The sequence below is a fragment of the Acinonyx jubatus genome, chromosome C2 (genome assembly GCF_027475565.1).
Source record: "Acinonyx jubatus isolate Ajub_Pintada_27869175 chromosome C2, VMU_Ajub_asm_v1.0, whole genome shotgun sequence".
Lineage (NCBI taxonomy): Eukaryota > Metazoa > Chordata > Mammalia > Carnivora > Felidae > Acinonyx > Acinonyx jubatus.
Genome location: NC_069384.1, coordinates 18,883,178 through 19,027,356, shown reverse-complemented (window position 1 = coordinate 19,027,356; position 144,179 = coordinate 18,883,178). Strand labels below are relative to the sequence as shown.

The 144,179-nt window shown below is 39.4% G+C and overlaps 1 long non-coding RNA gene and 2 pseudogenes across 2 annotated transcripts; 1 reads left to right on the top strand and 2 right to left on the bottom strand.

Moving 5' to 3' along the window:
* Window positions 1–74,786: 74,786 nt before the first annotated feature.
* On the top strand, window positions 74,787–75,299 carry LOC106983460 (peptidyl-prolyl cis-trans isomerase A-like; annotated as a pseudogene).
* A 5,915-nt stretch (window positions 75,300–81,214) lies between these two features.
* Window positions 81,215–143,423, bottom strand: LOC128315132 (uncharacterized). 2 transcript variants are annotated; one of them, XR_008297581.1, is made up of 6 exons: window positions 142,615–143,423; window positions 133,998–134,105; window positions 114,269–114,625; window positions 113,293–113,461; window positions 110,995–111,094; window positions 81,215–81,823 (listed from the first exon to the last, which is right to left on the bottom strand). It is a non-coding gene; the product is annotated as an uncharacterized LOC128315132 (long non-coding RNA). The 2 variants fall into 2 exon arrangements; XR_008297582.1 differs by lacking the exon at window positions 113,293–113,461.
* Window positions 104,295–106,790, bottom strand: LOC113594408 (60S ribosomal protein L7-like; annotated as a pseudogene).
* Window positions 143,424–144,179: the final 756 nt, after the last annotated feature.

Here is a 144,179-nt window from a genome sequence, read left to right as displayed (position 1 = left end):
TGGTAGAGAAGTGCCATGCTTTAAGTGTAGGGCTGGGAGGTTCATCTTTCACTCTGCTCTTCTCAGGGGTCCGGACCGGAAGCAATGCCAATCTTAACTGAAAAGCAGCTCTCTCCTGCTGGGTGTCTTCTCCATTCTTCCCGTGACTTCTCAGCAACAGGGCCTCAGTTGTTTAATAGAAAAAACAATAAGTGGTATGCTTACTTCTTTGGAGCACTCCTAACGGTCTGAGATATTTACTCTCGTGAATTAATCTAAAAAACTTTTTAACGTTTATTTATTTTTTGAGAGACAGAGAGAGACAGAGCATGAGCGGGGGAGGGGCAGAGAGAGAGGGAGTCGCAGATTCTGAAGCAGGTTCCAGGCTCGGAGCCATCAACACAGAGCCCAACGTGGGGCTCGAACTCACAAACTGCGAGGTCGTGACCTGAGCAGAAGTCAGATGCATAACCAACTGAGCCACTCAGGCCCCCCTACTCTTGTGAATTAATCTAAGGCATTCTCCACTTATAAGGTCCAGGGAGTCAATCTTTGCCTGTTTTCCTTAGGAATCATGCTGTTATCAAAATTGTTAAAAATGAAATACTATGTACATACGTGTGTGTGTGTGTGTGTGTATGTATATACACACATTTACAGTGTATCTATATAATATATACATATAATATTCATATATATGTGGGTATATACACATACCTGTTATACAACTGTTATATAATAAAATATACAATATGTTGTATATGTTATACACATAAACTGTGCAACAGAAAGGCAACATGGCAGAGACTGCCTCAGAGTCAGGAGACCTAGAACTTTACTGCCAGTTCAGTTACCATGGTGGATGGTAACCCCAGTTTATAAAGCTTTCTCAGTGATCTTTCTATACCTACAGCGTCCTCATTTATCAAATCAAAGGATTGGCTTAGATAACTGGCAAAGTTCCTCTTAGCTCTAAAATTCTACGACCTGAGGTCATTCCCTACGAAGCTGCCAGTTACCTAAAGCCCTGGCCAGTATGACCCAAAGGAAAGGCTATATTTTTAAGTAGTTTTTAAAGGCTTACAAATAAGGGTACAGGCAAAAATACATGGCCATATCCAATACTTCAGTCAAAGATCCTGCAGCAATTTGTTTTATAAAAAAATTACATCTTCACAAAAATATACTTCAAAGATATTCCACTTAGAGTTCATACTTTCCCTCATTCTTTAAATGTACTAGAATCAGAGAAAACATACGAAAATGGATCAGTATTCTTTTCATCCTTCCCTAGTTTATATATTTTGATTTTTTTTTTCCCTTACTTGCCGACGTCCCACGTGAGTGTAAGTGTTATTACCTTACCCTTGGACTTCCATGGAATTAATGAAGTGTTACAATAGCCAATCATAATTTGTGTTTATAGTTTGTGTCTTGTCAGGCTTATAATTATTTTTAATGCAGATCTGCTAGTCCAGTAAGTGCCTTCATTATTCTTGGAGCTGAAGAAGCTGTTGGTTATGCAGAGCCTGTCTTGTCCCTGTACCTTCCTTCTTGGCCACCACTTGTAGTAAACATCTTTCTGCTCCATTTTAATAGAGGTGCCTGCACAAGGTCATTTATTAGGTAATCATTTGTCTGTGAAAAATCCTAATGACTCTTGTCAAAGGGAAGAAAATAGCGTTGCATTTGAATGCCGAATGAGGAGCAAACAAGAATGCAGATGAGTTCATGGGAAGGTTTTGTTGTTTGTGTTTTTTTTAATTGGTAGATAAAGAAATTTGTTAAGTGCACCTACACTTTCGGGGTTAAAAAGAAAAGATACACTATCAGCTGTAGCGAAGATAAAACAGCATAGAGTTTATGGTGTTATCAGTTCAGAGTTAAGGCAAAAGAAAAATAATTTATGAACGCTGCAGGGATATGTTTTTGCTGTGGAATCTTAGTGCCCCCTGCTGATTCTCCAAAAGTGTTCTGCATTCACAAAGCATCCTGGTTTCCTTTCTAAAGAGGTATTTTTCTACCAATGGTATTCCCTTTTCAGGGGATAGAGAATCTTTCCTACATGAAGATTCTATTTCGGGTGAACTGTCACATCAGTATCTGTGGCTTCCCATAGAAAAAGAAGGAATTAATCAAAATGTATATTTACAAGTGTGAAAATAGAGGGCAAAGAGTCTGAAATTATTACCTGATATCCTAACTGGACCAGTGGCACTTCTGAGTGAAAAAGAAATGGAAAGTCATCACCACTTAGAAAAGCGGACCTTGATAAAAGTGGAAATACATAATGAAATTGTCAGTGACCAAAACCACAGTTCTCCTGAGTCGTCTGCTTGTTGACATGGATTTTTGTGTTCATATTACTTCATAACCGGACACAGGCACGTCAGACATTAAGACATAACATGTTGCCCAGGGCCACGCATTATTGATAATGTAAATTTTGTTCACATGTAAGTCTTCTCTAGTATAGAAATATTGCCGTTCCTATCTGAGAGGTGAGGAAATGAGACTCATAAAGCTAATGTAACTGACTAAAACATTTACAACCGTTTAAAGCAGAGAATCATCTGCCATTATCTTTAGAACAAAATGGAGTATAAATACCTTTTCAACACCTACTCCCCACTCTAACTCCACATTATTTCAAAGCAAGTCACAGACATCTTTAAACATTGAAATATGTATCTCTAAAGATAAGTTCTCTCTTTAGAAAAACATTTAAAAATCTAGCAGAACCAAGGTATGTAACCATGCCGTCAATCTCCAGCCTTTCTCTATATGTTGGGGATACCTTTTATTTTCTCTACCCTAACGCTGTTAGCATCGGGGGGACTTGCTGATCCTATGGGGTCTGCCCCTCCCAGGGTTAGTGACTCCCCAGAGACAGTAAACAACTCACCTAGAAGTGCACTTCTCAAATGCAAACCAACCAATCAAGAGCCCACACCCCAACCACCTTTTTTGGGGGAACTAGCACACTCTGGGCCACTACTCACCTGCCCTAATCACCCCAGGGACAGGTACCGGACAACTAGGGGCTGCGCCTATATCCCAGAGCCCGCGAAAATTATTTCCACTGACCAATCCTAAGCCTATTTGCCCTGCCTCACCCATTCTTCCCTCTTCCCCTTGGAAACCATAATAAAGGCTCTTGCCCCCTCTCCAGATGTCTCCTGACCAACCTTGATGATTCCCTATGTGCCCTCCATGGCGTGCCATGGTCCCTTCTCTTGGGATCTGTGAGGATGTCAAACTATATTTTTTTTAATATTTTTTAAGTGTATTTATTTATTTTGAGAGAGAGCGAGAGATAACAGGGGAGGGGCAGAGAGAAAGAGAGGAAGAAAATCCCAAGCAGGCTTTGCCCTGTCAGCTCAGAGCCAGATGTGGAGCTCAAATTCATGGACCATGAGATCATGGCCTGAGCCAAAACCAAGAGTCGGACGTTTAACCAACAGTCACCCAGGCGCCCCGGCAAAGTATCTTTTTACTGGCAGTCATCTACTGATCTGTTAGCCTTACTGTTACTAAATAATAATAAAACCTATTAAAATACTACCCCACCATAACTCACAGTGCCTTTCCATCACATTTCAATTGGAAGATAGAATTCGTATAAAATAAGTATGCCTTTATCATAGAAATGTGAAATTATGAGGTGAAGCACAAAGCGTTTTTTTACAAGAATACTAAGCCTCTCTCATTAAATAAAAATGAATGCCGGTTATTACACATCATTAAATGGGTTCATTGACATTCCTGGGTGTTAAAGAGTCATTTCCTGAAAACATCAATCCCTGAGCTGTGATAACCCCAAGTGCTCCCCTCCAATAAAGTGGTCAGACTTTAATAATGTTATGATAGTTTTGACGATAAAAGATACCATGAAATTAATCAGGCTGAGGTGTTGCAGGGGAAGACGTAAGAAGGGAGAAACTTAGAGGTCCCCTTTTCCATATGGCTAAGAAACTGACTTGATTAACTAAGGTTTTGATACTAACATCAGAGTTCCCATTACTAAAGGGGAAAAAGTCGCCCTACAAGTTTTCTACCTGCATTATCTAATTTAATACACACTATCCCTCTATCAGTTAGGTTTAAATTATCTTCACTTTACAGATGTGGGAGTCAAGACTCAAGGATGGTGAAGAGTTTGATGCCATGTTTCCGACTTTGTTCTGACTGTCCCTATCATAAGCCCTGACACAGCCACAAAATCTCAAGCTCTTCAGCCAAAGTTGGTAATAGAGGTAATTCCTGTGCTTCCGATAAAATTTAGTACTGGTAATTGGTCATCCTATTTTTAATAATAACGTCAAGTGAAGTTTCAAGCGGTTTTCTGCACAAAACTCAAATTTAATTTTCAGCAAATATCAAGTTTAATGCCAAGAGGCAGTAGTCATCCTCCAGGGTCCCTATGTACTACTCTTCCCATATCCCTACACAACACCAAAACAGTAAGTACAGATCTGTACTTACTAGATCTTATCATTTTCCCAGATAGTCTATTCCAGTAGCAAAATCCAGTCCAGCACTGGACACCCTCAGTCCAGAGTAAGTTAGATGGATTTAAGAGAGGGTCGGGGGACATCCAATGAGTGTCCCTGGCACAGAGCCCAACCCAGGGCTTGAACTCACAAACCGTGAGGTCATGACCTGAGCTGAAGTCTGACGCTTAACCACCTGAGCCACCCAGGTGCCCCTAATTTAACTACATTTTACAGTGAAGTACAAATTTATCTGTACTTTATCTGGCAACCGTAGCCCAAAATCTTCCAGAGAACCTAAATAGTCTCATCAGGACATAGTTCTGTGTTGGGCGAGAAGAAGCTAAACCCAGAAACCTAGTCCCCACACATTTCCTAAAATAAATAATTATTAATCATAACATAAAAATGTAATTAGTTAATTAATTTTAAAAATAAATAAAAATGTTATGAGACTCCTATAGACCACATTTGTGGACATTTTTACTCCCGTGGTTTATCCAGGTTGGAAGAAGAAATTTCTGGGATTACCCAGAATCCGATGAGCTTCCAAGGTAGAAAAGGCAAGACGGGATGGTTATTTGCTTCACTAGCTCATCCCTTCTCCCAAGTCCCACTGAATCTCAGACTTGGCACTTGAAGCCTTCCTAATGGATGGATATGGGGATATAAGGAAGACATCATAGAAGACAGGAAAAAAAAAAGGATAATTAAGTGTCATTAAATAAACCCAGAAACCAGTGAGTTGCATATAGTGCCACTCTTAACACATCAAAATGGTCTGTATTGTATCTACTGCTCTAATTTTAAATCATATTTCTCAGTAACAAACAATTCAGAGCATCATTGCTTTGGAAAAAAAGAGTGTTCCTATTTCAGACTATTTGGAACAGGCTTATATTTCATCCATTATAATCGTTATGAATTCTTCCTATGGTGATTGTAGCCTCTTGGCATATTAGGTTTTCCTGGACCCACGAGATACGGAAACATTCTTTTTGTCGATGCTATTTCCTATGAGAATAATTCATCTTTAAAGAAAAATATAATTTATCAGAATTCAGACTGCTATTGCTGCACATTACCTGCAAATATTTTATGAGGTCTTTTTTTTTAACTTTGAAACTTGTAACTTGGTTCAGTGAAGGTGGAACCTTTTAAACGAAAGATGAAAATGACAACTACAGTCACACAGAGTGTAAAAAGGGTTCTGACTTGAGGGAATATTGGTGGTTTGGTAACATCCATCCTAGTATATATTTCTAGAACAGTGAACATCATATTGTTCCACTTGCCAAAATGTCATGAATTTAAAGCTGGTCTCAGAAAATATCATCAATATTAGTTGTGAAATTTCCTTTGACTTAATGGAAGAACAATATTACATGCTCTCTATTGTGCAAGGTTGTCATTATTAAAGCAATTTAAATCAAAATCAGCTTTCTGAGCCACACAGATACTCAGAATGCCTTTTTTTACAAACTCCAAACTAGTTGGGTCAATGAAGACACTTAAAGAGTTTAGAAGGCAAATAGCTTCTTATAACTGACTTTTAGAAATCTAATTTAGCGCTCTTCCCCATCTAGGCAGATCATGGTCCAAGATCCTTCCAGATAAGCATAGTAAGTCAGTATTAAGAAGGCATTCGCTCTGCTGGCTAAATTTTGCTTGGAAAATTGTGATTTTTCACAAAAATATTTGATTAATTTTCACATGGAATGTGAATGGATTCACATGGAACGCATTTCTTATTTTTAAGTTATTAATAAATTAATATTTTTAATTTCTATATTTTAATCTCTAATTTGGTAAGTATAATCCATATAACAAATAAAAAAAGAATAAGAAGCTCTTTGGAGTGCTTAATAATTTTTCATAGTATAAAAGAGTCTTGGGAACAAAAGTCTTTGCCCTAGAACCACGTGAAATTTTCTATCAACTAAGTTACTTTGAGAAGCTGCATTAATTTTTTAGAGTATTATTTGCACTAGTAAAACAATAGTTTACCTCATATCGTCTCAAGCAAGTGCCCGAGATATATATATATGTATTCATTTCTTATATACATTTAGATTTTTTAAGTCTTTCCACGTGTATTAAGCAACTTGGGTTTCTCTATAAAATATCCCAGGGCTTCTCCGGTCAACTAACCAACACAAATCATTCACTTTGGGGAGAAAGGCACTTGGAGAGACAGATTTCTAGACAACTGCTTCCCCAAAACTGTGTTATTACACTTGAGTGCTTGCTATACAGTCGGTGTAGAGTCACCTTCCTGCTACACTATTCAGGTTAGAAAATAAATCTACAGTGTGGTTGGGATCCCACTACCACCTTAAGACTGGGGCCATGTTCCCATGGTTCATCTACAGTTCACCTCCACTTTCCTTAGGAAATAATGAGAACTGTGGGTACCTGGGTGGCTCCGTCATTTAAGTGACTGACTCTTGGTTTCAACTCAGATCGTGATCTCATGGTTTGTGACATCAAACCCCATGTCAGGCTCTGCGCTGACAGCATGGAGCCTGCTTGGGATTCTCTCTCTCTCAGTCTCTCTGCCCCTCCCCCCTGTCACGTGAGTTCTCTCTCAGAATAAATAAACTTAAAAAAAAAAAGACAGAGAGAGAAATAATGGGGACTTGAGGGAGAAATCAGAGGAGAGGCCAGAATTCTCTAGGGTGGCAGAAGGGAAGAAAGGAGAAGGATAAGCACAAAGTGAGGAAAGTATAAAGGGAATTCTGGGGGAAAAAATTCTTAGTTACCTGCCATTTCTTCTCTCTATGGAAACAAAATCTTGGACCAAATGCTAAATGCTTAACTCTACTTTTCCCTCTTCGTCCCACTACCAGCAGCTGTCAGGCTGTACCTGCCCCAATTTGTTTCTTCCCCCTTCTCTGTCTGACTCCTTTGTTCTCACCTTTTCTTACAGCAAGTATATCTCTTCTTTCTCTCTTCTTCCTTCACTTTTTTTGTATCTTCCCTTTTTCTAATTTTTAAAAGACTATCTTTTCTTGCTTTTTCCTTTTCAAATGAATATTCTCTCTCCTACTTTTCAAATTTTTTTCACTCCTTAGCCTTAAAATGCATTTTCTTTTCCCATTCTTCCCTTCCCACACGAGGCAAATGGAGTTTAATTAACTAAAAAGCAACACCAAATCAGAATTTCTCAAACTTGAAACATTGGACAGGTAGGAACTACAAGTGTAATCTCAGAGGACTTTCAGTTTATAATATTTCATAATTGTATTTTCTTTTAAATAAAAATTTTCTGAATGATCTGGATGAATATCTTTTTTAAAAAAAACAGCTCTACCATTTCATTTCAATGTCTCACCTTGTGCTCATATTTTCGATTGTATAAGTTCAAGTTAAGGTCAAGTGATGTCATACCAGGTGTAGAAAGGGAAGATTCACAGTAGTTCATTGGGAGAATTGAGTCATCAAATGACACATAGCATAGACATATGTAGATTAAAAGAACCTATGGTAAAGAAATTAGTACAAAATCTACATGGTGCATGGATATATTTTACCTTGCATCACTTGAAAACAGTGAACTAACATATGTATGGTAGTAAATGTACAATGTTGTTCCGTTCCCAAGTCCAATAAAAGTTATATTAGGAAATCATTTAATACAGATTCCAAAAATGCCACAGTGTTAAACATCTCTTGAATGAAAAAATAAATAAATAAAAAGCAGCCTCAAAGATTTATCAAGAAACACCTTGAGGGGCGCCTGGATGGCTCGGTTGGTTAAGTATCCAACTTCAGCTCAAGTCATGATCTTGCAATTCATGAGTTCAACCGCATGTTGGACTCTGTGCTGACAGCTCACAGTCTGGAGCCTGCTTCAAATTCTGTGTCTCCCTCTCTCACTGCTCCTCCCCCACTTGTGCTCTCTCTCTCTTTGTCTCTCTCTCAAAAATAAATTTAAAAAACATTTAAAAATTTTTTTAAATAATGAACACATGCTGGGGCTCCTGGGTGGCTCAGATGGTTGACAGTCTGACTCTGATTTCAACTCAGGCCATGATCCCAGGGTTTTGGGATCAAGTCCCGTGTTGGGCTCCACACTAAGCATGGAGCCTGCTTGAGATTCTCTCTCTGTCCCTCTGCCTCTTGCTCTCACTGTCTCTCTCTCTCTAAAAATAATAATAATGATGATGATGATGATGATAATAAACACATGCTTAGGGGGCTCTTTGATGACAACAGTCAAACATATGACTTCTTCTCATCTCAAAGAAGAGAAAGAATAGAAAAAAATTATATAGAGATAACAGCAACAAATTTTCCCAATTTAGAAAAAGACATACATTTTGACATTCATGATACTTAATGAACACCAAGTAAATTAAACATAAAAAAAGCCTGCTGAGGCACGTCATAATTCATCAGTTGGGTAAAAGTAATATTGAAAGCAAAGTGAAAAGTGACACATATGTAAAGGGTAACAGCGATTCAATGGTTAAGGAAATATGGAGGCCAGAAGCCAGCAGAATGAAACCTTCAAAGTGGTGAAAGAAAAATCATTTGTCAACAAGAATGCTACATCCAGGAAAAATATACTTCAAAAATAAAGACAGAATTAATATGATCATATAAAATAAAAGTGAAAGATTGTCACCAGCAGATCTGCAACACGAGGAAGGACGAAGGAAATTTTCCAGGCCGAAAAGGAAATGATACCAGATGAAAATTCAAATGCTGATAAAGAAATGAACAGCATGAGAAGTGGTGAATACCTGGTATAATTTTTTAGAAGTCTGTTTTGTATTATTTCTCTTTTAATACATACAGTTGTTTAAACCTTACACTGTAATATTGTCTTTCGGTGTTCACAATATACGGAGGTTCACAATATGCGGAGGTCCAATACAGGTAACAACCATAGCATAAAAGCCAAGAGGATGTGGACCTATGTGTTCATTACCTATGTGGTTTACATCCATAAAGTTGCATTAACTTAAATGAACCATAAAAGCTAAGGATATATATGATAATCCCTAGTTCAATGGTTAAGAAAATGACACAGGACTTATACCTAAAATGCCAATAGGAAAAGTAAAACAAATTTCTGGCACTTTTAAGTAATCTGAAAAGGGGCAAGAAAGAAATGAGAGAATGAAAAACAAAGAAGATGAATAAAAAATCAAGTAATAAAGTGATAGATGCAAACCCAATCACAGCAAGAATTAGATTAGACATTAATAGAATAACAATTCAATGAAAAGGTAGAGGTTATCAGAGTGGGGAAAAGAAGTGAGACTCAATTATATTCAGTCTATAAAAAATGACCTTTATACAGATACAGCTAGGTTGAAAATATATGGATGAGAGACGTTATTCCACACAAACAGTAATAATAAGAAGATGTAATAACTGTTTTAATGCCATACAATAGAGATTTCAAGTCTAAAGTTATTACTAGTGATAAAGAAGCTCTGTAGTAACAATAAAAGGGTCAACTCACCAAAAGGCAGATTAATAAAAATATCTATGTTTTTAATATCATATTTCCAACACACAGAAGCAAAACTTAGCAGAAGAAAAGGGAGAATCAGACCAACTACAATTAGAGTTGAAGATTTTTAAATTTCTTTTTTTAGCAGTCGATAGGTCAACTAGCCAATAAATAAGCAAGGGCGTAGAAAATTTGAGTTTTGCTATCAAGCTCAATGACCAGAATACCTGTGGCTACTTTACATTTTTAACATGAAGAATAATATATCAGAATCACGTCTTAATGATAGTCGTATTAATTTGCAATAGCTTATTTCTAAATATACCGATAGAATACCTATCTCCGTTCAAATATTTCAAAAGCATTTAAGGCATATCCAAAATTTAGAGATTGTCCACTATAATGAATTAAATGTAGACAATTCCCATAACTCAGCGTCATTGCACATATTACAAAGCAGTTAAGAACGTGGGTTCGAAATTCAGATGCTTCTCCTTAGTTAATGCCTGTCGCATATTACTTCCTACCTCGTGATCCTTCATATTCTCCTCCGAAAACAGAGACAATGATAGCACATGTCTCGTAGAGGTAAAGAAGATATTAACATCAATGTAGTATAGTTGTCCATGTATAATTCTCGAAAACAGGGGCCAATTTGCTTTGCATTTCAGTAAATAAATGAATTTTTACTTTGAAAGTGCAGATGAATCCAAATTGTGATAATCACAACAAGCCTATTAAAACCATTGAAGTCACTGGAGCTTTATCCCGCAAAGCTACTGAGATCAGAAAAGTTCAGATCTTTACGCCAAAGCCGAACCCCCTTATGGTTCAGGAGATTTTGCCTGGAAATACATATGCCAGAATAGGCTTTTCAATTTGTTACTTTTTTGAAATCCGTAGTTTCCCCTGCATTGCACCCAAATGTTTTTTATTTCCTTCCCCAGGTTGACAAAGAATATTGATTTTGGTAGTAAGAGGGATCAGAGGAATTTACAATTTTTTTCCTCTTGAGAGTGTCAGCTTTAAAATGGCATTTAAGCAGTTTGCTTTTCTGTGCACTAAATTAAAAAAAAAAAAAAATTATCTATAGCCAGCAAGAGATCCTACAAGGATGACCATTATTGAGACCACCTGCCTCCTGATGAAACTAAAGTTTGAAGTGGGGTTTTTTCCCCCTTTTAGGTCGACCTTTCAGTCAAGTACAGTCCAGTTTTTAAATAACTTACCCAAGAATCTTCGATTGTTTTCACTAAATTTTCCCAAACTGACAAAGCTAGAATAAGATTGCCATTGACACTGACCAGGAAAGTCATCTTAAATGAGATAAATTCTGAAAATTCCTGCTTTTCCTACTGGTATTTTATTTTAATAAACTTTCCAAAGAAAAATATTCAACTTCAACTTCAGGGATAAAAAAAGAATAATTGAATATGTTCCCATTTTTTGTTATGAAATTTTAAAATTGCTTTCAAAGCAAGATTAAAAAAATAAACTCTACAAGTACCATTTTTCATCTCAAATTAACTTGTTTACCAAAATTTCAAAGCCAGATAATCGATCATTCATTTTTAAAACACCTAAATGTTCGTACTGAAGAACGCTTACCAAGGATATACAGCATTGCCCTATTATAATTTGTGAACTCCCCAAGGCTTCCTGTGAAGCCATAAGTTTCCACATTCTTTGTTAACGGCCATGACACAGGTCAGTTTCCTCAAAGTAAAAGGTGGGCTACTGGAAGCAGAATTATTTACGGGACTTGTTAAAAATACAGACTTATGGGACCTGCCCCACTTCTTCCAGACAGGAATCTCTAAGAACAGGTGCCAGGATCCCAGATCATGACTATGCAAACCAAAATTTGGGAACTCCTAGTCAAGGAGATTTGAGGGGTGACAGGAGAGCTTGTAAGTTCACAAAGCCCTCACCCTTATAAAGGAAGACAAGGATGAGGGTTTTATTATGTGTTCAATAAGTTGATGCCCAAATTTCCAGCCATCATCACATATGCCAAAAAGAGCATATATCCAGTATCTTTAATATTTATGAATACTCACATCTCTTTAATAACATCAGGGTGCAAACTCTTACAAAAACAATACTAATTTGTCAACTCCCAAAATAAAGTCAAAAAGGAAGGGAATTAAGGTCTAGAAATCAGGTGTCATTAAGAAAAGTAGAGCAAAAGAGCTTCCTCTGCTATGTAGAAATGTAAGAAAAAATTTCCTAAAATTATGGTAAAATTACTCCTTATATTCCAACATCAAATATGTCACTCATTAGCCATCAGGAAAAAGGTGGTGTTGAAAATGGAGGCTCTGCTTCCTTTACACCAGCAGAGTTTCAATCCATGTAAGATCTCCCTTTTTTTTTCTATAAATAATTTCAAAACTATTTACTATTTGACATGTGCTACGTTCTAAACTCATAGCAGCTAAGCCACAATCAATACGATGAAAGCCAATAATGAAGTGTAGACGGACATCTGCATAGCTTCAAAATGGTGTAGGTCATTACAGAAACCATGTAAATGAAGATAGTGTGCTTCTGGCCGTCATTTACTCATAATTTGCTATTATAAAATCCTACAAGGAATTGTCCAGCTACTGCAATGGATATTTGCAAAGTTAAGACTACGCTATTTCTAAGAAATACGAAAACACCTAAAAAATAAACCCTGCTCTTGTAAATGGAGAAGCATGTATATTTAACTTCAGTATGTAGTATATATTAATTTTTGTTAATTAGTGCTAATATATTAATTTAAGAAAGCAAAGAAAAACTGTAGTTTGCTACGAATTTTATTAAATCTCAGCTCGTATTCAATGAAAGAGTATCAAATTGCCACGCTATATTACTCAGAAAACGCTCATCTTCCTGCAGTAATGTACTTTGTTCCATCCCAGATTTCACAAGCTAAACTGATTAGCAGCTCACCAAGAACTGTGAGAATTATTCAAAAGGACTGGAAGAGAGAAAACAGGATGTTGTGAGAAAGTCATATAAAGAACAGTGTATTATACTTAGGGACTTTGCATCCTAGAGCTCATAAAATAAAAAAAAGAAAAATCCACTGCCTTTTCTCTCAGCTCAGTGAGAGGGATACTTTATCAAACATCTCTGAAAATAGGACAGCCTGCTGGTTTTATCTTATTAAACGGAATAAAACACATTGCTTTATTAGAGTTGTTTCAAGAATGCATCAAAGCAGAGGACTCTCAACACAGAAATCAAAGAACTGAAAAAAATCCCAACTGCTGTATATTCCCCCCAAAATATAATTGGCTATAATTAATGTAGAGTTGAAAGACAGCTGGTAGAACTATGACTAAATCACATACAAAAGAGACCAGAGTATTCAACTTTCCTATAACCATAATCTCATGATATCCTGGTCATTAAATAGTTTATGTTTCTCACCATATAATAACATGATAATTTGGGGGAAATTACTTCTGAGAATTTTAAGAGCTTTAGGTGAATCAGGTACTCAACTGGGGTGACTTTTCCAAGCAGGACTTACTAATGAAACCCACACCTCAGTCATCATTTTATTTAACAGTGGTGCAAATGTGAGTTCAAGACAGAATCAATTCAGTGACATTTTCCCCTGGAAAAAAATGAGAAGTTCTGAGCAGGCAGCAGGTCACATGCTGGCCTGTGTGCTTGCCTGAAGACTTCAGAGCAACCAGCCAGATTATGGGTCCCAACTTGTGAATCTGACTCATTCCCACAGGCAGGCTGTCCAAGTGTTTCCTTGGCTCCTGGTCCCTGCCCAGTCTCTTTCCTACCCCATCTTGGTCAGGCTGAAGCCACGTGTGACAATTAGCATCTCCCATGCTTTGAGCTCATTTCTACCAGAACAGTTCTTTTTTTTATTCAGCTCCCAAAAATGTAATAAAAAGAGAAAGAAGAAGTTCATATTTTCATTTACTTTCCCTGAGGCCGGTTACAAAGTAACCAGGATATGGCAATAAATACTCCATTAGTGGGACTGGCAGTACGATGCCATGGTTAAAAACATAGGCTGTGAGAGTAGAAAAGTGGATGCCAGGAGCCAGAGGGGTGCGAAAAACAGGAGAATCAGAGTAAGGGAAAACAGGGAGTTGATAAAAGGGTACAAACTTCCACTTCTAAGAGGAATAAGGTCTGAGGATCTCCTGGAAAACATGAAGACTATAGTTGGTAACACTGCATTGTATAATCGAAAATAAGTAACCAAATAAATAAATTTTTTTAAAAAGTGAATATAGTCTCTGAATTCAGACAGATCTTGGAAAACTTTCTATCAATTATTAACTATGAGATTTGTGGCAAGTATGTTAACTATCTGTCTGACATAGAATGAATGTTCAATAAATGTTAGCCATGATTATCATTATTAATTATTACAATAATTATTATAAAAATAGTCAAAGGGCAGAGGACGAATATCAGCATGACTGGGTAGGAAATGGTTTCAAAGTTTTGAAGAGGAAATCAATGTCATGGATTGACTGGGGAAAAAAGACATGAGAAAAATGAAGACAAAACAGAAAACAGAGGAGAAAAAAAACTGTAAGAAATGTCATAGGTTACACGACCTGAGATTATTCCAATTTAATAGTATCAGGTACAGTTCCCACTCTGAGGGCAAACATACCCATGGGCTCCTGACGCAGTGGATCCAATCGGATGTTCACAACAAGGAGACCCTCTCATTTAATGCCAACCAAAACATGAGGTAGAAGGGACTTCGAATCAAGAGTAGAACACAGTGCTTTCCATGAATTACAGCCAGAGAAATAAGAACCACTAAAAAGTGGTTCATGGGCCGATAGGCCCTTCTGGCCAAAGTATAAAAAAAGAGTATAAAAAAAGAGTAGGGGACAAAAAGATAGAAAACTAAGTTGAAGAAAGTGGCAAACAAAAGCATACAAACCAAAGGTGGATGGGAAGGAGTTTCCAGTGAGCCGCTGATACTCTCTTGTTGCTTGAGCAATTGAAGAGAGGCACATTGCATGCAAGGGGGAAGAATTAGGTTCAAGGGGTTTGAAAAATCTAAGTTTCAGGGCACCTGGGTGACTCAGTCAGGTCAGCGTCAGACTCTTGGTTTCAGCTCAGGTCATCTATCTCACGGTTTCATGAGTATGAGCCCTGCGTCGGGATCTGCACTGACAGTGTGGAGATTGCTTGGGATTCTCTCTCTGCCTTTCCCCTATTTGTGCTGTCTCTGTCTCTCTGAAAATAAATGAACTTTAAAAAAATTTTTTTAATTAATAATAATAAGAAAAAAAAACAGTTTCCTGAAATTGTGGTGACAGGCAGTGCCCCGCCTGATGGGATTTTGGACTAGGAGCTTCTTTTTTAATTTTTTTTTTTTTGAGACACAGAGAGAGAGCGAGAGAGAGAGAGACAAAAAGCATGAGTGAGGGAGGGGCAGAGAGAGAGGGAAACACAGAATCCGAAGCAGGCTCCAGGATCTGAGCTGTCAGCACAGAGTCCAATGCAGAGCTTGAACCCACGAACCCCGAGATCATGACCTGAGCCATAGTTGGAGGCTTAACCAACTGAGCCACCCAGGCACCCCTGGACTGGGGAGCTTCTTAACTATTTTGTTCACTGAGGACTCCCAGTACCAAGGGAGGGTGAAATAAACCAACACAGAGACCATCTTGTCACCTGTTCTCTATCCCAGCCATTCATCCCCTGTAGTCTACTTCAATCTCTGACAGGCTTCAAGAACATATAACCTATCCCCTCAACACTGAAACCCTCTCTCACCCTCAGACTTCAAGAATTCAGAAATGGGCTGACATGCCATTTGTTGAATGTGTCTGTTCCCACTGCTCTGTTGTCATGCTTTCTCCAATTTTTGCCTCTAATCCATTGTTTTCCCACATAAACCTACTACAAGTTGCTTTAAAAAAATTAGTATGCATTTCCAAAGCAAATTCAATTAAGACCATGTTGACTGGGTATCATATGCCAAGCTCTGGGCTTATAGTGCAATCTCACCAGCAGTCAGAGGGCTTTCAACACCTCGAGTGGGTCAGCAGCCTCTGACTTCACAGCCCCAAAGGCCTTGTGAAGCTAAACTCTAAAATCTACTGAGAGGATGGGGCGGTGCTTGATTTAGACCATGCAGTTTCCCCTTTAAACCATAGAATTCAATTCAGGCTTAGCAACAGCACTTGCCAAGACAGCCATGAGCTATTGGTCAAGTGAACTCTCCTTACCCCTGCCCCCCCTCCCCAGCCAGTGAATCACGGGAGGAGCACAGAAGGTTCCATCCCATTAGCCACATGGACGATTTCAAGTGTAGCAATAATAAAAGGTATGTGGCAAACATAGCCTCAAAAAACAAATGCATCTACCAGTTAAGCAAAAGCAAACAATCTCACAGCCAAAGACATCATCCTTGAAAACTCAACAGAAGGACTCTGGTCCCACAGTCCAGCAATAAGTGACTCAGTTGGTACAGTAATAACAACACCTTAAACCTGTAAAGTTGTTCGTGGTAGCTCATTTTCCCAGGTCTCATTGGATTCTCTTTCCTGGAGATGACATTTAAACAACGCAGCTTTTCTTCAACTTCCCAATTCATGATTTTCTATTTAATTCTCAATCCACCTCGGAACTTAAAAAATACATATAACAACCAAATAAATGGACCTCTTGGGGTCATACCAATTTAAGACAGTATTAGCCTGTTTCCAAAGACAAGATTGGCAATGATTTGCTCCATGCCAGATTTTATTTCAATAAAACAGGACCATAAGCAGTTATATTTACTATATGAGGAGAAAAGATGTCACATGACCTTTTGAAAGTTATAGTTACTCTAGTTAGTGATACTCTAGTGGAGCAAAGAGGATCTTCTCTGTGTGTTCCTTTCACAGACAAGGGTTATTCCTTTGCATCTAAAAACCCAAAGGGTTTATTTCAAGATGTCCTATATTTTGGTCCCATATTCTTTTCACCATCACTGTGAGGTTTGAAAGCAATCAATACGCCATATCAAGTATCCTATGTTTAACGACGCTAAGAGAAAAGATCAAGGGTTGCTAAATTCTTGGAAAAGGATCATGTTTGTTACCAAACCCATGAGCTACTGGGTGAAGAGTAGTATTCTCGAAGCACATACGTAGAGCCCTCGCCATGATGAATGGTTAGGACAGAATTTTGGAAGACTCTATATCCTACCATTGAGCATATAAACATCTATTGACAGGAGCTTAACTGGGAAAGAGTTTGCACAAAAACACAACCTTGGTACATAGACTAGGGCTGGAAGCTTAGGAAGCAAAAATGAATAAAATGGAATAATTATAGAGGTAAGTGCTTTAGTTCCCACGGCCAACCAGAAACAAGTTTCTAAATTGTGAGAGTAACTGTCAAGGCAAGAAATTCTGATAGTTAAGGTAGGGTTTATCTCCCCTTCTGCACATAACTTTTCATAAAACGAGGAGCAGTGGATGTGAATGAGAAGTGTGCTGAACAGGAGGAAAGGGACTGCTCCCAGAGGAATTACACACAGAACAAAACTGTGGAAACTTCCACTGCGAATGCTTAAAGCATAATTTTTTTGGTTCCATTCTCCTCTTTCTATTCCTACTGTCTCCCACTCCCGCCTGTCATGCCAACATCTTCATCAGCCTTTGTTTTCATGTCGTGTAACAAAAGCCAGGGAAAAATAGTGGAAAGTACTACAAAAATGCAAAAATGTCCATTCTGACCAGAGGTGACATCACTCTTCACATTCCCACTGGATCTGATTCAAAAAGGGAGAGCAGTGAGCTTAATTGAAATATAAAATGAAGAGAGAATCTAAATTGTACCTTTTCTTTGCCACAACAGCTAAATTTGCATTTTTTTTTTATTTTCTAATCAAAAGAGCTAGCATTTCAGCAAACGAGCTGTTTCTGCTTCTGCCCAACTGTCATGAAAAACAGTGCAGAGCAGGAGTTGTTTTCCGTATGAAATATGGTAGATTGGAAAATGTTTGGAGTCCAAAAGCATATTCTGAAACTACATTGACTCAGAATCTTCCACATTGCTAATATATTTCCTAGTTTACAAGACAGTCATCCTTTAAAGCTTCCCAAAAGTTGTCAGGCCATGAACAAAGACATAGTATCCAGTCAACCTCTTACGAGGCAGGGTAACCCAGTGGCTCAGATCTCCTACACTAGCATTAAGGATATCTGTGTGGCCGCCTGGGTGGCTCAGTCAGTTAAGTATCCGACTTCAGATCAGGTTATAATCTCATGGTTCATGAGTTCAAGCCCCGCATAGCCTGCTTGGGATTCTCTCTCTCTTCCTCTCTCTCTGCCCCTCACCCCCTTGCCCTTTCTCTCTCAAAATAAATAAACTAAAAAAATAATAATAATATCTGTTTTTTCACTTTAGTCCTATCATCTACTAGCTGTATAGTCTTAGACACACTTATCCCTCAGGTTTTCATTTGTAAAATCAGGAACATTGCTATGGACCTAATTATATATAGATTCCTTTAAAAATGTGAATTGCTTCTACATGCCAAGAGTTGTTCCAACCGCTGGGAAACACAGCGATCAAAAAAATGCACAAGTCTTTGCCCTTTAAACTCAAACAAAAACATAAACAAAAGTATCTTCACAATATGATATGTGTTATTAGTAAAATGAAGGGAATGATGTATAAGAGAGTGACCCATGGGGGCGCCTGGGTGGCTCAGTGGGTCAGGCGACCGGCTTCGGCTCAGCTCATGATGTCACAGTTCGTGGGTTCAAGCCCCGCATCGGGCTCTATGCTGACAGCTCAGAGCCTGGAGCCTGCTTCGGATTCTATGTCTCCCTCTCTCTCTCTACCCCTCCCCACCTCATGCTCTGTCTCTCTCTGTCTCTCAGAAACAAATAAACGTTAAAAAAAATAATAAAAAATAAAAAAAAGAGTGACTCATGAGAGGCACATTGTAGATGGCATGGTCAGAGTTGGAATCCACAAGTAGGTGACAGTTGGCACCTGATATAAATGAATTGAGGATGCCAAGTCCAGAGTCTAGAAGAGAGCATTCCGAGCACATGGATCCACAGGTGCAAAGGCTCTAGGGCTTGGGGGAGCTTAACTTTTAGAAAGAATACGAAGGCAGGAGCAAAGGCAGTGGTGAAACAAATAGTAGGTGAAGTGATCCAAGAGCTAGGCACGGGCGGTAGAGACCGGGCTGGATGTGAACCGTGCTTACAGACTCTGCAGGGTGCCTTCCGTTTGCGGCTTCAAATCCCCACTCCACTGTTCTCCATTCTGTTGTGTGCCCAGGAGGTCGCCTTCTACTCCAATAAAAGGATCCTTTCCAGTTGGGTTGGGCCAGTACGGGGCACTAGCACGGGGCGAAAGGGTAGAAGAGAGAGGGGGTAGGGGTGTGTGTGATCTCCCAACTGCCCTCCCATTAAATCCCTACTGGCTGCCTTTACTTTTCAATAAATGTCACAGCACCTATCAGGTGTCCCTTGCCATGCACCTACCCCCTCCAGGCTCCCAGAAACCGCTCTCTCCCCTTGAGCCTCCAGGCCTTGGGGTGAGATGGCCTCCCTCCTTTGCGAGCTCCAGAATTCTGTACCATGCAGTACTGTCCCAATTATTTTCCTTAAACCCTGCCTACGGTTGTGAACGTTTATGAAGTTTCCTCAAGTTACCCAGAATGAATGTTCTTGCCAGCACCCTGGTTGATGGGTAGAACGAAGTAAGGATTTAGAGTTTAATCCCAAAGCATATAATGCATGTAAAATGATTCACAGTCTACGTGGTAAGCACTTTGTATATGCTAACCCTCATGATCATCCTGTTTAGACAAAATGACTGGCTGCTGAAAACATTTGAATGTTGCATCAAGAGCATCAGAGTTGCACGGAATCAGCCTCTCTTTGGGCCAGTGGCCAACAGTGGCCAAGCCAGGAGGTGGATTGGTGACAATAAGGCAGCACAGTTTGACTATGCTCATATAGAATGCTTGACTCTCTGCTTCATCCTCCCCATGTGAAAATGCAGAATGAATTACCATGAATAGAGGAGGGATAATAAACAGGGCACTCTGAATAAGTCAAGAAAAGGTGCAATCTCATGTTAAAAATGGGAGATGATCAAGGGAACATATCAGTGTAAGATTAGGTTTGGTCTCTTAAGTAACCTCTTGATAAAGTACATAAACCGAAAAGAGGCATCAGCTAACTGAAAAACTGGAAGGCCTTCACTAAAAAAGACAAATAGAATGGTTGAATTTATTGCACCTAAAACACTGCTTGCAATAGAGCGTTAAATTCTTGTTTCTTTGCCTAAAAAGAGAATATATTGAAATTTGCGAAACAAAACATCAGATCTAAGTATACATTGCTCATTTGATAAAACCATGGCGTTTCCTTCATTGTAAGATAGAAATAGGAAGACATTTAATCAAAATGTAGGTTTGTATCAATATAGATTACACGTGTGTACTATTCTTCAAGGCTCTAGCAATTCCTTCTCAGAGAATTGCCTCCAAGATTACAAATTTTACGTTTCCATGGGCAAACGGCAGCAAAGGTTTGAGCAAGAATCTGGTGATCTTGATGGGAGAAACAATCAGTATTGAGACACTTATTTGAAGTCTCTCTCTTCATTTCGTAAAAGTTTGGGTCACAAAATTTGGGTTATTTTGCTGACGATTACAGCAGAGCCTCCAGCCGATGAAATAGAAGTTTATCACTTTTCCTTGGAATGGGCCACAAGTAGGAAAACTTTAACAGTGCTCACCAAACTGTATTATTTAGTCTGAAATAAGTATGGTACAAAGGGTAATGTTTAAAATTATGTAGTAGACGGGCACCTGGGTGGCTCAGTCGGTTAAGCATCTGACTTCGGTTCAGGTCATGACGTCGCAGCTTGTGAGTTCCAGCCCCACTTCGGGTGAACCCTGCTTCTCTTTCTCTCCCTCTCTCCCTCTCTGCCCCTCACTTACTTGCACCCTCGCTCTCTCAAATTAATTAATTAATTAATTAATTTAATAAAATAAATAAAATAAAAAAGTAGTAAGATTGAACTGTGTAGAATTTTTTACAAAGCCCCCAAATTCAAGCCTGGTCATTTTTCCTACTTACCTTAGGGGAGAATATTTCTGTTTGTAAAATAAAAGTTTCCTTTGGCAATGAAGTCACTGAAGCCAATAAGCAAGGTCATTGGAGTCTTATGTCAAATGCTAAGCATCAGAAGAGACATTCCGGAGGAAGAGGTGTAGTTGGTTTAAACAGTGTTGGGAAAAGAGATAAGATTTAAATTACATTGTCCATCCAGAGGCTCGAGGATATGTAGATACAAACTTTCCAATAAATCACTTTGCCTTTATTTCACTCTAATCAATGTCGATTGGAAGTTATGGAGAACAAAAAATACTTCTCGTCTCTCCCAAAATCTGTTAAAATTAACCTCTTGTACAACTTCTTTCTTTAAGCTAATAGCTGGCTATTCTTTACTCTTGGTCTTACAATCTGCTCATTCTTTATGTATTCATTTATTTAACAGAGTAAATGAGTACAATGTCTACTAAGTACTAGAAATAACTCCAAACAAAAACCACATGATAGTTTATTAAACAAACATGATCTTGCCATGAAAAGTGGTAATAATCTCTATAAGGTACTGATTAAACACTGATCAGCTAAACAACACAATCATTATTTACAGTCACACCCGGATTCCGCAGAAAAGATGAAACAAAAATAAACAGAAAAACATGAAGCATCTCCTTTGCCATACTTTCATTTAACCTCGTATTTATACCAAGTGTGAAGAAGACAATTAAGAACAAAAAGCACAGACAAGCCATGATATTAATATCAGGTCTGACCTATCACAAAATTCATCTTACCTGGAAGGGTAAATCAACTGCAGCACTAACGGGAGGGAGGCTTCATTTCTACGATAGGAATTTGACAAGAGTATTTGTTCTGGGCAAGGGCAGTAGTAGATACACACTGCTTGCAGCAGATAAGCTTAGATCATGTCTCTTCCAAAATGGACTCTACGTAAACCCTTCTCATTCTTTTCTAAACACTTTCTAAGGTACCTGCACACTTTAACTTTGAAAACTCGACTTCATTTCCTTTCAAGGCACTTACCTCACTGAGGGTTAATTTTTTAGCAAATGACAATCCTTAATGACCCACTTTCTAAATGGAAAGCTTAAAAAAAAAAAACACAGTACTCAACAACAAATCCTCAAAGTACAAAAGCAATGACACTTCGAAAGTAAGCTTCCATTCAGCTCCAGGGTTATCTTTAATACTCACAGATCTCGTCCGCGTGTGGACTTAACAGCTGTGCTTTAATCTACTTAAGATCTGGTACTCGTATCTTCTATTATGCCTTTTGATAAGACCAAAGAAGCTTATGGAGACTGTGCTGTCCCTGAGATTATAAATTAAGGAGCTACTAATCAAAAGAAGAAGAAAAAGGAAAGATGCGACATTGGCAATGGTTTTAAATAACAATTCTGGGCCCCGCTCTGAGTCAGAGATTGAGTGTTGGGAAAGAAAAATAAGAAAACGTTCACCTCTCTATTCCAGAAATAGACACCAGGATCTGGGCAGTCCAGGAGAATCAAAGAGGCTCCAACCTGGGTCGGGCCCTAGCCAGCACGGGGCACCTTCAGGCACAGCCCCTGCCCTCCCTTAGACCCATTTCTTCCCTTCACATTAGTGCCTGACAGTCTTGCCTTTGATCATTGCCTCTTTAATTCTCATAGGGTTTCCAATCAGATCAATACCGGTTGAGCGAATATATTTCATATAGTGGAAAATATTGCCATTGGCAAAAACAAAAATCACATTATTTACATTAAAGCACACATGAGAGTCACTACAAATATGAGTGCACTTTTAAAATAAATTTAATTAGCATTTTAACAAATCAATATTTTATTTTAAAAATTATATACTTTTTTGAAAATCAAATGAATAGGCATATTTAAAATAATTGAGTCACATGAAAACCAAAACAATCATAACGCTCTAAAATGTGTTGTTCAAAACTTCTTATTATTCTGTGCATCATTCCCAACTTAAAAAAAAAAATTATCAGAAAAACAAGCTTTACCAGTTCCTTTATAACATGTGGGGTTTTCTGTGGTAACTGAAATAAGTTTAAATAAGAAATAAAGAAAACCCCAGAAAGCTATGAAAATCAAATGCTGTGACAGAAAGCGTGAAAACCCTTCCATAGGACCATTGTGCTTTTCTGATAATACCCAAGTCTGTACCAATCAGAGCTTTGAAAAATCATGTCCGCTTTTGGTGCAAATGAATAATCTACCTTGACAAATAGGACAAGCGACCTGAATATAGCACCCTCTATTGATTATAATAGAAGACAATTTGTTGTCAGGCAACAGATGTGACTATTAGAAACCCTACACATATTCCAATTCACTTTCCTTGTTTTCATACAAGTACCAGAGAGTCTGAAATGAATTTTTATTTTCATGAGATTAAGGTTTTGGGTTTTTTTTTACGTCACTTACCTAATATTTACTACATTTCCACTAAGTGTCCAGGATTGCCTGTACTGTCTAATAGGGTAGCTACCAGTCATATGTGGCCACGTAAACTTAAGTTTAAATTGATCAAAGTGCTCATTAGCCACATGCGGCCAGTAGCTACTTTATCACACAACAGACATAGAATACCGCCATCATCATAGACCGCTTTATGGGACAGGACTATCCTATAGTCTTGCTACTCAAAATGTGATCTGAGATTCAATGGCATCCACCTAACTGGGTGTGTGCTAAAATCTTGTTGAAATTGTTAAAACAAGATATGAGGTGATTTGTATTCACGTTACAGTTTCAGATACAGTGCTTTCATCTGGGATCTTGTTAAAAGGCAGATTCTGATTCAGAAAGTCTGGAGTAGGGCCCAAGATCCTGCATTTCTAACAAGCTTCCTGGTGACATCGATGCGTTTGGTTCATGGACCACACTTCAAGTAGCAAGGATCTGGAAGAAATGAAAATAATGTAAGAACAGGCTTTTTTTTTTTAAGTTTATTTATTTATTTTGAGAATGCACACGTGTGGGAGGAGCAGAGAGAGAGGGACAGAGAGAATCCAAGGGCTGATAGCACAGAGCCTGACACGGAGCTTGATCCCATAAACTGCTAGATCATGACCCGAGCTGAAATCAAAAGTCGGACGGCCTCTGGGGGCTCCTGAATGGCTCAGTCAGTTGAGAGTCTGACTTCTCAGGTCAGGATCTCATGGTTCGTGAGTTCAAGCCCCGCGTCGGGCTCTGTGCTGACAGCTCAGAGCCCGGAGCCTGCTTCAGATTCTGTGTCTCCCTCTCTCTCTGCCCTTCCCCCACCCATGCTTGCTCTCTCTCTCTCAAAAATAAGTAAACATTAAAAAAAAAAAAAAAGTTGGACACTCAACTGACTGAGCCACCCAGGTGCCCAAGGATAGGCTTCTGACCTCAGAAAACATACCTTCTCTGACAAAAATAAGATTTCAACATATTATCCATTGATACAATAAAGAATTGGGAAGAGATTATTGATTTGGAAGAGGATATTATGAAACTAGTTTTATAGGTAGTGGCCAAACCTTGCAATGATTATTACCATTGTGGTAATCACGGGTGAGTACAGACCATAAGAAAGAAGCCACTGGGTGGCTCAGTCAGGTAAGCATCCGACTTTGGCTCAGGTCATAATTTCATGGTTCGTGGGTTCGAGTCCCATGCAGAGCCTGGAGCCTACTTCAGATTCTGTCTCTCTCTCTCTGCCCCTCCCCTGCTCGCACTCTGTCTCTCCCTCTCTCTCTCTAAAAAATAAACACGAAAAGAAAAGAAAAAGGAAAGAAAGAAGCACAGAAAGTATTATGGTGAGCACTCAGTCTGTGAAAATAGATCAGCTCCATGAGCAAAAAATGAGGGGAAAGAAACAAGGAGAAAGTGAACGTTCTGGTTTTAGAAACGTCCACCATTAGGACTCGCGGGAGTGGTGGAATACTGCAGAGATTCAAAAAAGTAAAGAAGCAGAGTTAACACAGTTGGGAGATCACCATTTACAAAGAATATAACCTCAAACTAGCATTTTAGGCATGAAGCTCACTGCTTCACAACAAAAGAAAAGGATACAAAGGCAAAATAGATTGCCACTTTCCAGGAACCTAAATTGTCGAGAAAATAGAGATAAACGAGGAAATATCTCCCAGCTACCAGATTGTTTTTTTTTAAAACCATCTAAATAATGGTGCTGCCACAACCCGTATCCACAGCCACCATCCTGAGGAAAGTGCAGACGTCTCTGGTGGTTTGCAGAATTTTCCTGCCCGAAACTGTACTATACTGAAGGTACTTGTGTGTCTAGAGTAAAACTACTTTACTCACGAGGCACGTCGGTTAAACACAAGTAGAACCAAGTAGCATTTGGAGGAAGGGAAGACATCGAGCTAGAAAATATTTCTGCAGTTCGTCTTCATAAACACAGTCAGCGCAAAGATCAGATCATCTGTTTCCTAAAATAGTTCTACCATATTGAGATCCTTCTCTAATAGGAGGCTGGACACCTGGGAGAAGAAGTGGCCCTAGTGTGACGTCACGGCCATCGTCATCATCATCACCATCACCATCATCTGTTCCAGGACATGTGCTAATTCTTCGCTGTGGATTATTTCATGGCACTGAAGGAGGAACAGATTGAGAAGTTGCTCCGTCTCTTTTCACTGCAAGCGCTGATTACATTCAAGCCTCTCTATGAAGAGGAAAGTAAATATTTAAGGGACAAAACTGTAACTTCGGCTCGTTTTTGTTCATCGGGTAGAGAAAACGCAATAATGCAATCTAGTTTACATTGTGGCTTGACTTGTAATGAAACGAAACGGATTGTATGCATTCGCATCACCAACTCTCGTCACCACCGACTGCCTCATGATGCTAAAAAGAAAAACCTACCTCAGAACTGTTTGAAGGTATGAAATATGTGATCCCCTCAAGGAGATTTTAGTCAACGCTAGTCACAAGGTAAGTAAAAGTATTCAGCTTTGTTTCCTTCGGTGGAAACACGTCTTTGAGAACCTCTTACTCCTGTGGAGAAAGTCTGTCTTGTCAACGATATCACTGAATTATTTTACTTAACAAAAGTTTTTGGGGCTGTTTGCCTAGTAACTTCATCCTCCTCTTAGGTAATGGGCTTAAAGCAATTAAACAGCAACACCACGATTCTGCCTGCTGGGCTAATCTTGCCACCAATAGAAGTTTCTTTGAAGTGGAGCTTTGTGTAACGAGCAGAAGAAAAGAAACTGTGGGAGTGAGAGTGTTCCAGACAATAATCATCCAGAAGATGGTTTTTCTTTTCTTTCCTGGAAGCAAGAAGAGCTATACAATCCAGCTATCACCAAAGACAGAAGTTACTTCGGGGAATTCGAAAAGAACGACGTGAGCGAATGCTATCGACTCTGTTCTGCACAGCTGTGTACAAGAGCAACAGGAAGGGAAATGCTAAGACAAGAGAGGTCTGGACACACAGGTGACAGGCCCCATGTAATTAAAGAAGGAAGAATCCATTTTAATGATGGCTTCACACAGGAACAGACAAAACACTGAGAATCAAATCCAGTTGTGGTCTCTGCTGTGGATGCAGCTGAGAAGTGAATATTGTGGAACAGAAACAGACTCAGACCCAAACATTACCAAAGGAGTTTAGGACAAAGACAGAGATAACACAATAACTCCCCTATTTCATAATTCTTGCGCCTCTCAAATCCTCAGTGGAACGACCAAACAAACAAAAGGAGAAAAATGGGAACAAATAGATATTATCATAGGACACTTAAACAAGAGGAAAGGTGGTGCACACAGGCCGGAAGCTTCAGGAAGCTCCACTGCACGGACTTTTGTCAAGACCGTATGAAGAGACGCGCCAACCTGGGGGGTAACAAATACATAGATACAGCCAGCCTGGGGAGTAAGGAGATGGGAACCCAACCAGCACCCTAATTTAGAGTGATGATCTGGGAATTGAGTCGCAAATCACCACATCAAAAGACGCTTTGGAAAATATAATAAATGTTGGCACTCCAAACAGTGCACTACAGTAGTCCTTCCAGGCTTGTATTCGGTGCAGAGAAATGGGGCATGGAAGTGCCACGGCGTGGTGGCGAGAAGAACTTACTGTTGCTGGAGGTCATTTTGAACAACCACTGCCAACCACTGAAAACGCATAGGGGGATGCACATAGGGGGATGGGCTAAATGGGCGATGGGCATTAAGGAGGGCACTTGTTGGGAGGAGCACTGGGTGTTATATGTAAGTGATGAATCACTAAATTCTACTCCTGAAACCAGTATTATATTATTATACTCTACATTAACTAACTTGGATTTAAATAAAATTAAAGAAAGAAAGAGAGACAGAGAGTAAGAAAGAAAGAGAGAGAGAAGGAGAGAAGGAAGGAAGGAAGGAAGGAAGGAGAAAGAAAGAAAGAAAGAAAGAAAGAAAGAAAGAAAGAAAGAAAGAAAAGGGAGAAAGAAAGAAAGAAAGAAAGAAAGAAAGAAAGAAAGAAAGACAGACAAGGGAGAAAGAAAGAAGGAAAGAAAGAAAGAAAGACAAAGGGAGAAAGAAAGAAAGAAACAAAGAAACAAAGAAAGAAACAAAGAAACAAAGAAAGAAAGAAAGAAAGACAAAGTGAGAAAGAAAGGGAGGGAGGGAGAAAGAAAGAAAAGAAGGAAGGAAGGAAGAAAACCCTGTAGAAATGAAACTCTCCACCTTGCAAAATGCCTCTGGTTGGCAGCATTCTTTCTCCTCACAGACAATTCAACCCTAATCCTAAAAGAAAATTTAACTAAACATAAAAATATGCTTTCTCTGTCTCTGAATTCCAAAGTTCGAAATCAGGTTCCACATAATCTCAGCAAGGACAATTTCACTTCTCATGAGTGGATAACGTATATCTTCTGTAATGATGAACAGACAGAAAAATAAGACATTTTAATAATAACACGTGTTCTAATCCATGTTTAACACTAAACATGTTTAAATTTGTTTATAAGCATGCAGGCCTACCTGAAATATCAAAGCTGATTTCTACCTGTGAAATAGCCTTCTTGATAGAAACAGAAGAAAACTTTGAAACTCTCTTATTTGTATTGTACATAAAGATTTTTTTAAGTTTATTTATTTTAAGAGAGAGAATGGGCATTAGCAAGGGGAGTGGCCTAGAAAGAGGAAAATTGAGAATCCCAAGCAGGCTCTGCACTGTCAGCACAGAGCCCGACACGGGGCTTGATCCCATTACCATGAGGTCATGAGCTAAGCCGATAAGGACGCTTAACCTACAGACACCCCACGTCCATGAAATTTGAAAGGGCAGTGCATCTACAAAACAGAACATCCTGAGATAAGGGGAAGTTGCTTGCAGAGCAAATTATGGTTCCAAATATTAGCCAGTGGAGGCAGCAAGCAGCAGATTGGTTGCTACAGAAAGTAGAAATACGACTTACCCTGTCCCCCAAAATATTTATAGGACATAGAAGAAAATAGCAAAGGGATCAAGATGGTGAGTGAAAACACAATAGGAAGGTATAAGATTGATCCAGGAGTTCCCCTGAGTTCAGAGTAAGAATTCTAAAAGCAGTGATTTGATGAAGAAAAACCCTCTGCAGAAGAAGGAAGGAGAGGTAGCAAAGAAAATGAAAATGAAGGTAAGTTCACTGAGCTAAAGAGAGCTGAGACTTTAAATCAAAAGAGGCTATCTGGATAGTAGGCAAAATAAGAAATAAAAGCTGAAACAGATCTTGATAATGACAAGAATAAAGAAAAAAGAAAAAAACTGAAGTCATCCAGGCAGAAACCCAGGCAACATACAAAAATAAGAAGAAAAGCCACCTCGATGTCATAGTTCTCGTCCACAATTCTGTATTTCAAAAGAAACTGTTCAGTGTCTGTAAAGTTAAGATGCCTATTGATTTGGACTTGAGAAACCAATTTCCAGCCAAGCTATCACTCATGTTTGGAGGCAACAAAGACATTTGCATATCCAAGAACTTAGAAAATGTCCTTAATGTGTATTACCTTTTTTAATGAGACGTTACAGCAACCTCTGAAATAAATCCAAATACAAGAATTTTTGGTGAGCAAGAGAATCTGTAACTGTTAGAATTATTGCCTGAGTAATTATTAATGTAGTCATAGAACAGCAACAGCATATAATTCTCTAAATATGTGTGATCAACATAAAAAAAAGTGTGAAGAGAAAGGAAAAAGAAAGAAAAAAGACAAAGACAAAGAGAAAAAAGAGGGAAGGAAGAAAAGGAGAAAAAAAGGAAGGAATGCTTACTCTATCATATGAAAAAGGAGACTTTTCAGTCTGTGATTAATTAGTTTAAAAAATAAGTTCTAGTATATTTTTATTTAGTTTGATGGTAATATTGAAAAAGAGAATATCTAAATCATTGTAAAAGTAGTGAGAAAGATTAAACAATATCTTAGGGTGCGGGGAAAGTATGCTCATTGGAGATAAACGAAAAACGCTTTTCTCAAAATTCATAGGTAAAATCTTCAAAATAAGTATTTTGGGAAGCAAAGATTGGTAGATTTACCCCACACCCACATTACAGTCATTGCTGTAGTTATTTACAAGTTTTTATTTTACATTATGATTAAGTATGCAGCCCAATACACTGAATATATTTCTTTTATTGTTTTAACTTTTTGAAGCTTATTTATCTATTTGAGAGAGAGAATGCATGTGCGAGCAGGGGAGGGGCAGAGAGAGAGGGAGAGACTGAATCCCAAGCAGGATCCGCACTGTTAAGGCAGAGCCCAACGCGTAGCTTGATCTCACAAACATGAGATCATGACCTGACCCAAAACCGAGCTGTTCACTTAACTGACTGACCCACCCAGCTGCCCCTGAATATATTTCATTCCACGCTATTGGTTTAGTCATTCTCAATAAATCTGCCATGGCCAATGTTGGCTGTCCACTCAACATTCATCCCTTCATTCTCACACAGGACCCGTGGTTGGGGAGAAGCTGACTACCGCCACCCCCAGCTCAACACCAGGAATGGATCCTCTTTAAACGTATTTATTTAAATAATCTCTACATCCAACATGGGGCTGGAAATCACCAGCCCAAGGTCAAGAGCCACACACTCTTCCAGTTGAGCCAGCCAGGCACCAGAAATGGACCCTTTTTAGTTTTAGCAAAACACCTCACTCCATTCCCCCAGCCCCAGTTCATATTCCTAAATGGTCAAATTCTGAGTAAGCTGACAGACTCTTGCTTGAATAGTAGAACGCAGTGCTCAACACCTTCCTCTGAATACTGTCATGCCTTGTCCCCAAACTACAAAATGCTTTTTAGTAATGGCACTGGTCGATAAACAGAACCAAGAAAAAGGCAAGGAAAGGAGGCAGAACCACCAGATTGCTAGAGTTCTGGACTTCCAGTTATAGGAGCCAATAAACTTTCTCAACCTTACGCCACTTTGAAATGAGGTATATTTTTTAGTGTTCTTGAAAACATCCTAATTGATACAAACTTCCTTTGCTGCCTTTGTAAAGGTGCTAAGAAACTCTTGATTTTTGGGATCCAATCAACATTGCTTCCATCAGTCTGGTAGCTCAATGGGTAAGGCAATGTACATTTATCAATTGGGTGCGATAGGCAAAGATTTAAAATTTGCTTAGGCTTCAAGTTTTCCAGTATATTAAAATTTCCTAGCTATATAACCTAGGAATCTAGCTATATAACCTAGGAATGTCACTGAGACTTTACAACTTCCCAAGACCCTTAACAATATACATATCAGAACATTCTCTTCATGGATGACAAATCCTGGAAAATAAACCACTTTTTAAACAATAAGACTTAGTAGGAATAAATGGAATTAAAGTTGGTCTTAAAAAGCCAAGAATAAAAAGTAAAAGGCTTCATATAACTAATTTATATATTATAGGGAGGAACTAAGTCAAATGCTTTTGTAGCTTTCCCTATTTTTCAGTTTACTCCTCAAAATGAAGGTATGTGTCTACTTGCATGTTAAATATGATGCTACTCTGGTTTTCACCGTATCAGGAACCACATTCATCAGCATCAAGAGAATAATTTTAGGAAAGGCTTCTTAGATCACTTCCTCTAAAGCAGGGTTATGAGGGGCACACCTGCACGGGGCCATTCAATGCAAAGAAAACGACTTGACCAGACTCTGCGTTTCTGGAATTGGAGACCTCCCACTCACTCACTAATTGTTCCCAAGACGGCTGGTTTTGCAAAATCTTTAACATTCGCACCTAGAGAAGTACCCCTGACAGAAATTGTCCCTGCTGTGCTCTAGTTCCCTTAATTAGGGTGAACTGGAAAAGGAGAAGACCATATTGTGAGGAAGATACAGGTTATGTGCCACAAGTAATAAATGACATTGGAGCAGAATAAGGGAAATCTGAATGTTAGCCTCAGGTATCTTTATTTTTTTTTCCTCTTAAAGTAAGCTACAAAATATCTCTAAGCTTCAAATGAGTCGAGTATGCAGGCTTTGTTTTGAGAATCAAATGGAACAAAACGTTAAGAAATGTTTAGTATCATATTTATTCCTACTCCAGGTGAGTGACTTCTATCCCTGGCTTCCTAGTATTGGAAATATTTGATTTTAGAGCTGATTATTTTTTCTTCTCTCACAGTCTCACTATTTTTCTGTCGATCTGTTACCTACGTACATCCTCAAGTAATTTGTGTAAGGATGATTTTGAGTTTGGAAACGAGCCATCAAGGGATTTTGAAAAATGCACTTTGTTCCACAGACTGTGATGAATGTAAGCACAGGAATTAGCATCGGGTAGTCTCTTAAGGAATTTCCCAGCCTAATAATTCTATTATTCATGTAGGGGAAGTCTCTGAACCTTAGAAGTGGGGTATGAATCATATCCCCAAGAGCTGAGGAACTTGGCAGTGGAGTAGGTGACCCGGAATAAATACTCTTGTATACTTTCCAAACTGTTATGGTCACTCTCACGTCTCCATAATAACCAGAGATTCGCAAAGCAGAGTATAAAGTAGTTATGAATGTGGTCAAGTGTGTATGACTATTTCCTAAAATGGCTAATATTCGGCATATAATTTCTTCAGGCAGAGGTCTCAAATGTATTACGTGTGGTACACGGGAAGACAACTTTTCATAAACGCAATCTGCATTCTGCCATTTTTGAGTTTTTAACAAGAGCCTTTACAATGCAGGGGTGTGGGGAATTGACAGATTTTGCACATTTTACTGCTTTTCCACAATGTTTGCTCTGTTCAGCAGAATATAAGCTTTCAGATTTAAAATATGTTTTCTAGCTTATCCCACTGTGCAAATCAGTACATTAAGCAAGCCTAGCAAAAAACCATAAGAGAAGCTGCAAGAGCCTTTCCTATCAAATGTGATGGGAAATAAGATTTAAATATCAGTTTGCCCACCAGTGTATGAACCAGAAATCACAACCCAGCAACAGAAAAAAATAAAATAAAACTCCAAGCAAGGTCAACAGAGACACACAACAGATTGTGAAATTTGAAGAAAAAGAAGATTCACTTAAAATAATGCAAACTAAAACAAACTGCACTGAGCATATTCCTAAAACACATTGTTAATATAGTATACACTGTTGCAGTAAATAAACCCTCAGAAGGTCCCTATGATAGTCCAGGCAGGTGTTTCCGGCTGCGGCAGGCAGCTTTCCTCCACACAGGGACCCAGAGTTCCAGTCTCATTCCATCCAGGACCCTGCCATCATTGTCCGTATCCTATGGGCTGTTCTGTCATGTCCCAGGGGCAGAAAGATGAGGGCATGGAGGAGACACATCCTGTTGGAAAAAGACCTGAGCCTGAACACAGTCTTGGCTCTCATTCCATTCAGAACCCAAGCAAAGGACCACGCTGACTGCATAGAAGGCTGGGAAACATAGTCGTGCCAAGTGCTGAGAAGAAGAGGAGAAGGTATTTATGTGATGACCAACAAATAACAGAAATATGAGAGTATGTATGGTGTTCATCACACATCTAAGAACTCATGTTATACTACCATTCCAACAAATGGAGCTGTTGAGAAAACCTTTTAACACATCAAAAGGAAGCTAGGTGAGCTGTAATCCAGAGTAACAAAAGTGTAAAGATAGTTACAGTCAAACGTTTTGCTGTCTTATCAAAATAAGCAATTAGTTTGAGATCACAAGCTGGTAACAAATTTCAGGATGCTGATTTTGAGTCACCATCACCCAAATATGGCATCAGTGAGACTTGGAATAAATCAGAGACTTAATGGAAAGTAGGGAAGAGAAAATGAATGTCTTAAGACCTGAATGTAAGTCCTTTTATTAAAAATGTGAAATTAAGTGGTGACCACCTCATCTTCCAGTTTCTCTTGAAAGAGATACTGACCAGGTTTCCTCCCAACTACTCCTAGGAGTTCTGGGATACATACACTTAAAATGAGATAAAAGAGAGAAAGTCTGGGGGGCTTGTTTTATAGATGTATAAAATGTAAAGTGTATATACTTTTATTGTTAAATTAGTGTATTGTGTAATTATGAAACTTAAAACCTAGAAATTTAGATAATGTGACAGTGAAATATTTATTTTCAATAAATTATATTTTATTTAAGAGCATAGGAAACAGTTTTTTCTAAAAATTGCTTAAAATGTTCAATAATTTATTACATAAGAAAATAATTTACATTGATTTCATATTATTTTAATGAAAGCAAAGTGATTGCTTGCTTTAACCCTTTGAGATTCAGCCACTCATAGGTATTGTAAGTTTATTTTTACAGTGGTTTTAATGTACATCACCACTGAAAAAGATTTTTCCTAAAGTTACAATATGCAGATATGTACTTAGGGATGGTCCATTGCTAATGGTAATGGATATAATTCCATATTTCAATACCATAATGATTCCTAATTTTATTGATTTATTGTAAGATCTAATTAGAACATTGGGGGTGGGGGGTTGGTTTTATATTGCTTTCTTAATGTCATCATTGAGCTTACAAAGAGTTTCTACTTGGAGTAAGTGAAGCTAACCACCCTGAAAACGTTATTGTCCACTTTACCGCCATTTGAGCATGACCTTTGGTCTACAGTTTGGGAGAATCTTTTAAGTCTTGTACACTGGGGAGGATTCATTAAGTTAAAATTAGATATGCCCACTTAAAAAGGCACAGAGTAATTATACTTTATTGCAATACACTGAAAGCACATGAGCAAGTGGAACCAATTCTGGGGAACCCCGGAGCAGTTGACTTCTCAGATCCTGGAGTATCCTGGCTATCACCTATAGGACCATGTGGGGGCGCCAGAGTCACTCCTTGCTCAGTCATTCATAAGCTTAATCCCTTTCTTACATTTTTTTTTTTTAAGTTTATTTGTTTATTTTGAAAGAGAGAGAGAGAGGGTACAAGCCGGGGAGGGACAGAGAGAGAAAGGGAGAGAGAATCCCAAACAGGCCCCACGCTGTCAGCTTGGAGCCCTCCTGGGGCTCAAACCCACAAACCCTGAGATCATAACCTGAGCCGAGATCCAGTCCGATGCTTGACTAACCGAGCCACCCAGGCTCCCCCTTTTCTTACATATTTTAAATAAAAATAAATAATATTTAAAGTGTACCACAACAGGTTATTTTGCACCATGCCATGTGTTCACCCTCACGAGATATTGGCTGAGACCAGTGTATTCCACTGACGCAGGGATTTTTTTTAAATGCAATTTCTGATTGCAGGGGTGGTGATGAAGATCCGGCGTTTCTAAATTTTTTTTTAATGTTTATTTATTTCTGAGACACAGAGAGACAGAGCATGAGTGGGGGAGGGGCAGAGAGAGGGAGACACAGAATAGGAAGCAGGCTCCAGGCTCCGAGCTGTTGGCACAGAGCCTACGCGGGGCTCGAACTCACGGACCGTTAGATCATGACCTGAGCCGAAGTCAGTCGCTCAACCGACTGAGCCACCCAGGCGCCCCGGAGATCGGCATTTCTAACACTACTCCACGCTTTCGGTCCATAGACCCCCCAGTTAAGTTGCAGGAATTTAGAATATAATTGCTTTACTGAGCTTAGAGATGACAAATATACTGGGCACACCTATAGTGAACAAGGCCATAGAAAGGAAAAGAAGTAATCAATTTTACCCTAACGGATATTTTCTTGAAATGTAGCCCCATTCCCCCCTCCCTTGACCTTTGGACACATTTTAGACAATGTTCTGGCCAGAGACAAGATTTCACATGCTGTCTGGAGTTGCCTAAGATTGTAGGTAAGATCAATAGCTTTGTAGTATCCGAAGCTAGGACTACAGAAGAGTTTATAGCTTCTCTGGTCATATACTTGCTTTCCTGTTTATCAATGCAGTGATGATAACAATCCTAATCCTCACAGCAGGATTGAAAGGATTATACAAGAGAATAAGGTCAGTAGGGCACCTGGGTGGCTCAGTTGGTTAAGCTTCAAACTTTGGCTCAGGTCATGATCTCACGGTTCATGAGTTCGAGCCCCATGTGGGGCTCTGCTTCGGATTCTGTATCTCCCTCTCTCTACCCCTCCCTCGCTCATGTTTTCTCTCTCATTCTCAATCTCTCTCTCAAAAATAAATGAACAAAAAAAATCTTCAAAAAATAAAAAGATAATATGGTCAGTAATACTTAATGTTAACTGTCCCTAGCAATCCTCCCTGCGCTGGTATAGTTGGAGCTTTTCTTCCTGCTTTTTCTTAAATTCAAGCTAGCCAATAATCTCCAAACTGCCTCAGAAGAACTTTAAAACTTTTTAGTTTAAACTGAGATTAGACAATATGATGGAGAAAAGAAACAGATCAATTTCCAAGTACCACATAGACTAGTTAAAGACAAAACAGAAATTCAAAGTAAGTCTGTTTTTATGTACATTCCCAAAGTACCTGCTACTCACTCTGAATTTAGTGTCCTCATTAAAAAATAGTCCACCTTGTCAAAGGAACTCTGAATGTTTACTCAAGAATATATTTTTGAGAGCAACAACAACAACAACAAAAACTTGCCAACCACGAACAGGGCAATTTTATTTTAAAGGAGTGTGTGAGCCTAGAGAAAAGAATGGAATAAAAATGTGTGCTTAAAGGAGTCTTAAAACACAATGAAAACTTCTAATCTTTTTCTTACCCTCAAAAACACCCCAATGCAAGATTTATGTTAGAGATAGTTAAAATCTAAGCATTAGATCAACTGGGTGTTTTGAAAACTTTGCAATCCCAAATTTCTTAATGATGAAACTTTTCATATGATGTCTTAATAGAATTCCAAATATGTTACTTTAGCTTTTTTTTAATGGGAGAGAAAAATAGCCAAATAAATAAATAAATAAATAAATAAATAACTTATTTCTAAAATAACTAAATATGCATGCCATTTTCAAAAGAACTTTTAGTAACATATTCATCTCTGAGGTCTGTTTAAATGTTATGGAGCTTATACAGACACACTTGCACAGATGCATGCCCTTTTTTTTTGCAAAAAAAAAATAATAAATAATAACAATATATTTTTAAAAAATAAAACTATTCCCCAAATGCTTCCTTTTTGATGTTACTAAAGAAATACTTGGCTTTTTTCCCTGAAAAAAGCACTGAAGATCCACCATTGTTAAATCATAATGAAGAGTATGAAAGAAAAAAAAAATCCTGCTGAAATAAATCATATCAGGTTTCAAGAACAAAGTGAATAGAATGATCAGATTAATACTAAGCAATTTCTCTCCCTATTATAATATTGATAAAAACTTATAAGTATTTCCTCTTCCCAGTGTATTGTAAAAGTGAAAATCATCTGTTGTAGCTTTTCCAATGTGTTATTCCAACATAGGGAAAAGACAGATCATCACTTGAGCCTTTAAAATGTGTTGGGTGCTGTGCAAATGTCTAAGGTACGTATCTCATGTGATCTTTCCAAGAAATGCACAATAATGGTAGAATTGTTTCCATTAGAAGAAAAATAAGGTTCCAAAACGTTAACTCATCATGTCAGTATCAGAAAGCTAGTGAGTTGCAGGCTAATTACCTCACTGCAGTTTCCATGTTGACACTGGTAAAGTAAGGCTAGATGTGTTGGGTCTGTGGGCAAAAAGCATTAGCACGCACTTGCTAAAGCAATCATAGCACTGCAGTTCTGTTCAACCAGGCAGTACAGAAGTATGGCTGTGGGGGGCACACCAACTGCGCAGTGGGAACCTCTCCTCCCCACCATTCCCGCATATATGTATACACAAATTCAAAAGACTGACGTTAAAAATAAATAAATAAATAAATAAGATGAATCCTAAAACAATAATGCATGAACTTGCCTACTTTATATTATAAAATGATGGTCACCCTTGAATTTGTGCTGTGACAATATAAATACTAAATTGTTTTTTCATCCTAATAGGAAATAAAAATGAAATCAACGGCCAATACCACCTCAAGGAGAGATCTATGACTCTTACATTAAATCTGGCCTATCAATTTCATTATACTGCAGGAAGGGTTAGAAAGGGGGCTATGCGCGTCCCAGTGCTACGCAGCTAAAGCTAGAACTAACTAAATCTCACTAAATAATTTATCCAAAGTAAGTCTAAGCCAGATAATTTTGTGTCTTACCTTAAAGAATAAATAGTAGTGGCTCTTATGAAAATTTGATTTCTCAAAATAAGTAACCATAAATATGACTTACTGGTAAATCCTTTTTGGTGACCCTCTACCTCTCCAGGGGAGTTCAGGGTTGTGCACACCCATTTAAGTCTCTCCCATTGCTTCTCCTTATACAGTACAAAGTATCAAATCTCTATCAAAGGAGAAAGGCACTTGTCAAGGGCTTTCAGTGAGCCAGTTCTAGAAGGTTGTGAAGACCACGTAAGAGTCAAAAATTTGCTTCCCCCACTCCTTTCTCTTTCTTCCTCATGATGTAGCTGGCAGGCTAGCAGGACCCAACTGGTTCACTAACAGCACTGCTCTCAGCCTCCAGCGGGGCAGGGGGCGTGAAATGACCTTCGGGGGACTCACATAAGGAACTGGCCACTCAACGAGAGCTTCGGGGCTGAAGGACCCACTCCAGAAGGGCCCCTTTGTGTGCAGGTAGTGGTCAAGCATTCCTCACCTGACTCCTGTTCTCAAATGACAAGACAAATCTTTCCAGGAAATAGTTCCATCCTTTGGCTATAGTAGAAGCTTTGCTATGAAATGAAGCAAGAAGAGAAGAGATAATGTCCCTTTCTGCATCAAATTTATTGGGTTCAGATTCTATATATTTGTGTCTTTCCTCCCATCTTTCCCTCCCTGTGTTATTGATTCCACGCACACCATATCTTCTAACCTGCAAACTCTGAAACTGAGAAGAAAAATAAAACTTGCCCTTTTGCAGTTCCTACCATTTAGCTATGCCCACTGCCCCTCTTCCTATTGTTTCCGCCACCAAATTCCCATTCACAGCCATCCCATTCTTACCACGTAGGTCCTGGGGCACCAACACTCATATCAAGGGGTTTCTTTCAGCCAACTTTTTTAACATCTTTGTCTTTCAAGGTTTCCTTCTTCTAAAGACTTTCTCTTTCTTCCACTTAACTCACCTACAACTGTGGTTATGCCATCAATCCATAGTTGCTCTGCCCACAAATTCCATAAATCAAGGCTCTCCTTTTTTACCCCAACAATGCATCATCCTAGACCCATTGTTATACTGTATTTATGGGATCATTTTAAGATGAGACAGGTGTGGGGCGCCTGGGTGGCGCAGTCGGTTAAGCGTCTGACTTCAGCCAGGTCAAGATCTCGTGGTCCGTGAGTTCGAGCCCCGCGTCAGGCTCTGGGCTGATGGCTCAGAGCCTGGAGCCTGTTTCCGATTCTGTGTCTCCCTCTCTCTCTGCCCCTCCCCCGTTCATGCTCTGTCTCTCTCTGTCCCACATAAGATAAATAAACGTTGAAAAAAAAATTTTTTTTAAAAAAAGATGAGACAGATGTGTGTATGTTTCAAAGCCAATGAGAAGGATCCATTTGTTTAAGGCAGGCTGAACATACAAGGGAAGTTGTATAGAATAAGAAGGCACAGCAACACCTCTAACATCACAGACTTCCCCATTCCTCACGTCCGTCTTCACCTTAGATTCCATGAGCCATAATATTAGTAACATTCTTTCCTATTCCATATTCCTACTCTAGCTCATTTAACAAAACCCAGTTCTGGTGGGTCCATCTGTTTTCTCTATCTGTGCCTATGTAAAATATAAGAGGGTATCAGAGACCAATCCATCCACCTTTGAATCCTGTCTTGTCTCATCTGGTCATCAACTTATACTATTAGCCGTATCTTTCCCCTCATATATACTCAGCTTCTTCCATTGACTTTTCCTTTTTTTAGAAGGAGAGAGAAAGAGAGAGAGAGAGAGCACACACAAGTGAGGGAGAGGAGCAGAGAGAAAGAGAGAATCCCAGTGCAGGCCCATGCTCAGCATAGAGTCTGATGTGGGGCTCAATCCCCTGACCCTGGGATCATGACCTGAGCCAAAATCAAGAGTGGGACACTCAGTCGGCCCAGCCACCCTCCCATTAACTTTTAAATATGTCCACGTCTCTTTCACCTTACAAAGAAAGTCTCACCCAAGCTCATTTTCCCCAACTACTCCTCTGTCTCTCCCCTGCCTTTCATAGCCAAACTTCTTAATTTGTCTTCACACATTGATTTCTTTTTCTCACCTACCTGCCACTCTCCACCCACTCCAAAATAACTTCTGCCTCCTCTAATCAACAAAATAGCACCCTCTAAAGTCAGCAATGTTTCCGTTTTAATAAATTCCATGGGTATTTTTGGTAGTATTAAGCACAATTTATGTATCTCCTTTTTAAATATAATTTTTCCCTCCCTGGGTTTCTGTGCCTCCCCGTGACCTTTCTTTTTTGACTTTCTTGAACCATCCTCTTCTTTCCTGACCATTAATATATTTCCTTCAGACTGTATTAGGCCATCTTTTCTTGTCCCTCAACACTTTCTCCCTAGGCATTTCATCCATGAGTACAAATAAAATCACACACCATAGGCTTATGTCACCCAAATTTATTTCTGTGATGCTATATTTCATCAATTATGAGACACTTAATTTTCCACATTTTAACATCTTTGAAATAAAGCTGGGTCTTGCAGTTGATGGCATGCCACAGTGGTGGCTGTATTTTTCTTAGTGGCATATAAAATAATGGTATATTTTTTAAATGGTGGCATCTTAGATTCAGTGAAATATTTTCAGCCCTGATCCTTCCTTGAAAAGCCAGACCCATATTTATCTACTCACCATTTCCACTTGAATGCTTAAAATAGCAACCCTACAAAGATCATTCCAGGGGGTAATGTTCATATTGAATTGTAGGTGAATGGCACCTTCTGGGATTATGCAACATGGTGGTCTTGGCAAAGTACTTCAAATTCAACACATTCAAAACTGAACTCAAACTCCCCACCCCAGTCTCCCAGCTCCTCTGAAATCTCCTCTTCCCATGCTCCTTATCTCAGTATTCTTTACCATTGTCCATCCAACTTTGTACAAGCCAGCACCCTAAATACCAAATATATATCTCCTTTTTCCACATCCCATAAAATAAGATATCAAGTTCTACTGATTTTCCAGATCCGTTCACTTCTTTGTATTTCCTCCACTATCTCCCCAGTTTAAGAGGCCATCACCTTCCCAGTCCCACAAGAGTCTTCTAACCTTTCTGACCACATCCATTCTTGTTCCATTTCCCATCCATTCTCCATCCGATAGCATAAGTTTTTTTTCAAAACAAGTCTGACAATATGACACCATGTTTGAGACCCTTCAGTGTGCATCCATTGCTGCATCACTGACTATATGCCTAGACAGTGTCTTCCAAGAGCTTTCACACTTTCTGGTCCCCTCTTTTTGCTCAAGTTCTTGTCTCATCATGCTTTCTCATTCTCCGGGTTCCAGTGCAGTGGATTTCTTTCAGGTCTCTCAGAATGTTAAGCTCTTTTTTGCCACAGATCTAGTTCTCTTTCCTCCAACCTTATCTAGTTGAACTTCCTCAGTGTTCAGATTTCTGTCTAAATATTGTTGCTTCGGGAAGCCTTCTCTGACCTAAACCAGATCAGCTCCCTTTATCATATGCCTTCGTCTTCATGTTTTAAAATTTTATGTTTATATTTTATTACCTATTTTATATTTATTTTTTAAACAATTTATATTTTTAAGTTCATTCATTTTGAGAGAGAGTGCATGTGCATGAGTGGGGAGAGGGGCAGAGAGAGACAGACAGACAGAGAATCCCAAGCAGGCTCTGCATTGTCATCACAGAGCCTATTGTGGGGCTCGATCTCATGAACTGTGAGATCATGACCTAAGCCGAAATTAAGAGTTGGATGCTTATCTGAGCCACCCAGGCGCCCCATAGTTATTATTATATGATGACTTTACTAATGTTTGCTAAAATCTAAGCTCCATGAGTGCAGGCCAGTGCCTGTTTTCTTATCATCGTATTCCCACTTTTCAGCAGAGTTCCTGGCACAGAGTAGGTCCTCAAGAGAGACGTGAAATAAATATTTGTCAAGACAGGGTAGAACCAGGTGACATCCAAAGTCCCCTCTTCCCACCAAACTGCTGATTCTAAGATACAGGTTTTTATTGTAACATTATTTATCATATTTAATGAATGTTTTAGGCTTTTAGGTTTGCACTATTCTCTTTAAAATTAATTTTCTCATCCACCCCTTTTTAACTTTTTAATATTTTGGGGTTAGTCATGTGTGGTTTTTTTTCAAGTTTTTCACTTCTGCATTATGATAAAATCATGTTGTTATCAATTCTGTTTGTTTGCTATTGGTATTTCGTCTATTGCTATTTTTTTCCTTTTTGCGTGAATAGCTTGCTTTTAATTCTATAATAGTTAAGGTGATCTTCTGCGTTGGGAATTTAATATTTCGGTGATGACTAGCAAGTGTTACTCTGCTACTTTTACACCCCTAGGTCTTTATTTCAATTAGTATAATTTGCTCATTAAATTAACACATCTATTATGGTGCCAGCATTCACGTAACAGACAGAAAAATGTCTCATGTGGGTCAATTGGAATCATTTGGTTATATTAACTTCATAGCCTTTTATAAGAGGGTCTCAGTAGATGCTGTTATTAACAGAGATAGGGCACAAATTGAAATGAGGTTTTTATGCATTACATGCTCTGAGTAGATTTTCAATCGACAAATCTGTGCAGAAGGCAGCTGGGCTTTCAAAATGTACCTTATTCATGCGTCCACAGAGCCATTTGCCAATTTTCACAGAATTAAGGACCATGCATGTTTGCCTGGGTCAGTGTATAAGAAGGCAGAGCAGCAAGCTTGTGGCAACTTCAGAAATATTATCTGATATTATTTTACCTGAATGTAAGAAATGTTCTCACACTTTGTGAGTCAAAGACATCTCCGGCTAAAAAGCCTCTATCCTGCTTTTCAGGAGCCTTCTAATTCTGTGTGATTCAGCCCCTCCTAAGACAACCAGTCCCACGTCGGCACTGACCAACACAGGATGCCCTTCACGTGTTAGCGCACTGGCCAAGCTTTAATAAGACAAATAAAGCTAATTGATGGTGATTAACTCCCATCTGGACTCTAGCCCTAAGCTTACATTCTCGTGTGTGGCCTTGAGCAAGTCACATGCCCTCTTCTCCCTTGTTTTTTCAACTTTGAAACCTACCCTGACTCACTCAGACATTAAGAATATCTAATGTATTGGGGTGCCTGGGTGACTCCGTCGATCAAACATCGGAATCTTGATTTCGGTTCAGGTCATAAACTCAGGGTTGTAAGATGAAGCCCCACATCAGGCTCTGCGCTGACTCGAGACTGCTCAGCATTCTCTCTCTCCCTCTCTTTCTCTCTCTCTCTCAAAATAAATCAATAGACTTTTGTAAAAAAGAATATTTAATTTAATAATACAGTAATAACTTTATAAAGTAAAGGTATTCTACAAATAGAAGATTTCATTTGTGTTGTGAACAACTTGCATTTTTATCGACTAGCTATTTCAAGCACTTACCATGGTTTGTCAGCCCACCTATAGTTTTCCCTCCCAGATGTTACCCCACTTGATTAGCTTTCCCTGGGACACTACTCTGGTCATGTCCTCCGCCAATGCAAAGCTTCCAATGATGTACCATTGACAGTGTACATGTGAGTTAAAAACTCCTCAGTGAGTTAAAAATTCCTCAGTCTAATAATCCACATTCTACAATACAACCCCATTCACATATATTTTGAGGCTGACATACTTATTGATGCAACAGGTAGGGATAATCATTAGTGCTAACTGGGGACTTGAGGAGATTCATGTCACAACTGTTTGTTTTCTTAATAAATACTTCTCTGCTTCGAAGGTTTTTTTCTCATTTTGTTCTGGCTGCATCCACAATGAGTAGGACCTGGAAGATCTGATTGAAGATGATCACAGAGCAAAATTCCAAGCAACACCTATGTGAAAGGTCCTTATTCCTGCCCCACATAGTATAGTATATTCACAATAGTGTATTCACAATATAAATACTCCTGTAAAGTGTATTAGGCTAAGGCCATTGGGGTTGTACTTTGTATTTGGCAACCAACGTGAACTAACCTAATGACTAATGAGAAGAGAAAAGGTGAGCACCAGGACCTCCTGAGGTCAAGGGCAAGGGAGACCCCCCATGACTCAGAGAAGTGGATAATGCATCAGGATGATGTACTCAGGAGGATGTCCTGAATTCTAAGTTGGAAACAAAACCTAGGGGAAGCAGCCCATGCTCTGTCAGGTCAGAATCCCTCAGTTACAAATGGGAGAGTCGACCTGTGCTGAGAGACACCTGTATACACCTGCGGAACAGAGAGGAAGCCATCACAAAGTAAGCAGGTGATAATCCTCAGTAGGGTTATCATCTGATTCTCCTCTTGATGGGCATTTAGCACAAATTGCCCATTCATACAGATACAGGACTTCATAAGCTTTTAACCTTCCTAGAAATAAAAAAAGGTCCTTATTCATGCATCCTTCCCACAAAACTTATTAAAGACCTGCTATGTGTCAAAGACTATACTAGACACTGAATATATGGTCATAAGCAAGGCATGTTCTTGAAAAGAAGACATATTCCACCCTTCCGTATAGATGAAATCCAGCAGTAACTATACATTTATAATAGATACTTTGTCCAAAAAAAACCCACCAGATGTTCATAGCAGCTAACAAAGTGATTAAGTCACTTTACGTTTTTGCACTCGATTCTTGACTAATATTACAAAATGTCAGAGCTAAAAATAACTCTACATGCGTGAAATGTAGAAGACAACCAGGGGGAAATTAAAAACAAAGGAGTAGGAACTGGGGACTTTCCATAAAACCATCAGATAAAAGTGTCACATAGTTTATAATTCCATTTATATAACATTCTTGAAATGACAAAATTATACAGATGGAAAACAATTTAGTGATTCTCAGGGGTCAGAGCTGGTGTCAAGGGGTAACGACTATTATAAGGAGATAGCATAAAGGAGATATTTGTAGTGATGGAACAGTCTGTGCCTTCATCACGATGGATTTTACACAAATTTACGTATGCGATAAAATGGCATCGCGCCATATACACATACTGTAACAGTGTCAAATTCCTAGGTTTGATATCCTACTGTAGTTACATAAGATGAAGCCATCGGCGAAATGAGATAAAGAGTACCTGGGACCTCTATATACGATCTTTGCAACTTCCTGTTAATTTATAATTATTTCAAAATTAAAAGCTAAAAAAAAAAAAAAAAAAAAAGGAGAAAGCACTAGGGACTTTCCATGAAACATCAGTTAAAAATACGTGTGTAGAAGCCGAATCTGCTTTCAAGTGCGACCAGAGGTAACTTTTAAGAGTTTGGGGCACATGAACAATGTGTCTCTAGCTGTTCAAGACTGACCGGGGAAGTATAATTGCATCCACAGATGATCTCCTTGTCAACTAGTTCGTGTTATATTCTTGTGGTTTGATAACATGAGTGCAAGACTAATGTTTAGAAGAACAAACAAAAAGCTTAAAGGCCGCCACCTGACATCTATCTAAAGCATGTATTGCTTCTAATTCCTATCATGCAGTCTCTGGTTATTACCTTAGGTAAAAGGAGAAAATAACTCAGAAATTTTTCGAAGTGGTATTATTAGAGGCACACAAATTAGAATCAACACAAGAAGTTTAAGATACGCAGCAATGTTTCATGCTAATGAACTGAAGTACCTCTTGAGCCTTTCCCATCATCGATGTCTGTGGTTGTATTATTTCTGTTGAGGTAAAATTATCTACGTAATGTCATTCCCTAGGTCTCTTGTGTATAAGGATAATAGAAAGTGCCTCCATACTTTGCAAATGCATTATATTCTGAAAGAATATTAACGTGGTATTTCATGTAAGTTCCCAATGGGAACAGTTCTAAAACTAAAATAATTATTCAGAATGGCTCTCTGCTCATAATTGCAACAAATTTTATAAAATTATAGATTCGAGGAATATATTTCTATCTATTATATTTTGCTTGGTTAAGGTACGAGGCATTCTAATTCACTTTAAATATTCATAGAGTTTATGTATGCATGTTATGTATAGCTATGGTATAGAGATCAGAAGATCATGATGATAAAATATATCATTGACTATACTGTCTAGTTCATTCTAAATACTTACACCGGCAGTATTTCAACTTAAAATAATCCTATAACTGGCTCTATCCTGTAGTTGGTTAAACACAATACTGGTATTCTGTGGAGCCATTTTCATGAGCTATGGCTCCTCAAATCCAAACTCCAGACATGAAAATTCAAAACTAGAGTAAGAAAAGAAATTACACTGTTGCCAGTATTCTAATTATTGGGGGGGGGGGGGGATATAGGTGTAAAGACCCCATGGGAGAGGAGTATAAAGGTTCATTTTGGTTGTGACCCAACACAATTCTCGAGTACAGCAACATGTGTACATAAAACCTGACATTAACTTTAAGAATCATCTGAAACATGGGCGCCTGGGTGGCTCAGTGGGTTAAGCGTTCAACTCTTGATCTCAGCCTCAGGTCATGATCTCAAGGTTTCTGAGTTCGAGCCCTGAGTAGGGCTCTGCACTGGCAATGCGTAGCCTGCTTAGGATTCCTTCTCTCCCTCTCTCTCTCTGTCCCACCTCTGCTAATGCACGCTGTTTCGCTCTCTCTCTCTCTCTCTCTCAAAAATAAATACATAAACTTAAAAAAAAAAGAATTGGAGAATTGGGAGCACCTGGGGGGTGGGGAGGAGCTCAGTTTGTTAAACACCCAACTTCAGCTCAGGTTTTGATCTCACATTTCGTAAGTTAGAGCCCAGACATCATCAGGCTCTCTGCTGTCAACATGGAACCCATTTCAGATCCTCTGTCCCCCTCTCTCTCTGGCCTTCCCCCTCTCATTTCATTCTCTCGTGCGCGCCTGCGCACAAGAAAAAAAATAAGTATAAAAATTTTTAATTAAAAAATAAATAAAATTTTTTCAAAAAGAATTGTTTGAAACAATAAAGTAGAAATATATTCAGGAAATATTTCAAGTTATGTTTTTTATTGTATTTAAACCGTCTAGAAATTGGTAACTCCTATATATAGCATAGGCAGGTCTTCATTAACCAAAACATTTTATTGGAACACCCTGTACATAGTACTAGTTCAGAAAATCCTCTTTAAATAAAAGCAAGATTGATGAATGTCATTAAGTGACATACTTTTTAAAAAATGTCCCATTAGGGAGGAAATGGATAAATAAAATGTGGCATGCCATACAATAGATTTCTTCAGGGCAATTTAAAATAATAAAAGAGCTACATCAACACAGATGTAGCCCAAAAATACATGTGGAAAAAGCATATTGCAGAATATATTAAGATATGTCATAATTTGTGAAAAAATTTAGATAATGCCAAAATAATATTTTATACTTCTCATGAATACTTAATTTGTGTAAAACAATAAAAAACAGACTGCAAGAACATACATTAGATTTATAATAAAGATGTCCTTTAGGGAAGGGAAAAAAGAATAAATTAGCAATGGGGGTTTAAGGACACTTCAGATATTGCATTTATTTTAGTAATTCGAAACATGTACCAAATTTATTTTAAAAAACTGAAAATTCAGATGCAATTCATGTCTCTCAAATAAATGAAAATCATCTTTTAACAAGCTTCTTTGTCTCAAGTACGCTTGCATTGTATCTCATATTATTTTTAGGAATCATTTTGGGAGTATTATAAACCAAAGGAAAGAAAGTATTTTGTGAACTGTGCAGACAAATAAAGGATAAATCTATTCTAAGTCCTGTTAGTAGGTATTTTTCATGAGCACAAAATGACTAATCTGACAAAATGTGAAATATAAACAGAACTTTCTTATTATGGTTATTTCTTAAAAGAGCTAATTGAGATTGTCTGGGACACTTGGAAACCCTGCCACTAAATGTCCGTAGGTCAGAGTGAATACGTAATCCAGTAAAACAGAAACCAGTGAGCCTGCCCCTTCCTATCCCCAGGGAAGTTCCAAGTTGAACCTAGGGATGTGGTACAATGCATTGCCCCAGTTAGCAGGTATTATGATTGGAGGTCGCTCCACTCCCAAAATAAGAGCTCCAAACCCATCTCGGCAATCCTGGTGTTTCATTACCAGACCTTCTACCCCGTGAGCAGACTTATGAAGTCTGGTCAGAGAACCGCTCACTTGGCAAACAACTCGCTTGGTTTTTATATGCTGTGCACTTCTCATAAGGGATCCGACATGTTCCATGGAACATTCCATTCCATAGCTAACCCTAGACCCCGAGTGCAGACTCAGCTGTCAGTGCCCAACCTCTGTTGTCTGGTCTGCAATGTCTTCTTAACAAGCCCTGTCCGCCCCAGCTACAGAGTTGTGGAATACTACAAAATTCTAAATCAATTTTCAGATCTTGAATAAAAACTTACTCCCTTAGTCCATTAAACTCACATGTCATACACATTTTATTGTGTTCTTATCCTCTGAAAATGAGTTGAGCTTTAAAACATGTAGCAGAGTCCTCTCTCAAATTAATTTAGCAAAACGTGGCACACATTTTACAAAACACTGCACACATTTATGACTTCTGAACAGTAACTGACTAGTAAGGAGGAGCTGGGGTAGACCCCACGCAGCCAGACAAATTCTAACACTCCCCAAATGCCCTGCTTGTCTACACTGAACCCAGCCCTGGGGATAACCCCAATTCTGTGTTCTGACTCTAGTCTCTCCACTTCCTACTGTGTATCTTGTAGCTTTATGGAAAGACGCTCTAGATATATATCTTCTGATAAAAGAACGCACTTTTACTCTCTGGTTGAATGTTAAAATAAGGTTGAGAGTGACATCTATTCATATTCATAATTTTTATGAAATGCACTACGCCTCTTAAAATATACTACTCTCCTTTGTTATGCTCATGGCGTTTTGTTGCTCTCAGTGCAAGGGACAAAGGTCTCTGTAGCCACAAGTTTGCTTGGCTACATGACCCTCTTCCCTGCATAGGAAAGATTTTTTTTTATTTAATGTTTATTTGTTTTTGAGGTGGGGCGGTGGGGGGGGCATGGGAGAGGCAGAGGGAGAGGGAGACAGAGGTTCTAAAGCAGGCTCCAGGCTCTGAGCTGTCAGCACAGAGCCCAATGTGGGGCTCAAACCCACACGCTGCGAGATCAGGACCTGAGCTGAAGCCGAACACTTAACCCACTGAGCCACCCAGGTACTCTGATAGGAGAGATTTGGACCACATGACTCAATTAGACTCCCACAATCTGTTGTCCCAAGAGGCATGACTGAGGAAGGTACAGGAAGGGAGGAATAGCGCACACACACACACACACACACACACACATTTTTAGAATCTTGGCAACAGGTAGGTGAGGTGAGCTTTTGAAAGATACACAAAGGCTCCCAGTTGAAACATTGCCTGTGTCTCAATGCCACAAAGACCACTCTTGTGGTTCATAAGTTTTCTTACTCTTTAATAGAACTCTATAAACATGCAACATCCCTAAAAAAAAAAAAAAAGAAATTACTCTACACTCTCTAAATCCTTGTCACTGCGGCAAACACAGAGATGCACCACCCAGATGCCCCATCAAGAACAGACTCACTGCCCAACTGTGAGGACTGTGGCTAACTACCATCTCCAGCTGCAAGCTGCTTCTCAATCTGCCTCAGCATTTGAGCCCAGGTCACAGTCTTCTCAGGGTGTGGTGGCAGTACCCATTCATGAAGGTGACGGTAGCCACAGTCATGCATTACTCATAGCACTCCCAACGTATGAACCAAGCAAGGCAGGGCCACAAAGGACCTCCTTGGTCCCACCCAATGCAGGTGGGACACATTTTATAGATCAAATTTCCCACGAATATTTATCCACATATCCTTGATGTACTGTGCTACAAAGTTACCTGCCTTCAAAGATAAAAGAAAGGTGCAGATATGTCCACACACAATTGAAGTAAATATGATGAGTAATATGAAGCACAGAGAAAAGGGTCACCTGTCTGGCCTGAGAATTGAGAGGTTTCCAAGAGGAATTAGTATCTAAGCTGACTCATGAAGCGTAAGGACTCATTTCACCTGGGATTAGCCAGGTTTTAAAAGTGTGGCAAGGATAGTTCAGGCCAAGACACTCCACGTACAAATAAGAGGAGAGCCCAAACTTTGACTCTCAGATTCCTTGTAAAAGGAAGAGTCAGGACTCAGACTCAGTTTGGACTATAAAGATCATCGTTAGTACGTTTCCACCAAAGTTCAGAACTGAAGATGGTAATAGACATCCAATTGCCTCCCCATTCCCCACAGGTGTGTCTAGAGCCAGCCCTCGCCACTTTGATTCTACGGGGCATGGCTCCCTTTTCCTGTCGTTCCCATCAGTAACAAAATAAAGTCCAAGCAAACAATTGATGAGTAACACAGAGAATTGTGAAGGCCTTTTCTGACTGCCAATGGTTAGTTGAGTTGGCAGCAAAAATACTTTCTGAGCTAGAAAATCATTGATAGTGAAGACTTCCGGAAGGTTACACTTAACCTCCGCTATGCCGTTGCTCACACTAAATGTTGACCTACTCATGTATGGGAGGCAGAAAAGAAATGTTTTGGTTAATGCCTGAGGGCTCCTTAAATATTCATGTTAAATGAGTGCTTAAATCTCATAGACTAAAAGACGTTTTGCCTCACCAGAATAATGGAAATCGTTTTATGATTCAGTGTTTAGCTAATGCAAATTACCTCCTCGAGACTCACCCCAAATGTTTCAGAGTGGAATCTAAACAATTTTTAGTCGGGAATGTCAATATGCAAGTAGAATATAAAATTAAGGAACTTACAATAAGGCAGCCCTTGGTACATTTATTTCAACCGTTGATAAACTCTGTTAGCTGAGTCATTTTGGCACTTGCTTCCAGGTGGAGCATGATTAATCGTGACTCCTGCAAGATGCTAATTTATCATTAACTGAGTAAATAAACATTTTTGCATCTTTAATTTCAATACCTAAATCAGCCAGACAAAAATTATTTTATTTACCGGGTGGTGAGAGATTTCTTTGGTAGAATTAAAGGTCTATGTTGACCAGGAAAGAATCCAGGGGTCACATCGGGTTCGTAGCCCAGGATACTGAAGGCAGTAGAGAAGCAAAGACCACAGCCCAGACTGAGGCTGTGATAGGAAATGTGCCAGAACTCCTGGTGTCTATGGAGGCCAATTCCGAACTCGGAGTCAGACTTGGGTGAACTAGGAGTCATCCTGGAATGTGGGCTTTGATGTGATACAATTTCGTGTGATGCGGTATACGTGGAAGGGCTCCACGGTGGGCCCAGAAGTAGTAGCCTGGAAGTTACAAGCTGAATCAGACTCTGAGAAGGTCAGCAGGGTTGCCACCAACCACTGTGGGTGGGCTCTGGGTAGAGGATCGTGTAGAAGACTGGTTCTCAAATTTGAGCATGTGTCAGAATGAACTAGTCTGCTTGTTAAAAATGCAGCTTCCCTGGCCTAATCCCAGAAAGTCTGATTCAACAAGGCAGGGATAAAACACACAAATTTGCATATATAACACTTGCCAGGTGGTTCCCATGTAGGTTTCTGACAAGGAATCATGGCCTAGGTGGTAACTGAAATAAATAAGATAAAGACATTATCTTCTACCTGGCAGAATGAACCATGATATATTAAGGCAGTAAAAATATAGCTCGGTGGCACAAATAGGAAGACAGACATTTACCACCCTCTCCCACTCGGGCTGCACTACAGGTAAGTGTAAGTGCCCCCGATTGTGTTGCCTCCAATTTTCAGAGGCCATTAAGAAATTGCTAAAAACACTGTACATTTTTTTTTAATTTTTAATGCTTATTTATCCTTGAGAGAGAGAACACGGGCTGGGGAGAGGCAGAGAGAGAGGGAGGGGCACAGTATCTGAAGCAGGCTCCTGGCTCTGTCAGCACAGAGCCCAATGTGGGGCTCGAACCCACAAGCCGTGAGATCATGACCTGAGCCGAAGTCGGATGCCTAACCAACTGAGCCACCCTGGCGCCCTAAAAAGCATTTCACATTTTTGAAATTGAAAAACTTTCAACTCACTTAAGCGTACCCGTCGAGCACTTAACAAGTATTATAGCAAAAAGTATATTGGATACTAAAAGGAAAAAAACCTGGATTTTAATCCCAGTTCCATTTCTAGTTAAACTGATCACGTTGACATGTTACTAAGAGCTCAGCATCTCGATTTCCTTGACTAAAAACTTGGAATGGTAATAATGCCTGTTGAGAATGGTTGTCTTAAGAATTAAATGAGGAGTATATTTAAGCTCTGAGTCTGCTATCTGGTACATAGAAGAAACTGTAATTTTTTTTTTTAGATGAATGGGTGAATAAACAAACAAACATTAGGGTAGATGAGAAGCTCTTTTGCAATTCAGTGAATGTTGGAAATGTTGACAGACATGGTGTGTTAGCTTTCAAGTTATTGACAAACATAAGGGATTCTTTATTTTTAATTACCAGTTTATTTCTCTTTTCCAGTGTGTTTTTACCCACCAGAAACACAAATGTAATCATCCTTTATTTTTATCCGGCTTTGGCTTTGACTTCCTACATAGCCTTGGTGTAAATCATTCAAAATACCACTTAAGCCATAGACCAGCAGAACCTAGCAATCTTTGGAATCAATGCTGCTGAACCAGACGGGAAAACTAATTCATTCATCTGGCTTTCATTTTGTATACCCTTCCCATCTTCTTTAGTACTTTTATTAATTTCTAGAGCATGGTCTGTGAGTAGTTCCACAGAAGTTCACAATTACGTGGGGCTGTCTTCCATGTTAACTCTTCAAATGGCCTCCTTTATGGGCACAGCAGTCTTCTCTTGATTTCACTGGGAGGGAGGCAGAACTGGCATTTCCCTTCATGCAGCTCATTGATTTTCAGACACGTATTGCAGCATACATTAAGTTCAATTTCTGCAGAGCTGTTATTGAGGTGTACAACCACGCACAGTTGGATGGCATCATGCCCTCCAAATGGGACAAAGAATAAGGCAGACAAAAGGACAGGCAAAAGAAAAGGTAAATTTTCCAATCTGTAACATCCCTTTCATGTTGTGGAGGTCCCCAAGCTTTTCCCAGGAAGAGAAGAAAGTCTGGGACTTGGAGGTAGACAGCGCTTTACTACTTATAAATAACTTCATACACATAACGTAGGTATTGTTAGAACCCTTATTTTTTTAATGTTTATTTTTAACTTGAGAGGGACAGAGAGAGTGCGAGCAGGAGGGTGGCAGAGAGAGGAGAGAGAACCCTAAGTAGGTTCCACACTGTCAGCACAGACCCCAACATAGGGCTCAATCCCATGAACCAGGAGATCATGACCTGAACCGAAATCAAGAGTCAAATGATCAACTGACCCAACTGACTCAGACGCCCCTAAAATCCCTATTTTATTTTTTCTAATTTTTTAATGTTTATTTTTGAGAGAGAGAAAGAGACAGAGCACAAGCAGGGGAGGGGCACAGAGAGAGGGACACACAGAATCCGAAGCAGGCTCCAGGTTCCCAGCTGTCAGCACAGAGCCCAACGCGGGGCTCGAACCCACCAGCCGCGAGATCATGATCTGAGCCCAGGTCAGACGCTTAAGCGACTGAGCCACCCAGGCGCCCTTCAAATCCTTATTTTAAAGATGAGGAAGTGCCAGCACAACAGGGTTGTATCACTTACCCAAAGCCACACAGTTGGCCAGCTGCATAGCGGGAACTACATATCACTTTTTTTGTCTTAGTCTGTTTGAGCTGTTATAACACAATACCACAGCCTGAGTGGCTTATTAACAACAGAAGTTTGTTTCTCTCGATTCTTCAGGCTGGGCACCAAGATCAAAGCACCAGCATGGTTGGTTTCCGGTGAGGGTTCTCTTTCTGGTTCATAGTTGGCGCCTTCTCACTGTGTCCTCACATGGGGGAAGAGACAAACTAGCTCTCCGAGACACTTTTATAAGGACATTAATCTCATCCCTGAGGACTCCATTCTCATGACTTACGCACCTCCCAGAGGCCCACCTCCTAATTCCATCACATGGGGCTTTAAGGATTTCAGCATAAGAATTTTGGAGGTGACAGAAACATTCAGACCATAGCATTTTTCTAGCTCCAAATCCCAGATTCCTTCCAAAATAACAATATTTCTCCATAATCAGAAGTGACTCTAGGGTTAGCAGAGTCCTTAAAAAGGGAAAAAGAGACATGTTCAAGGCAAATTCAGTTTTCCAGAGTCAACCTGCATAATCTGATTCAAATAAACTTCCTGCATCATAATCTGCTCAAAGGTACTCTGCAGATGTAAGTTTATTAATTAATTGCCAGTCACTAACTACAGGAGATTCCCTTTTTCAGATGGTCACCATTACCTCCTGGCTTTAGTTTAGCCACAGACACCTAACAGCTGCCAAGGCAAACAGTTCAGTAGGATCATGGGCTGATCTGGACATGCTGTAGTCCCATTTGGTTGAGTTGCCTTGGACGTATGTTCTGAACTTGACTGGGCTGAACAGTCATTTTCACAGAGGAGTTGTTGCACACAACTGAGATTTTACTTAGTACATAACGGTATTTGTTCTGAGTAATTATAAATAATCTCCTGTTCAAAGGATTCCACAGATAAAATGCCCACAGATATAGCCCTCCTCCTCCCCTTCCCTGAAGGAGAAGAAGAAGAAGAAGAAGAAGAAGAAGAAGAAGAAGAAGAAGAAGAAGAAGAAGAAGGAGAAGGAGAAGGAGAAGGAGAAGGAAGAGAAGGAGAAGAAGAGAAGAAGGAGGAGGAGGAGGGGAGAAGGAGAAGCAGCTAAAGCAGATTCATTTTTATCTTCTATAGTTCATGTAAACTGCACTTCTGTGACTAACACAGGAACAGGTTCAGGTGAAGAATTACGTGTTCTGCATTCTCAGGTAAATCTCAGAGGATCTTGTTTACCTTGGTTTTTTTATGGTCGGCAAAGTCCTTTTATAAATGAACTACAGATTTCTCTGCTCTCAGCTGAGACTCTCTTATTGAACATTTGATTAACTGCCTTGCATACATCTTCCAGGCTCAGGTAATTGCTTAATGCATCAGGTACTAAGAGCTTGAGCAGGAGATCAAGCATTGGGGGATTGAGGTGAAATCCCCCAAGCACAAGGGGGAACACAGTTAGTGCTAACATTTGGAGCAAAGGAAACACCTCCTCCTCCCCTCCTCAAGCACTGCCTGTGCCTGGGGTGCAAGGTGTGATTGTGGCCCTTTCACTTCCAGTCTCCCCCCCCCCACCCACTTCTGCTCCCCCACCCACCCTTATGAAGTCTTCACAAGAGAGGAGTAGCTAATCCTCAGAAATGGAGATGTTCTCATAGGCACCTTGTACTAGGTACCTTAAATATTAACCTGTCCTTAAAGAGTATTGCTGAAAGCTCTCTGCTTTTTCTTCCTGCCTTCCATATTTGCAAAGTAAGCAGATCCAGGCAAAGTCTGACTCCTTTCCAGAATCTCTCTCTCTCTCTCTCTCTCTCTCTCTCTCTCTCTCTCTGAGCATGTAACTGAACAGTGTTAGATTTAGGGGAAAAGGAGTCTTGCTTTGGTTGAGCTGATGAGCCTGGATTGAGAGAGCTTTAATAAATTGACATTTCACTATTGATGAAACGGTACTCTACTTCTCTTCTGGCTATTAATCTTGAGTTTATCATTCTCCCTATCAGGCATCCAGCAGGGAGAAGTTCTAGAAGGCAGAAGTGTACTCTTTCGTTCTTGGGACGCCAATTAATAACTGCAAAATATACACCACAGTTCTTTGGCATAATTTTTATACTTAATTCTACTCAATCAATCACTGGGCTAATGAGAAAATCTCCAAATGAAGGAAACTAAGCATGTGATGGGAATTTCTTAGGGAACACTGAAAGGTAATTCACGTATGTCCTCAGAAGACCCTTTTAATTTTCCTATTTCACTTAATTGATCAGGCCTACCATGATGGGTGTTATCACTACTATTCTGTCCCCAACAGGATTTTCCCCCATCTATTAGCCAAGGTTACTCAGTTGCCTGTTCACAGCTGTCACTGACTAGGGAAGCACCAAAGGCAACTCAGTGAATTCCCATGTTCCAGACCTACTCCTCTCTGATCCTATTATGTAGCAGCAGACCTATCTCCTCATGATAATCAGACTCAAGTTCCCCACCAATATAGTAATTGCTGTCTTTGCCTGCTGGTCCACCAACATGAGGATCCAGGGGTGACCAGGGGTAGTACAGCTTCATCCAGTGGAAGTCTTACTGGGTTGTATTCTGGAACAGCCTAAGATTATGAGGACAGATCCGCTCCCCAAGTGAATTGCCAGAAGTGATAGTTAAATGAGACAATCTTACTTCTGCTCCCTTGGTTCCCAGACTCCTATTTTATAATCATAACAAAAGAACGTCACATATTGAATGTTTTCCTCTGAAAGTAGTTCCTTAGCCAAAAGTTCATATACCACGTCCGAACCTTTTACATCATCCATAATTGATACTCCATATCCATTAAACAATAATAACTCTTCATTACTCCTCCCCAGAGCCCTGGTAGACACTCCTCTACTTTCTGTCTCTGTGAATTTGACTATTCTAGGTCTTCAATAAGTGAAATCATATCATATTTGTTCTTTTATTTCTGGCCTCTATTCAATATAGTATTAGAAGTTCTAGCCAGAGCAAGTAGGCAAGAAAAAGAAATAAAAGGCATCCAAACTGGAGAGGAAGACATAAATTTATCTCTAATCACAGATATGATTTTATATGTAAGAAACCCTAAAACTTCCACACATGCACCAAAACTGTAGAGTAGAATGGTAATGGTTGTACAACCATGTGGGTATACTTAATGTTATTGAATCGTACACCTAAAATGGCTAAGATGGTAACTTTTACATTTTGTCTATTTTACCACCATAAAGATAGACAGAGAGAGTGCACAGAGAGGAGAAAATGTTTTTGATTTTCGTTGATATTGGGAGTTGCGAAAAATGCCAAACCCACAACATATGCCAATGTCAGAGGTTATAAAAAGCAGCTGTGTCTCTGGATACCACTTGATAAACTCACGGCTATGTGGACACAGAAAAGGGAAAGAGCACAGGAAAAATAGGATGGAAGTTTCCCATGATAGACACCTTGAGAACAGGGAGAATTTCCATAGTAGAGGTTGAGAAGATTATTCCAGGCTTTCCAACTGCGGAAGCAAGACATTGGCTCTTATTCAATTACATCTAGAACGTGCTCTGAACAATCTGTTAAGGTAATTTCCATTTGCATGATTGCTAACTAGCTGAGAAGTAGAAGCCAGCCACTACAGGCAATATTTGATATTTAGGAATAAAGAGGTGATCCGTGAAATCTAGGATCTCCCCCACTCCCATTCAAGTTCTCCCAAAAGTGTTCCCCTCTGGGCCTTATGTTCACCAAACGGACTTAAGAAACCTAATGTTCAAGTCCATCAGGGTACTGTATACCAAAATTAACTATACATTTAAAATCCTCTTAAGGTTTTCAATCCTTAGATTTAAAGGTAGTTATTACAAAATTTACTTACAATTAAATCATACGTATCAAACTATCACTACTTGTATCTCACATATCCAGCTCTTTGATCAGCGACCCAAACTGCCTATATTTTTCCCAGTGCCTCCTATTTTTTTCAGAACTTTTCCTTCATCTGTGTTTCAATGACTTCCTCCTTTGCAGCCAAATGAAGGATGCATCTGAAGCCATTTCATTGTTTACATACTGGGCGGCCAAGCATTCTCGTGGCATCCTTACCTGTCGCCTTGTCTGGAACACAGGCCTTTACGTCTCCTTCTTATGAGCAACCCCATTCTTTCATAGTATAGAAATGAAGAATCCGTATAAAAGCTCATCCAATTTCTCATGTGGACGCACGTTGGAAAGCATGGGCTCAGTGTCAGTTTTTTCACTGTCTGCAGAATAATCTGGTGAGAGGCCACCTGTGCTGTGACTTTGTCAGCTCTTTAGTAAATTACATGCAAGGATAAAGAGGATAAAGGATAAAGAGGACAATCCTTGCTTGCTGATAAAGCACATTCTTCATTCTCCTTTTTCTACAATGTGTTGAATAACACCATAGTACATAAGTCATTATACCCTTTATATAACAAATGTGTAATTACAAAACATAGAGCCAAAAAAAATCCATCTCAAAGAATCTTGTGTTTTCTAACAGGAAGTAGAGAGATATTTCAGAACAGTGAACACAGGTTTTCAACTCTGAAATCTTTTAACAGCATGATGTTTTTGAACGTCTAGCTTAGGATCCGGCATTCTGCCTTGCCTTAAAACACAAGTAGCAACTGCCACTTGGAAAAATTTGAAAAGAGGAAGGGATTTTTTTAATTGACTTTCCTTTCCTAATTTTGTATGCATCAAGTACTTGCCTGTGACATCATTGACTCTTTATGGCAACCTTATAGACTGGGCGTTATTGCCTCATTTTATAGCAGAAGCTGAGAAGTGCTAAGAAATTTGCTCAAGGTCAGTCTCCAAAGAGGTGGAGTCTGGATCCAAACAGAATATGTCTGAATCCAGTAGCCCTTGACTCTTCAGAGCCCAGGACATTTCTCATTGGAATTCAGTGTATAAAATTACCATTAGGGTTTTTTGGCTTCATAAAACCAAAAATTAACGTTTTTCTTAAGAATAAATTTAGCATACATAATGCATATTAATAATATGTCCAAAATATATGACACAGCAAAAAAAAAAGCTATTTATGGTTATTTGACCTTCTAATATCTAGTTTTATTCAGTTAACACATTTTGCTTCAACATAAAACAAAAAGTTACATTTAATGGCCTGAATTCTGAATAGTTCACTAACTTGATACTCTAGGTATTTTTCTTCTCTATACATTTTTTAATATTGAGATCTACCTAGACTATTAGCATCAGTCCTTTTAAGGAACTTAATTTCTATACATTTCCAGCCAACAAACCAGAAAAAAAAAAAAAAAAGTGGGGCACGGGGCGGGTGGGAACCGGAGGAACGAGAAAGGTGAGCTAAGGAACCGAGCAAGAGGCTTACAGAATGGAGTTCTTCTGCCACCTCGTGGCTCTTCTGTGTTATAGCCAGAACCACTTTATTCATTTTTTTTTTAAGAACCATTTTGATACATTTTCATTTCCAAAAGATAAATTACTCCCTCAGTGGTCTCCAAATATGAATGCCCCACACGGTCATTAAAAAAAATATTCAGAGGACCCATCCCTTGATATGTTGATCTCGTATTTGGAGGACGGGCCTGGGATAGTTTCCCAATTATGCCAGTTGATAATGATGCCTGTTGATTCCACACTGGAGGTCAAAGCTGGCAAGCTTTTTATAAACCATCAGCATTCTCTTCATTCTGGGCTCACAGCTACACTCCGTTTAGTGCCTCTCTTTAGCTGGGTTGTGACCACGTGACTGAGCTGTGGCCGCCTTCATCTTCATTGAATGTGGTTAATATTGTTTCCATTTTCTTCACCTTGGATATTTTGGCTAATTTTGGCTTTGTTAACCTCTTTCTTGAAACTTTTTCTTCTGTTGGGTTTCGTTTTTTCTCTGGTTATCCTCCTCCTACCGGACAAACATCATCCTAATAAAAGTCAAAGTTTCCCTTCCCTCTGGCTGAACTGGCCTGATTCTCCAGCACATCAGACATGCCTCCCCTTGGGGCTTTGGACGATTTAGCGTTTCTGGCTCAACACTCTCTCCTCAAATACCTACATGGGACCTGCCCCACCTCATTCAAGTCTTTGTTCCAACATTTACTTTGCGCTGATACCCCTACTCATAAATGCAACTTCTTCCCAACAAATTTCTTATGTTTATCCGGCTTTATTTTTTCCATAACAGTTACAATATTCAAATACTACACAATTTTAATACTTGTTATGTTTATTATCTTCTTTGCCCCAGAAAACAAAATTCATAAGGACTGGGATTTTTGTTTTCTCCAGTGCTGTGTGCTCCGAAACAGAGATAGTGCCTCTCACATACATTGTGGGTGCTCAAAAAAGTATTTGTGCAGTGACTGAATGAAAGAAGGATCGAATGAATGAATAACGATCCATGCTGTTGGTAAATAAACACATGAAACAATATTCAGCCTCACAAGTATTCAAACATAAAAGTTAACACAAAATACCATATTTTCCTATTGATTTTTCAATTTGTATGGTCAAATTGTATTTTCAAATTGTAGGTCCTGTAATTCCTAAACCCAGTGAGCATGTAGTGAATTGCATTCACATTTTAAATTGATGCAGTCATTTTTTTAAATCAATTTACATGTAGTCATAATGTATGTATAACCTCTGGTCCAGGAACCCCAGTTTTGGAATTTTGCTTCAACAACCACAAACAAAATTTTTAACACATATGTTCTACTTAGCCATCTACTGCAAAAATATTAATAATGATGAAAACGGAAAGAAACTAAATGAATTAAATTATGTCAATGCCATGGACTATTTGCAGCCATTATGATCATAAGGACTATGCTTCAATATGGAAGATTGTTTATGGAAAATGGAGTCTGTAATTACACAGCTTTTATATGTATATGGGAAAAACTATAAACAATACACAAAAATTAGAACTGTCGCATATATGAGGGATGAGATTAAAACTTATATTTGTCTCCATTTCCCAAATGCTCCAGTTTGTTGCCATAGCTTTTACAGTTCCTCAGCATTGGAAAAGAAAATAAATTGTCTTATTTCTAAATGTTATACCTTCACCTGATGTGAATTTATTCGAAGTTCCAAAAAGGTGATCATTACTTGCTTTTATTGAATTCATCCAGAACGATTTACATCATTGTGGAAATACTTTTAGAGTCCTTAAAACAGATTTATTTGCATGAAAATGAGACATTTACCCAAAAGGATCAGGCTAGAATGTAACATTAATTCAAGAATTAGATTGTCCTTCTCCTTTCTCATGTGTCTGCCTTACCTAACTGTCTGCAAGGGTTTATGTTCTAACTGCTTGGTTCGTATAGATCTGGTTAAGCCCATTATCTCTCTACATTTTAATATATAGGACTATCTGTAACTATTCTTCTTTGCATACATTGCCACGAGTTCCTTGCATACTCCCCGGGGATTCATGGAGGGGAGGGGTTTTCAGACAAAGGAACTCAGGGCATGCCCTTCCCCCTCAAAAATAAGTTTCCTCCCTTGAAAACTGAACTAAGCCTTCAGCCTTCACCAGATGCTGAGATTGTGGCATCCTTGCTTGATCTACCCTTCCCTACCAGCTCTCAAACCAGTAAGCCCTTCCCTTCAGTGGTGTATGACCGGACATATTATTGAAATTCAGTCTTCCTCCGGGTGCCTTGGTCAGCAAGGATTTGGGCTGTGCCCTTGATGCCCTTCCTGGTCATAGAGAGAAGTAGCTACTCTCAATTTCATAGTCCCCCATTTGCATGACTCTCTACTACTCTGTCACTCCCCAGTCAATACTGACTGCCAAGAATTATTTTCAGGGTCATAACATTAACTCATCGGTGTGAAATGACATCAAATCAACTATTCCTTGGTTTGTATGCTTGCAAAGCTAAAGATTCTTATAACAACAACAACAAAAAGACAAAAATCCCTCCCTGTGGGACCTCTTACTCCAAAGGCCCTCCCTAGAGAAGAATTGCACTTCTCACCATTGACAGCCTTGCCATGTGACTTACTTAAGCCACAGAAATGTGAGAAAAAGTGCTGTGTTCCACACCCAGTAGAAGCCATAGGAGCCATCACGTGGTTCTTCCATGGCGTTATATTTCCTCTGCCTAAAGATGAACAGCGTCCTAGAGAGGGGCTGCTTCTTCAGGAAAAGTCCAGAAATGAAGCAGACCAAATGTCCTGTAATGAAGTTAAAAAAAAAAACAAAAAACACTTATTATTAGATACAACTAAGATTTTTAAAATCTGTTACCATATGCTGTTACCATAGCATAACCCAGCCAAGCCTGGCTGACACAACTAGTGTCTTTCTGACATTTTAGGAGGCAGGAATGAGCTGGATGTGTGACTTTGGGCAAATTACCTAATCTCACTGTGCCTCATCTATAACATTGAGGTAATAACTGCTGCATGAGGTTATTGTGATAAATACGTAAATGAAAACCTATAAACATGTAAACACTACCTGGTAAATAGCATATGCTTAATCAGTGTTAGCTACTGCTATTTATTCTTCTTATTATTACTATTATGGTTATTAATCTACAGCAGATAAGGGTCTTATCCTAATTCTGTACACACAGTCTCCAGCACAGCGTCTGACTCATACACCCCATTTGACCTATTTTCCAAGTGTCTTTAATTGATCAGCCTCTTCCCTTTTGTTTCGTTTCCTCATATGATCACTTCCTTTGATTTTCTTTTGCCACCACTTTTTCCTCTTCCCTTTAAACTAGCAAAGGTTTTATAATATAAATTTAAACAGGAACCGAATACCTTCAAACGTTCAGCTCATTTTACTTGATACCCTGAATTTGGTACTTTTATAGACTTCGATCTATTCTTTGCCCTAATGGAGCTCCCAATAAATCATTTCATGTATCAAAATGTCTGCTTAAGGGATGTCCTAGGACACAGTAGGTTCAATTTGTAAACACAAGTATCTGAAATAGTCAGAAGTTACGGAGCCAGAGTCTCCAGAAAAAAAGTCTTTTTAAAAACCATTCTTTTCTACCGTCATGTTCTCAAGGATAGGGAATAATGTTCTTTTCTCTTTTTCCTACATGGGACAATTGTACAAAAAGACAACCTTTGTTTCTGAGAAATCCTGTATTTTTTGTGTCCTGAGTTTCTTGACATCTTTCTATTCTTCTCACACAAAGCATCCTTAATCATCTGTGACACTGATCTTCATTGCGACCCATTTTCCTGGGTTCTATAAACAGAAGACATATGCTTTAAATTACCAAAATTTCTCTCACCTCATTTTTCACTGCAAGAAAATAAAATGGAAAGTTCTTTCTCAAAGTGAAAACGATTATTTTCTCTTCAGCTTTATAGATGCTTAAGGTCTTCAGGGTTGTTCTTATTACCTAATTTTCTAACTGGCCACCTGGACTTCAGTTTCTCCCTTAACCCAATACTTTTTTTGTGTGGCCAAAATCATCTTCTTGAAGTTAAAATTTGACTATTGAACTTTCTTGGGTAAAAACATCCATATACTCTCCAACAACAATGGAATTATTGCAGTTGGAGAATTAGTGCCAAACTAGCGCACTCCTATCCAATAGACCACCCCTCCTAGAGCTTCCTCTTCCTCTCATTCCTATGACATGTTTTCTGTTCATTCTCTAGCTCCTTGCCAGCCTCCTTCTCTTTTTAGACCTATGAATGTAGACATTCTCCACAGTTACGTTCTCAAGCCTTCACACTTCCCTTACACCCTATCCTTAGCTTCACACTATCCTTAGCTTTAGAACTCAAAAGAGTTTGAACACCATGACCTAATGACTCTTCTCTCTTCTAGAATGGCCACACCCAGTTTACTACCAAATTCTGTCCCTCCAACCTTCCAGATGTCTCTAATGGAAACCTTTTTCTCCCTTCCCGCTACCACTGACTTATACCCATATCTCCTCGATTGTTTTGGCTATGAGAGCATGAGACTCTGCCAGGGAGCAATGGGGCCAATCTGTCACTGACGGAAGTGGCTCGATCACGCATGAACACCCATGGAGGATCGGGTAGGTCAAGATGATTAAAAAACGGAATCAGAACCAAGTCAGTCGGAAGAAGAGCTGTGACTAGTGTTTTGGCCAGACTATACCAGATGGCATCAGACCCCAGTGGTCTGAGACACCACTGAGTTTCCTGCTGGGAGGTCTCAGTGCTCTGAGAAGAGGCTGGCTGCGGTCCTTTTGCAGGGACCCTCAACACTTCCCTACCCAGATACCTATGGTATCCCCTTGACTGTGCTTTGTCTCATGTCAACAGATTTGTTCTCATTTGCACAGGATGGTATTTGGTATCCTTGAGTTGGATGGAGGATACAAGTTAAGGGCATGTCCTTCAGTCTGAGTAGAGGTTGTTGGCTTCCAGAGTCTGAGGATTTATCTCAGGCCCACCCTTTTCTAGGACTGGAAATAGTTTTCTGGAAGTTGGACTTTGGGCTAATGCCTTGACAACTGACTGCCCCTTCCTTAGGTATCTCTCTCCATTACATCCTGCAGACCTCTGACTGATGAAACGTCCTCTCTCACTCCCCTTCTTAGGTATTCTTCTGGGTGCCTCTCAGCCAAGAAATAAAATCAAAACTCTCTGTAGGCACCTGGGTGGCTCAGCGGGTTAAGTGTCTGACTCTTGATCTCAGCTCAGGTCTTGATCTTAGGGTCATGAGTTCAAGCCCCACAGTGAGCTCCACACTGAGTGGGAATCCTACTTTTAAAAAAAAAATCAAAACTCCCTAACTTTGAATAAATACTTTTCTGGGATGTTTCCTGAAAATTGCCTTTGTATCCTATCTTCTGTATTTCTCTACCCATAACTAACACTCAAAAAGAGGGATATCAGGGGCACCTGGGTGGCTCAGTCAGTAAAGCATGCAACTCTTGATCTTGGGGTCATGAGTTGGAGCCCCATGTTGGAGCTAGAGTTTATTTTAAAAAAAGAGAGAAATAGAGAGAGAAGGCAGGAGGGGAATATCAGAGCTTTTGATCCTCTTGCTAGTCATTTGTTTCATATTTTCAAGAGGACAATTTCAATCAATGGTATTAGATAAGAGCCGCTGCACCCTGAAACTGCTGTCTCCTGTGCAGGCATATTAACGCTGGTGATAGAATGGCCATAAATAATGTAACGTACTTAAGTTGTCAGACCTCTCAGGTCATAGGAGTCCTAACTCATATTCATGAGCTCACTCATAACCCTCTTCATCAGAGTTCCAGTCCACTCCATGCAAACTGAAGTAGGCAGGTTGACAAGTTGCCATGGCTTATGTCAGACATTGAAACTGAAGAATGGCCCCAAACTGCTACAAAAGAGACTGAATTGTCCTCTAGACACTATTTTGGCCCTGATGCAAATTCCTATTTTGGCCTCCTGCCATCCTCTCATTTCTACAAAAATTTAAGCTGCCTGAGAAATATTGGTCTTTCACATGGGCAAAGGGATGGTAGGACCCTCTAGTATGTGTCCCTCAAGCAGAAGCTGTTGATTCCAAGATCAAACCCTCCAGCTGCTCCCTGTAATACTCCCTCTGTTCTATCCCAGTGCTGTAGCTGAAACCATTTGATCTATTTCTCCCTCACACTTCACTGGTCAGAGTCCAAATTGCTTCGCTTCGTTAATGCCTTTATCTCTACCCACTGGTGTAACCAGAATCAAATCTGAGAGAATATCAAGGTTGCTCATGTTATTCATCACAATGCCAACCTGGGAAAGAAGCAGCTCAGTGTTGGGAGAAATAATGCTCAGTCTTCATGTCTCCTCAGAGAAAATCTCCAAAGTTGCCAGAACTTAGGCCTCGTCAATACACCACTTCCCCACATCTCCATTTCAATGATAATGATCCACGGAGCTCACAGGCACGAATGGAAGGTTGCTGATTTTTACACAAACTCTTTTTTGAATTAGTTTTAAAATACTATTCAATAGTCACATAACATATTTGTTTTAAAACAAATTTATTGTAATCAATGAAATACTCATTTAAATATGGGAAATGGTGGATCCCATGGTAATTTGATATGTAATATCTCAGTAATATAAAGAAAACTCTTTTGTAGCACACATTTATATTATACCTTGAAAGTTCCCTTTAAAATTCCATAAAACACATAAGGGAAGGGAAACAAAAATAATATAAAAACAGGGAGGGGGACAAAACAGAAGAGACTCACAAATATGGAGAACAAACTGAGGGTTACGGGAGGGGTTGTGGGAGAGGGGATGGGCTAATTGGATAAGGGGCACTAAGGAATCTACTCCTGAAATCCTTGTTGCACTCTATGCTAATCTGGATGTCAATTTAAAAAAAGAAAAAATAAAATAAAATAAAATTCCATAAAAGAAAATAGAGAATGGAGGAAGAAAGAGAAGGAAGGAGGGAAAAGGGGAAAGAGGGCAGAAGGGAAGTAGGAAACGAGAGGGTAGGCAATGAGGGAAGGAGAGAGGGGAATAAAAAGTTCACATCTCTAGAGGGCAGGTGGGTCGGGATGGGTGAAACAGAAGTGTGCAATAGGGATCAAAAAGTGTACTGTTGTGATGAGTACTGGGTGATTAAAATAGAAAGAAGAGGGAGAAGAAGAAGGAGGTGGTGGGGAAGGAGGAGGAGGAGGAGGAGGAGGAGAGAAGAAAGGGCACAAGAAGCCTGTGTGGTACAACCAAGTTTCTAGTTCTTGGTCAGGCCATTGGTAGTATGAGTGTATTCCCTTTGTGAAAATTCATCTAACTGTATACTTGAGATTTGTGCACCTTTTTGCATGTGTGGTACTTCAACAAAAAGTTTTCTCAAAACCATGCTCAACAGAGAAAAGTAAAATATAATAGAAAATCACCCCCTTGGGGATTTTTCTATAGAAAAAAAAGTCACATCTCTAACCACACATGAATAGTAAGCAGAATGCTTTATTAATCACATAGAAAATTAGATCAATTAACATTACTTGTGATTTTTCCTGTGCAATTTTGTAAATGATTCTGTCTGTGTTGACCATGGCCAGTGAAAAGCTCCTAGAATCTTTCTTTCTGTAATTTTTTGTTAATAAACCTAGGGAAAATTCAAGGTTATTTGGAACATTAAATTAAAAGCTTTCTAACTCAAACATCCTAACTTTGAAAATCATCACATTCATGATTCTGCCAAACACTGTCAGAAGTTGGGATCTTTGTTTTCCTAATCTCATTCCAGGTGTGGTCTGATACAATTAGGAGGTTCTCTGGAGTCTGAATTTAAAACTTGTACTTCAGAGAAGGGCCTCGAGTTTGTAATCTGTTTACTTCTATAAAATAAATAGAATTTATTCATTCAGTCTTATTTCTTAGCAACAACAGGAAGTGCATTTAATATGCACCTTGCCCTCAGTAAGGTACTCCATACTCTTTATTATGTGAAAAATAATCATCATCTGTGTTTTGAAATATCCCATGTGAACTACAAATAAATAAAAGATAAAGATACAGATAAAATAAAAGATAAATATCTGTAAAGATACAGATAAAACAAAGCAGTAAGAAGTATATAAAAGGACTAAAAGAATACAAGTTACCATTTCTTTCTGTAACTCTTCATACATTTTCAGGGAATTCATATTTGCAGGACTCTGGAGGAAAAATCAAAATGAGACAAAAGTTTTCTGGTTTCTTTTGAATGTCATAGATATGGATGTTGGGCAACAGACCTGGAGATGTGGTTTGGGTACAAGATGTTTATTAAAGAACAAAGTCTACAAAAGGAAGGGAGAAAAGGCAGGATTGTGTACAAGAAGTTACTCTGAGATCCAGGCTTTTCAATGATGGTCCATATGCTTTGTTTCTTCACCAAATAATAGACTGGAAATACTCTGAAGACATTGTTTTTAAAAAGTTCTAGTAGATCCCTAAAATGTTCTCTTCTATTCAGCTTTCATAAGTAATGTTTATAGAAAGTTTTGGCAATAAAAGAAACCTTCTTTCATGCTCACTAACAGTGAACCGTGACTGGTGGAGAAAGGTGCTAGAACGTGAACATTGGTGGTGGGTATGTCTTCTTGTACATACATTTTTTTCATTTGCCGAATTATCTAAAGTGGATATGTGCAACTCTTCAAACAGTTATAAATATATGATAAAAGTCCACACTGAAAGGAGTCTCACAGTGGTATGCAGGGCCAAAGGTAGGAGCTGAGGAGTTAGGACAGTGTTTATAAACAATGGTTTATTTTGGTCGAGTGGAACCATAAATAATTGTGTTTTCTTTTTATTTTACCAACATTCCTAAAATAAGAAGTTATTACCTTTATGGCAGGGTGATAGGGGAAACAAGTCCTCCAAGCTCATTCAGTGTTTAAAATAATACTAAAATATAAAGCAAAGACCCAAGTAGAGAGTTTAACCTTGGGAAGCTAAGACGCAGCTGAAAGAAGTAATGAACAACTGACCCCAGTGTGGGCCTCATGTGATTCAAGTTGCAGTAGGAGGAAGGCAAGTCTCAAAGAGGGAGAAGAAACGATATTTTGGGTGAGGGGATGGGCTGAGGTGCGTAGACTAGTTAGACAGCCTTTCAGGGATTGTCAGGGCTTTTGAAAATGAAAATGCTTTTCTCTACTGGAGCACCTTTGAAAGAGACAAATAACAGTAACCTCTCTTCCATGAGGGGGGCTTTCCAAGTGTATCGTATGAAAATTATAGCAAATGGCATCTGATGGAGAGTCCTGTTAACACTCCCCTCCCCCATGAGTCATTCAGACATTCATCACACCCACAGACCCTTCACCAGCCCCACAATTTCCCCCCATCACACTGGTTTGTGAATGTGTGACTGAAGGCCTCCTGGAGCCTCTCCTCATCCCCTGAGCTGAAGCCTCTCAGAAACCACATTCAGCTCCAAGCACAGCCTTTGGCCTCAAGGACTCAGAGACTGTTCTTGGCAATCATAGAATTAGTCAACAGGAACTTGACCTTGTTGGGGGAGTTTTCCAGGCCTCACCTCATCTCTCAATTCCAGAGAGCTAATATGAGCGATACACAAAACCTACACAAGTACTGCTGTAAAACCAAAAAGAAAGTCATAAATGTTGTAGAAAGCCTGAAGCCATTTCAACTGTCAAAAATATTCAAACTTTTCCATCAATATTCAGTTATATTCTGTCTCATTCAAGTCAAGCAGTTCACCTAAAGAAAGAATCTGGACATGAATACATTCTACATCATAATACACAAGAGATAGAGATTAAATGGATTCTTTTTAGAACTTTAGAAATCTGCAACTAATTATTTCTATAATATATGCTAGTTTCAGAAAATTATGACGTCTAAAAATCTCCTCTGAAATCTCCACTAAAAATCTATGTTATTACTTACATTTGAAATTTCAGATTGTTTATTCAATGTAATCTTTTAATAGTCTTACTTAGAATAAGTGTTCCATTAAGAAAATTATCCTTTCAATTTCTGAATTTAAGTTTAATCATCTTATAATTATATTAAAATGTTCTAAAAGCATTTTAATCTAATATCTGATTTCATGGAGTCAATTTTTTTATTCGATACAAATTGAGTCTTCACTAATTTCAGGAAGAAAGATCTGTCTGTAATTTAGCCCTCAAAATAAAATTCAACTAGCTATAAGCCATTGGATGCCTGCATTGTGGGCAGATGGAATTTATTTATGAAGGAAGTTCAGTGGTCAAGCGTTAGAGACCTAAAACAAGGGTATGAGATTTCTGATCACTGAAATGAAAAACTCATCAATTAAGGTGTTAACTGAACTAAGGCATAGGGGAAGGAAGGGTTCTTTAGTGAGATTTAGGAAGACTTGTTCCGGAATATATAGTTTTCCAGAATAAGATTTGTGTCCTCTGGTGGGATTTTGAGAGGTGGATACTTTAGCAGGGAAAAGAAGTCAGTGGAGAAATGATAATGAAAACACTCCCACCTGGAGAATGCAGGGTGTGGGGGGTGTGAGTTCCACCACATGAGAACTGAGAGTTTCTCTCAGGGTACCAACGCTTTTTGGTAGAGGAGGGGTGGAGAACGGCTCTTGGCATGTGATAAGTACCACCTAAGTGTCTATTGTTATTGTCAACAGGTCAGAACACAGGAGAAACGTGGTGAACAGCATAGGGCACATCGCTCCAAGTGACGCCACATCTATTCTAGCTAGCTCTTCTAGCTATAGGGTGGGCCAACCTTGGAGCAAAGTATTAAAAAAAAAAAAGTTATTTACATGGTCATGGTTCGTTGCGTTCTCTTAACACAAAGCGAATTTAATTTTTAACAATCTTTTTTCACCGGATTTAAATTGTCACCGTTAACTGGATGAAGAGCATAAATGAAAGGGCATATGGGTTAACACGCATTCTCACTGAAGGGCATGATTCAGCTGAAGTCACACTTATTTCCTCTCATCTTGAGGTATCGCTGTAGACTCGGGTTGAGTGATTCCAAACCCCGGAGCCACAGCAAGAGCCCATGGGAAGATCTTGAATTTAGCAGGGCGAACAGAAGACCCTGAGGGTGCCAGAGGGTGAGAGCCAGAGAGTTGGAGAAAATAAGTAGGTTGGGCCAAGGATTTGCTCTTAAAGGTAACCTCTGATTGAATCTGATTATCTGTGATGTGGCCATAACAGAGCAAGAATGATTTGCAATTAGAATCAAGATGCATGAAGTTCACTTTATGTTCACACTTCTTGGAATGATATTAAATATATTTATTGCTCTTTTCTCTCTACAAAAGGGCAAGGGACCTGTTTTTTATGAACCTGCTTAAAATATGTAAAAACCCAAGGCAGCTTTCTCGGTGTGGGAGTTGTTTTATGGCAATTGAATAAAGACAATCATTCCAGTGGAAATTCTGCACACAGGAAAGTTTGAAATATCTGAGGACATATGTAATATAAGACAAATGTGCTCTTAAATATTATGGTCCTCAAAATGGTGATGAGTTTTAAAAAGTTGAAGTAACATTTGTTCCTTCCTAGGGCTGGATTTATATTTGAATATTTTAATTACAGGTAAATAGACAAACTTTAGGAGGATTCTAAAACAGGACACTGGTCAATAACTTTTAGGAGTACTTGGAATTTTGAAGAAAACAAAATAAGTCCTAGAGCTGAGAGGAAATGACAGACTCTCTAAAGGAGAACTATCAAGCTCTGGAAAATAAGCATTCTAAAGACGAATTTTGATTTATAATATGGTGTTTTATTGAGTTCAACATTTTATTATTTCAACAGTGAAAACAGTGTGGTGATTAGTGTTATGTCTCAACTTGACTGGGCCACGGGGTGCCTAGATATTTGGTCAAACGTTATGCTGCATGTGTCCATAAGAGTGTTTTAAAGTGAGATTCATATTGGATTAGACTAAGTGAAGCAGGTCCATTATGTGGGTGCACCTCATCCAGTTAGTTCAAGACTTGAACAAAAAGCCTGGCCCTCAAACAAGCAAAAGAGAACTCCTCCCGCCCGATTGCTTTGAACCAAGATGATGGTTCTTTTCTTGCCTTCAGACTCCAACTAAAATGTCAGTTCTTCTTGGGTCCTGAGCCTAGAAACTTCAGATTTTTTTATTTCTCAGCCTCCATAATTGCATGAGCCAACTTCTTGTAAGGAAGAAACAAACACATTGGTTCTGTTTCTCTGGAGAGCCCTAATACAAACCAGGACTCCCACAATCCTGATGAGCACATTGAACATTCGTCCAGGTGAATTAGTCAGAGTAGGTGATCTAGCCCAATGCCTTACCTGTGCCAGCATTTAACTTATTTCTTGAATGCGTGAATGTATGAATGTTTGAATAGATAAAAACTTGAGTGCATGAAGAAATAAATGATCGAATGTTAAAATGATCAAGTGAGTTCTAAGAATAAAAATGTGTGATTCTTCAATTATTCAGGACTGAGAATTTTTCAAAAACAAGCATTCAGATGACTAGCTTCTTTCCTGCCCAACATAAAGCAATGCCAAATGACCCAGAGAAGTTTCTGGAAACTGAAGGCTGGCTATGTCCATGTGGCCCAAATATCCAGTTGAAAACTGATTAGTGCAGGGTGCCGGGGTGGCTCAGTCGGTTAAGCATCCAACTTCAGCTCAGGTCCTGATCTCACAGTTCCTGAGTTCAAGCCCCATATCAGACTCTCTACTGTCAGTGTAAAGCCCGCTTCGGATCCTCTCTGTCTGCCCCTCCCCCACTCATTCTCTCTCCCTCTCTCTTTCTCTCTCCCTCCCTCTCACTCTCTTTCTCTCTCTCTGTCTCTCTCTCTCTGTCTCTCATCAAATAAATAAACATTAAAAAAAGAAAACTGATCCGTGCTATCTTTTACATTGTGCCAAGTAAGAGTGGCCAACGTGTTGTCACAAATGAATGAGTTTCAGAGGCAACATTATTCAAAGCCTGTACCTTGTTAGGCAATTCACATTCTCTGCACTTTGCTGAAGCAGAGCTGATCGCTACTGCTTTCTTGCAACCTCTCAGCTCCTGCAACAGACACCCATTTCTTAAAATCTAAGAGGCTGAAACAAATGGAAAATTCAAACACACACAAATCCAAAACCCTTATCCATTCTATCATACCAAAAATCTGGGGGGAAATGATATTCAGTGTTCAAAAAATAAACTCAAAAATCAAATAGAAAGTCACACCCCTTGTACTCTAAACTCTATTAGGAGTCATAATTCATTTAAAACCGCATTAGAAATGGGGATTTTTTAAGTTAATTGAAATTTACCTAAAAAGATTCAACTAAAAGTTATTGAACCCTAAATCCAGGTCTGTGATCTCATACTTGTTTTCTCAACTATCTTTAAAACAATGCTTTAAGCAAGTTATTATTGATTTCATAATGAAACTGATGGGTTTAGTGGGTTTAGTAATTTGCCCCTCTTCAGACGTAATAGGCATCAGGGCCCAAATCATCCTGGTCCCTTTAACTCATGAAAATCTCAAGTCCATCATTCTGATCTTAAATATAATTGTACAGTAAGACCTGTAGTTACCCACTCTGTGACGTTCTGGCCAAGTGCAGCAATGATTTTGATTATTACAAACACTACCACAGACATGAAACTGACACCTGTTGAGAGACATTACAAGTAAGGTGGTTTTGCAAGATTATGCCTGGAATTTTCTAATGCTCCTGATGAAAGCCCTGACACCTAGGATTCTTATTGTGTTATCCTACGTGAATGTGTCTGAACCACAGGACTAATATCAGATACACTCAGGCAGAATTCAAGAGGTGTCCCTCATTTGTATATATCATGTATCTTAATCAGGAAGAAAACAGAAAAATGGAATCCTAACCTTTTAAGATGTGTGCCTCCTTGAATTACTTCACTCAGTTTGAACAGAAGTGTGCTAGCAGTCATATCACTCTCTATCTTCTCCAGAAACAAAACCAGACCTTCACATACCCCTGGCGTGACTTTGTGTATTGCACACACATACACACATACAAACTCACTGCACAACCCTTTCATTATTCCACTGCCTAAGTGTGTTCTCTCCAACTGGAAGACACTTGCAGAAATGTCATGCAATGACTGACTTCTGAGTCTTTGTTAGCAAAACAATGAAATAAACCACAATTTCCTGCCTCTGGCACCTCACCACATGGTGCTGGTGCAGTGCCTACCCATGAAATGCCAGATGGCCCAGAGACATCAATTGTTCAAGAATAACATCACACGCACTTTGAATAGTAGTATATTTTAACAACATACCTGCTGCTGTCATGGGGGCAAGAAGTCCTACAGCTGTACTCGTCCTTGGGCTTTCGCAACTAGTACAGATCACAAACTTCTTTAGGAACTTTCCCAAAGGGTTGTATTACCCTTAACTGTGAATCCTTCTACATAGCACTGGAGGTTTATGTCCAAAACCTAGAATATTAACTTGGACATTTAGAAAAGCAATCTTGAATACTTATGCCATGAGTCATCACCTTGCCAATCCCCAATTTCATTGTGCCGTGTTATTAAAAATGTTGATGCTAGAACATCCAATCTGACAGGTATCTCTGAGGGATGCCATCTTTTATCCTGAGGTTGGTGTGGAGAGGATATCTCGTAGAGAAACTGCCTGGGTAACAAAAGCAATTACAAACCCATGTAACACTCCTTAGATTCAAAAATTAAATGAAATTCATCCTAATATTTTGCCAATGATACAAAGCACAGATCAGAAATTTATTTCCATGAAGGCATTGACTGAAACTGGGAATCTTCCAACCTGCTAATTGATTTTTATATTGAATAAAGTTTTAAGTAAGTAAAAATAGTATATGCTATACTACTTAGCACAAAACTGCCAAGAGTAATTTTATGCCCTTGGGAAGTGACCAAGAAACCTTGGGCAAAAATCGATACTGACTTTCCAAGACTCTTCCAACAGAACAGAGTCTGGATTAGGGTAATGTCCTTTGTAAAATGAACTGTAATGAGCATCCAAAAATGTTGCCACTATAATCTCAGAATTGTGATTGTCAGACATTAACAACTAGTCTCAATTTTCATCAGGTGAGCTAAAGGAATTTGTACAGAATTTGTTTCCAAACAATGTGGATAAAGAACTCAGATGAATAAAAATGGGCTAAAAGTGCATTGCTGGAGGAGACTGATCAAATTTCAATAACCAATATAGGGCTGCTATCAATTTACTTTTTACAAGTTATGCAGCAAATTGTAAGGTAATGCAATGTATTGTCATTATCACAGGATGCTGAAATATGAATGGATTTTTCCTAAAGTTCCCACTTTCCCATTTCCACTTGCTCACCTAATTCAGGCAAATAATCTGTCTATTCTAGTTATTTCCTCAGGATACAGGCGTGACAGGGTAAGGCAGAAAACAGAAGCTTCCTATGAGTGCCTGGCTTATATTTGCCAAAATCATAATGCCACAAAATGATTATTTGAGGGGCAAAAATGAATCCGGGGGGGGAGCTATCAAAAATTATAAAGGGAGGGATCTTCCCTGAATACTAGAAAAGTAATCTACTAGGCTGTGGGACAGCAGAAGAAAGAAAAAGTATGGTGGTTTAGAGATAGTATTGACTCTGCTCTCCATATTAGAACTTCATTGAGGAGGCAAGACCCTGAGGTGGTTTAGGAGCCAGAGAACAAAGATGGCTATTTGCCCCTTCTCTTAGATCATAAACCCAAGGAAGTGATAAAGGCACAATTTAGGCATCAAGGCAAATGAAGCCATAGATACGTCCCAGGAGAAGTCCCTTACTAGGGAATAGCATAAAAGCTTGATGTTTCAGTTTTCAAGCCTGACATGAAAATACCAGAGAGAGCCATTGGACCTGAGGCCCTCGATGGACAAGAATGAGAGTTTTCTCAAGAGTTTACTATATGGATCAGAGAGCAAAGACTAAATGGAACCATGGATTGGTCAGCAAATATTTCTGTGGATGGATGACTCAAAAACAAAATAGGTCATATAACATCTTGAAATTGCATACATCTCCCTGGAACTTAGACCCAAGCCAGGGAAAAGAGAGACAGTGTAGGTGTCTGATGGCCTCAGGAACTGAAGATTCAAAGAGGTCTTGCAGATGCTGCCCCCTGAGGCCACCTGCGACCTCACTGTGTTCTTCAACACGGTGCTGGAGGCCGAGCCCTTGGGCCATGTCTCCTTCGAGCTCTTTGCAGACAGAGTTCCAACGACTTTTGAGAACTTTTGAGCTCTGAGCACTGGAGACGGAGAATTTGGTTTAAAATCTCCTGCTTTCACAGGATTATTCTGGGACTTAGGTGCCAGGGTGGTGACTTCGCACACCACAATGGCACTCGCAGCAAGTCCATCTATAGGGAGAAATGTGACGATGAGAATTTCATCCTGAAGCATACAGGTCCTGGCATCTTGTCCATGTCAAATGCTAGACCCACACTAATGTGGGTCCCAGTTTTCCATCTGCATTGCCAAGATTGAGTGGTTGGATGGCAAGCATATGATCTTTGGCAAGGTGAAAGAGGGCAGGAATATTGTGGAAGCTGTGGAGACTTTTGGGCCCAGGAACGGCAAGACCAGGAAGAAGATCACCATTGCTGACTGTGGACAAACATAATAAATTTGACTTGTGTTTTATCTTAACTATCAGACCATTCCTTCTGTAGCACAGGAAAGCACCCCTTCACCCCCATCTGCTTGAAATATTCCATAATCTTTGTGCTTTCACTGTAGTACTGTGGGTTCCATAGTTTCCTTACTCTCCTCCAGGTCTAGCTGTATTGCAGAGTTAAGTTACGATTATAAAATAAAAACTAAACAACAGCAACAACAACAAAAAATTCAAAGAAAAATCTAGTTGCTATATAGAAGAACCAAGTTATGTTTCTTACATTTCTGGATCATTCTGAACTAAGATTTATACCTGTTATAACAGATAATGTCATTAACACATATATCATGATTTACCATTTCTGAGTTAGCTTCCAAGTACCCTGATCTCCCAGATTTTCCTAATATCGTGAACACAATGAACTTTAGATCCATCTAATTTGTCATCATTTGCCCTCACATATATTTTTTAAGTTTCACATATTTGCTTACATTGTGCATTTCACTTTTTTTCTTTTTTCTCTCCAGTGGTTTGTGAACACCTACTATGTGCAAACCATGATAGAGAAATAGCGTCTCTGCCATTCAAGTCCCATGTTCTATTATTTTACGTGAACTATCATTTATTGTACGTTAATCAAAGTAGGAGCTTTACAAGAACTATCTCCTCTTCATAAACACAAAACGTGTGAGTTCAGCATCATGATCCCCTTTTTACAAACAGAAAGCAGAAGCTTCGAAAGGCTACATAACTTGCCTAAAGTCAAACTGATTGAACGTCAAGGAGATGAACTTCAAGCTCTCTTCTGTGTTTAAACCTCCAGCCCACATTGATCTCTAGCTTGCTACCACCTTTTGAAAGCATTGTCACCTCAATGTATAGTACCTAATTTTCTTTTCTCTTTTCTTCCCTTTCTCATCACACAACTAGTTCACAACAAAAGTTCTTTTTATAGGATGTCTTATTCTTATGCCATTACTTATGTTTTATATTTACCTTCTAAACCAAATTGGAAATAACCAAAGGTCATAGGTAAGGCCTCTTTTGGGGGAAACTTTTTCCCATATTTCTCACTTTTAAATAAATAGTCGTGTACTTCCAGCAATGTTTAATCTTGTGATCATCTTTCCTTTAAAAAAAAAAACAAAACCCTGACATTTCTTTATTCTTCTTGTCCTCTAGACATTTATCCCATCTCTTTTCTTCTTTCTACACCCAAGATCCTTTAGAGTGTCTGCATTCTCTGTATTTTCTAGCTCACCTCTTATTCACTCTCTACCCTACTGCCATCTGACTTCCTCTCCCACCAAGCCACGAAGACCTCTTTGGAATGTCACCAATGAATTCCTTTATGCTAAATCTATTAAACACCTTTTGGTCTTTATCTAATTGGCCATGTGGCACATAAATATAGCCAAGTAGGAAGAGTGACTTTCTGCCTTGAGCACTTTTTCCAAACGTAAAACCTTTAAAGCATTTATTTCTGAGATAATATGTTCACATAACCAGGACAGTTGTTAAAACTGTGATGTAAATAAGTAGAGGCGCCAGTGTGGAAGCCAGGGAACACCCACAGAAAGAAGAGTCAAGGGCTTGCTCTTTTCTGAACAATGGAGTTCCCAATACCTAGTGGTGACAGCCACTCAAGACTCTGCACTGATATGAGACCGTGGAATCCTCCTCCTAAACAGTGTCTTCCCTTGGACTTTGGGAACCTGAAGCCTTCCTCATGTACCATTCCCACTGCCTGAACCTCTAGCATCCTGGCTAATTTCTACTCATGCTTCAAGACTTCACTTAAACATCTCCTCATCATAGAAGCCTTCCATGATTCTCCAGGATTCATTAAACTCCCTTTGCTTTAGACAACTTTACAACTTCTTCCATAACCCTCATCACAGCTGTAATTACTCATTGAATATCTGTCTCTGCTAACTGTGATCTTCAGGAGGACAGATGGTCGTGTTCACTCTCATAGCCCCCAAGGCCCAACAGAGTGTCTGGCACATCAAAAGTGCTTGACAACTATTCCCTGAATTGAACTGAAATGAATTTTTTTTAAATTGACTTTCTAATCATATTTTAGTAGATACATTTATGACATAGGGAGCATTGAAGGAAAAATGTTATTACAGTACTAAAATGTCTAGAATAACTATCAAAATGGAATAGCTGAAGAACCTGAGAATATTGAACCTACAAAAGAAAACATCATTTGAAGCCCATCATATGGAAGAGAGCCTAGAATTACTCCCTATGGCCAAACTAGAACATAGAGGAACACTTCAGCTTAGTATGAGGAAAGACTCTCCAACAATTGAAGCTAGAGGGGGAAAAAAAGTCATGCCTCAAAGTGGGAGCAGCTCTCTGCTCCTACTATAGTTTAGACAGACATGATCCTTAGAAGGGATTTCCTCACTGGACAGATAGTTGGAGGATATGAGTCCTGAAGACATTTCCACACTCTCATGTTTCCTTTGTAACTGAAAGAAAAATAAAGTGATATAACAACCCTCTTCCCCTTAAACCATTCTAAGTTTAAAGGGGGGAAAGTTGCATAAAGCAGAGAAAAGGTGGACATAAACTCTTCAAAAAAATTGTGTTTAATACACACTGTTGTTATGATTTATTTTTCCCCCCAGGTATTTTAAACTTGTTCTAATGCTATTTTCATGTTCAATTCATTTTTAGTTGAGGTTTGTTTGGTTGATTGGTTGGTTTATTTGTTTCTTAGTATCTATGAATACATTACCCATGCAAAGAACTTCTTGTACTTTGCCCTTTATTCTGAATTCTGTATCCCAAGTTTGTGGTTCAACAAGGAGCAATTGCTCAACAACATGAAAATGATGATTGCTTATTGTTGGTATTTAATACAATTATTCAAAAATTTAATAAACACTTTTATAGAAGCTCAAAATTTCCAGTCAGTACACATCCCTTGAGACATGGCTGGTAGCAAGAAGTAGCTTGTCTAAGACATTTCAGAGGGGGGAGTTATTTTAGAAAGAAAATCATGAAGCCATAATATTAGTTTAATTGATATTAGGGTTTGATATTAGGGTTCTAAGGTTAAACACACTTTCTTCATTAGGAACCATTTTATTTCACGTACTTTCTGCCTCATCTTTCTTGACTCTCAATGCCAGGAAAAAACAGATGGCAAATATGGAGGCATTTGGAATTAAAAATAATTATGCACGTAATTCTCTAACAAGACAGCGACAGTATTTAAGTGGAGATTTTTTTCATTTACACGATTATTTCCAATATTATTTAGTCTTTCTCTACTATTCAGCAATATAACACACATACAACAGTTTCCTTACAAAGAGAATGAAACTTTTTTCTCTCGAGAAAACAGTTGTTTTGGGCAATTCAAATGCGCCCATTTAAAAACAAAATCACGAAATGATAAATTTATATTTGACTTGAAAAAATATTAGAACATGTCAAATTATAGCATAATTGAGATTATTTTTATCCCTCTTAGTATTCATTCTCCATCCTACAGAGAATTTTTATTCAGTTTCTCAACAGAGTACAGATGTAGACTAGACACTGGGAAGGACCTAGTAGAAGCACATGAGAAGATACGTACATAAGGATATCAGGATGGAGCCAGGTATTGGGTTTGGAACATGGTAGTGTCTGGGCAGGAGGAGGCACACCTCTTACACAGCCAGATACTGCTCGGAGTGGTTCAGCATTAAGACCAAAACAGATAACCACAAATGAGAGTCTCAGGAGAGCCCACTGAGCCTCTAAAACCTCAAAGTTACTCTATCTTGACATCGGAGATATTTCTACTTCTGGAAAAATGGAGCTGGAGTAGTTTCCCCAGCATAAGTTTCCTTATGCTAACTAGAGCATAAACAAACAAACAAACAAACAGAGACATTATACATAAAACCAATGTAAGAAGATCCTGAAAGCTACAGAGAACAAAGAAGTCTGGCTAGAGATTTTCAGAACCATGGAAAGACACAGTGGTAAGTTCTCTAGGTTTTTGGGTTTGGGGTTTTGTGTTTTCTTTGCTTCAGGTATTCCAGACTGCTTTCTGGATAAGCCAGGAATTCAGAAACACCAATAGCTACCAAAAAAAAAAAAAAAAAAAAGAAAACTACAGTAAACCTGCTCCCATTATCCAAAGGAACATCACAGCTAGACAGAAAACTTATGTAAAATAAGCATCCTAATCCAGCTAAATACCACAGAGAAAACTGTGCCCCCCCCAACCGTACTCTTACCAGCAAAGTCCAAGTAGGGTACACAGCCTTCCACCTTTGCCAGGCTATAATGAAGTGCCCCAACCCTTCCACTAGACTGGTATCAAAGGAGACCCAAATGACGACGGGGCTCTTCACTATGCCAGGTCCCATCCGCCACCCAACTCAATCCTGTTAGTGTCACTGGGGAGGCTAGATTTCCATCCCTGCCCCTCCCTCACCCCACTGGGCAGTGTCAGAGGTGGCCTAGAAAAAAATCAAAACTTTGATCACTGCCTAGTGTAAGAAGGACCTCTTCAGCCCTGTTGGTGGAGGCCATGTGAGGAGCAGTAACAAGGCACTCCCGCCCGCCTCCGAGCCAGAGTAGTATCAGCAGAGACCTAGCAAGAAGCCTGACCTTCCACCCACACCTACACCCAGCAATAATGAGGATCACCTCTTCTCCAGCTGTCAGTGAGAAATGTGGACTTCCACCCCTCCTGGCAGTCACGAGGCAGTGCCCTTCTTCACCTACCAGATCTGAGTCAGGGGAGGCCGACTATCACAGAGGTTTTACATAAAATCCAGACATCTATATTTTCATCAAAAACCACTCAGCCTATCAGGAACCAGGAAAATCTCAGCACGAATCAGAAAACGTAACCAACAAACACCAACACCCAGATGACACAGAGGTTAGGAGTGCCTGACAATGGAGGTGTCTGGGTGGCTCAGTGAGTTGAGCATCCGACTCTTGATTTTGGCTCGGGTCGTGATCCCAGGGTCATGAGATCTAGCCCCATGTTGAGCTCTGTGCTGAGCATGGCCTACTTGGGATTCTGTCTCTCTCTCCCTCTGCCCCTCTGCCTCGCTCATGCTCTCTCTCTCTCAAAAATAAATAAATAAATAAATAAATAAATAAATAAATAAATAAATATCTGACAATGATTTTAAAGCAGCAATCCAACAAACATGCTCCAGCAAACAATTATACACATGACTGAAATAAATAAAAAAAATAGAAAGTCTCAGCAAAGAAAATATAAAGAAGAATAAAATGGAAATTTTAGAATTGAAAAATGTAATACAAAAACAAACAAAAAACTTAATGGATGGTCTCAATAGCAGAATGGAAAGGATAGAGTGAAGAATCAATGAAGTTGAAGACAGAACAATGGAAATTTTCCAGTCTGAAAACAGAAAACTGAAGGACTGGGGCAGGGGAAGGGGAGGGGAGACACCTCAGGGACCTGTGGAACCATAACAAAATATCCAACTTATGTGTCATTAGAGTCCCAGAAAGGAGCGAGAAAGAGAATGGGACTGGAAATGTACTCAGAAAAAAAAACATGAAGAAATGAATAACACCATTAAGTTAGCACCAACAGCTCTCTGCTTTCCCCACCTCACCCATCCTTAGAAACTAGAGTCTGGCTTACTGAATTTTGGGAAAACAATTTTGGCTTCATGATGCAGCACTAGAAGGCAGTCAATGTAGCATCCCAAGCCCAATTCAAAGATATATATTTTGGCAGAAGTTGTAAAAACTTCTTTTCTATCTCTCTTACTTCTGGTCCTTCCCCATGATGTGAACCTGAGACATCCTCTAGAGCTACAATATAGGTCTCTCAATGGGACCACAGCCCATATTAGGCAGTTGGAGCTGGATTTGGCCATGAGGAGGGGCAGATAGCGTAAATTCTGACCCTTGGATTTTCTATTCACAAAGGGAAGGGTAACAAAGTCTACTCCTGTCCTGCTTCCTTTAACAAAAGCCCCTGGTCACAGAGCTATGAGTAATGCTTTGACCTTGAAACCACCTAAGAATTTGATCTTTCAGCAGTTAAAGAAAAGCTGTGATTTTCAAAATTTCTAACAATTCTTGGATTGCTAAATATGTATTGCAAACTGGCATTTTGTTTGAAAGGATATATTGGGACTTCAAAAGGCAAAGTCTGGGGCAGACTGGAATAAGGAGGTTGAAAAACAGAAGCTAAATTCTTCCATTGAACGAATTATCAGTACATTTTACATGTAGTTATAATGTCTATTTTGAAAAGGTTTTCTTTGAAATGGGTGGGAGGTGAATTTGGAACTAGGAGAAAGATGAGGGGGGGAAAGACCCTAGAGCGAGAGAATGGACCCATAAAAATGGCAGCAGGCCAGTGGCCCAAAAGAAAATATGAGCAGAAATGGCCGATGAACTTGAGATAAGGTTATTCACTTACTCGAACTTAGGTTGTTTACTGATTTGTGCTGTAATTCCTTGCCACTTTCACCAAGCCTTCATGTAAAGTTCTCTGTAGCAGGTCTGGGCTGGTGCTACAAAAGAGGAATAGAGGACAGGTGACTGTGGCTTAGAACGAATTGGTGTGGGCAGGAGACAGGTACAGCAGGATGGCAGATACGGAGTGAATTAAAGGGAGACAGGAACAGCCAATGGGAGGATATATGAGCTGAGAGCATCTTGTACACATTCTCCTCCACTCCCCTACCCAGGGAAATAAGAGACAAGGTATTAGACTGACTGCATCATTTAGTGCCTTTGTGCAGGAGGGGTTCAGTTATTGAATTTGTATTTGAAAGGACAGAGTAACCCCAGAAGGCTGAAGGTTTTGGGAACGCTCAGCTCATACATTCTTCTTCCTGAGGATTCTTTAAATCTTGCAACTCATAGCATCTACCGTTGGTCATTATAAAGGTTTCCAAGTAGAGCTGGGCAAGCTTATCCCTTGAGCTATTACCTGGGTTTGTACATGTTTCCTATCCAGGGTTCCCTGACACCCAATAAGACAAATATTAAAATGATATAAATCTTACACAGCAATTAGAAGATAGATGTTCTAAAACAAAAAGTATCGGTCAAGTTGTCTATGGCTGGACTTAATTACAAATAAGGGAAGTGTGTGTCTGCTTGTAGAGAAATTGTGTTGGGTGTTATGTGGAAATCTGGAGCAGAAAAGCGCCGGCCACTTAGTGCTTAGTGACCTCTGCTACTTATGCTGGTGTCTTGATTCGAGTCTTGGTGAAGGATTGCTCCCAAGGACAGGTATCCCTGCCACCCCGTCTGTATTCCTCTGAGCCCATTCCCAGGAAAACAAGACACACCTGCCAGCAGATGAGTCTGGACTCCCAGGGTATGTCACTCAAAGCTGGGCTGAAATCAGAGGTGGGCTAAGAGGAAAAAATGCAGGCTACCAAGAGCCGCTGCCACACTCCGTGCCCAAAGTAGGCCACCCTAGGACATGCCGTGTCCTTTCCAGCTCCCGCCACAACCTTGCTACTGACGGCCCAAGAGTGAACTTCAGTTCCCTGTCCCTCCCAAAGTAAAGCTTTTCCACTGACTGAACCAACTAGGTGCTCCAAAGAGATCATTTCTAATCACATGGTAAAGACAACTGAAGAACTATAAACGAGGTCACAGAAGGTACGGAGAAGGCAGCAATGGTTTCCTTAGCCCCGCTGGGAGTGGGACAGTGGTCAGTGACATTCTCCTGAAGGGGGCATTGTAGGTGCATGCAATAGCTGGGACACACACACACACACACACACACCCCAGCATGCTGTGTACTTCTGTGTTTCTTATTTGGTCCTTCCAACTTTTACATCTGATAATAGTGCATTAAGCTTTTCCTTCATAACAATATCTTTATGTATACGAACTTTTTCATGTTCATCCTATGAAGACAAGTTACTTCTGGCTTTATTTGTTTTTTATTTTGGCTGCTTTGTTTTCCAGTTTTTTGTTTTTTTTTTTTTTACTTCTCTACCCCCAGTACAAACCTATTGAAACTCCCAATAGTTGGTGAATTATTTAAAGAATGAGTGAATGAGTGATATGTATAATCTCCTTAAATTCTATAATCTATAAGGAGACTCAGAGCAGTCTGTAGTAGATGAGGCACAGGCTCATCAATTAAGGGCAAACAAGAAAATCAGGAGGCATACTTAGCACTGTATCTTTAAGACATTTGATTATTTACCTTCCCTGAAAGAGTAGATAATGTTGCAGGAAAAGTTGTTCATTTTCAAAATCTAGAAAGTATAAGATTCAAATGCTCTATAAAACAAACTGAGGGTTGCTGGAGGGGTGTTGGGTAGGCAAATGGGCTAAATGGGCAATGGGCATTAAGGAGGGCACTTGTTGGGATGAGCACTGGGTGTTGTATGTAAGTGATGAATCACTAAATTCTACTCCTGAAACCATTATTACACTATATGTTAACCAACTTGGATTTAAATAAAATTTAAATAAATAAATGGTCTGTTGGAGTTATTTGGATATTTATGGATATTAAGGCTCTCTGCATCACAAACATCATCTCTGTATAGATATAGAGGGAAATTCGGGGGTTCAGTGCTCCTGTATAAGTTAGTAAGAGTCTCTTCACTAATATGTGTCTGGAGTTCTTACTGCCTACAAGTGTTTTATGGGGTGGGTGGTGGGCACGTCCTTCTAACCAGCACCTTTGTGCACTGCTCCGTGGTGTTGGCTGTTAATTGAACCTGACCTTGGCAAATACATGGACAGCACAGTAGCTTGTCTCAATTCTCAATTCAGCAACAGTCATGTGTAGTAAGGTTAGATATTTGGTTTTCACTTTTAATTTGGCATACTTTGTTAAGTTTAATTTTTATGTGTAGATTACTATTTAATTTGAATACCAACTAATATATGATGTACTTATCCAAAGGAATAATCCTTGGACAAATTTTTCAATCATTTTTGTAGAATTAGTGATAGATCAGTTCAGGTACATCTATACTTAAGAGGCCTGGGTTTGGTTATGACTTACAGTAGAAAGTTACAAAATAGTATATAAGTTTAGGAAAGCAGTCTACTTTTAGGGAGCAAATTAAAGCTAGCTGATCCATCTAGAATAGTCAGTTTGAAATTTTTATTCTTTCCACAAACACTTACTGAGTATCTCCTATGGACCAAACATTGTGCTACATAATAATCCCAAACATCAAGGAACTCACAGGTAAACAGGCTATTTATATTAAATTACAGTGAAAAAACCTCAAAATTCATACTAGGCATAGGAGCATGCTGGCATCGATCAGCAATCAGTATGAAACAAATTTTTAATTCAAGAGTTAAACTAGAGAAGAAGAAAAGCAATGTCTGAGTTTATTAACATGTCACATACCTACCGGCATCAGAAATGAGGTCAGTTTCATGCCCTAATAGCTAACATTTTAAAAATTAGAAAAGCAGGAGCACCTGGGTGGCTCAGTCAGTAGTGTCTGACTTTGGTTCAGGTCATGCACTCATGGTTCGTGAGTTCAAGCCCTACATTGGGCTCTGCACTGGTGGTACAAAGCCTGTTTGGGATTCTCTCGCGCCCTCTCTCTGCCCCTTCCCCACTTGTGTTCTCTCTCTCTCTCAAAATAAATTTAAATTTTAATAAATTTAATAAAATTTAATAATAATAAATTTTAATAAATTTTAAAATTCTCTAAAAGTTAGAAAAAGAATTACTCTGGGAAATTGATTTTCTTGTATGAAAATAAGAGTATTAATAGATATTTCAATATGAAGAGAATGGTTTCAAATTTTAAATGTGTCTATCTTGGTACTGTCCCTTTAACTAGTCTGCTTTTCATTATTTTATGGCAAAATTTTTGAATAGATTTAATTTAGACCACTTTAAAATCTTTCAGAGGATGATTCTGGTCGAATTCATTGATCTGATATTATTACAAATAATTACCTTAATTTTACCGAATCCTTTTTAGCAACAGAGTGATCATCTTGCCAGCTAGATGAAGGAAAACACAAAAATCAAATCTAAAGAATAAACTGAGTTAAAAGTTTGTGACTAGAGTTTATTCATGTGTTAAACATAGCTGTAGAATTTTTTAAATTATTATAAGAAATATCCTAATCCCACCAATCAAACACCCCTTTTTTCTCTTCTATCTTTCCCTTTCTCTCTCTCTCTCTCTCTTTCTCTCTCTCTCTCTCATTGTCTTTCTTTCTCCCTCTCTGTCTCATTCACTCTTACACACCCACACACTACACATAATCATATTGAGTCCTATAATCAATGGCCCGTGAAACATTTATTCTTTGTTACTTCTCTTTTTCACTTTTTAGAAAAGGAATATGATGGTATCTGTTTCTACATAACATAGCCAGTGGAAATTTGAAGCAAATTCCTAGATATCTGTCCATAGTATGCACATTTTTAAGTGTTAAGAAAATTGAAGAGTGTGTTGCCTTTATATTCTCAACTACTCAAATTTTATCTTCACTGTACTTATACAAACATTCACACATGACTAAAAAGAAACATTTCTAGTCTTTCTCCTCAGTTATATTGAGCATACATTTTATTGTGAAGCCACTGGAGAAAAAAGGGAATATTCTCCAGTTGTTGACCCCCAAATCAAGTTCACTTTGCAAGAAAACCATTCCATATTTGTTCCTAAGGTAATAAAGTTCCTCATGTCCAAATGACATACGGGCTGGGGGTGGGGGTGGGGGGAACGTGTAATTGCCAGGAAGAACTAAAACTTTTTTCAAAACTTTTCTGGGTTCTCTCATTTCTACTTAGAAAGTCACTGAAGTGAGAAGACCTCAAATAAGGAAATTCCCCTCTGATTGTAACTTACACTGGGTCAGAGAAGCCTAGAGAGGGAGGGACACGACCTAGGAGGTTATCAGTTACATAGCAGTCAGTGTCCTCCCTATGTAGAAAATATCCTTCAGACCTGACAAATCCCTATGGAATTCATGTGTCATATGAAAATGCCATAGAAATTCTCTTTTCCTTTGCCCTTCCTATCCTAGCTTCATGGAATCAATCTATTTCCAACGAAGTCATTTTCTTCTACATTCTCATAAACCTAACTATAAAAGGAGAAACCAACCTATTGTTCATTTCTGTGCTGATTTACAAACCTCTAAAGCTTTTACATTTTTTTTTTAAAAGAAAAGGAATAGATCTTTGAAGGTACACAGAGTGTACAATAAAAGAGAGAGAGAGAGAGAAAGAGAGAAAGCAGACAGGATACAAGGAAAGTACAACTGGAATAAAAAATCTCTTCTTAAAAAGAATGGACCTACCTACAAACCCATTCTTTCTGCAGTTGTTTGAAGATTACCCCATGAACGGAAAGGGGCGAACACAGGGGATTCATGAAAGCGAGGGAAAATATTAAAAGAAGGTTGCGTCCATTTTCTTTTGGGTCTCCCATCTTCTAAGTCTCAGCTGCCACCTAAACATAAATCACAAAACCGTTAAGCATAATCTTGGCAGCAGACTGCCCTCACCATGCACAAGTGGAGCTCCCACTGGCCATCTCCTTCTCCAGGAGCCAAAGTTATTTAAAATAAGTTTCAGACTCTCCAAGTTTTGCCTCTTAGTCTTGAATTCCTTGCTCTTTCCAGTAGCATAAAGGCAACAAGAGAAATACGACGATGGGGGCGCGCCTGGGTGCCTCAGTCGGTTGGGCGTCCGACTTCCGCTCAGGTCACGATCTCACGGCTGGTGGGCCCGAGCCCCGCATCGGGCTCTGTGCCGACAGCTCGGAGCCTGGAGGCTGCTTCGGATTCTGTGTCTCCCTCTCTGCCACTACCCCATTCTCACTCTGGCTCTCTCTCCCTCAAAAATAGATAAACGTTTTAAAAAGTTCAAAAAAAAAAAAAAAAGAGAGAAAAGAAAAAAAAGAAAGAAAGAAAGAAATAGGATGATGGGTTCAAAAGCCAGAAGCACGTTTTCCCAGAACTGCAAACTCCATGGATCCCACAATCCCTAAAATATTAACCCACATCTTGTGATTCCTGCAAATGCCTCGCATCTTGAAATAAGGCCTGGGTGAGGATGAAAGAGAAGAATTTAGCAAGGTCACATTCGGTCACATCAGCACGCACGTTACTGGTGGCACCAATCACTAGCACTCTATGCCATAGGTCCTATTTAATACAATCTGTTTGATAGAATAAAGGGAGTGAATAAATGAAGGCACAGCAGCAACACATCAAATAAACGGGCACCTGGTGCCAGAAACAGGCCATCCCGGAGGCACGTTTCTTTTGGACAGACTCCCATAAAATACTGATGTTGTCTACTTGTCAATGTTGTTAATTTACCCACCTTTGGCCTTCATCTCTTAGCTTGCAAAATTCCCACAAGACTTTATTAGTATTTTTATTTTTCCCTTTCTCCGACTTCAACTTTTTCTCATTATTAAGCAACTTAGGATATTTTCTGATCGAAATTCTCCCTTTGAATTGTGATCAAGAAAAACTGAGGCGCAAAAATAAAAGTCACTTGCTAAGCCCTGCAGTGACTCAGCTGCTAAAAAGAATTCAAATTGAGCTTTCAGTATTCTACCATATAGCCCCAAATAGTATCATATTTATTATTTGACCACCACCAAGAGGCTTTCCAAATGGCCTTGTCCAGAATAGAATCTTAGTCATTTTTCAACCAGACAATACATAAGCAAGTCTATGTACTTTCTGAGATTGGCATAGGTATACTAGTTAGAAATACGAGAAATAGTCCTTTTGTTCAAATCAATAAAAAATCGCTTCCTTTTTGCATGGATTTGTGTCGAGGAGGTTGTCTTGTTTATTTTTATTTTACTAAATCTATGCTTATTTGAGATTTAGTTTGGATCTTTTCAAATAAAAAACATGAAAGTTGAGGAAAACTTTGCTCAATACCACACAAAACAAAATATTTTTTCAACATAAGACTTGCCACCCTTGGATTTTTTTTAATTAACTACACAAACCAGATTGTAGTGGATTTTAATTAAAGTAATTATATTGAGAATTAATTGCAGTCTCCAAATTGTGAGTCAGAAAATGTTTGCTAAATATCCCATTTTAATGTTCCAGAAAAAAAAAAATCCCTACTCATTTCCTAACCAGGGTTATGTAGAAACATATGACATTAAATTCTAGTGCCAAATAATTTTTAAAAAGAGGAAACATATTTGTTTAGTGTGTTTGTTTTATATGATCCTCAATATTTAATACACTTAAATCTCATATTCTAATTATGCCTTTTAATATTATTAAATAAACTTAGCTTGACAACAAACACAAATTCCTAAATAAGTATTAGACCACTCTAGATGTAAAACAATTTCTTTTCTGAGGTTTACCTATGTTTCGTGTTTGATCTGCCGCACTGACATTTGTAAAAAGTAGAAGCAGTAATTAACAAGTACTTAAGTTTGACACAAGAAATATCAATCTGAGTACTGCCCTCTGAGTACATATAAGCTATGTATAATAGTGGTTTTCACAGAGTTAAGACAGATCCTAATCTGAATGGGACAGCCTAAAAGAAACATAGAAAAGGGAGAGATCTTTATTGGCTGGAAAGTAGCAGAGCCCCAAAGAGGCGTGACAGTTGAGCTTACCTGCTGAAGGATGCGAAGATAGCAGTGGTTCTAAATGTTAGGAAATATGAAGGTGGAACACAAGTTAAAAACTCGGAGCACAAGTGTAGACTTGATGTTTTTCATCATCAAGGTTATAATATAAACTCTGAGCAGATCAAAGTCTGGAGAAATTAGTGTATCAAAAAGAAGAGAAGGCTAACGTGTAATTCTTGAGAAATTCCGATGACCAGGATGTGGGAGGGAAAAGAAGAAAAGAGTGAGGATGTTGTGGTGACACAGAAAAGAAAGGGAAGAGATTTTTCAAAGAAAGGATTCTCAACAGAATCATATGCAGCTGAATAACTCCAGAGGGTGATAATTTAAAAGGTCATTGATTTTCACTGGAAACAGGTCACTGCTTATGACCTTCCCATAAGCAGAGTCAGGAGGCTAAAATTCCCTTTCAAAGTTTACAAAAAAAAAGATCATGGAAAAGATAAGGTGAGTGTAGACTGTGTTGAAGAGTTGGTAATGAAAAGGAAGAAAATAAATTTAAAATGTACTCAATAGGCATCAGGATCCAAAGAAAAAAGTTGGTTTAAAGTAGTTGGCCTCTAAGTATAACCAATGTCAAGAAAAAAAGTGTGTAAAGAAAGAAGGAAGGATAGAAGGAAGGAAGGAAGGAAGGAAGGAAGGAAGGAAGGAAGGAAAGAAGGAAGGAAAAGAAAGTAGGTTGAGGACCCCACGGAGGTTGGGGAGCAATGTCTGAAAAGCCTCAATCCGGGATGGGTCCCAGGCAGAGAAGAAAAGTTAACTAGAATAGAAATAATAGTGGTTTAACACTTATTGAGGAGTGTCATGTGCAAAGCACTCTCTTAAATGCTCAATGTTTATTATCTTTTAAATACTTAAAAAATCTTAAGAGGTAGATATTATCATTCTCACTTCACCTACAAGGAAATGGGAACTAAAATAAATTAAGTAACCTGCACAAGATCACCCAGAATATATGAGGCAGTGTCCAAACACACACTTATCTGACTTAAAGCTCAACCATTAAAAGCTTTTATTTCTGATTCATTGCCCAGTGTCAGAAGCTATAAAAGCACAGTCTCACTCAGCATGATTGGTAGAAGTTATAGTCTGTTTCTTTTCTTTTTTATTTTTTGTTTTTTTGGTAGGCTTTATATTCTTAAAACTAATCTACACATTCATATAATTTGGGCCTGCACAACTTCTGAGGCTGAAAATACAGTTTCTCCATAGAGCATTTGCTATATAGATTATACACGGGGAGACTCTGAAGGTGGAAAAGGAGAAACCCTTATTCCTGCGACAGTCTCCTTCCAAGGAGCAATTCCTTGATGTCCATGAGTGGGGTGCACAAATAGAATACATAAAGTTGATTTCACAAATTTTACTTCAGGAAACCAAAAGAAATTCCTTTCTACCATGCTCCCTCTTTGCAGATAGTGGAATGGTGTGCAACCCTAAGCTAGCCCCTCTTTCTCTAGCCATCTCTAACCACACTAAACCCTATCCCAGGGAAGAGAGTGATGAACGAGAGTTTTCATTAAAGTGAACAGAAATGTTACTTCAATCATCCCTCTGTTGCTAAATTCAAATGATGCTTTTCAATCTTTTCTCACTTCTCTGTAGAATTTGAAATTGTTCCCCAAATACCCCTTTTGGAATTTCTAATGTGCTTTTGTTTTATGGATTATAGTCAGCCCTGGATTACTTTTGACCTCCTGGGTTTTCCTTCCTTTTACTTTTCACAGGCTCCTCTTCCTCTACCCATCCTTTGAATATTGGAGTTTCTGCTACCCATCCTCTTTTTTCTCTTTCTTCATCCTATCCCTTAAAAATCTCATCCTCTCTAATGACTTGAATTACTACCTTGATGCCAATAAGTTCCAAAGCATATGTTCAACTTGGGCCTCTCTGCAGAGTTCCAGATCCATTTGTACAACTCTAAGCCTCCCCACCTGGATGCTCGGGAGAGGTGGCCCAACATTTGAAACTAGAAAGTTCCAAAATGGCTCTAGAGCCAAAGCATAAGAGACTCTTAAAAACTGAGAACAAACTGAGGGTTGATGGGGGGTGGGAGGGAGGGGAGGGTGGGTGATGGGCATTGAGGAGGGCATCTTTTGGGATGAGCACTGGGTGTTGTATGGAAACTAATTTGACAATAAATTTCATATAATAAAAAAAAAATGGCTCTATACCCCCCACTGACATCTGGTACCAGGGATAACACATTAAAAAGATGAAGATATCTGCTCTAAATAACTGAAAAATCATGTAGGTCAACCTGATCTCCTTATCCATAGATAAGGAAAGTCAAGATATTAGAGAGATATGACGAATGCAAAGAAGGAAAGAAAGAAAGAAAGAAAGAAAGAAAGAAAGAAAGAAAGAAAGAAGCAGAGAAAGAGAGAAGGAAGTAAGGGAGGGAGGAAGGGAGGAAGGAAGGAAGAAGGAAGGAAGAAAGGAAGAAGGAAGGAAGGAAGGAAGGAAGGAAGGAAGGAAGGAAGGAAGGAAGGAAGACAACTCTTTTGATTTCAGATCTTTATCCTTTAAGTTCATCTCAGCCTTTGTTTGAATAACCCCCTCTGAAGGTCAATAAAAAGTTTGTGAAATAAATAAAATAAATGTATTTTGTAAATGCAGTATGTTGTCTATGCCTTAACAACAAAATTTTTCTAAAAACACTTGTTCACACAGCCACGGGGATGAAATATTTTCATAAGGAATGAGACTTAAGGTCTAGGCCAATTGATTTCATAGCTGTACAACTAAATTTTTTTTAATTTTTTTAATGTTTTCATTTATTTTTGAGACAGAGAGAGACAGAGCATGAGCAGGGGAGGGGCAGAGAGAGAGGGAGACACAGAATCCAAGGCAGGCTCCAGGCTCTGAGCTGTCAGCACAGAGCCTGACGTGGGGCTCAAACTCACAGACGATGAGATCATGACCTGAGCTGAAGGCGGACGCTTAACCAACTGAGCCACCCAGGTGACCCACAACTAAATTTTTTTTAAGTTTATTTATTTATTTTGAGAAAGAGAGAGAGATAGTGAACAGTGAACTGGGGGAGGGGCAGAGAGAGAATCCCAAGCACAAGCACTCCACATAGCCAGCATGGAGCCTGATGCGGGGCTTGAACCTACAAACGGATAGATCATGACCTGAGCTGAAACCAAGAGTTGGACACTTTCCTGACTGAGCCACCCAGGCACCCATGTACAACTAAATTTTATAGTGTGGCCAGAGGTGATCTCTTTGCTTGTCCATAAACAGTAGGAGCTCAATTAATCCTTTCTGAAGGAAAGAGGAGAAATTCAGCTGAATGACTTTTAAAAGTCTCTGGATTGCAAATGAATGATGTTTACTTGTGCATTTGTGCTTATTGTCCTAAGATAAAACCCATTTCATAACATGCATTTCATACCTCATTGATGCAACATCTTCTTCTGCTTGGTTTTTCACAATCTAATTGGCCAACATGAAATAAATTTCCATTCTGAAAGCCAAGTTTCACAAGGGAAAGAAAGAATAGCTGCTCTTCATATTTGTCTTTATAATTTACAAAAGAAAAGAACTCGCATACATCATCCCATTTAATTCTTGTCTTGGTCAGGGATTGTTTGGTGGTGAGGAAAAGTTTTCCTTCACAAGGGCAAATAAGAGTTTTATTAGAAAGTTACAAAAAGGAAACTTTCATGGGTATTCATAGGTGAGAAATAAAGCACAGCAGGGTCTCTTAGAGACAGACTAGGAACTAAAAATTCTGAAAATGTAGTCATCTCTCTTGGTTAACATGATTTCTGGTCTCCTTTCTAACATACTACCTCCTGATCTCTGGCCCAATCCATTGTATTCATTGTTTCCACTCAACATGAGTAATTGCCATGAGTCACATCAAAGTTTGTAGGAAGATACTGCTTCAGGCCATTTTCTCTCTTAGAGAGTTATAATTACAGTAGATTCTTGGATCTCCATGAGCTCCTCTATTCTTTTTATTACATGGGGGTCTCATTACCCTTGATCAAATGGAAGATTCCTTCTAACTGGCCCATGGCTTCCAGATGGAAAATGGATGCAGACATGTAATGGAGAAGAAGGGAGAATCAATGTCCTACTTCAGCAAAGTCAGTCAAAGTTGGCCTCTTTTCAATGGGTTCATGAGAAATGAAATGTGTCCTGGGACACAAAGGAGAGATAGAAAAATATCTCTTTACGAGGGAAATGAACCATAAGAAAATGCTGTTTTGTGGTAAAAAAAAATGGTCACATATCAGCAATTTTATGTGGTCCAAGTGAATAATGAGTATAACCAGACAAATCATCCTGATTATGACGCATACGGATGGTAAAATTTTGTTGATGTGTTATTTATATATTTGAATTACGCCGTCCAACTTTTCCCAACCCTACTTTTTTGGTATATCTGGAACAATCCTTTAATTCATCAAGGAAGATAATTCTCAATTTTCTGAGTCTATATTTTTCTTCCACTTAATCAAAAATATCCAGAGTTCCTGGTTCGGGGGCCATCTGAGGTTATTTTTTCTTAATCACATTTCATTAAAAGCTAATCAAGTTATTTTTCCAAAACACAAATGCATGTTCAGAAATAAGTATAATCACTAAGAGTCCAGATGCCCAGTATAATCCAGCAACAGAAAGGTGGGGGGAGGGGGGGGGAGATGGACGTAGTCATGTGGTTCCTGTTTATTCTCCAAGCTTAAGAAACAAGGAGCTCTAAAATATAGTAAGGAAGAGTAAAAACAGTATAACTTGGTTTCACTTCCAAATTCTTCCACCTATCAGTTTTGCAGTCTTGGCATGTTGATCAATGAACTGAACTTCTCTGGCTGTGCATATAAATTGAGGAATGAAAGTACCATGAAGGCAAAGTTGATATGAGCACTAATTGAGACTATGCATTTATTTATCAAGCTTCTGCTGAGTGCCAGCACTTTGCTAGGGTAGAGATACAATAGGAAGAAAAGAAAGACACGGTCCCTTTCAGACTTCTTGAGGCTTATGATCTAGTGGGAAACAAAGACAATAGTCAAAAGATTACATGAATAAATCTCAATAATGTTAAATTTTCTGAAGGAGAATAATGTTCTGAGAATACGATTGGAGAGTGCAGGCAGAGGGAACAGGTCCTATGGCCAGAAGTCACATGATTGGAACAAGGAAATGACAAGATCTAAATGGTTAAATGAAGGGAAGACTGATGTGAAATGGGGCTGGAGTGGTAGTGCACAGAGATTTTAACTTTGGCCAATGAGCGTGAGAAACCATTGATTATTTTTAGAAGAGAAATTATATGATGAGTTATAAAATTCAAAAATACCAGCCTGGCTACAGTGTGGACAAAAAAATGGAAGGGGTGGGCGGTCAAAAAAGATGCAAGGATGTAATCCAGTGATCTAGATGAGAAATGATGGCTGCCTTGGATTAAGTGGAACAGAACTGGTAAGTCTTGCTGTTGGGTTAAATTTGGAGAATAAAGGAGTGGGATAAGGGATAACTCATAAGTCTCTGGCTTTGTAAGATACAAGTTGGAAACACTGAAAAGGAACAATAGGTATGTGATGAGGGGCAGGTGAATGCATTTTAGGACACGTTGAACATGAGATGACTCTGAGACAAGTAGGCATTTGAGTATTCAGATCTGGAGCTCAGTGGAAAAGTCTGGGTTATAGATGCAAACTTGTGAGTCATGTGTCACATCTGTGGTAACTAAGGCCATGCATGAGTGTGAATGGGATGTTCTGAGGGGGAAGCATAGAATGAAGAGAGAGAGAGAGAAGGATTGAGCTTGTCCCAGAAGAGGACTGACTGTGCCAAGGAGTCAAATGTGAAGCACCCAAGGAGGTGGGAGAAAACCAGGAGACAATCATACTAAAAATCCAATGTTCTGAAAAGAAGGCCATGGTCAGCACAACTGAGCACTGCTGAGATAGGGTACAATGAGGACCCAAAGGCACCTTGCCGAGCATATATACCAGTATATGCCGAGCATATATAACAGTAAATGAAGCCCAAAGAAAAGGGTTTGATGTTCCCCTCACTGGAAATTCATCCCTTTTCAATAAGCCCTTCAGGCTCTGTCCAACCCCTCATCTGTCCTGATTCTGCTCAAGCATGACCTTCTTTGACTAATATTCGCGGAGATTCACTGTCTCACGTACTGTTTTAATACGTAAATGTATAAAATCAGTTACCCCTCACAAAAACCCTGTCCACAAGGCTTAATTACTACCCTTATTTTACAGATGAAGGAAACAAAGCACAGAAAGGGTAAATATCTTGCTCTGGGCTACCTATCCAGTGACGTGGCAGAACAGAGATTCAAATCCAGGCAACCCAGCTCGAGTTTGTGCTTAATCATCTACCCAGCTCTACAAAGCCTTCTTTACCAGCCCCAAGCAGATGTCAATGTACTTCTTCCATGCTCCATGGTACCCTGTGCGTGTATCCTTTAGGAAACTTATCTATTTTCATAAATGTCAGGAGCAATACTGTTCATTAGAAATCTAATGTTAGTGACAAACGTGAACCACACATACAATTTAAAATTTTCTAGGAGGGGTGCCTGGAAGGCTCAGTTGTATAAGCATCTGACTTTGGCTCAGGCCATGATCTCACAACTCATGAGGTCAAGCTCCACATCAGGCTCTGTGCTGACAGCTCAGAGCCTGGAGCCTGCTTCAGATTCTGTGTCTCCCTCTCACTGCCCCTCCCCTGCTTGTGCTCTGTCTCTCTCTCTTAAAAACAAATAAACATTTTTAAATAAATACATAAATAAATAAAATTTTCTAGTAGTCACATTTTAAAAAGCAAAAAAGTGAGAGGTGGAAATGATTTTACTAATATATTTTATTGAGCCCAAGTGTGACGGTTAATTTTATGTGTCACTGTGGCTAGGCTATGGTGCCCAATCGTTTGGTCAAACACCAATCCAGATATTGCTGTGACAATATTTTTTAGACCTGATTAACATTTAAATCAGATTTTAAGTAAAGCAGATTACTCTCCATTCCATGGGTGGGCCTTATCCAATCAGTTTAAGGCCTTCAGAGAAAAGACCAAGGTTTCCCAAAAAAGGAATTTGACCTCAAGATGGCAATATATAAATCCTGCTTATTTAGTTTCCTAGGACTGTCATAACAAAATATGACAGACTTGGGGGGGGGGCTTAAACAATAGAAATTTATTTCTCACATTTCTGGAAGCTGGAAGTCTAAGATCAAGGTCAGCAGTTTGGTTTCTCCTGAGGTCTCCTTGGCTTGCCGAGGGCCACCTGCCTACTATGCCTTCACAGGGCTGGTTCTCTGTAGTCATGTATCATTGGTGCCTCTTACTTTTCTTATGAGGACACCAGTCATATTAGATTAGGAACCCACACTTATGACCTCATTTAACTTTAATTACCTCTTACAGGACATATATTCAAATATGGTCACATTAAAAATTAGGGCTTCAACGTATGAATTGGTAGAGGTGGGGCAACAATCTGGTCCCTTACTCTGCCTGTTCCCAACCTGCCTGGTCTACCCTGCTGACTTCAGACTCAAGACTGCAACATCAACTCTTACCTCAACTTCAGCCCCCTAGCCTGCTCTGCACATTTCAGACTTGCCAGCTCCTAAAAGTGTACAAGCCAATGGCATAAATTCCCACCTCTTCCTCTCTCGTCTCTCTGCCTTTGTTGATAGATACATAGGCAGAGAAATACTATGGGTTCTGTTCCTCTGGAAAACAGTGACTGATACATCATTATATCCAAAATATTATTTCTACACATAATAAATACAAGAACTATTAATGAGTTATTTTGCATTCTTTTTCATACTAAGTCTTTGAAATCTGGTTTGTATTTTACGCTTAGAGCACTTCTCAGTTTGGGTTGGCCACATTTCAAGTGTCCAATAGCCTCACGTAGCTAGTGGCTATCACATCACACAGTGTGGATTGAGAGCAAAGCAACAAGGTGAAGCAGAGAAAGGTGGGCTTGAACTCTACCCTGTCACTGAGGCTCAGGGAAGGCTAGCTATAATTTTAAACTCACAGGAGGACCTCTCTGGGCCTAGATGTTCTCATACATAAATGAAGGGTAATAGTACCTACCTTGAACAGCCCCTGTGAAGATCCATTGGAAAGCCCTTAATGGAGTGCCTGCCTGGTAAAGCATAGATGTTCAGTTAACCTCACGTGCTGTCTTTCCCTCTTAGCCTCCATATATGTTTTCTGATCTTTCCTCTTTAAGGAAAAGGTTGGTGTTTGTTTCATCTTTGTTTCTCCAGTCTGATACCTTGGCAGGTGCTCAAAAAATGCTTGTGGAATTAATGAATGGTCTCACGTTGCTGTGGTGAGGATATCTACTTGTTGATGTATATTTTCCTTTAATACATCACTCTTAAAAACACTTGGGCAGGACTTGCAAGCTGTGGAGCTGTTGACGCAGTGGTGGGTGGTTCAGTGGGGAGATGAGTCAGGTTTGAGTTTGGGGATTTGAGGGAAGAGCGGGTTGAGCTAAAGGAAATGGAGCGGCCTCACAAATAAAACCAACTGGGCGAGATATACCACAGGCATCTCTGACATAAGAGTACACCAAATTTTTAAGTTCATTACTGCATATAATTTTCCATTACTGAGGATAAATTTGACAAGTGTTAATGAGATGGGATGTATCCTCATTAAAGGAAAAAAAAAAAATAGGAAACACATTCACACCGAGTCACAGAAAATCTAGTTTAGGTGAAATATCTTTCCCCTGCCAGTAAATACATGAGAAGACCTAATTCATTTGCAAAAGTAAAATTTTCTGATACTACGCCAGTTGATAAGATGCCCAATTATTTAGTCAGTGTTCTCCAAAGAAACAGAACCAATCAGATGTACACAGGCAGAGAAAGAGATTTAGTACAAGGAAACAGCTCATGTGATTATGAAGGCTGACGAGTTCTGAGATCTTCAGCCAGCAGGCTAGAGACACAGGAGAGCTGATGTTTCAGTTAGAGTCGGAAACAATAAAATACTGTTGTTCGTCTCAAGGGCTGTCAGCCAGAAGGAGCTCTTTCTCCTGCAGGAGAAGTTCAGTCTTCTGTTCTACCAAGGCCTTCAACTGATTAGATGAGGCCCACCCACCCTGGGGAGGGCAATCTGCTTCATTCAGCCTACCAATTCAAATGTTAATCTCATCCAGACACACTCCCACAGATACACTCAGAATAGCGTTTGGCCAAATGTCTGGACACCCTACGGTCCAGTTAAGTTGACACATAAAATTAGCCAGAATACTTGACAAGGCACAACATGCCATCACAGGAGGGATTTCCATGAGAGCTTAATATGTCAATCAAGTATTCCTTCAGCAAACTGCTCTCCTGTTCCTCCCTGCTCTGCGTCTTCCCTATATAAGCCGTCAGAGAAAACACTTTGGGATGAAAACTAACGTTTCTTGTGCACCACTCTGTGCCACACATTTTCCCAGGTATTCTTCCGCACTGTGCCCACAAGCAGTGAGGTCAGGAGGACTCACCCAAAAGGCAGAAGCCTTGTGGAAACCACTGCAGCCCAAACTCGACGGCTCATTCTCGCCTATTTGAAAACTCAATCCTTCCAGTGTCCCAGACTTGGTCAAACTGGGGAATTGTAACCAGATTCGGGAGACTTCTATACAATTCAGGGGGGAGAAAACATCAATTCTGATGAGAGATACAACTACCAAGGCATCCTCTACCCAAAGCATTCCTACCTTGTAAAGCGATCGCAGAGATCAAATTATAATCAAAATATTGCTTCCTGAAAATGAATTCAGAATAAGTGGAGGTTGATTTAAACAAGATGTTCAATGGCACCAAGCAAAGAATAACTAATGCTATAACTTCAACAGTTTATATCAGAAAGGAAGAAACTTGGGAACAAATAGCACTAGAATTCTCTGCCAAAGTGTACTTCATGAATTCTTTGTTTTATTCTTTCATATGCCAGGCTGACCAAACCCCTTTCTGTTTAACACATTATTTCTTTTTAAAATAGTTAACCAGTTACAAGTCAAGTTTTAATGGTTTATAAACTCTTCTGTCTCTGTAAGATGACTTCCATGCTTCTGCTCTTAATTTCCTTAAGTTTTCGAAAAGAATTTCACCATTTGACTTTCTTTTCGTTAATATCCATTTAATCTTTCAAACAATTTCATTCTGGTCATCTACTGCTGGTTATCACAAAACATAGTGTCTTAAAACAAGAACCAACTTATCAATATCACGCTATTCTCAGCACATGCTCAGTTTTCAACTCAGGTTATTGGTATAACTGACAATGAGATGTTCTAATATTTTTAAATGGTGTTTTAGGGTTCTACAGACAATATTTGGAAGGAGTAACTTTTATATTTCCTAGTGAACAATCCTCATAAATGTGCTGTACTGTGGACTTTTTTTAACTTGCTTACACTTATACAATGATATCCCTCCTATATTCTGACTTCTCAGAAATCCAAAGAGTGACCAGCTAACTGGTCTGTTAGAGTATTCCATCTTAAGGTGTTTATGATAGTTAAACACAGGTGACAGTGGGGTGCCTGGCTGGCTGAGCCAGTAGAGCATGAGACTCTTGATCTTGGGGTTATAAGTTCAAGCCCCACCATATAGAGATTATTTTAAAATAAAATATTTATAAATAAATAAACAAACAAACAAACAAATACAGGTGATATTAAGATCATTCTTCAATGCCTTAAGCTAAAGGAGTTGGTAACTTTGAAATAGAAGTTTCAAGGCAGTATAGGTAGAAAAAAAATATTTGGTCTGGGCATAATATTTGAAGGTGAGAAATTAAATTAATTTATAGGGAAACACATGTTGACCCATAAGACATAATTCTTTGGTAGGAACTGCTAAATGGCAACCCGCAGCCCAAGAAGGTAATCACATTTAATAGAAAGGTTTTTTTAATCACATTCATCATTACAAAGGGACTATAATCTCTAGCAAAATTCTCACTCTACAAGTAATGTTAAAGAATTACATGGCATTGAGGCATCTAGCCTTCAATCTCCTACCTCATGATAGGAGCACTAGTATTTTTTTTTTAATGTTTATTTATTTATTTGCAGGGGAGGAGCAGAGAGAGAGAGAGGGAGAGAACCCTAAATAGGCTCCATGCTGTGAGCACAGAGCCCGACAGGGGGCTCAATCTCACAACCATGATATTATGACCTGTGCCACAATCAAGAGTCAGATGTTCAACTGACTAAGCCACCCAGGTGCCCCAGGAGCATTAATATTTTAAAGACCTTGTAAGAGAAGGATCTCATTAGATTCCTGATACTTCATGGTTACTAGAATGCTGAGACCTCAGAAGACATTTTTTTTCTTGTGGTTTTCCACAGAAAACCATGAAGTACAAGAATTTACTTTTATTCTGTTGTGTTCATTTATTCAACAAATATTTGTCGAATGTTGCTATGTGCCAGAAGCTGACACAGCAGTGAGCAGGTGTGACCCTGCCCTAAGGAAACTTTAATTATCACTAACGCCTTTAAAACATGGATTCATGTTGGAACTTTCCATATGATCCTTCCTTCCTTCCTTCCTTCCTTCCTTCCTTCCTTCCTTCCTTCCTTCCGTGCTCTTTCTTTCTCTTTCTTTCTTTCTTTCTTTCTTATTTAGCATCTACCTAAGTAGCTAGGTAGCTATCATCATCTTTCTATTATAATGTACCGGTTAAAAGAACAAATTCTACAGGTAGAAGGCTAGGATTCATAACCCAGTTCCATGGAAAAAAAAGTTTTAAAAGAATTATAGATGGATGGATAGGTGATTGATTGATAGATAGATAGATAGATAGATAGATGCCAAAAGAAATCATAAGTAAATTTTTTATGTAAAGCAGAGCTCTGGCAATGTCCATCGTTAAGTCCCAGAATAACTTTCTAAGAGAATTTTTGTCATAACTACATTGCTTTTTCCTTAAGAAGTTATTTTCACAATATTCTCAGACTATAATCCCTAAATATCTGTAAATCATTACATTCAACCTTATTTTTCTTCTCCCTTGTACACTGTTGGCCAAGGAAACAGTTTCATTTTCACTTTTGCAAAATGATAGTATAAAAAAACAGAAGTGAAAGTATGAATCATAATATAATCAGGCGTTCATAGTGAGATATCCATTTATAACTCAGAAAACCACAGGGTATTTCCAAACTGATGTCATTCATAGAAAGAATGCCATGTGTTGTGGAAGAATAAGAAAAATTACCTACACTACTTGGGGGATTTAGAATGCATGTGGGATAGTCCCAGCTAATTATTTTAACTTACTTTTAATTTTATTACAAAGATCGATCTCTATTTCAAATATTGAAATTGACATTCATCTTAGAAAGTACACTGGATTCTGGGACATACTTTTTAATTTTGATATTATCCGTTTACTTCAGAAATCATCAGTAGAAGTGCTGTATATAGGTTAATGTTTTCTTTTATTTTCTTTTAAAACAACCGTATAAATATTAAAATTACCATGAAATTCTGTGTAATTGTTTTACTTTTTGGGAAAACACGAAATGAATCTCTGCTCAAATTATTAAACTTGATGTTATTTTATTCTCTTCCAGGACGCAGAGAAATAATATAAATTTTATTTTTCCCAACTAAATCCTTAAAATAGGATTTTTTCCGTTCCGCCACGTTCAGTTTTTTAAGAACATGAAGAAGACCATAGTATGTGTTAAATAAATTTGTGATGCTACAGGGAGGAAACATTATCCAGAAACAAATCTCCTCTAGGTTATCCATATTTTCTTCAAAAAAATACTTTGGCAGTGTTAGGTCTCCCATATTTGCTTGTTGTTTGCTTGTTTTGATCCCAAGACTAATATCGAGTTGTGAGGCCAGGCCAATTATATCCTTTTTCAATCAGTGAATGTTCCTGGTTTCCTACTGGCCAATGTCCACAGCATAGAAGACTCCACAGAAGTCACATCACTCACTCACCCAAGTAACACCACTAGTTTGCTCTTTGGTTTCTGAGGCTTATCTACGAGCCCAGTGACTTACCCACAAGTCTGGTCCCGATGCCCGCCATGAACAGCTTTGCTATCCTGGATTTTTCAGTAGAGCTGCAGGTGAATCTGCTAATAGGATGGGCTGACCCCGTGTGATTAAGAAACGAGTCTTAAAATATACCCGAAAATTAAATTCTCCTCATTCCATAAACAAATAGAAAGTCCACGTGGATCAAAGACTTAAAAGCTAAAAGCAACCCTTAAAAGTTTTAGAAGAAAATGTAGGAGACTATCTTATACGAGGAAAGTCAGGCAAGATTCCTTAAAATACAGAAAGATTCATTAGTTGTAACACATGTACAATTCTGATAGGGGTGCTGATAATGGAAGAGGTCATACAGGAGTTGGAACAGAAGGTGTATGGGAGATCGTGTATCTTCTGCTCAATTTTGTATGAACTTAAAACTTTAAAAAATAAAGTCTATGAAGAAAAAAAAAGACTAAGCCCTCAAGTACAAACTATATATTGGATGACATAAAGATGTTAAATCTTTATACATTAGGGACCAGAAACAAAGTTAAAAGGCAAGCTACAGACAGAGAAAATATTTACAGTACTTTTGAGAAATAAATTTAATATAGAATACATAAAAATATCCTAAAAGTAAGACCACAAAAAGCCCTGATGAGAAATCAATATAAACCTTCAGTTCACAGAAGAGAATCTCTATATGACCAAGGAAGATATTAAAAAAAAAAAAAAAAAAAGTAACTTGCTAGTCATAGGAACATGCAAATTAAAACAAGGTACCTTTTCATGTCCCCAAGACTGGAAAAAATTCAAAAGTAAGTAGTGGTGAGGAAGGAGGGGAAACAGGAACTTTCAAATTCTTAGTGTACATTCCTGATGATGAATGAACAGTGAAGTTTTACTAAATGGAGCATAGTTTAAACTTGAGAAAAGAAAGGTTAGAGATTGAGGGGGCAAATTGATTTAATGTTTAAGGCATTTTCACAATATCTAGCAAAGTTTGAAGGTTAGTACCTAGCAAGTCAACTTCTAAAGCATAAATTACAGAAAAACTCTTGCACAGAGACATTAGAATATTCAGTACAACATTTTCTATAATTCTAAAATGTTTGTTGTTGGAAGAACGGATCCCCTTAATCTCATTTGTCTCAGTTCCAAGCATCTATTTCCTCCATGAAGTCTTATTATTCCCTTCTTTATATGGTTGAAAATCAGGCAAGGACCTTATGTCCTTGCTCCCACAGACTCCTCCCATCTCCTCCCGACACTCCCCTATTCCCATTGGAATCTCCTTCTAGCCTGGAAAATTCACCTCCCATCGTGTGTCTGGCCCAAGCACTTGGTCAATGCCCACAAATCCTCCATTTGGCCTTTTCTGGCAATCTTTCATGACTTCTTCAGACTTGCGTTATTGGAACTTAATAGCCAGAAACATGATCCTGCCTCACACTTCCCCAGCACCAACTATTTGCACAAATGAGGAGGAAAAGACACATAAATATAAAGATAAATATAAAATAGACATATATAATATGTATACCTAATAGAGAGATAATATACATAATAGAGAAAGCATATTATTGTGTCATAAAAAGCACAGATTAATAACTTAACATAGTATTGTGCCATATTTTTTCCTAGAAGAACTTTAGACAGTGACATCCACACACAAATCAGTATTTGCTCTGTGGGTGGGGTGAGGAGAAGAGTATAGATGTCTGGCAAATTTCTTGACTCATCTAGAAGTTTCCGCTCATGCCTGGAGTTGATGTGCCTTCATCCATCAATAGCCTTCCACTGACCTTATCCCTACACTCTAGGAGCTTGAGCTTGGCGCAAGTAAGGGCAGAACTTCTCCTGAGGCAGGATATTACCGCACGACTGCACATAACCGGGAGGAGACTGGCCCTGGGCAACCTGAACACAACTCTACAGAGAAGAGGGGCTATCCGGAATTGCAGGCAACTTGGGTAGTGCAGCCATACTCCTCCTCCTTAGGCAACATCCTTCTCCAAATCTCTGCACTCAAAAAGTCAGAAGCAGCTCTCTGTTCCCATTAGAGAGGAAAGAATGAGGCTGGCTGCCATATTGGTATCCAGCCCTTCTCTCACCTAGCACCCATCACCAGGATGGTATTCTACTTTTCTTTTCTCCTGCCTGTGTCTTCCCTTTTCTGATTTAATTAATTAATTAATTAATTAATGGAAAGTAAATGATCCCCCCACCATACCTCCCTTAGGTAACAAATGTGAAGAATTGGGCGTGTACTTGTCCCAGTTTCTCTTTGGTCAACCACATAACCTGTTTGTTGTTGTTGTTGTTGTTGTTGTTGTTGTTCTTTTTCTTGTTCTTGTTGTTTTGGGGAGGGGGGGTTGTTTGTTTTACATTTCAGTTTGGAAGCAGTAACTGTTTATTAACTGACCAGATTACAAAAATAATCATGATAGATACCTTACTTTATTATTCTGTTAAGAAAACCACAGACCCAAAAGTGGTATCACTTAGGTTAAGGCCCCAGGTCAGTAAACCAAGACTTAACACCTAATCTAACTGCAGTTTCAAGCCCCTAGAAGGGTAACCTTTAGCCAGTCAACATGGGAATTTCCTGGTCAGCGCTAGGAAATTTACTGATAGACCCTTTTGGTCCCCTTAGGAAAGCAACTTTACCTGAAACAATGGATTCTCTGCTTATAATCTCCTTTCTTCCACCCCCTCTCTACCTTTAAACCTTTTCTCTATCCTTTTGGAGATCCCTTCTACTTGCTAGATGGAATGCTGGCCCATTCACAAATCAATTAATAAACCCATTAGATCTTTAAAATGTACTCAGTTGAATTTTTGTTATTTAACACTTCTAATAAGCTTATTAATTTGGTCTTCCCTTTTGCCAGCATCTCTAACTTCTACAAAATGAATGGTCTTTTTCTTTTAATTTTTTAAATATTTATTTATTTTTGAGAGAGAGAGAGAGAGAGAGAGAGAGCGCATGTGTGAGCAGGGGAGGGGCAGAAAGAGAGGGAGAAGCAGGCTCCAGGCTCTGGGCTGTCAGCACAGAGCCAGACGCTGGGCTTGAACTCACGACCATGAGATCATGACCTGTGCCCACGTCAAACGCTTAACTGACTGAGCCACCTAAGGGGCCCCTGAATGGTCTTGTGCTTCCAGCCACCTCATTCAGAAGATAATGGGAAGAACCAGTAGACATTGTTTGCTACTTTGAAGGGTTTGCCAACAGTGTAGATCTCATGAATTACATCCTCCGCTCCAGCAATGCCATATTTACTAAGAGATGCGGCAATCAACTCTTGTTGATTCTGCCATAACCATGCATGAAAAACATTTACTTACGGACTTCCAGTTAATGGAAGCGTTGTTGAGCTTAACAAAGGTACCACTGAAAGTCTGGCGAATACAAAGAAGCCGCAGCACCTTTCAGAATTTGGGGGTCACACCGATCCTGATGGCAAGTGCCAATTTGGGTTCTGCAGGGCAGAGAATTTGCCAGCTTTTCTTGCCATCCTAGCTATTCTCGTATTGGTTCTGTACATCCATCTATATTCTTTGTGATAGCTTATCTTTTTCATAGATAAGTTTTTTCCTTGCCTTTCAAAACATCCTTTGGGCTAATTTCTTTCTTAAGCATTTGATTTTCAAGTTTTTTTGTTGGTCTGTTTTGCTTTGGTTTGTCTTTTCCTTTTTCTTAGGGGTTCCTGACATAGCAGGAGCCATCTTTTTATTCTCTTCTGCATCTTCCCTGGCTCCAGCCAGAAAAGAGCACCACATAACCTGTTTATCATTTTTTATTTTTTTTAATTTTTTAAGGGTTTATTTATTTTTAAGAGCAAGAGAGACAGAGCATGAGTGGGCGAGGGACAGAGAGAGAGGGAGACACAGAATCTGAAGCAGGCTCCCGGTTCTGAGCTGTCAGCACAGAGTCCGACGCGGGTCTCAAACTCACGAACCGCGAGATCATGACCTGAGCCGTAGTCGGAAGCTCAACCGACTGAGCCACCCAGGAGCCCCAGTTTGTAATTTTTTTAACAGGTTGGTGTTATTCCCTTTACTTTGAATTTGCTTTTTTCCCCTCACTATTTATTGTAAGCATCCCTCTTGTTTGGGACATTTATATATCCCAATACGTCATTTCCCACTGTGTGTTCGTGTGTGCAGACATGTGCCCATGCCATAATTTATTCATTTCCCTATTCAGGGGCATTCAGATTGCTTTCGGTTTGTTGAGCCTATAAACAATGCTACAAAAAGCATTACTCTATATATGTCCTTTATCGAATGTGACCTTTCTTTAAGTTTATTTATTTATTTTGAGAGAGACAGCATGAGAGGGGGAGGGGCACAGAGAGAGGGAGAGAGAGAATCCCAAGCAGGCCCTGTACTGTCAGCACAGAGCAGGATGTGGGGCTCAAACTCACAAAACCATAAGATCATAACCTGAGCCCAAGCCAAGAATCCAACGCTTAATCGACTGAGCCACCCACTTTTTAATGTAAGTTAGGATTCACGAACTAGAATTTCCATATAACGTATAGTCATTTTGATTCAAATGAGCACTGTCAGGTTTATTTACCAAGATAGCAGTATTCACACTGCTGCCACCAAAGTACTGGAATGCTCATATTCTTGAGTATATGCCAGCAATAATTGTTATTACTTGTTTAAATGTTTATTTCTGTTTGAGAGAGAGCATGAGCAGGGGAGGGGCAGAGAGAGAAGGGGACAGAGGATCTGAAGCTGGCTCTGGGCTGACAGCAAGGAACCCAACGCAGGGCTCAAACTCACGTACCTTGAGATCATGACCTGAGCCGACGAAGGGCACTCGGAAGACTGAGCCACCCAGGTGCCCCTGTTTTTGCTTGTTTAAAACGTTTCCCAGTCTCACAGGTGAAAAATATTACTGTTGCAATTCAGTATCCTAGGCCAGGGGCAAAGAAGTAAATCCAAAGCAAAGAGAACTATGCTTGAGAACCTGAAATTCTTAGTTGCGCCCATTGGTATCTCTTTCTCCACCTGACCCTTGTTTCAGACCTACTTCCCTCTTTGCCGAGGTCTGAGAAAGTTGGAAATAGCCAGTGTTTTTCCTTGGTAGTGTTTTCTTAAAGATCAACAGGATTATGTCAACTGTTATTACAAGGAAAAGGCCACTGACACACCAGTTTAAAAAGGAAAAGGTGTGTCCACTAGCTAAAGTAAATAAAAGGGCAAAACACATAGTAACAGTTTTAAAACTTAACAGTTACAATAGTACTGAGGAAGCAGGTAAGACAAAGCTGGGGCTGGTGGCTTGCAAATTTTAGGGTGTCTCCTGAACTTTCACAGCCTAATTTGGGAAATTAAATGTCGAACATCCTTGAAAAGTTCCGATACTGGCATTGATATTAAAGAGGTTTCAAAAGGGTATTAACTACAGTCCTAATTTTGGCTCCACATGACACCCATGATTTCAGAATGATTCATGACTAATGAAAGAATGACCGAGCATAAACTACATAACATACTGGTGTATGGACTCACCTAATTTTATTTTACATCAAAACAAATTGATGCAATTGTAAAACTTTAACACTCATTTAATTTTAATTCATAGTCGGCAAGAAATTATTCTTCGTAAGTGGCAAGTGCTTCAACTACAGTTAGAAGTAGTCTTTACTAGGGGCACCTGGGTGGCTCAGTGGGTTAAGAGCCCAATTCTTGATTTCGGCTCGGGTCATGATCTCATAGTTCATGGCTTCGAGCCTCACATCTGCCTCGCACTGGGAGTGTGGAGCCTACTTGGGATTCTCTCTTACCCCCTCTCTCTCATCCTCTCCCCACCCCTAGTGTCTCTCAAAATAAATAAATAAACTTACAAAAAAATTTTTAAAGCAGTCCTACTAGTTGATAGGGGCAATGTATTGACTTGGAGAGGATGTGAAAATCATCTAACATTCCAACTCATATTGATTGAACATCGAGAGAGAAAAAATGCTAAGAAATGATGCCACAAGGACAAGTTTGTCACAGTCCCTGAAGCAAGTAGGATCTGGCACAAGATCCCAGAGTAGCTCAGGAATAAAATACTCTATCTAAAACATAACATAGTCTGGGCATAACTCACTGCACAGTGCCCGATATGTCAGAGAGCTGAGCAGAAAATAATGGACACTACTATGTAAAAAACACAATCACGGATTCATTTATATTGATGGGAGGGACACCTGGTTGGCTCAGTCAGTTAAGCGTCTGACTCTTGATCTCAACTCAGGTCTTGATCTCAGGGTCGTGAGTTCCAGCCCCGCACTGGGCTTCACGCTGGACACGAACCCTACTCAAAAAAAGAAAAAAGATACATTGATGGGAAATACAGTGAAAAGAGACATTCTTTCTGGAAGAGCATGTGCACATTTCTTTTTGCGTCTCACACGGTATTATGATGTTAGTGGGTGTGCACATCAGTCTCGCTCATTCGTCTACAAGCTGACAGGCAGAAGGCTCTTCATTCATCTTTTCGATGCTCCAAATCTAGCACAGTGTCCGGTTCAGAGTACATGCTCCATAAATGCTGAATGTAGAAATTGAAACACTGATGTTAAACCACTGGAAATACTGTAGTTAGATCTGTTGTTATGCCAGGGCTATGGGTTGAATTTTGCTCCCTGCCCCATGCAAATTCGTATATTGAAGTCCTAACCTGCAATGTGATTATATTTGGATATTGGGCTTTTAGGAGGTAATTAAGGTTAAATAAGATCATAAAAGCAGAGTCCTGATCCAATAGGATTGGTGGTCTTGTAAGAGGAAAACAGACATCTCTGGGCAAACACACCAGTGAAAGAAAGCTATGTGAGCACAGATGGAGAACTGGTCTTCTACAAGCCAGGAAAAGAGCTCTCTTACCAGGTTAGAATCTTGATCTTGGACTTCCAGTCTCCAAACTATGAGGAAATAAGTTTCTGGTATTTAAGCCACCCAGTCTCTTGCATTTTGTTATGGCGGCACAAGGAGACCAAATCAACAACCAGTACAAATGCTAATGCTTTTCACTGGCTTTATGACAATGAACAAGACCAAAGAAAAATGGCTTTCTTAAAGTCATTATAATGATCGCCCAAGAATGAATTTTAGCACAATATTTGACATGTGTGAATTTAAGGGTAACCTGAAAGCTTGAGAATAGTACATAACAAAGTAGATGAGAGGGGGGAGTTTAAAATATGAGCTGTAAATTACTTTCAACACAAAAAGGGTTTGTTCTTTGCAGAACCATTTATTCAGCCTGCATGTCATTTGACAGAGGGCTCTTTGATTATATTTGATTAACTCTAATAAAGCTTGAAAACCATTTTAGCCTAATGCAAATGGCCCCGTCTCTTCTTAGATTTCATCAAAGATTGGTAACACATTGCATAAGTGTTACTTTCAAACTATAGCCCACTACATTTTCTAATTTGGAGAGAGGAAATGCTTCAAGTGTTTCTTATGAAGCATAGGAGCCCACACAAAAAGAAATGTCATTTATGTCTCGTATTTGTCTCATGATTTGACAGATTTTTATGTAAAGTTGGTCATCAGAAATTTGCAGACCAAAATTAGCAAGATAGCAGTTTGTAAATCCACCCTCCCTATAGAGTTCCTTGGATGAAAGCTGCCTTTATGGAGTAAGGCAATGGACTCTGAAACGTGACACACACTTCACACATTTACTGTTATCATGCCCAAATGACCACATTAGTGTAGGTTTAGAAATACAGATCTACGTTACTTTCTCACATTTACCAGCTTTTAAATAGAAGGATGTTCTAAGCCATTAGTACAAAGATGCTTGACATTTTCATGAAAGTGCAGGTAACTTAAGAAGAACAATAGTTTGGTTCTTCTGAAGGTCACTGCTTTTGCTGTTTCTTTTCATTTTTTTTCCCTTCAAAAATCGTATCTACCGCATTCGGCTGCTGGCCGAAAGACAGTGCTAATTTCTCAGTCATTCTGACATATTTGTTATCAGATCTCTCCAACTTTAGAATTGCCACAGTGATACGTGAACATTTGAAAGGTAAAACTCAAAACTGTATTCTCTTACACTTGCTATGCCTTTTTTATTGATAGTTATGAGCCTCATGTATCAAATTTGCTACTTTTTCTTGAGGCAAAAATTTTGAAAGTGAAATTCTGAGTTTTATTCTTTGTTATATCATTGGACTCTAAAATGTATGTCCAAGTAGATTCTTCCGTACTGTATAGTTTTGCATCATGTGGAGAACATTTGTAAGTAGGTCAACATACACGGTTTCTAGGCACCAACAAGGAGATAATTTGTTGTACCCATATTACAATATTGCCAGAGTAACAGGACTAAAATGACTCACTGGGTCCTTGGTTGCAGGGCTCGGTGCTGCACATGGTACTAAATTAAGGCTCAGAAGCCTGGGCAGTTGTGAAAGTCTCTTTGAGAGACTTTGAGAGGTCATAAGTGACTCTCCTCCAAAACACGAAAGCATCAAACAGGAGGACGTGATGGGCCGGGAGAAAAGAAAATATGGAAAGCGTAGAAGAAAAGACCTAAGGCCCCTCTTGCTCCCTGAGAATGCAACCCCAGGCTGATTATCATCTGTGAGTCTTAGAGGAGCCAAAAAAAAAAAAAAAAAAGCTAGTCCAGATGACAGCACCTTGCCCTGCATGATCGATCTAGAAGAATAAAAGAATAACCCAATGGCTGCCCTACTGGGTCAGAGCCAGGTCAAAAGGACCAGAGGACATTTGGAAGACACATCTGGATCTGAAAAGGAAGAATCTGTACATCTTCAATCGCTGTACCTGAGAGGACTTTCAGAAAGTACCCCTAAATCTTATAAGTTATATACCAATTGTACCTCAAAAAAAAAAAAATCACGAATCTGGTAGCCCAGAAAAGAAGAACTCTGCTTCATATACGAGCTATCGATACCTTGTCCTACGCATTCAGTCAGCACTTACTATTGCTTCCTGTGAATGCGATACTAAAAAGAGATAACAACCGAACAAACACATGGGATTCCCGTCCTCACACAGTTGACAATCTAATGAGGAGATGGAATCCGCACTCACCTGCCTTTTCTCCTTTTCTGCCTCCTTTGCTTGGTCTTCCTTATCTGCTTACCACTGGATGTTCAACAGACTGAGCCAGCCAGGGGCCCCAGGATTTTTTCTAAATAAAAGAAGAAGATAAGAAAAAAATACCAGTGAGGGAGGAAAGTGTGTAAGAAATGAAAAGAGGAACCATTATAAAAATCCCATGGGGTTTTAAATAAAGTTAGAAGAAAATAAGAATGCCAAATTAATTATTTGTGGATTATTCTTTAGACCAGGGTTTTTCAAATTCAGCACCATTAACATTATGGGCCAGATCATTTTTTGCTATAGGGAACTGTCTAGTGCATTGTAGGGTATCTGATAGTATCCCAGGCACCCTTGTCTCTAGTTATGGCAATCAAACGTGTCTGCAGATGTTGCCAAATATTCCCTGGGAGGCAAAATTGCTCCCACTTGAGAACTATTGTTTTAAAAAGAAAGAGTTGGCGTGCCTGGGTGGCTCAGTCTGTAAGCATCTGACTCTTGATTTCAGCTCAAGCCATGATCTCACAGTTTCATGAGTTTGACTTCACACAGGGCTCTGTACGGACAGTGCAGAGCCCGCTTGGGATTCTCCCGCTCTTTCTGCCCTACCGCCCACCCCCCGCTTGTACCATCTGTGTCTCTCTCAAGGTAAATAAATAAACTTAGAAAAAAGAAAGACTCATTGAAGATTTGAAGCAGCAGATAACATAAAAACTAAAATCGATTGAACTGGCAAGACTTCCCATGCTAACTGGGTGGAGCAGGCAAGAGAAAAAAGTGAAGATATTTTTTGCAATATTCCTGCTCAAAGATTATAATAGAGTTCTGAAATACAAAAGAGGTCGTGGAATTGGAAATGACAGATTAAGTGTTATTTATTTACAGAGGGAGACACTCATTATGGGTATAGAATCAAACAGGCTTATCAACGTTTGTTGTTTTGACAATGGGAAGCAAAGACAGGAATCAAAGATGGCCGTGATAGGTTGAGCCTAATGGCAAGGTAGTGGTTGTGACAAAAGTGGACAATAGTGAGGGAAACAGATTTAAAAGGGAAGATGAGTTCAATTCTTTGAATTGCAAAATAGAAATGTACTAGAAGAACATCCAGATAGAAATGTCAAGCCAGAAATTGGAAAATTGAGAGTGAACTTTGGGGGGAAACTCAGGAGTGTAAACGTGGACTTAGAAGCCATTTATGAGGAAAGTAGAGTTGAAGTCATGTACTGAGATTGCCCAGGAGGAGAGTGCAAAACAGAAAAGGAACCAACCAGAGACAGATGGTCCATTTAAACACCTGTATCTAAATGGGTATCATATTGAAGGAAGAGAAGAGAGTAGTTGGAGGAGTAGCACAAGAGTAGGAAAACAAAGTGTCTAAAGAGACACGAAGGAGAGATTTTAGCAAAGGATGGTGGGTTAGTTGGTTAATGGTCGACCATTGGTACAAGAGGTTAAAGACTATGACAACAGAGAAAGTGGCTATTGGATTCAGTGAATAGTAAGTAGCTAGGGGGTGTTCAGAACGCAGTGTAGACACAGTGAACAGAAAATAAATTAGAATGAATTTAGAACCACATGGGTGCTGAAAAAGTAGGTATTTAATACCTCCATTGGTAAAGGGAAAAAGAAATAGAGCAACTGTGTTTCTCAGGACAGAAGTTGTGTCTACTTGTAAGTGACTGAGAAATTAAATATGAGTGATTGAAAATGCAAGAAAGGCAGAGAGAGACAAAAGAAGTGATATTTAATGGAGTGTGACTCCAGAGGAGATGAGAAAGTTTGGAACAAAGGCACAAATGTTCGATTTTCTCAAAGAGGAATGTGTTAGTCTCTAAAACTGGGAGAAGCAAAGAGTAAGAGATAATGCAGTGTGGTAATAAATTACAAAGTTGAGGATGATTCTCCAAACTATGTATTTTACATGTGATTTAATTTTTAAATGTTTACACCAAGCAGAGCCCTTTTAAATAGAAGAGTTGAACGTGATTTCCCTATTCAAGGGAGTACTTGCAAAGAGTATTCTGTACTAGTCTCTGAGCCAGGTGTTCATAGACCGAAGCCAGATTTTTATGGTATACTTTTATTATCCTGTTCAAACTAAATTCCCAGAACATCAGCACATGCTCGGTTAAATATGATATGAAAACACATTGCAAGTACAGAAATGTTATTTTTGGATTAGCCACAGATTTTGGTCTATATATAACTCCGTACTCCCCAATGACGGCCAGTAATCGTGTTATAATCGTAAAATATCTTCTTAAGTAAGCTTTATTTATAACTTACCCTGCAAATACCCAAGACTTGGCATCAAGAGAAAAGAAGAAAATAAGCAGAAATGTCATGCAACTTGGGTTTCATTTCTTAAATTCTCTGAGACAAGCTGTCTACTTCAAACACACCCTTTCATTCAACTTTCCTTTATGTACCAGCACATGAATGAAATAAGAGAATCCTATAATGTGAGACAAACCCAAATGTCAATAAATCAGAATGGCAATTATGTAAGTTGGGCAAGATTTTACTACTGCGCACATGATTTCCCATCCAGTAAATGAGAGGAAAACACTAGTGTTCTTTTGCCTTTGTTAAACTATTACTGTTTTGTTCTTTAATTTGTATTGTATGAAACTATTACAATTCCCAATAAAATATGAAGTTTCATTTGTCTTTGCCAATAATGATTCTTTTGCACCAAAAGACATATCAAAACCACAAAACAGCAGGGTGTGAACAAATAGCTGTGTCAAATTGGCCAAATATTGATAATTGTTGAAGCTGTGCGATGGGTACGTGGACTTCTTTGTGCTGTTCATGCTACTTTTGAGCATTTTCGAGTATGTCCTTTTTTAAATAAATAAGTAGTAAATATGGGGCGCCTGGATGGCTGAGTCAGTTAAGTGTCTGACTTCGGTTCAGGTCATGATCTTCCGGTTCCTGAGTCTGAGTCCCGAGTCGGGCTGCCTGCTGTCAGCACAGAGCCTGCTTTGGACCCTCCACCACCTCCCCTTTCTCTGCCCCTCCTCTTCTCACTCTCTCTCAAAAAAAAAAAATAAATAAACATTTAAAAAAATAGTGGCAAATAATTCTATTACAAATGTTTGCGAACATTTTCCCTCAGTTCCCAAAGACAAAAGCCTCATATTCCTGCTTTAGAATGTGGTAGGCAAATCAAATAGTGAAGTCCTTTTATGATGTGGTAGACAGAATGGCTCCATAGAAATACCCACACCCTAACCCCTGAGATGGAAAAACATATTACCTTACGTGACGATTAATTTTGTGTCACCTTGACTGGCATGGGATGCCCAAATGAAACATTATTTCTTGGCGTGTCTGTATTTCTGGCTGAGATTAGCGTCTGAACGGACAGACCCAGTAAAGTAAATTACCCTCCCCAGTGTGGGTGGGCCTCATCTAACCCACTGGGGGCCTGAATAGAACAAAAGGCAGAGAGAAGAGGAAACGACTTCTTTTTTCTGCCTCACTGATTGAGCTTGAACATCGCATGGCATCTTCTGCCCTCATCGAACTGGGATTCATACCATCAGATCCCCCAGTCCTTAGGCGTTTGGGCCTTGGACTGTCAGTACATCGTTAGCTTTCCTGGATCTCCAACCTGCAGACACAGATCATGGAACTCCTCAGTACCCATATAATCACATAACCCAATTCCTCATAATAAATCAATATATATTTTTAAATAAATATTATGTTTAAATATATATGTATAATGCATAATATACATTATGTCATGTTATTATATAATATTAATAATGCATTATAATATATAATATATAATAATGTATATAAATCATTATATATTTGAACATATTCAAATAGGATATATACACGTATCCCATCAGCTGTTTCTCTGGAGAATCCTGACTAACACAACAACCTCATGTGGCAAAGGGGACTTTACAGATATAATTAAGTTTCTAGACCTAAACCAGGAAGAACAGCCTGGATTATCCTATGCAAGAGGGGGTAACCTCATCACATGAGCCTTTAAAAGCAGAGAACTTTCGGGGCATCTATGTGGTTCAGTCGGTTAAGCGTCCAGCTTCGGCCTAGGTCATGATCTTGCCGTTCCAGAGTTCGAGCCTGGCCTCGGGCTCTGGGCTGAGGGCTCAGAGCCTGGAGCCTGTTTCAGATTCTGTGTCTGCCTCCCTCTCTCTCTCTCTCTGCCCCTCCCTCCCCAACTCACACTCTGTCTCTCTCTCTCTCTCAAGAATAAATAAACATTTAAAAAAAAAAAAAAAAGGCAGAGAACTTTCTCCAGCTGGAGGCAGAGCAGATGCAACAGCAGAAGAATCCGAGGAAGTCAAAGCATGAGGAGGACTCCACAGGAAGTTGCTGGTTTGAAGGTGGGGGGCAACATGGTGAGGAATTCAGGTGACCTCACGGAGCTGGGAGAGGCTCCTGGCTGACAGCCAGCAAGGAAACAGGGACCTCACCTCTGCAGTCTGAATAACCGAATTCTGTCAACAGCTTGAATGAGCTTGGAAACAAATTCCCCCTCAGAGCCTCTAGATAAGCGTCCAGCTTGCCAACAACTTAATCTCAGCCTGTGCAACTCTGGCCAGAGGAGCCAGCTGAGCTCACCAAGCTCCTGACGTACAGAACTGGGGATAATAAATTGTGATTGTTTTGAATGGCTACATTTGTGATACCTCTAAGATGGCCATAGGTAACAAATACATCCTACTTAACATAACAAAGACCCAATAGCTGGACATTTTAGGTTTTTTTTTTTTTTTAACATTTATTCATCTTTTGAGACAGAGCTCAAGCAGGGGAGGGGCAGAGAGAGAGGGAGACACAGAATCCGAAGCAGGCTCCAGGCTCTGAGCTGTCAGCACAGAGCCCGACGCGGGGCTCAAACTCAGAGACCACGAGATCATGACCTGAGCCAAAGTCGGCCACCCAACCAACTGAGCCACCCAGGTGCCCCTGAACATGTTAAAAGACATTCCTAACATGAAAGGTAAGACAATGAGAAGTTATTATAATGTCTTACTTATTATACTGGGAAAATATATAAAAAGAAATTGTGGTAGGGAAACGCATTACATCACATGTGATAGCACGTGCCTGATGGGTATATAAATTGGTCCAAAGTTTGGGGAGAGTAATTGGTAATGTGTATAAGAAATCCGGATAACATGTTTGACGTAAAATTCCACATCTATTTTTTAAGTAAAGAATTCCAGTAGTATTTCTTACCTTTGACCAGTAATCCCACATCTATATACCAAGAAAATAATGTAGATGCATATTACATGAAAAAAACAGTACAGTGTGAACAAAAATTAAGCTGTAAAGATGATCATCATAGCACAGCATAGAATAGCAAAGTTGGTAACGATCTAAACATCCAACAAAAGGGATTGGTTAAGTTAGGGGACACCCACATAATGAAATTCTGTGAAGCCAGTTCAAATCATGTGGTAGATAGTGTTTGTTAGCATGGAAAAGTCTTTCAAGGAAAAAGGCAACAAAATAGCATTACAATCCAATGTCAGAAAGTATATGCACGAAAATGTCACCAATTTGATCCTTTCTGCTGGTCTGCATCTTTTGATTTTTTCCTTTATGATCATAGATTTCATAATAGACTCACAAAAAAAATGTTCTTTTTAATACAGTTTACAAATCTGTGCATTTATACAAATTTCCAGAAGGTTATTTACTCAATTAGGACAAAAATGATTGCAGATATTTCAGGACAAATGACAAAATATTTCTTCTGTATTTGGAGCAAAACATTAAGACAAAGAACGTTCTCCTATTTCTCAGATGTTCGTGGATGTTGTATAAGAAAATTCATCACTAGTTTTAGCTCATCAAAAATATACCCACTATCCCTCTACCATCAATACATCCTTTCTTTCTGTTCAGATTCTTACCCGCTTTCATTGGTCAGACTCATTCCTCGGAACCTACCTGATATGCAGTGCAAGAGCTTTTACTGAACATAAACTAAAACAAGAAATACTCTCCTGTCCTCAGTCCCCATCTCTTCCTGCACGACCACAGACACTGTATCTGAAAGTTTTGTGTCCACACATGGGCTGGAGAATGAAACACGATTCTATTGATTCTGAACATATCAAAGATTGTGGTAAAATTTGGCTTCAAGGGAGAAAGGAAGTGAAAAATTAGTTCTTGGAGAGAAGTACGTATCTGAGACAAATCTGAAATAGACATTTAAAGAGATTTTTCTCAATTTCAACCTTCAGTTCTTGTATTGACTAGCATAGGATGACGTTTTAACCAAAATCAAAACATATTTGAAATATGTTGTGTATTTACTTGTTGCTAAGTCCCTGGTTGTTATTAAAGCATTTGAGGCAAGCATTGGGGTTGGTTCTTTAAAAAAAAAAAAAAAAATCCATTTCCATTTTGCGCACTAGTATGCTGGAGAATTAATTGTACACATTTTCATGCTGGTGAGTTGAAATCAGAAAATGCTACAATCAAGCTTTTTTTTCTTGGAGATCCAGTTAATGCATAACATTATTTCATCCCCTCCCAACCCATCAGGAAGACCTGAACTAGCTCTACAAGCATCACAGTTAATGCAGTCTCTTGGCTTTTAGTCTCCCTATTAGTCTTGGTCAGCTGAGAATCATGGATGTCAGCAACATCCACCGCATCCCATAGAATCTGTAGGGCCAAGTGGCTGCGAAGTTAAGTACTCATTGGCTAGTCCTTCTTTGACCCTATGTGGACCCTGCTTAGGATGCAAAGATATATCAGGTGAATGAAGCAGCATATAATCATAGAAACCAGGGGTGCAGACCATGTATGCAAGAGCAGACTTTCTTACTAGTGCAAACAAGTACAAACATGGCAAACTAGACAAAAATGTTACTTGGATATACCAGGGTCTAGCTTTATTGCTAACGAAACCAAATTCCTAATAGTATCGTGTTAAATAACAATGGACACAGCATATGGATGGACTAGAAATAGGCAGATCGGAGGCAACAGAAAGTAATAGCATTGTCAAAAATTTATTTCATCTTAAGCCAATTCAGCATGTGTCCCGTGTTCAGTTATTCCAAAAATTAATTATATATTTTTAGATTTCCCAATTTCCTTCTTTAGCCCTCCTATTCCCTTAATGCTTGGGCATTTTAAACCGTTATGTATTATCCTTCAATTTAATATCATATTTAGGGGGTGCCTGGGTGGCACAGTCAGTTGAGTGTCTGACTGTGGATTTGGGCTCAGGTCCTGATATCAGAGTCATGGGATCGACCCCGCGTCGGCCTCTGCAATGAGAGTGGAGCCTGTTTGGGATTCTCTCTCGTTCTTTCCCTCTGCCCCTCTCCCCCACAAGTGCACTTTCTCTCTCCCCCCGCCTCTCTCTCAAATAAAATAATAATAACATCATATTTAGGAAGTATCTGTGGATTTTGTTATAAAGTAATGTAATGGGGTGTTCCTCTCTGTTGGGAGCTAGCAATAGTTCAAAATAAATATATACCAGAGTGAAAAGGGATAAAACCTTTAGCTTGTAGATATAGATATAGATATAGATATAGATATAGATATAGATATAGATAGATATCATATTGGCATATATATTGATATTGATTTTATATATTTTTTGCATATATATATATATATTAAATATATATTTATTCTGGTATAAAACTTTAAGAAGAAGGAGCCAAACAGAGTTTTTCTGTAAATAGAATCCCATTCATAATCCAGCAAATATTTATTCAGCAAATGGTATATAGGAAATAAACACTTCCTGTTGATGTGCTGAATCAAAGTGATGAAAGATAGCCCCAACCCTGAAGGAGATGAATAGATGATATTTTTACATCAACCACAGGAGTGATACAAGCGAATGGAAATGATCAAGGCAAAACAAAATAAAGCAAAACAAAACCTTTATGGAGCAGGTGAAATTTAAAATGGGCCTTGGAAGTTGGGGAGGTTTTCCATACGGTGGTTTTAAGCCACAAGTTCCTGTTTTAATGTTATAGTACATCTGATGAATATTGTTCACATCAACATATACCCAATATTAACATGGAAACAACCAACTCCACTAATAAGTAACCAATTATCTATAATTTTCTTTCTCATACTTATTTAGAGTAGTGATTCTCCCCTAGAGCATGCATCAGAATTTCCTGGGAAGTTGGTTGCAATGGATCATTGGGCCCCACCAATGCTTCTGATTTAGTAGGTCTGGGTGGGACTCAAGCATTTGAGTTCCCAGGCAATGCTGACTCCACTGGTCCAATAACCACAATTTGAGAGCACCTGGGATGGATCCCTGCCTTCGCAACATGCTGGCTGATATTCAGAAAGGTCTCAGCCTCTCAAGACTCAATTTTACCATTTATAAAGGTAATGACATTGGTAATGATGATTCCTATCTTCTAAGCCTGTTTGGGGAATTAAATTAAGCAATGCACATAATCCAGAGCCTGATATAGTAAGTGCCCTCCACTCAATAGCAATGATGGCTTCCCCACCAGGGGAAGCTAGTGGGTAAGTGTATGCCAAGTGCTATGGCCTGAACATTTGTATCCTTCCCAAATTCACATGTAAGGCCCTAAAACCCAATGTGATGGTATTTTGAGGTGGGGCTTTGAGGGGTAATTAGGTTTATTTATTTATTTATTTTTGAATCTTTGGACATTAGCTCCTTTATTCCTTTTTTTTTTTTTTTGTCCTTTCTTTCCTACTCAAGGACTTTTTCTAATTTTTTTTTCAATATATGAAATTTATTGTCAAATTGGCTTCCATACAACACCCAGTGCTCATCCCAAAAGATGCCCTCTTCAATGCCCATCACCCACCTTCTGCTCCCTCCCACCCCCCATCGACCCTCAGTTTGTTCTCAGTTTTTGAGAGTCTCTTATGCTTTGGCTCTCTCCCACTCTAACCTCTTTTTTTTTTTTTCCTTCCCCTTCCCCATGGTTTCTGTCAAGTTTCTCAGGATCCACATAAGAGTGAAACCATATGGTATCTGTCTTTCTCTATATGGCTTATTTCACTTAGCATCACACTCTCCAGTTCCATCCACGTTGCTACAAAGGGCCATATTTCATTCTTTCTCATTGCCATGTAGTATTCCATTGTGTATATAAACCACAATTTCTTTATCCATTCATCAGTTGATGGACATTTAGGTTCTTTCCACAATTTGGCTATTGTTGAGAGTGCTGCTATAAACATTGGGGTACAAGTGCCCCTATGCATCAGTACTCCTGTATCTGAGGGGTAATTAGGTTTAGATGAGATCATGAGACAGTGTCCCCATGATGGGATTAATACCTTAAAATAATTAGAAGAGACACCAGAGCCTGCTCTTTTCTTATCTCTCTCTCCCTCTCCTCTGCTCCTCCCCACCCCTGCCAGCAGGCACCAAGGAAAATCCATGTGAGCACACAGGTAGAAGGCAGCTGTCTATAAGCCAGGAAGCAGATCCTCACCAGACACTGCATCTGCCAGCAACTTGATCTTAAACTTCCCAGCCTCCATAACTGTAAGAAATAAATATTTGTCATTTAAGCCTCCCAGTCCATGAGAGCAGACTAAGACATCAAGGACTCAGTGTGAGCTATGGGATGGAGGTGGCAATGGATCATTCATGTTCAGAGAATGGCATTTAGGACAAGCCAGGATATAACCTTCATGCTGGGGACAGGAGGAGAATCTCAGAGGACCTCACCGAGAATGGGGAAGAACCCTGGAATTCCTTGGGCACCTCTTTCTCCCCAATTGTCTGATGTTTCTGGAAGCGATTAGCCTCTACTTTCTGTCAAAATGTCTATTATTTCTGGAAGAACAACAGAAGTACTCATATAGTTAGCCACCAATCATAAAAGTAGAAATGACTTTAGCTGCTCAAAGCATGTGCTAAATATAATTGAGCAAAGAAGAGTTTGATATTCCCAAGGCAGAAGAGCAGTGAAAACTCCACATACAAGAACTCTATTAATGTCCCAAGAGGACCCTCACAATGAGGCTGTGCAGAGTCCTATATACCAGAGAGGCACTTAAGCATCCTTTTCATTAACCTCAGACTGAAAGCTACTTATCCTTTTGCTTTGAAACTGACCCCTAGTGATTTGCAGTTGAGGTTGAAATGTTTATATAATTCAATTTCACAACTTACTGTAAAGCTACAGTAATTGACATTAGGTATTGAGTATTAGTGTGAGAATAAATAAATAGACCAATGAAATGCACAGTAGGTTGAGTGGTAGCCCCAAAAACATGTATCTGTGTCCCAAACTCCAGAACCTGTGAATGTGATCTTATTTGGAAAAACAGATGTGATCAGATTGTACATGTAGTTAAGGTGGGTCCTAAATCCAATCACAGGCATCCTTGTAAGAGAAAAGCAGAGGGACATTTCAGACTTCAGACCCACTGGGAAGAAAGCAGAGATTGGAATCATGCCGAGAAATGTCTGGAGCCACCAGAAGCTGGAAGAAGAAATGATTCTCCCCAGCAGCCTACAGAGGGAGCTTAGTCCTACAACATCTGGATTACAGACTTCCAGTATCCACAACTGAGACCATTTCTTTTGTCTTAAGCCCCCATTTTGGTAGTAGGTTCCTCGGGCCACCCTAGGAAAGTAATACAAGAAGAAACAAAAGAGATTCCAAACACAGATCTACCTTTACAGAATAACTTGAACAACACAGGATTGCAATTCAGTTGAGAAAAGAAGATCTTTTCAATAAATGTGTTTGGGTCCATTGAATATTTATGAGTGGAAAAAAAATGACCTTTATCTCCAAAATTAATTTTATACAGATTATAGACCTAAACCTGAAAGCTAAAATAAATCAAGCTTCTGGATGAGAACACAGAACATCTTCATAACCTTGAGACAGTCAGATTTCTAAAAAGGACACACACAAATAAAAAGTCTCACCACAAAATAAAATACTGATAAATATGATGTCGTAGACAGAAATAATAGCTCCCCAAAGATGTCCAGGTCTCAATTCCCAGAATCTGTGTGTGTATTAGACTACATTGCAAAAGAGAATTAAGGTTGAAATGGCATTAGGGTTACTGGTTTTGAAGATAGAGGAAGGGAATACAAGCCAAGACATGCAGAAGCTGCATTCCTAGAAGCTAGAAAAATCAAAGAAATGAATTCTCTCCTGGAGCCCACAGAAAGGAGTACTGTCTTGATCTTAGCCTAGTGAGAGTTGCGTCTGACTTCTGATATGCAGAACTGTATAATAAGAAATGTGTTGTTTTAAGCCACTAAGTTTGTTACAGCAGCCGTAGGAAACAAATTCATATGACTTCATTGAAAATTAAGAGCACCTTTTTATGGGAAGACCATCAGGTACTGGAAAGGCAAGACACAAACTGAAAAACGATATTAATTATAAATCTATCCCACAGTGAACTTGTGTCCAGAATTTAGAGGTAACTTCCACAAATCTATAATCAGATGACACACAGCCCAATTTTTTAAATGGGCAAAAAACTCGAAAAGGTATGTCACAAAAGAATCAAAATGAGCAACAAAAGTTGAAAAGATATTCACAGTCATTACTCATCGGGAGAAGATAAACTGAAGCCCTATAAGACAAACCTACGCCCACAGACTGTCTAAATTAAAAAGACTGTCATATAAAGTGTTGGCAAGGATATGAAGCAAATTGAACTCTCAAACCTTGCTGGTGGAGTGTGAATTGGCACAACCACTTTGGAAAGTTGCTTGGTACAACCTCCTGAGGTTAGACTTCTTTCTATCCACAATCCGACTCCTATAGGAATCCTAATTAGAATGTCCAAAGCAGCTTTATTCAGAATAACCACAAACTGGAAATAATTCAAATGCCCCAAATAAGGAAAACGGAAAAATAAATTGAAGTATACTAACATAATGCAATACTGCACTGGAATTAAGAAGAGCGTGTATTCAAATACACACTCAAGGCATGAATGAATCTCATGGCCACTGTGTTGAGTGAAGGCAGCCACACATAAAATTGTCCGTATGATATAATTCCACGTGTACGAAGTTCAATAACAGAACTACTAGATAATAATAGAAATCAAAATAGTGGATGTTTCTGAAGAGAGCGTAGTTACTGTCTGAGAAAATAGAGGGAAACTTATGGGATGTTTGAAATATTCAGTATCTTGATATGGATACTTTTAAAACTCAGCAAGTCTTACAGTTAGGATACTGTTTCACCCACTTTACTCCATGTATGTTACACTTTAAAATAAAAACATAAAAAGTAAAATAAAATTTAAAATTATGCTCAGATTTCTAGGATGTAGGAGATAGGGATTTCCAAGTAAGTAAAGGCTCAGGCATATAATACCTAGAACACAATCAGGCTAGGACTGGCTAGGACTCTGACCTCCCAATGTTGCTTAGCACCACCTAAACAGCCACCTAATTTGGACCACCTGTGACCCAAGGCATCCTGATCCTCCCTTTACCCTAGACTCCCAAATCTTTCTTTTAAAAAAAAAATTATTTTACATTTATTTATTTTTGAAAGACAGAGAAACAGAGCACACGTGGGGAGGGGCAGGGAGAGAAGGAGACAGAACCCAAAGCAGGATCCAGGCTCTGAGCTGTCAGCACAGAGCCCGAGGTGGGGCTCAAACTCACAAACTGTGAGATCATGACCTGAGCCAAAGTCAGACATTTAACCAACTGAGTCACCCAAGCACCCCTGGACTCCCAAATCTTTCTGAGGCCCAGGATTCCTCTGAAAGTTGGTTCACAGCCAGACATCTTACCTGAAAATGAAAAATCTCCAAAAGAGACAATGTAAAACAAAAAGATGATTCTCCTAGAGAATGGATGGGGGATGACAGAAGGATTTCCTTCTAGGGGGGGTTGAGTTCCCTCTAGAGGTTAAAATATATGGCCAACAGAAGCTATTTAAAAAAAATGTACAGCAGGAAAGCAAGCTAGCATATTATAGAGTCAACCCCTCAACTCTCAACCTCTGTTTTTACAATCTTTATTTTAGGGGTGCCTGGCTGGTTCAGTCAATTAAGCATCTGACTCTTGATCTCAGCTCAGGTCTTGACCTCAGGGTTAGGAGGTTAAGCCCTGCATTGGGTTCCAAGCCCCCCTACCAAGAAAAGGAACTTCCCTTGTTGGGACTCTGTACAATCTTTCCTTTAAATAAGATACCAAGTACTGACCAAAGTTACATAAAATTGCCTAAACACGAAAGCCAGTTACATGTCACCAAGCCTCAACCTCCTTTTTCCAATCTTATCTCCTTTTATCCCCCTTATACACTTCCTAAGCTCCAATCACACAACGCCCTTGGTGAATGAAAATCATTACCTGATACAAAGTAAAGGCTCAGTGAAGATTTTCTGAATAAACAGATGACTGTCCATACCCTCTCAGCTAGCATCATCCCAGATTACTGTCCTCCCCATCCCCGCCTTTAGAAATGTTGCTTCTTCCTCCAGGCTCATCCACTGACATCTTTTCCACGAAGTATCTTCTGCCCCTCCCCCCCCCCAGCCCAAGTTAAAACTCTCTCTTCTTTGTGCTCCCATAGATATTGTTTGTAAAACTGTTATAAAGCTTGCTCTATCCTTCTTCATAATCCACACTTACACTCTCTCCTCTGATGAGGAAAATCAGGGCCCCCCATCACAATCAACAGAAACTGATTTCATGTGTTCAAAATTTAGTTCAGGGGCGCCTGGGTGGCTCAGTCGTTAAGCATCCGACTTTGGCTCGGTTCATGATCTCACAGTTCGTGAGTTTGAATCCCACATCAGGTGAGCACGAGCCCCGCTTTGGGTGAGCTCGAGCCCAGCTTTGGGTGAACACCAGCCTGGTTTAGGGTGAGCAGGAGCCCCAACGTCAGGTAAAACATGAGCCCTGGGTGAGTCCTGCTTCTCTCTCTACCTCTTTCTCTTTCTCCCTGCCCCTCATAGGATTCTCTCTTCTCTCTCTCTCTCTCTCTCTCTCTGCCCCTCACTCTCTTTTGCCCTCTCAAAAAAAAAAAAAAATTCAACATACAGACAATACTTTATATGCTGTATTCCCTCATTGTCATTATTCCCTTTGTTCTCTGGAACAAATATGGTGGCTCCATTGTTTTGTTTTGTTTTTTAAATAAACCCGAACACCTTTTCACAGGTATATCTTGCATTGTTTACTACAATTCTCCTTGTTTTCAAAATGTAAATTCAGGGGCACCTGGGTGGCTCAGTCAGTTCCGCATCCGACTTCCAACTTCCCCTCAGGTCATGTGCTGACAGCTGGGAGCCCAGAGCCCAGCTTCAGATTCTGTATCTTCTCTCTCTGCCCCTTCCCCACTCCTGCTCTCTCTCTCTCTCTCTCTCTCTCTCTCTCTCTCTCAAAAATAAATAAAACATTAAAAAAATTTTTTAATACATTTTTTAAAAACATAAATTTGAATCTGTAAATACACATATGACCTCCATGGTATCTTTTCCACCCGGTTTTCAAAATATATACTTGAATCTCTCAAAAGTATAAGTTTATAAGTGTATTTATTTTTGAGTACAAGGGACTCTCTCCTCTTCACATCCAAAAACAACACCCAGAAAGATCACGGGTGTCTTGGGTTTTATTCACATATAAAAAGAGAACTAAAATAATCCTGGGCTCCTGGCTGGCAGGCCATCCGCCTCATTTCTCTCTGTGTACAGATTTTTAAATAAATGTGAAGTCTGTGGGCTTATTCTTACAAGATGGGGTAGGGGCACCCGGGTGGCTCAGTCACTTAAGCATCCAGCTTCGGCTCAGGTCATGATCTCGGGATTCACCAGTTCAAGCGCTGCATCAGACTCCGTGCTGACAGCTCAGAACCTGGAGCCTGCTTCAGAGCCTATGTCTCCCTCTCTCTCCCCCTCCCCTGCTCACACTCTGCCTCTCTCTCAAGAATACATAAAAACATTTTAAAAAATTAAGAACGACAAGCTGTTATAGCTAAGAGGAGCTGGAGCAACAAAGATCCTTTTTTTTAAAATTTAAATCCAACTTAGTTAACATACAGCATAATAATGGTTTCAGTAAAGTTTAGTGATTCATCACTTATATATGACACCCAATGGTCATACCAAGTGCCCTCCTTAACGCCCACCACCCATTTAGCCCATCCCTCCACCCACCTCCCCTCCAGCAACCCTCAGTTTGTTCTCTGTAGTTTAGAGTCTCTTATGGTTTGCCGCCATCATTGTTTTTACCTTATTTTTCCTTCCTTTCCTTTATGTTCATCTGTTGTGTTTCTTAAATTCCACATGTGAGTGAAATCATGTGATCTTTATTTTTGATTGACTTCTTTCGTTTCGCATGGTACCTTCTAGTTCCATCCACATTGTTGCAAATGGCAAGATTACATTCTTTTTGACTGCCAAGTAATATTCCAGTGTGTGTGTGTGTGTGTGTGTGTGTGTGTGTGTGTGTGTGTGTGCGTGTGTGTGTATACACCACATCTTCTTTATCCATTCATCCATCGATGAACATTTGGGCTCTTCCCATAATTTGACTATTGTTGATAATGCTGCTATAAACTTTGGGCTGCATGTGCCCCTTTGAATCAGCATTTTGTATCCTTTGGATAAATATGTAGTAGTGCAATTGGTCACAGGGTAGCTCTATTTTTAATTTTTTGAGGAACTTCCATACTGTCTTCCAGAGTGGCTGCACCAGTTTGCATTCCCACCAACAGTGCAGAAGTGTTCCCCTTTCTCCACATCCCCACCAACACCTGTTGTTTCCTGGGATGTTCATTTTAGCCATTCTGACAGGTATGAGGTGACACCTCATTGTGGTTTTGATTTGTATTCCCCTGATGAGGAGCAATGTTGAGCACCTTTTCATGTGTCTATTTGCCATCTAGATGTCTTCTTTGGAAAAGTGTCTGTTCATGTCCTCTGCCCATTTCTTCACTGGATTATTTGTTTGTTGAGTGTTGAGTTTAATAAGTTCTTTACAGATTTTGGATACTAATCCCTTACCCAATATGCCATTTGCAAATATTCTCCCATTTTGTCAGTTGCCTTTTAGTTTTGTTGATTGTTTCCTTTTGCTGTGCAGAAGCTTTTTATCTTGATGGGGTCCCAATCATTCATTTTTGCTTTTATTTCCCTTGCCTCAGGAGACATGTCTAGTAAGAAGTTGCTGCGGCTGAGGTCAAAGAGGTTGTTGCCTATTTTCACCTTGAGGATTTTTATGGCTTCCTGTCTTACATTTAGGTCTTTCATCCATTTTGAGTTTATTTTTGTGCCTGGTGTAAGAAAGTGGTCCAGGTTCAGTCTTCTAAATGTCACTGTCCAATTTCCTCAACACCATTACTGAAGAGACTGTCTTTTTTCCATTGGATATTCTTTCTTGCTTTGTCAAAAATTAGTTGGCTGTACATTTTTGGGTCCACCTCTGGGTTCTCTATTCTGTTCCACTGATCTATGTGTCTGTTCTTGTGCCAGTACCAAACTGTCTTGATGAGTCTGGAATTCTTCCAGCTTGAAGTCTGGAACTGTGATGTCTCCAGCTTTCATTTTCCTTTTCAACATCCCTTTGGCTATTCAGGATCTTTTCTGGTTGATAGTGGAGTGGGCTACAGGATGGGAGCTAAGTGAGCATATGATAAGACCTCTGTCCTGCTTTGACAGAGTAGCCCCCGCCCCTTATCTTCTCTCCACCACCAAGAGATTCTAGCCATAGCTCCACCTCTTAGCTGCTTTCAGTTCAGAATGGCCTTTGTCCTTTCAGATAGGGATTATAGACCCAAGCCATCTGTTTGTCTAGGTTCTGTGTCACATTTCTTTAAAAAAAAGAAAAACTGAAAGGAAACAAAGAAAAGAAAATAGAAAAGGGACTCAAAAATTTACCATAGATTTTTTTTCATATTTGAAAGTCTTGAGCATATAGCCATTTTAACAGAGAAGCTGTTAAGAGTGCAAAAGCAAGAGAACATTTAAAGAAACAGCCAAGAGAAGAAATCAGCCATTTGCACTGGGAGAGTCTACCAAGGCACAGAATTCAGGGACATCCCCCTCCTGACACCACTTGTATATCTGTATATGACAAACTCCAGAAGGGCAGGGAGCCTCTCTTGCTAAACATATTGTGGCCAGTACTTACCACAGTGAGAGCACATGGCAAGTATACAAAGGAGAGGTAGGAAGAAAAAGAGGAAGAGAGGAAAAGGGGGTGCGGAAGGACAGACATGGAAGATAGACATGGGGCATGACGTTGTCCTGTTTTGTATTGCAAGCCATCTTTTCCTTTTGAGTGACAACCACCATCTACCCTACACCAAGAGATTGGTCTTAGATAGCCATTACAGAAGGGTATAAATATCTTGTTTCATATCATAAGTCTTACATTTATATTGACTCCAGCCCAGTTCTCCTCTCTTTTTATTTCATATCTTCCCTCAGATGGTCTTTACTTCTTTGAACATTTCAGCATGCTTGGTCATATTTATTGACAGTATTTCTAGGATTGCTTCAATATATTACAGGGCCTCTCAGTATCCTCCTGGAAACTCTTCCCTTTTCACTGTAAGGTTGACAGGAAAAAGTTAAAGAATGTTCACAAATTCTTCCAATACATATAGATTCTTCTTTCATAGTTTCTGGACTTAGCAGAAAAAACTTGGATTTGAGCACATCTTGAACGCATGTTCTGATGGTCTGGGAATGTATATGCTTAGAAAATATAACTTAAAAGGCTACTGATTGGAAAATTCTTTTTTGAGACAAAATTTACACCAATCATCTGGAATATAATTAGTATTGCTAAATGATTACCTATATCGTGAGGGCAAAAAAAAACACTTCCTCCTTGTTTGTCATTTTAAATTTAGTAAGTGCGAATGATAAATATCTCTATGTGTATGGACTTCATGCAATGTAAAATTAAACACTTGAACAGAAAGAGGTGTGAAACTCGGCAAGGCAATTTATTTGAAATAATCTAAAACCTTAACATCAGTTTTTTACAGCTCAACCATGTCAACTCATAAATTTGTTTTCAATGCAGTCTTGAATCAGCACAGGAAGATTTTGAATAACAACATGGACCAAGACTTATCCTGAAGCACACAAATCATTTCTGGCATATATGCTCATAACAACAGGCTTCAGAAGAAAAGGGAACAGTGAAAGTTCTAAGAAACTGGGCAGGAATACTTCCTAACGTTCAGTGGTTTAGATGAGTTGCTAAATTCTAAGCTGCAAAAGCATATGTAGTTTGCATGAAAAAAATAATTTTATTCACAATGTGGACAAAAAGTCCCTTTGAACATGCTCTATTTGGGGGTAATTTTGTGACTCAAAGGGTTCTTCACATTTCCCCAGGGATGCTTTAATCATTTCTGTCTTTTGCCTTTTAAAGACATCAGAAAAATCCAGTTATGTGTCATACGTGTGCATAGGTACCACAGACATTCAGAACGTATATTTCCTGCTAAGTAATTAGGAGTGGAAAAGCAGGTCCCTGTGAGCTGAATGATGGTTTTCCCTATTGTTGAGGACAAGCTCATTAAATCTCAATATTTCACAACAACTCTTTAATATTCATTAGGGGATCAATGCCCAAATCAAAATATTGTGGTTCTGAAAGATTTTCTACATTTCACAGTTCAGCCAAAGGGCACCTTTGGGAGAAATATCTGAGATTTAGAGAAATGTAATGGAAAATATACATAAATACTTAAAAATAATCTAAACCCAATTCCTTACAACAAAGCTAAGCCAGGAAATGTCTGAATTTAGATACAGTTACTATAATCCAAATGGGTATTTTGGGGAGGGAGTAAAAGCAATCTCTGTGTGTTCTTAAACCAGAATTAACTAAAATATCCTATATAAGTCATTCCTGGATGGGACAATAATCTTTTTTCTTCTGTGCTTGCCACTATTTGTTCTGATACTTCCTTCTCTCATTCTCCTTATTTCAGAGAAATTAGCAAATCTCTCCACTACCAAAACTTTCAATTATTTCATAAATTTGAATGTGGTTTTAGTCTGGAAGCACAAACACATATAAAATGGCACTCATCTATCTTGATCTTTATTTCCTGCTGCTTGTAACATTTCCAGTCTGAAAAATGTGCCTTCTTTCTGTCAACTTCCATAAGTAGAGCAACTGCCTCTTCATTATTAATTTGTATCTTCCCCCACCCCTCTCTCTCTCTCTCCCTTTTTTTTTTGTTCCCATAGGGCCTGAAAGTGCTTTTGGGCTGTTACAAGTTTTCTAAACTGCAGTTACTTCTGACTTCATGGAGTCCTTAATTCTTCAGGTTTATCTCACTCATTCCAGGTCTCCCAAGAGCATGGCACTCCTTTGTCAATATTCTGTTCATTCTTCTTTCAAAACCTAAATACACCCGAGAACCTCTTAGATGCCCCTTCTTTCTTGTTAGGGATTCATTGTTTAGAAAGATTCTTCTAATCCCTCTTGAACCACACTATCTACTCACTAGGATCCCTGCTAGGAATGACACCACTTTTTTGTTTTAGCTGTATTTGGAATTTGTTCCACAAAAGTCCAGAATGACATTTTCAAGTGCCTCGAATTGAGCTCCCTTCTTTGTTCTGATTTTCACGAATGACTATTCACACACTGTTCCCTCTGCCCAGAATGGCTTTTCTCCCCTCCTTTTTCTGGCCAACTCAGTCATCCCTTAAGGAAATCTACTTAGTAATCACTTTTCTCTAAAGCCTTCCAGTCCCCCATCTCTGTTCCTCCATGACATTTGCATGTGCCTCTACTAACTCTCAGCACATTGCACTGAAATGAATTACCTAGACTGTGAGTTCTGGAAGGACTACAGACCCAGAAGTTCCTGGTGCCTCTCCGTTATATTCATTCGTCCGTTCATTTATTCATTTAGTCATTCATTTAAAAGCATTTTTCAAGAGTCTACTATATGCCAATCTTCCAGGCTCCAAAACTCAGCAGTGAACGACACAAACAATATCCTTGTTCTCTGGAGGCTTGTGTCTTAGTGGGATGAAGCCTGATGATGAGCAAGTAGACAGATAAATGAACAAGATAATTTCCATCGTTAACTGCTACCAGTAAAATACATAAAACAGTCCAGTAATAGTGTGATGGGGAGGGTAGTATAGACAGGGTGGTAAGGCAAATCCTTTTTGTGTAATGATACTTGAGTTGTAATCCACATGGCATGCAAAAACAGGATTAAGAACATCTGATTAGGAAAATGCAAATCAAAACCACAGTGAGATAGCACAATACACCTGTTAGGATGGCTATTATCAGAAAGACAAGAGACAAGTGTTGGTGAGTACGTGGACAAAAGGGAACCCTTGTGCACTGTTTGTGGGAATGTAAATTGGTGCAGCATAATGAAAAAGTTTGGAGGTTCCTCGAAAAATTAAAAATAGAACCACCATATGATCCAAAAATTCCACTTTTGGGTATGTATCTGAAGGAAAAAAAAATCACTATCTCAAAGAGATATCTGTATGTGTACACACACACACACACACACACACACACATACATAAACACACACAATGGAATATTATTCAGCTACTAAAAGAGAAGGAAATTCTACTCTTTGCAGCAGCATAGAATGGAACTTGAGGGCATTATGTTAACTAAAATAAGTCAGAGAAAGCCAAATACTGTATGATCTCATTTATATGAGGAATCTAAAAAAAGTGAACTCAAAGAAACAGAGTAAAATGGTAGTTTCCAGGGCCCAAGGGGTGAGGGATGGATGAAGGTGGTCAAAAGGTACAGACTACCAGCTGTAAGGTAAATAGTTCTGGGAACATAATGTATAGCATGGTGCCTATAACAATACTGTATCATATATTTGAAAAGTGTGGAAGAGGTAGATTTTAAAATTATCACCACACACATACACAAAAATGGTAATTATGGAGAGGATGAATATGTTAACTAACCTTATCACTGTGGTCCTATCATTTTGCAACATTTATATGTATCAAATCATCCTATTATTCCCCCAAAACTTACATATATCTTATGTCAGTAATATCTCAATAAAGCTCGGTGTGAAAAGATTCTGAAACATTTTCTTTAAAAAAAAAAAAAGAAAGAAAGAAAGAAAAAGATCTGGATGTAGTGTCTATGGCCTTACAGCAGGAGCAAGCTTGCCCAAGGAACAGAAAGAGGCCTAAGTGAGTAGATCATAGCAAGTAAGAAAGAAAGAGAGGTAGGCGGAGGACAGATCAGGTTTGGCCTTGAAAGCCATGGTAAGGGTTTGGATTTTATTCTAGTGCAAATATAAGCCACTGGAGGGCTTTAAAAATAGTGATACAAAATGGCTTGCATTTAAAAACGCAATTGTTGAATGTTTGTTGAGTGAATTCAACAAATTGTGTTCCCTTCATTTCCATATCATCAACAAGTTCTTTGGGGCGATTTTTAAATCTCAGATTGCTCTTTCCATATTAGAAAAAGTTGGAGAAAAAAGCTGATTTGCTCCTGATTTGCTAGCATCCCTCCTTCCAAAGTCTTCATTCACTTCACTGTTTTGATCTCCTAGAGTGACTTATTCATGCACTGTTCCTACTGCCCAGAAGGTCTTTTCTTCCCTTCTTTTTCTGATCAACTTTTGGTCATCAACTTTTGGTCATCTCCCAAAGAGACCTTCTGAATAATCAACCTCTGAAGGTAGACTACATCATCAGTTCATCGGTCCATATTTCTTGACTGAATAGAACTAATATTGCAAAACTTCTACACAAGAGGGATCTGAGATCTTTCTGCCTTTCTCCCCCTGTCATACTTTCACCCCTATCCCAACAAGACAGCAGTCTTAGTTGCTGATAAATTTTCCTTTAGGTGTGCTCTACCAAAGTTTAAATTAGGGCAGGTGGGGGCAGGGGCAAGTAAATTGGGCAGGAACCCAATTGTTGTCCTGTATCTACGTCATAACTTCCAATCCACTTTTAGGAGTAAGAGAACTGATTAGTTTGGTCTCATCTGCCTGACCCTCATGTCTACCCCAAAACTGGTTCTGAATTCAGAGCAAAGAATAAAAGCGTTTCTGAAATGCCAGCAATGTATACAGTCTGATGTGGCTTGATGACACTAAATTGGAAGTTTGAGAGCCTGCTAGACTTGGGGTCTAGTTACAACTCGATTGCTAACCAGCTGTGAAAATGTAGGTCAGGCACTTAAAACCAGTAGCTAACTCTTGCTGTATGTCAGACATTAAGCACTACATAGATTATGTCATTTCATCTTCAAAACAATTCAGAGATAGATATAATTATTAGCCCGTTTTGCAGGTAAAAAAAAAAAATGGGCACAGAGAGTAAGGCTGATAGCTGCGACTTGAACCCAGACAGCCTGACTGACTTGAGAGCCTGACTCAGCCTATTCAAATTTCCATTTTACTCATCTATAAAATGTGCGGGTTGGACGAATCTCTAAGATGTCTGTTAACCTTAAATTTCTCTGACACCCCCTCTGCCTGGTTTACCTTCTCAAAGATAACATGTCCATGTTCAATGCTCTGATTTGGGCAAAACTATCCCCGTTACTTTTTTTGGGGGGGGAGGGCAGGGGGGGAGTTGTGTGTGTAGTTAGTTGAAGACACGCTATTTATCTTAACAATTGTAGCTGAATGTTTCCCCTGCCCCTTAAAATAAAGGTAAAGCTAGTTTTATCAGCTCAACAAATCTGACCTACATACTTTTCCCAGTACTTATCGTTTCAACTGTGTCTCTTGTGAGTAGCTAACGTCTCTAAAACTCAACTCTTATATTTTGGCAATATCTATCTCCAACCATTTTCTATCCATATCCTCTTCCCCTTCCAAGTTGTAACCTTCAATTAGAAGAACCTATTAATACCCCATACTTAGTTTCCCACCCCAGACTTTAAAATCACATTTAGAAGCACATCACACCCTCTTTCCTATTATGTTGTGTGTTCCCATGGGACATACACGCTGATTATATCCAACTGTGATTATTTGGGACCACAGTTACACACTCCTTACCAATTGCTCATTTAACATGACTCATCCTGTTTTCCACCAAACTGTTTGGTCTGTCGAGAGTGGATTGATGAGTCTTGACAGATTCTTCCTCCCAACTCAGAGGTGACCCTGAAAAATAAACACATCTCCTCAATGACCACGTGGAATCTGCTGTGGGCAATCATGGCCCGCACCTCAGCATTACCTTCACCCCTCTCAAACTTCTAGAAACTCTAGCAGAATCCCCCCGTGGTCTAACATCCTTGGTCCCCTTTTTATCTGTGAGTTATGGAGTGTTTCTTATTTTTTGAAGGCACGCATTCACACAACATGGTTTGAACCAGAGAACCGATGGCCAGCTCTACCGAGTTCTGATTATTTTTTCTTTTATTTATGTTTTGCTATATTTTCTCACTCGTGACATTAGTTTTGAATACATGCTAATCACTTGGGATCTTCTTCTTGACCTCCTTCTGACTAAATCATTATGCTGCACTATCCCTAGCATACATAATCGTTAATAAAAATAGCTAATATATGCTCAGCAAAAGACATGTAGTAGAGGGGCGCCTGGGTGGCTCAGTCAGTTAAGCGTCCAACTCTTGGTTTCAGCTCAGGTGTTGATCTCACGGTTTGTGAGTTAGAACCCCGCATCGGGCTCCATGCTGACAGTCCAGAGCCTGCTTGGGATTCTGTCTTTCCTTCTCTCTCTGCTCCCACCCTGCTCTCTCTCTCTCTCAATCTCTCTCAAAATAAATAAACTTTAAGAAAATTTTTTTAAAAAGACATGTACTAGAACCTTTAAGACAGCACTATCTGCAAGTGCCCCAAACTGTAAGCTAACCAAATGCCTGTCAACAGTAGAATGAGTAGATTGCAGTGTATTTCCACAGTGTAATACAGTAAGATAAACAAGCTTAACTACATGTAATAATATGGATGAATCTCACAAACATAATTTGAGTGAAAAAGACCCAAGACCAAAGTATAAAACTATATGCTTCCATTTAGATGAGAACAAAAGCAGAGGAAAGCAATCAATGCAGTTGGAAGTCAAGAGATTGGTTACCTTGGGGGCTTGAGGGACAGCACCAGGAAGGAGACAAAAAGGAGCTCTGGGTATTAGCCATATTGTGTTCTTGATCTGAGTGCTGATTACATGGGAGTGGTCAGTTCGTCAAAACTAAATGAGTTCTACACTTTAGGGTAGGTGCACTTTATACACCTAAGGCTTTCATTTTTAAAAGTTTAATCAACTAAAAAAAACATAAAACTTTTGAAACTGAAAAAAACTAATTGCTATTCTATACTAAGGGCTTGCTTTTGTATCAACTGGTGTTTATCTCTTTTTTTAATTTATTTTTTTTAATTTACATTCAAGTTAGTTATCATATAGCACAACAGTGATTTCAAGATCAGAATCCTTAATGCCCCTTACCCATTTAGCCCATCCCCCCCGCCACAATCCCTCCAGCGACCCTCTGTTTTTTCTCCATATTTAAGAGTCTCTTAGGTTTTGTCCCCTTGCCCATTTTTATATTATTTTTGCTTCCCTTCCCTTATGGTCATCTGTTTTGTATCTTAAAGTCCTCATATGAGTGAAGTCATATATTTGTCTTTCTCTGACTAATTTCGCTTAGCATAATACCCTTACAGCAGCACTATCAACAATAGCCAAAGTATGGAAAGAGCGCAAATGTCCATCGATGGATGAATGGTTAAAGAAGGTGCGGTGTGTGTGTGTGTGTGTATATATATATATATATATATATATATATTGGAGTATTACTTGGCAATCAAAAAGAATGAAACCTTGCCATTTGCAACTACGTGGATCTATCTCATTTTTATGTGCTAATATTTTTCATCTACAGTAATAAAGCTGAATCCAGCATTCTAATGTAGACAGCTCGAGCCCTTGTTTAAATCTAGGCTCTGATAATTTCTAGACGTTTTGTTTTGTTTTTGCTGCTTTTGCTTCTCCCATCTTTATTTCTCATCCATAAAATGGATTTTATGAGAAATAAAATTTTTTATTTCTCATCCTGTTTTCTCATCCATAAAATGAAGGCAATAACAGTAGCTACTTCATAGGTTAGAGGTATTAAATGAGCAAATCCTTGTAATCTACGTAACAACACCCGATACGTAGTAAGTGTTCAATAACCTTTACTGAACTACAGTTTCTGGTTTGTCTTTCCTACAAATACTCATTTCTTGTAAACTGAAGCATTGTGACACAGTCCACAAGCCCTTCCGCCTTCAGATATTAGAAGCCAAACAAAGGGAGCACCGTGCTGTGTTCCACACAGGAATAAACGCATAAACGAGGGAAGGAGTGAATGAATGAAGTAGGGAAGAATGTCATCCCAGCATGTGAAGATGTGGCCTAGATAATGGAAAGACGGGAAGCAAACTTAAAACCAGCAAGATACATCACCATCCTCAGATTTTCTAAAAGAAACATTAAGGTAGAGGGGTAAGTACATCTGTGCTTCTCAATGGACCCTGCCATTCATTACGACTGTGTGTTGTGTGTACGTGGCCGGCAGCTTGTGTAGCAAAAAGACTGCTGATTCGGAGCACCTAGATTTAAGGCCATGGCTACTTAAATGCCTGCGCAGCTAACTTCTCCTTTCCTCAGTGTCCTCACCTCTGTGTGATAAGGGTAGTATTAACAGCAACCACCTCATAATTTGAGGTTTGTAGCCACTAATATCAGTAAGTAACTTGTAATAGTTGGCATTTAGACAGCACTAACAAATATTTGTGAAAGACACTAAATAAATGTTCAAGGTTTACTCTAGAAAAAAGTATAGTGTCAAAACTTATATTTTTTTCTCTGTTTTCTCTGAAGTAGAGTAAAACCTTGGATTGTAACTTGTTCTGTGAGCGTTCTGCAAGACGAGCCAACATTTCTAGCAAATTCTAACTTGATAAATGAGCGATGTCTTGCAATACGAGTACTAGTGACACTGAACATCACATGATCACAACTGGGCAGTGGTTCTCTCTCTCTCTCTCTCTCTCTCTCTCTCTCTCTGCAGGATTGTGGGTGATCATCTCCCATGCTCAAATGCTCAGTCTCAGGCCACAGTGTTTGGCAGAAATCAGTGAATTTTCAGAACATTGGAAAGTGCCCACAATTGGCGTAGTGTACTTTTTGTCACTTCTAAGCACCTATGGACCATCCTTTGCTTTTATATACAAGAGTAAGCTTAGGAATGCTTTGCTTCATTCTAGGTCAGGCTGCCTGCAGATAGAGACCCTTTCCTCTGCTGACCTATTGCCAGTTATGTTAAATACAGTCTATGACAAGAGTTTATCAATACTGTACTGTAGCCAACATCTGTGTGAGTGTATACAATGGCCCCCATGCAGAAAAAGGTTGAATAGAAAAGTGGTAAGAAGAAGGAGATGATTACAGGGGAAGTTAAGGAGATCATCGAGACGTACAAGCGAGGTAGGAGAGTTGCCGAAATTGCAAGATTTTATAAGAAGTCTACATCTGCATCTCGTCTACAGAGAAGGAGGAGAAAGACGTGGAGGAATCCCTCACTTCAAATGAGATTATGGAGATGTGTAATATGTGGGAAACAGTGCAAAATTTTATAGAAAAGCACCACCTAAATAAGGCTGTAGCAGTGCACGTGATTAATCTGTTTAACCACAATGCAATGTCACATTTCTGCGAAATCCTCAAAAGGAGGCAAAACCAAGTGTCATTGGATACGTTCCTTGTTAAAGTTGCATGAAAAGAATAAGATTCCATTGAGCCAATCGATAGCAGTGATTCCATTAGTGATAGTGAAAGTCATCCTACACAATAACCCTCCTCTCTCGTCTCCCTCACCCCAGCCACGAAGGTTTCCAAAGGTAAGTGCAGGTTAATTTGTTTATTTTTCTTTATATTTTTTATTTTCTTTATTATTTTGTGTTATATCACGGTATGTAATCATTTTTACATGAATATTTTTGGGTTGAGGCATGATTCATCTGAGTGTTCAGTATTTCTTATGGGGAGACTCGCTTTGATATACAAGTGCTTTGGATTACAAGCATGTTTCCTGAGTGAATTATGCTCGTAAACCAAAGTTTTACTGTACTTCCAACTGTTCCTCTCAGGCCCCCAATGCACACAAGCCAGCCTCTGGTAATTCAGAGCCCTCCCTGAAAAGTACTCCACACAGACCTGCCTCTTCCCCATCCCAGATCTCTCCTTGGGATCTTTATAAAGCATACTTGTGGGGGCACCTGGATAGCTCAGTCAGTTGAGCACCCAACTCTTGATTTTAGCTCAGGTCATGAGCCCAGGATCTTGGGATTCAGCCCAGCGTTGAGCTCCACCCTCAGTGCAGAGCACACTTAAGATTCTGTCTCTTTCTCCCTTTGCCCCTCTCCCCAGTTCACACTCTCTCTCTCAAAAATATAAAAACAAGAACAAAAATGTGTGCTTTATCTATTCATCGATGGACATTTTGGTTCTTTCCATAGTTTGGCTATTATTGATAATGTTACTGTAAACACTGAGATGCATGTACCCCTTTGAATTAGTATTTTTTAGCCTTTGGACAAATATATGGTACTTATAGATATTATGGATAAATGTGTGTGTACACACACACACACACACACACAATGGAATATTACTCAGCAATCCAAAAGAATGAAATCTTGCCATTTGCAATGATATGGATGGATCTAAAATGTATCATGCTAAGTGAAATAAGTCAGAGAAAGACAAATACCATATGATTTCACTCATATATGGAATTTAATGAACATAGGGGAAGGTAAGGAAAAATAAAATAAGATAAAAACAGAGAGACAAACCATAAGACTCTTAACTATAGAGAACAAATTGAGGGTTTCTGGGGGGAGGTGGGTAGGGGGATGAGCTAAGTGGGTGATGGGCATTGAGGAGGGCACTTGTGATGAGCACTGGGTGTTATACATAAGTGATGAATTACTAAATTCTACTCATGAAACCAATACTACATTATATGTTAACTAGCTTCAATTTAAATAAAATCTTGGAAGAAGATAAATTAGATAGATAGATGATAGATAGATAGATAGATAGATAGATAGATAGATAATAGATGATAGAACGTACTTGTACTGCCTGGTTTATTCCACTCAATCTAGAATAAAATGCAATCCTTTCTGAGAGATAATAATAGGTGAATTTTTTTCAGATAACATTTCTGATTTCAACAGAGCTTTCTGAAATCTGCCTCCTAATCTAGTGAAGTAAAACACACGGTACAAACTTCCAACACCATTTCGTGCTGACGGGATATATTTTCAATCAGAAAGCTTGTGTTGTTTTAGATTCAACAAATACATGACTACCTGTTATACCCTGACTTTTTTGGAGCTGTAAATTGCAAAATCAAAATAATTTTCTCTTTTATATCCTTTCAGATTCAAATGAAGGAGGAAAAGTGGAAAACTAAGAGAAGGAATATGTTCTGATTCTTCTACTGAGTTTTAATTTCCTGGGCAGTGGCCACAAAGCTATATTTAACCCATTCTCTCCCATTTTGAAAAACTCTGTATTTCCCAATACTCTGCAAGCCTGGGAGATAGTTCTCTCCTCAAGCCCACCCTTAGATTTTCTGCTTGATTCCAGGGGTAGCGACCCGGCACACGGGCATATACACACGTGTGCACATTCACATGAACACACACAAAGATATATACAACTGCATTGTCAACCCTTTTCTAGCCCCACCGCCCATTTTCCCAAACGGGAAATGCACAACCTAGACCTCAGTAGTAGCCCTGAATGCAGTCACAAAAGAATTCGGTTAAAAACTGAAGCTAGCCTAAGTTGCAAAAGCTCGGGTTTTATTGACTACATGATGCTTAGGGATCACAGAAGTTAAAAAAAAAAAAAAAAGGAATAACCCGGGTCCAGATCAGAAGACCAGCTGCCCATGTAGTACACTGTGGCAGCCTTCAGGAAGGCTCACTTAATCTGCACCCGTACTTTAGTCCGAGGTGACATTGACAGTGTTATCAGTAGGCAGAAGGGAGTCTCAAACTTCAGGAAATGATTGAGTGGTGGTTAATTCCGGAGGTCCAAACACCTAACCCTTCTCACACCTTCACACACACACACACACACACACACACACGCACGCACACACACAAATCCTATCACAAAAAGTGACTAAAAAAATTCTAGAGATCGACTTAAAAGGTGTATCTAATGGTGCAAACCTGCACTAACCCATGACTCAGAAAGTACCAGAAACAAATAATTACCCATGCACAGAAAGCACTTCCAAGGAAGCTGAATCAGGTCAAGAATAAAAGGTGGTTCGGGACATCCAGTACAGAACTTTCTCCTTCCTGTAATCCCTGGGCAGAAAGGACTGCCTGAAATGCCTTTAAAAACTCTTGAATATTTTGGACTTCTTACATACAGCTTACACGTGAGTATTCTATGAACACCAGCCTGTTCGGAAAAATCTAAACCCTTACAGTCCCAGTGTGGCCATGTACGTAAGGTGGCCTCATTGGACAAGAATCGTATGCTACCAAGGTCACATGGCCCCATTCTGCACTTCCACACTGGCTCGGCACCCAATTGCCTCTTAGCAGAAGCCCACAACCAGCCTGGGCCCCCTTCATTCTCTAACTCACCTCAGCGTTTTCTGTCCACTCACACCCCAACCAAACCCCCAACTGTTTCATTCCTTCACGGACTTTTACCACGGGGAGAAAAGTACAGGATGGAACTCTGGCCGCTGTACGTGCGGTGGAAAAAATAGGTTGACTGTTGGCACACCCATGGCTAAAAGCAGTGTTTCCCTTGACCTGGATGAGGCCCCTGCACTGTGTCCTATGCTTTAGAGGTCTCATTCTGGGCCCCTGCCACCACGCCTCTCCCAAGTCAAGAAGCTCATGGAACCAGATGTGCTCACCTGGAAACTATGCCTCCCCTTATAGACCAGACTCTGGCTACCTGGACCTCTGAAATTCCTTACCCAGCCATCACTGAGCCTGCTTGCAAGGCCAGAATGAAATTCTTCACTCCTGAAAGCAGATGGCAGTGGCCATTTGCCCCTCTCAGGGCAGAGGGGTAGCTAAAGGGCTGCTGTATTTAGGAACTGTGGACACAGCTTTGAGGTGCCCACACACATGTGGTGAGGTCCCTCCTAGTCCAGGAGGGTGCTGCTCGTAGGGGAGAGATGGGGAGCAGGCCAACTCTCAGAATGTCAAGATGCCACGTTTTAGCACAGAACTCTGAGAAGTCTGAGAATTATGAATTTCTGCCTGGCCTCCCAGGTCAATATAAAGGTATCTTTGTTAAGGAAGGAGGACAGAACAAGTTTTATTTAACAGATTATTCACTTGAATTATAATTTTTTGATGGACATGGTTTGTGGGCCTCAATTTGCACTCTCGGTCTGCAGACAATATTAAGGACAGACCTGTGAAAGGCCTATATGCTTAAAGTTCATCCTCTAAAGTTCAAGAAACTAACCTCTGCAAGGAATCTACTCCTAAGTGTCAAGTCACAATTAAACTCTTTAGGACTTCCCTGGGACCAGCACTGCTTTTCAAGATAACATAGTGCCCAGTAAGTACCACTGCCATCCATCCCACCAGGATGTGCCTTGGGTGATTTCCAGGACTCAGTCCTGAATCAAGTCTATCTTCTCTGCTAGCCCGCCCCTGTGTCACATGCTAACAATCCACCAACGTCATTTTCAGTTAAAGCAGAACCAATTCCATTGTGCTGTGTGTCACCTAAACATGGATATAACAGGAATAACATTTAAAATTATATCCACTCTCCACTCCTGCTTGCTCCCATTAAGAAGCATTATGCCCACGGGGCACCTGGGTGAGCTCAGTCTGTTAAGCATCTGACCTCTGCTCAGGTCATGGTCTCAAGGTTCATGAATTCAAGCCCCGCATCAGGCTCTCTCTGCTCTCAGCAGATCCCACTTCAGATCCCCAGTTCCCCTCTCTCTGCCCCTTTCCCACTTGTGCTCTCTCTTTTTCACTCCCAAAACAAATAAATAAACTTTTCAAAAGTGGGGGAGTGGGGGAGGAGGGGGATCGCCTGGATGGCTCAGTCGGTTAAGCGTCTGACTTCAGCTCAGGTAATGACCTCGCAGTTTGTGAGTTTGAGCCTGGCGTCGGGCTCTGTGCTGACAGCTCGGAGCCTGGAGCCTGCTTCGGATTCTGTGTCTCCCTCTCTCTCTGCTCCTCCTCTGCTCGCGCTCTGTCTCTCTCTCTCAAAAATAAATAAACATTAAAAAAAAATTTAAGACACTCTTTAAGAATCCCCTTAATAATCCTGAAAAAACTAACAATTTATTACAAAAACCAAGGTAAATGAGTAAGGAAGAAATAGCAGACATGCTGAAAGGCTAGCTAGTTGGGTTAGCCCTGGAAAGGGCGGAGGTATACCAGCAGGATGCATTGTATGGGTTGGAAAGGAAGCAGGAGGGAAGTGAGAGAAACACTGTGAGAAACAGAACTGGAGCAAAGCAGGTCTAGATAGAGTTGAGAATGAGAGAAGAGAAAGATCTGGAAGCAGCCACTATGTGGGTGAGATTCTGAGAAAGCCAGGCATAGGAGAAGAGAGGTGGCCACAAATTGCCACTACACCTACCCAGGGGGAGAGTCTTCTTCAATTCCTTTGAATCTGGGACTTGCTTTGGCCAATGGAATGTGACAGAAGTGAAACTGTGTAGCTTCCAAGGCAGAGCCTAAGAAGATCTGCGGTGGTCTCTTACGCAAACCTGGAAGGGTCCCTCCTAGAACCTGGCTGCCATGCTGTGAGAATTCCAAAGTCAGGGCGTGAAAAGAAATCAAGACATCCTGACTGACTGTCTCAGCTGAGCTCTCAGCTGACAACCAGCGCTTACCGCCAGCCCCGGGAACGAGCCAAGTTGGGTGTTCCCACCAAATGAGTTGTCAAAGGACTGCAGTACCTGCCAAAAGCATAAGAGAACTACCATCCAGCCGATATCGTCAACCTAGTTATTGACATAAGCCATTACATTGGGGGGTGGTTTGCTATACAGCAAAAGATAACATGGGCACATGGGAAAACATGGGAAAAGAAGATCTTTAAGACACTCAACTGGACGTTATGAATGCAGTCTCTCAAGAGATTGCACTGAAAAGAATTAATTTGCTTTTCAGTTATTTCAAGATGTCAGCTCAGTGCTGAGATGGAGAGGTGAGAGATAAATGCCTTATATTGGGGCACCTGGCTGGCTCAGTCAGCAGGGCATGCCACCCTTAATCTTGGGGTTGTGAGTTCAAGTCCCACGTTGGAGGTAGAGTCCACTAAAAAACAAAACAAACCAGGGGCGCCTGGGTGGCTCACTCAGTTAAGCATCCGACTCTAGCTCAGGACATGATCTCACGGTTCGTGAATTCGAGCCCCGCATTGGAGTCTTTTGTCAGCACAGAGCCCACTCTGGATCCTCTGTCTCCCTCCCTCTCTCTCTCTGCCTCTCTCTTTCTCTCTCTCTCAAAAATAAACATTCAGAAAAAAAAAACAAACCAAAATAAATACATACATACATACATACCTTATATGGACAACACACGTAATACCAACCAGAAGTTCTGAATAATTAGCGCAAAAATCAAGCTTTTCATACCCATACAGAAAGTACTGGATTTTCATGATAATAGCTCAAAATATTAAAAATTCAGCAAGAGGAAAAAGAAGTACGATTTGAAAAAAATCTCCAGTGATCCAAACAATTTATAGTGACTACAAATAGTCAGAATTCCATGGTTATGTCAAGAGTCCCCTCCAAGAGCACTACCCACCCACCATTTCTCTGTAAAAGACCTAGACTCTGAGAATCTTCCAAGCGGTATACTGTCCTTAACAGAATACCCAGTTCTCAGCATCTAGACCATGCCAATATTATGGTCTGTTAACAAAACCCGGACTCTCCAGTATATGGGGGTCCCTAAGTGCCACCGAGCCTTGATGGCTCAAAGGAACACAGGTTCGGATACTTGAGACAGGTTAAAGCACTCCAGGGACCGTAGCAATGCAATTTAGGTGATTGTCGCACACTGTGGGATTCCTGTTCCTTCGTCCAATCCTTTTGGCCACTTGGAAATGACCACAACTGCTATGAGTCAGTGCTCTTTAATAACAGTGTAGAGTGTTGCCAAGTTTGGATCAGCGGAGTTGTTATTTTCTCT